The sequence below is a fragment of the Excalfactoria chinensis genome, chromosome 9, assembly GCF_039878825.1.
Source record: "Excalfactoria chinensis isolate bCotChi1 chromosome 9, bCotChi1.hap2, whole genome shotgun sequence".
In the NCBI taxonomy this organism is placed as follows: domain Eukaryota; kingdom Metazoa; phylum Chordata; class Aves; order Galliformes; family Phasianidae; genus Excalfactoria; species Excalfactoria chinensis.
Window position 1 is genome coordinate 9,137,104 of NC_092833.1, and position 134,201 is coordinate 9,271,304.

Here is a 134,201-nt window from a genome sequence, read left to right on the forward strand (position 1 = left end):
GGGCGCGGAGAGGGGAGGCCCCGCGCACCGAGGGCGGAGCGCCCGCTGCCCGCGGCCCGCGGAGCTGCCGCCGCGCTGCACGCCGCCCGCCCGCTGCCGCCGCTCTGCGCCTCCCGCCGCGGAGCCCCGGGCCCGGCCCCGCCGAGAGGCGGGCACAGGGCGGCGTCGGCCCCGCCCGGAGCCGGGGCGGGAGCCGGGGGGAGCGGAGCCGTTCCGCCGCGTCCCGCCCTGCCGCCCGTCCACGCGTGAGCGTGCGCTGCCTGCCCCGCTCTTGCGACACCGCGTTCCCTCCGGTTCGGTGAGTCCGGCTGCGGTGCCTGCAGCGAAACCCGGCTGTTACAGATGAGTAATGCTGCGCGCTGTTGGTGTGCAGCGGCTGAACACAAGCAGCTCCCTGGCAGCTTCTGGCTGAGGTGATGTGAACACGCTCACGTACCTTACGAGGGCTGTGAGAAGCTGCTCTGGGTCGTGGTGGAGCTCCTCGGGCCGTGTACTGCATCCTCTGTCAGAAAAGGCACATATTCTGGAGCCACAGAGATTGGTCCTTCATCAGGACTTGAATGAATGCTCTACAGAATGGGAGCACTGCTTCTTAGTGCAGTAAGAGGCAGAGAAGTACACTTACTTGTTTCCCACATAATTTCTAGAGTCCAGATCAATTGCAATAGTGATATTATTTATTATCATGTCATTATGCCATCTAGCAGGTTCCTCAGGAACTGCATGTCTCTGCAGCACCCGGTGCCACATTAGCCACAGAACTGCTGTTTGCTTCCATCCCAGATGCAGCCCTGCACCAGGAGCAGCTCTGTGAGCACGGTGCCAGAGCACTGTATGGGGACACCCTGTGTCCTGTGTCTTTGCTTCCAGAGGCACTGCTGGATGTGTGCCTGCGGTGCAGGGCATTTCTTGCCCTAGCCAAGCCTGGTGTAGTACCTTGCAGCGTTAGAAAATCCAGGTCTGGCTGTGGGCAGTGCATGGGACAACCACAGTCTCGGCTGCAAGCAGCTGGGTGCTGCCACACATATGAGTACAGCAGGAGTCCTCCTGAAAACGGCACATCTGAGGGCACGGGGTGACACGTGGCATTCCGTGCTTGGCACCTCCATTCTGCACTGCCTGCTTGGGCTGGGGTTTGGTTACAGCCAGTGCTGGGCAGAGAGCAGCCCAGGCACAGCTGCAGGTCGATGTCTTGTGGTTAAGGGCCATCAGGGGATGGAAAGTATCTCCGCTCAATTTCTTGCTAGACTTCCTCTTCACTTGCTGTGCCACACCACTGCAGTCACCCTTGCTCCGTTAATGCTCCCAATGGTGGTCTCTCTGCTTCATTTCCCAGCCTGGAGCTGATGCTGTGAGGACATCAGCACAGCGCTCTGCAGGGCATGCACAGCCCTGTCACCTGTGGGGAGGAGAACAGCCTGCTTCCTACTTGTGTCACACACCAGCAGCAAGTGAGCATCACCTGCCTCTGTGCACCCGCCCAGAGAGCTTTTCAGTGGCGTGGGAAAGTCTGTGAGATACAATCTCTCCTGAGCGACCCGGCCTTCCCTGCACACAGTGCTGTGCATGGCTCTGGGCAACACTCCCCCTTCCTGCCCTGCTCCGCCACCTCCTCCTCACTGCTGCCGGACCACGTTCCTGACATCGGTGCCCCACAGATGGAGCTGGGGTGAGGGTTTGCACGGCTTTGGGGAGAGCAGTGGAAATGTGACGCTTCTGCCAAGGCAGTGCACCTGTGGAAAAAGTGGATGCAATGAGGCCACATGCATGAGGATATATTGATCGTGTCAGTGTGTGAGCTATATGCACAGCCTGGGTAACAGTGGATCTCATCTTGCCGCAGCAGCAGACGGACAGTATGAAGCATTTCAAATGGGCATTTCGGTATTTTTCCAAAACAAAGGGGTTTAGTTGATCTGTAATTGTGATAAACTGAAGTTTCAGCCCTTTGTTCCAAAGCAGGACAAAGGGAGTGTCAGGATTTCCCATTAAATGGAAAGCCCGAGTGGGTCCCAGGCCCAGGGGCAGGTACTACATCCCCTGTGCTTGCACTGCTCCTCTGGCCTTGTCTATCTGCTGGGTGTTCAGGCAGCCCGAGGTGTGCCAGCCAAGCAGGGGACAAACAGCATGAGGCATGCTCTGCTTTCAAGGAAAAGGTCATTAATGCCTTTAACTGATACCTCTAGCCAACATGCACGGGTGCCAAAGGGCAGCATCACCCATCTGATGGACTGACTATGGAATGAGCGATGCCAGGACGGAGTGAGGACCATGCAGTGCCAGCCCTGTGTCAGCCCATACTGAGGGCTGCTGCTGGGGCACACCTCTTGCTGCAGTTGTTTATCAGCCACCCAGGGCAGGCACACCCTGCTTCCTGCACCGGCGGCCCCGGCACTTCCTGCTGCTATAATTAGAAGGGCAGTGGGGAACGGGGTGCAAACCCTCCCTAGGCTTTGGGGATGATGGTAGGGCTGTACCAGGCACTGCCCTGCAGTGGCTGAGGAGCAGAGCGGCACTGGGGCAGCAGTGGGGAGCTGCAGCCACCCCGCCAGCTTCCTGCCCGCACCAACACAAAGTCTTGTGGTTGACCTCCCCTCACTGCACCAGGCAGGAGGGTGATTGTATCTGTGACTGTGGAATAAGTGCAGTCTAAACAACTCACCCGGGGCCCAGCCTGCAGCACACAGCTCCCTGCCGTGCTGCTGCTCCAGAGAGGAGCGAGCCCATTCCCAAAGGCTGTGACCGCAGGCGTTGGGCACACGGACATCGCGTGGCTCTCCTGCCAACACCGGGGCTCTCTGTCCCAGCTGTGCTGTGGACCCGCAGGGTCAGGCCACCACCCCGCTGTGCTGCCCGGGTTGGGATGCAGCTGAGGACAAGGGGGGCCGTGCAGATGCAGCCCCACACAGAGAATTGTCTTTGTGTCACCGTGGGGTCACATAATATCTGCTGGTGGGGCTGGTGACGCCGCTGAAAGGAGCGTTGTGAAACCGCATGAATAATGAACGGCCGTCACATGAATGTTTCACAGTCCCGAGCTCTCCCAGCGCTGCCTGCGAGCAAAATGGAGGAGAAGCTGTCCAGAAAGAACAATGTTCCCTTCAGGCAAAATGCGCCGCTGACCGGCTGGAGGCTGAGCGCCGCGCACACGGCCGGGCTCGGAGCCTCCGCGCCCCCCGGCGGCGGTGAGGGGACGTCCGGAACCTCAGCGTCCGGAACGCGGCTCCGGGGAGGCGGGGAGCGGCGGAGCGCTGTGGGCGGGGCGCAGGAAGAGGGGCGGCCGCACTTCCTGTTCTACCGGGCCGCATGGGGAGGAAGCGGAGCGCGGGGTTGGGCCGCTCTCTGCAGCGGCAGCGCGGCTCGGAGCGGCGCGGAGCTGCGTCATGGGTAGGGACCGGGCTGCGGAGCTGGGGGGGGGAGCCGGGATTCACGGAGTAACGGCGGTGTCTGTCACGGCAGCTGCACGTCAGCGAGGTGGGCGACGAGAGGGGCCCGGAGCGGCGCTCGGCGGTGGAGCAGAGTCCGCTGGAGGAGTTCCTGGCCACCGCGGAGCTCGCCGGGACTCGCTTCGTGGCCGGTGAGTGGCCGGGGAGGGGAGCGGGGCTGGGCGCGGGCTGTGGGGGTCGGAGCCTTAGCAGGGCCGGCAGTGGTGGCGGGGCTGGTGGCTGCGGGTCACCTCGGGGTGACGCTGCCATATGGTCTCTCCCTGCCGCTCCGCAGAGCGCCTGAACATCCAGTTTGTGTCTGCCCAGAGCCGCACCGGCCTGCTCACTGCACAGGAGGCCCAGCGCGTCCGGCGGCTTCACGAGGAGAACCGGCAGTTCCTGCGCATCCCTCGGAGGTGAGTCCTGCGGGGTTGGGCCGAGGCTGCGCTGTGCTGTAGGCTGAGCTGCAGGCCTGGGGACGGCGTGTTGTTTCACCTGTACTCTGAAACGATTGCCTGACCTACACGAGCCTGCTGTAAGTGGCACTGCAGCTGCCTGCAGGTGCTGCCAGCCCCAGCGTGTCTGCCCTGATTGGATGCGTTTACAGCTCAAAGCCTGGCACTGCTGGAGCTCCAGGTTGTTTCCACCTAGCAAACCTTTCAGGAGCTCTTGCAGCCCAGAATGCCCGCTGTGTCCTAATAATGCATCAAAATAAGTGTGGCCAGCAGGTCAGTGGAGGTTCTGCCCCTCTGTTCTGTGCTGGTGAGACCTCACCTGGAGTATTGTGTCCAGATGTGGAGTCTTCGGTATAGGAGATAACATGGACCTGTTAGAGTGCATCCAGAAGAGGACCACAAAAGTGATCCAAGGGGTGAAACACTTCTCTGCAAGGACAGGCTGAGAGAACTGGGGCTGTGCAGCCAAGAGAAGAGAAGAGAAGAGAAGGCTCGGGGAGACCTGAGAGTGGCCTTTCAGTGTCTGCAGGGGGGCTGTAAGAAGGAAGGGGACAGACTCTTCAGCAGGGTCTGTTGTGACAGGACAAGTGGTTGTAGTTGCAAAATAGGAGGGGAGAGATTTATGTTGGGTGTAAGAAAAAGTTTTTTTATGTTAAGGTTAGTGAAGTATTGGCATGGGTTGCTTGGAGAGGTGGTGGTGCCCCATCCTTGGAGACACTCGAGGTCAGGCTGGACGGGGCTCTTAGCACCTGATGGAGGTGTAGGTATCCCTGTTCATTGCAGGGATTGGACCAGATGACCTTTAAAGGTCACCTCCAACTCAGATGATTCTGTGTGGTGGACCCTAATTAAACATGCTGCAAATGTTAGCGCAGTAACCAGTTTTGTGAGATCTGTTGTGTGTGGGACAGCAGCCTGTTGTGTTTAGCTGGTGGGATTTAGAGAGAACACGGAAATGGAGGGGTACTTAAAACTGCAGAAAAGAGATGTGTATGTGTGTGAACTGCAGCCATGTCAACATAGCTGAGTGTGTGGCGCCTGTGTTCTTCATGAATGAGTATTGCAGCAATGTCTGTAGTATAATTGCTGAAACTGACCGTTCACTCCAAAACGTGCTTGTTGCAGGCCATATTGGGATAGGACAACCAGTTCTGAAGACTTGAAGCAAGCTGAGCAAGAGAGCTTTCTTGAGTGGAGGAGACAGCTTGCCCAGTGAGTATGCTGCTTGTGCCTGTAGCAAAAGAGCTGACTGGAATCTGAGATACAGGCAGAGGTGAATTGTGTTTATCCTTGCTAGACTTCTAAAAACAACTTATTTTCAGAGGCGTTCTGCACTTATTCTTGAAGTCTGGACATCCCAACCACAGTTCAGGCACATCTTTGTCACGATCTTCATGTAGTTCTCTTCTGCATACATGTTCTTGTGCTGCGTGTAGCCAAGATTCTTGCAGTGTCTATCCATAGTTGCTGCTTCCCATTTTCCAGATTCTATTATCCGGTTTGTTAAAAACTTTTCATTAAGTTTTGTCCCTTTGATTCCCTGGTGTTCACAATGGAGCATTACGTTCTGTTCTTGCCTGTGAAGGGAGGAATGTGTTGTCTAAGAGCAGCACTGCTGCCCTGAATTTCTATAGCATGGTGCTGCCAGCCCTGTCTAGAGCAGATTGTGCTGCTCACATGCTGCCTTGGCTGGCTTGGCAGGTTAGGTTGTATTATTGCATGTGCACAGCGAACCCACTTTACCCTGAGCAAAGTCACTCATGCTCTAGTAACAGTGAGTTAAAGATTGCGTGAACCAGTTTCAAGTACTGCCCCAAAATACATTATTTTCTCAAAGGTGAAACTTGGTGGCTCTGAAATTTCACAAGCATTCTCTGTGTTTTCCATAATTTACTGCTTCTCCCTTGTTACAGTCCAGAGCTGTTGTGTCCCTGTTGAATCAATGTTCTGCTAGCAGAAATTGTGCCCACTGCTCGAGTGATTATTATAGCTCTCTCTGCAGCTAAAGCCTTTTGGGTCTAAGGAGGTATTGCTGTTGTGCACATTGCCTGACATAAGCCAAATATGTCTTTTCTCTGTTTTGCCGTAGCCTTGAGGAAGAAAAGAAGTTAATTCTAACCCCATTTGAAAGAAACTTGGAATTTTGGCGTCAGCTTTGGAGAGTCATTGAAAGAAGGTAAAAAGAAAACTGTTTGCTTCTTCAAATTATTGTGTATTGTTCTTGTTTTGTTTTTTCACCTGAGTTGAAGCCTTTTAAGTCAAGTATCAAGTGTCTGAGCACAGGAAAAGCAATTACAGTAAGGAATATTTCATTATCAGCTCTGAAGTGATTTTGCTTTGAAGTGATCAGAAGTTGATGGCAGGAGGAGCAGCTGATTGCAGTGCATGTTGGGTCTCAGCATGGCAACTCTGCGGCCTGTTTCTTGTGAGTCTCAGGGTTATTCAGATGTTGCTGCCCTTGGTCTCTCCCGGTCACCACTTGGGAGGTATCTTTTGAGGATGTTTCTTTGAGGTCTTTTGCCAAGATTAACCCTTGCCCCTCTCCCTCAACCGCACAGCTATATCCTGACTTTCAGGGGTGAGAGACAAGGAAGAAACAACTAAGTAGCTTTTGGAAAGAAAGAGCCTTTTGGTCTTTGGCTTCTTATCATACAAAGAAGTTGCAGCAGTGCACAAAAGAGAACAGCCTGTTATCACAGAAATAGCTTTGTTTGCTCTGCAGAGCTGGAATACAGTGGGAGTGCTGTCTCCTAAGTTAATCTGATGGAGGCATTTAATTTCACTAGCAATTAAGTTCGAGAGCATCTCTTCTGATTTTCTTAAGATTGAAAAATACTTCAGCAGTGAGGTCATGGTGAGCTGATCCTTTCACAGAAGTGGCTTTGTACTGGGTTCCACTGGGGCTCTGAGTGTGTGAGAGCTGGGCTGAGAGCATCCACTGCAATGTATCACTGTGTGCACTGTGAATGTGTATTTTGAGGTGGATGCAGTGTGTTGTTAATGCCTTTCTGCTCATATTGTGACTTCCTATTTCAGGTAGGGTGGGTACGTATGCCATCTTAGAACTCTGTGGGAAAGTCTTCCAGTCCCTTATGTTGCTGTCTAAATTTGATTCCTTGTCAGCCTTTTCTTGTTGCCCAGCTATGTGATTGAATAGTTTTCTGTATCCTATCAGAGTACATAGTGTCAGCTTCTTTTAGTCTTTGTTCAGTACATCTTTGTACCCATGTAACCTGTTCAATGGTTCCTTTGGGGTTGGAGGGGATTATTTTGTTTTTCTATCCAGCTGCGTAGTGATTAATGACTTAATTCCTCCATTCAACCTGCTGTGTTCTGAAGCTACCCTGAGCTGACAAAAATGAGCAAGTAGAGTCACCAGGCAAACAGAATCTGCATACATACTTTCCCTTTGCTTACTATATAGGAGAACTAGCTGAGTGAGATGAGTGTGGTATAGCAGTATTGGCTAGTGGCATAGACATGGATGGCTCTTTTGGGGCATGTGGGATGCTGAGATACTTTGTTAATTCAGTAAAGGTACTTAATAGATTAATGCAGTTCAAATAAGTGAAATTCATAACAAAGCTTGAAAGTGAGTAAAGATTCTTTCTTTGTGGCACTATGAGGAGGAGTATTTCACAGTGTTCTTTTATTTATTTTAGTGATATCGTAGTCCAGATTGTGGATGCTAGAAACCCTCTTCTTTTTAGATGCCAAGATCTGGTAAGTAAACCATCTTCCTGGTGGGTTTCATTTTTATTTCTGAAAGCTTATGCATGTGATTTATGTTTTTTATACATTAAGCCATGTAACACCTTGAAGCTATTCTATTCCTGTGCTTAACTGAACACCTTAGGCAAGTATTCTGGCACCAAATTATTTTTAAGTTCTTTTTCGTGTTTCACATGAAGTATAGTCAGTTTAAGGGCAGTTCTGCAGGCATGACATTGCAGATTGCATATTGCTTCTCCTTACCCTCTAGTGCCCATGCTTAATCACCTCTCTTTTAATTCCGTTGTGCTGCAGGTGATGGAATGAGCAGTGTGATGGAATAATAATGGTGGTCATCACTGTAATGAAAAACAAGATTAAAAATTATTGAAGGAACCACTTTGTAATGAAAGTCTGTAAAATACTGCATCACTGTAATACAAAATTGCTCAAACAGCTGCTCTTAGGAGTCACAGCTGCTCTTAGGAGTCACTGCTGTGATGTGTCTTGCCATCAGTCTAAGCAGACAAGATGTTGGCGTTTGTGGCCAGGAACAGCATGTACTGCGGTAGTTGAGTGCTTCAATTTAGTGCTTGTAGCTGTCTGCACAACACCAGATCTATCTAACCCAAGAGACAGTAAACCTGGTTACACTTGCATGGAGCTGGATGGTGCAACTTGTCCTGCTGTTGTTCTGTTATCTTGGGGGGAGGAGTCAAAAACTTGGTAAGAGCTTATTCTTTCCTTGTTTTCATCAGGAAAGTTATGTTAAGGAAGTCAGCAATGACAAGGAGAACATGATCCTGATAAACAAAGCAGATTTGCTGAGTGAAGAGCAGCGGGCTGCCTGGGCACAGTTCTTTGAGAAGGAGGGTGTTAAAGTGGTGTTCTGGTCGGCGTTAGCAGAGTGCAGACGGCTATCTGGAGAAGTAAAGGTGGGTGACCAGTTCAAACTGGGTGCGTGCTGGCTGCCTCCAGTAACTTGTTTTGCAGTTACATCTCTGGTTTATCTAAGCTCCTTTCTAGGAAAGGCACAGTCTCGGGGTAGGATTTCTCTCAGGACCTGTGTGGCTGTAAAACAGTATTTTAGTAATTGGTCTGGGGGCAAAAGTGGGGAGGGTAAAATGGAGAATGAACTGCTGCATCTTTTAGCCATCATAACCATCATGTGTTGGGTTGGAAGAGACTGTGAAAATCACCTAGTTACACCTCCTGCCGTGGGCTGGCTGCCCCAAACCAGCTCAGGCTGCTCAGAGCCCCATTTAATCTGGTCTTGGATGCCTCCTTGGAATATATTTTTTCAGTCTCCTAAAATGGACTGGTTGTTTGTATGTCCTACTTCAGTCCACTAAATCAACTAATTAATGCAACATTAGGAGTTAATTGCCAGCCCTTGGGATTTGAATGTCAAAAAGATGATTGACTTGCACTACAGCAAGTGGAGTAAACAGCTGAACTGTGTGCTGTCTTTAGCTTTTACCCATGAAATACTGTTTACACAGGAACTGGATGCTGACAGTGCAGCAGATGACGTGAGTGATTCTGAAGAGGAAAGTTCCAGTCAAGAAGATGTCACTGTGGAAGACAGTGCAGAAAGCACATCCACAGGCAGTGCTTTGCAAACTGAACACCAGTGTTTGCTTAGTGACGATGACAGCAGTGATGAATATGAAGACTGTGAAGATGATGAAGAGGATGACTGGCAAACCTGTTCTGAGGATGAAGGTGGGGACAAAGTAAATGCTGTTGCCCCAAAGAGTATGGAAAGCACAACTGATATTGTTACAGTGCAGCATGTAGTGCAAGACCAGAACAGGAACATCAAGAACTTTAGCCATCTGGTACAGAGAAATGAGCTACTGGAGATATTCAAAACACTGCACAATGGACCAAGGGTGAAGGATGGGGAAGTAAATGTCGGACTGGTGAGTTGGACCTCATGCTTAAAATGGGACTGGCTAAATCTAAGTTTTAAATCCCTAAAACTTTGCAAGGGAAGCAGTCATGCTGTAGCCTGGCTCCCCGTAAGGGTGAAACACTAGCAAGTGAACATCACTAAGGGTTTTGTGGAAAGATTAACTCTGAAGTTGCTGGAATGCAATATTCCACACTACTTGTTTCAGTACTTATTAACATGCATGATCCTGCCTAGTAATCACTGTTACCCTTCCACTTGTCATCTAGGTGGGTTACCCTAACGTTGGCAAAAGTTCAACAATCAACACAATTCTTGGAGATAAGAAGGTGTCGGTGTCTGCAACACCAGGCCGCACAAAGCACTTCCAGGTATTGCTGACAAAGAGCTTTGCTGTATTTGTTTATGGTAGAAGAGAACTTCATAATGAAATATAAATTACCACTTGAACCTACTGAGAACTGTTCTGCCAGTCTGATCTCTGTCCAGCAGAGTTTAGGTTAGAGAGGTTGGTCTCAGTTTATATCATTTTGCAACTTCAGGCCTTGTTTCTAAACTCTTGCTATGCTTTGCGAGTGTCTCAAGAGAGCTGCTGTGCCATGGAGATATTTTCCATGTCCTGATCTTATTTAGGTAGTTCGACTTCCTAAAACTAAATGTGCCTGCAAATAGCTGAGCATCAAGCTTCAAATCATCCTTTCTTGTCCTTACTGCTGTAAGCACGCTGAGTTATGCTGCCTTCTTCATGTTAAGCAAGCACATAATTTTGAATTGGCATCTCCAGTGATATAATAGACACTGTGACATTTGTACTTCTGCCACTGACATCAAAATGTCCAACACAGTTAAAGATTTCTGGATTGCTTTCTCCTCTGACAGTGGCCCATCAGACTGGAGAGCTGGAGATCTGCCTACCCAGATTTGGGCACCTTGTTTAGGAGCCTTGGAAGTGCTGCTGTGTTCTGCATAGGATTTTCTTAATGGTTGGGGCCAGCAGGGCAGACATCTATGTTAGTAAAGTTTCTTCTTATTCTCACCTGCATCTCTATTTCATGAATGCATTTGATCTCTTGTTCCTTTTTCCTCCATGGTCGCTGTCTCACCTTGGTGAACTCATGGTTTATTTGTTGTGCAGACTCTGTATGTGGAGCCTGGCCTGTGCCTCTGTGATTGCCCTGGTCTGGTGATGCCATCTTTTGTCTCCACCAAAGCAGAGATGATTTGTTCTGGAATTCTGCCCATAGACCAGATGAGGGACCATGTTCCACCCATTTCTTTAATATCCTTTGCATGAGGTTTGTGTGAGTGGCTGCAGGAGGATCTGAAATACGGGATGTAGCATGTTACAGCCCTTCTACGTGTGCTGATGCACTGAGAGCAGTGGGGATGCACGTTGTTTAAAACAGCCCTGCTGTGTTTGTCTTTTGTTGTCTTATTTTAAGTTTATCCTTTTATCAGACCTGCATTGCTTTTCTGGTTTGCAGCAAGATCCCAGACAATTTTTAACCCATGCTCTTAGAGTGATGTGGGCAGAGATTACTTTTGTAGCTGAAGATCACAAAGTGGTTTCCTTCACTAGTTTATGTCTGCCAGCATATCCCACGAAACATTTTGGAAGCGACCTATGGAATAAATATCATAAGGCCAAGGGAAGATGAGGATCCAAATCGAAAGCCAACAGCTGAAGAGCTGCTAACGGCATATGGATGTGAGTGATGATCCCTTTAAAAGCTGTATTCTATACTATGTGCATTGTCCTGAAAAACTGCCTTAGAAGGTTTTAATGTCAGGTTATGTGCTGAGCTTCCCATTCGGATGTATCCTCTTCTCACGTAGGGACTCTGCTAACAGCTAGTCACATGTGTTACAATGGTGCTTTGCCAATTTCATCCAACAGCTGCAGTGGATGTGTTGTGTTGGTTCATGAAACGTCCTGCCAGTCTGCAGTACGATGCTGTATCCTTCAAGTTGTTCTGTGGCACTCTCATTGTTTTAGATACTTCACATTGACTGCATCTTGAATTAGATTGAAAAATGCAGTAAAGGCTTATCTCCCTTGTCTGATTCTTTGATGCAGTTAATCTTCTCGGACCTTAAAACAAAAATGATAATACAGCAGGTTCTCTGTAGCAGGGAGATGTCGGCTTCTTTCAGGTTAGGATGCATCTGCATTTCCTCTATAGGCATCGATGTTCTGTTTTCCTCCATGCTTTCCCCAACAGAAGCCTTTTTCAGAGGGAGGGTTTGTTTGAGGAAGGATACGATGTGCAGTTTGGCAGCTGAGAGGAATGTGTTAATTCTCTACTGACATCTTTTCACTTTTTCTGTCTTGCAGATATGAGAGGCTTTATGACAGCCCACGGACAGCCAGACCAGCCGAGATCGGCTCGATATGTGCTAAAGGATTATGTCAGTGTAAGTTCTTCCTACATTTGGGTTTTCTTTCCTGCTGGGAGGTGAACTGAAGCTTTTACTGAAGTGTGAAGGGTCACAATGAAGTGAATTATGTTCCTTCGGATAAAACTGGTGTACATCAAAATATGCTTTAAATCAGGTTATTTTTGTGTTTTAAATAAATGGAATCATCATCTTTTTAAAGCAGACAGTGTCTCTTCTGGAAGCAAAACCATTTTATTTAGTTGAACCAGTATTTATTTATTATAGGACTGCAGTTTTGAGTATTGTGGTACAGCATGCTTGTATAGCACCTGGCAGCAACTTAGTGTTGAGTATTAATAGGATCCTCCAGTACTCCTCAAAGAGACTTGTACTGCGTTATCTGAAGCTGGATGTTGCAGTTGAAACAGCTGAAGGGTGGTGCTTTGGATTAGAGTGATGCTTTAAAACTTGAGCCAGTAGATGCCTGAAAAAGACTAGATGTGCTGACAGTCTACCAACATGAGACCTCTTAAGATCCAAGGTCCTTCTTAGCCGTGGAATTGTTCTCTTTCTTCTGTAGGTCTCTCTGATTTTTTTTTTTAGCTGACTTTGTACCATTATTTCCACAGGGGAAGCTGTTATACTGCCATCCACCTCCTGGCATTGACCCAGGTGGTTTTCAGCACCAGCATGAAAGGTATCCAGAGAGCACAACTGTCCAAACCAGTGGACCAGAGAAGCCTAAAAAGAATACCAAAGCAAAACAAATAGAAAATGTGGTGGACAAATCATTTTTCCACCAGGTAAATTTGGGGGGGGGAGAGATGATTTTTCAGGAGTTATTACAGCAGCATTGATGTGTCACAGGTACTGGGAAAAATGGCTTTGGTGAAGGTGTACTGAGTTACGTTGATTGCTGTTTCGTACTGTGAGCTCTGCACGTAACTTCTACCCAAGATGTCTTTGTGTTGGTTTTTTTTATTGTCTTGTAAATCACTAGGAATGTCACAGCTAACTGGAAGATAGCTAATGAGCTACACAAAAGTTCATTTTAAAAGGGCAGCAGGGTTGCCCTTGTCATTATGGGCCTAACCATAAGCCTTGAGCAAACAAGAGAAGGACGAAGAAAGGACACAGTAACAAAGAATGTGGTTTCGGACTATATGTTCCCCAAGACAAACTTTTCTTTCTTGAGATCACTTATTTAGGGGACATAATAAGCTTCTTTAAGGCAAATTGATTTAGTACCTTGTGGCCGTTTTGATTCAGAACCCAAGATCAGATGAAAATAATGGACAATGGAATCCGAGTTAAAATGTAGATAAGAAATCTGAAAGTGAGGTATGAGATGGCAGTTTCTCTGGTGTGCTTCTTGTTAAATCCCACGGGGATCCGCTTTGCCCCTGCACTACTGAAAAGAATTATTAATGACTTGGAATGAAATGTCAGATCCATAACTGATGAAGTCTGCATACCTGACACAGATCAGAGTGGAGTGTTTAGCAGTGAGGAGGATGCGTCAGACAGTGTGATCCGTTCTGCTTGATTAGCTGGTATGAGCGGTGTTTGTTACAGCACAGCTAATGATAGTCATACATTTTGAAACCAAGAACTTAGGCTCTTTTCAAAAACAGCTTTTTGGAAAGCTGTGACCTGAAAAGAATTTTTGGGATTACCAGACTTTTCCTCTGTCTGGCCAAAGTGCTGGCACATCTGGCTGTGAGCCCCAGCAGCGCTACCCACACTACAGACTTGAGCAAGTTATTTTAGTCTCCGGCTTTCACAGACGCCAGATTTGTTTGCAAAGACAATGTGTTGTGTGCAAAGCAGAGACTGTGAGAATCGATCTTAGCGCTGTGGCTCATGTCTGTCGGAGCTCTGTGTCTGGTAAACATTCCGCCTCTGCTTGCAGTGCTGAGCACTGAGGACCTGGCTCAGTGAGGCATGGCTGCAGGCAGAACTGGAAAGCACTGGCAGACTTTGCTCAGCTGTGTTTTTTAACCTTTCCTGCAGCTCTGGAGATGGGGACTGAGCAAGTCTTATAGGGTTTGAGCTCGCTTGTGTCTGGTTTTATCAGTGTATCACAGATCCTTGTGATTACGCATCTTCTCATCAGTCACTGGTCACTGTGTCTCCCCTTCCAGGAGAACGTTCGTGCTCTGATGAAAGGCGTCCGGGCTACGATGGGATACCGGCCTGGCAGTGGCCTTGTCTCTGTGCCTGCACCCAATGCTGGGAACGTGGTAGGAAAGCCCTGGAAAAAACACGGCAACAGGAACAAGAAGGAAAAAATTCGCAGGATCACTAAACATCTGGAGAATTAGCCATGGCCCTGATACCCAGCATTCCCAGGGCAGGCACTGCACTGTCCTGCAGGCAGAAATTGTAAGTGGGCATCACTAGCTCACCTTGGGAGCTCTGCGCTGTGGGTTGGCCTGGGCGGAGGATAAGAATGGGCTCTGATACTTTGGAGCTCATCTTTTCTGAGAGAAAAAAATGGACCTGGCCATTTGTGTTACCTGGAAGCTCGCCCAGGCATTTGGGCACCGCTGAGATGTCCTTTCAATGGAAGCAGATGGAGCTGTGCAGGAATGTTTTTTCCTCAAGCAAGCCCTGTAAAACTGACTAAAATCTTCATAAACAGTTGAATCGTAATGAGTGATGTTTGTTACCCTGTGAGATGCTATTGCTCACCTCCTGGTTTGTGTGCTTTTTTTAAAGCTTGTTTGTTGATCTGACAGGACACTTGAGTGGGTTGAAAAAATTACTTCCAAGATTTTTATTGCCTTCTTCCTTTTCCACTCAGCCCTATTTTATGAAATCCTGCTCTGAAAGCATCCCCTGTTTCCCAGTCTAAGGCAGAGCATGGGATGCCATGTAAGGGACGCACTGCCTTTTTGTCCTTCACACTGAGCTGGTATCAGTTGTTTATGTGATTTCCTGTTGGTATTTTATAACACTGTTTTCCACGTGGCTGGCAAAAAAATCTGCTGGTGCTCATTTGTCCTAAAACAGGGTGAGGATTTTACTTTGTGTATTGTTGTGTATATCGTCTTGCTGCCTGTTGTTACACACTACCTGATCTCAGAAGATTTGTTAGCAGCAGATTTCAGTACGTACGTTAGTATTTGATGCTAAAAAGATTCTGCTTACTTGGGGTTGGACTTAAGCAGGACATACTCCTTGTTTTCCCTGCCCAGAAAATATTTGTGTACATGGTCAGTGTTTTTCATTCCTCCTGCAGCATGGAGTAATAATAGGATTGGAAAGGCTCAGAAAGTAAGTTTGGGCTTTGCTTTTAGGTGGTGGAGCACAGTAACAGATACGGATGCTGGTCTCTGATACTAAAAAAGGGAATGCTGCCTCGTAACTTTTTTCCTTTGCCTTAAGCCTGGATGGAGATACCAAAGCAGCTGCTGAGTGGAGCCATAACAGATGTAAGTCGTGCAAGCAGACTGCTTTTGGCTTTGCGACCCTTTGTGCGCTGGTCGCCTATACCAGATTTCACTGCACTCTGTATACAAAGGGTCCCCTGACAGCAGAGCTCTCACCTTGGCTCCTGCTTTCCCTCGAGTCTCTGCATTCAAGTTCTTGATTACATAACTGGAAGGGAAGATATTTCCCTGCCAGCTGTAATTACACTGAACGAATATGGCTGATGGTATTTTAAGTCAATGTCCCATAAAGGACATTGGGTTCTCAGAAGATACTGAGTCTGGGTCTGACTGTTCTGGAGAGTATTTTTGCCTTTCATTCCTGAAAAGAAAGTGCCTTAGCTACATTGGTCTCCTGTCAGACTTTCCCACCCTTGTAGGAGTGGGTTGTGCTTTTGTGCCCAGTGCTGTTCCCAGGACCTAATTGCCCAGAAATAACCCTTTCTTTTTGCCTTATCTTAAGCTGATACTTGTCATATCATCATTCTAACATTGGAGCACCCTTCATATTTTTTTCTGTACCACTTTTCTCTTGTCAAGTCATTTTGAAATCTTAGCTCACGTTGCGTATACTTGGGGTTCCTATTGCATTGTCAGCCGGGCACAGTTAGCTCTCTGTGAGCTTCCTTGCTGGATTTGAGCTCCCAAATCTTGTTGAATGGCTGATATCCAAAGCAGCTGGCCCTGCTTTGCTCACAGAAACCTTTTGCTGCAGAAGCTGCTGAACCACTTGTGTTTGCATGAGTGAATGGAGGATAGCAAGTATCTGAGCCAGTAGTGTTTGCTGCAGTGTGTTACATGCAGACGGCTGCTTGCTGTGCTGAAAGGCTCTTGCTTCAAATAGAGGTAGGACCATAAACAAGAGTTCTGGACCCAAAAACTTGTTAATGTTTTATGCTGCTATTGAGCAATGGGGAAACAAAGTAATAGGCAAGGACTAAAGCACTGTTAGTGCTTTAATGCTTTCCTGTGGTGGTTTGGTCTGTTGCTCAGCCACATCTGTCCCACGCTACTCTTGCTAGGGAATGCTGGGCCGGCAGTGCTGACAGCTCAGCTTAGCATCCCCGAGCAGCTGCCAAGCATGAGGAGATGGAGAATTCGCTGCTGCCATGAGCCTGCACAAAGCAGGCATTGTGCCTTGCTGCAGCCACCTGCTGGGTGAGCGTCTTTCTGCCTCTCTCTGTGCTTTCTGTAGGCATCAAGTTTCCATTTCTGAGTGCCACTTGCTCACGTGGAGGGAGCATGCGGGCTGTGACCAGCTACAGCTTGTTCTGTGAGTCTGCAGTATAACAGCACACAGAGTTCTCCCTCCCTCCCTCATGGGGGAGGGAGAGCTTTGCTGTACAAGCAGCTTATTTTGCTGGCTAATACTACCCGTTGTGCTGCTGTTGTTGTTTGGGGTGTGGTGGGGAGCTCAGGGTAGAGAGAGAGAGCACAGGAGGTGTACCAGCACTGCAGTGCCTGTTTGCTCCTGGATGAGAGGACCAGAACAGGATTTGGGACCCTGAGATGCGGTGCTGAGTGCTGTGCCCCCACGTGCTGTACAGTCATAGCACCGCCCGTTAATGCCAAGTATTTCCCGGAGGAGGCTGAAATCCCCTTTGTTGCCAATAGGGGGCGACCTCACCCAGCCAGAGACGGGAATGCTCGAGGTGTTGAGCTCATCCTGGGACACGACTGGAGGTCAGCGTGAGGGTGAGGAGAAGAGCTGCTCCTGAGTCAGAATAATGTGTGTCCCAGTGATTCTTCGTGGCTGTGCAAAAGGGCCTGTCCCTGGGATGGTGTTGGTGTGGAAGGCCTGTGCTTGCTGTGTGGAACAAACCCGGCTTTGGGCTGCTGCACTGGAGCTGGCCAGGTCCCCCTGCACTTCTGTCACTTTGGTGTCATAACAGTTGCAACAAAGAAACAGAAACATTGTTGCTACAAACCAGCCAAGCTTCTGTTGCTGCAAGAAGAGAGTAACTAGAATAGCCAGCTCCCTCCCTTACCAGTTGGGACTTGAAAAGGGGACTGCGCCTGGGCTCCTTCCTCTCTGGGATGATTTGGTGGTGCCTCAAAAGATGTGTGATGTGGACCAGAAGAAGCCGTAGGACTGTGGGTGCAATCACGGGGAGGGAGCAGCCAGGCTGTGTTACAGCACTGGGCATGTGCAAGTACCATGGGCCACCTGCATGCTACTGAGGCTGCAGCTGCAGTGTGTGGCATCTCAGGGACCCCACAGCCCACGCTAATGTATTTGTGACACACAAAGTACTGCTTTGTCCGAAGCTTTCAAAGCCACGGGTTGTGCCCTGCTGCCCTAGCCCTGCAGCTGGGTGGGAGGTGATGGTTGCTTGGCCTGAGCTGTGTCAGAGCTGCAGAGGAGATAGCTCTGTGCTGCTTTGCACTGCACAAGTGAGGGGCAGAGCTGGCACCTCCCTCAGGCAGTGGGAAATGTGCCGTGGAGTGAGGATGGGGCACTGGGAGATCAGATCCTGCCACGGCAGAAGGAGACTTTGCAGAGCTCAGGCTGATAAGAACTCTGCAACCAGTTTTCCAAGGGCCAGTGTGAATTGCTGAATGGTGGGGCTCAGAACTCGAGACGCCAGACAATGGAAAGGCTGGAAAGATAAAGGAGAGGAAATTCTTCTGCTGTATTGCCTTTCCTATGGCGATAAGATAACACAAAGTGAAACAAGTGGTGGGCACCCCAGCTGCTCCCTGGAACAGCAGGAAGATGTCTGCTGGGGCTCCTGCAGTGCCTGGCGGGTGGTCCTGGGGCAACGTGAGTGGGGTCTGCTCAGAAAACTGGGTGAGTTTTGATAAGAGGATGTGATGGGTTTGGTGCTGTTGGAGCAGCATTACTGTGCCTCAGAGCACAGAGACGGGCAGGTCTGACATGGGTCTGGCTGGAGGCACACTCGGAGGTGGCCCAGATTAGCTGCGGAAATCATTGTGGGATATTTTGGGCGGCAGAGCTCAGATGAATGATTTGGAGACTGAAAGAAACTGGGGCTGCCACTTCTGGCTTGGGAAGTCCCAGGGCTGTGCTGCAGGGAGCAGAAGGGTGGGTGAAAAGAGGTCACTGTGCTGCCATCTCTGCTGTATCCACACAGCTCCTGCTCTGGCTGTGGCCTGGCCCAGGTTTGCCAGGATGAGGTGGACTCTCATCTGCTTCAATGTCTGCTTTTGTGTCCCACTGTTATAAATCAACCTTTGGATAGTGGCTGTGCTTGGTGGGGCAGGGCCAGGTCCCCTCTTGTGGTGCTCTTTTCCAGCCTTAATGATTCTGTGCTCTATGCATAGCTCTCACATCCTCACTTAAGTGGGGGGCTGTGCAGGAACATCCCCAAGCAGTGGAGCAGCTTGCAGTGGAGGTAGGAGCAGCATGGTGAGCACCATAGCTGGTGTGGTGGTGGGTGGTGAGTGCAACACGGCAGGAGTATGGCCATTGCCATAATGAAGAAGAGCCAGAAAGAGGAATTGATTCCAAGACCAATGGGGGCAGCCCCAAGGCTGGGAATGGCACGCATCTTCTCCCAGTGGGTGCTTCATGCCTGGCTACAGGTCCATGCAGGGGCCCCAGTCCCCTGTGCTGAAGTCATGCCTTTGATGTGCTGTGAGGCTGCCCCGTGCCGCTCTGCAGCATTGTTGGGCAGGATCTGAGCAGCCATTGTGTGAGGCAAAACAAACCCTTCCTATCGTGTCAAAGGCTCATGGGGTGGCCCTGCTTCCAGCTGCCGGCTGAAGCACCAGCGCAGCCCTGCCAAAGCCCGCTGATAACAATCTCCTCTTGCAAAAGGGTTCAAGTCCCCACTCTGGTGGGTGATGTCACCTTATCAGCGCTCAGGGCTGATGATAAAGGGATCAATCCAAGCACAGTCGCCTCCCCACCGCAGCGCCGGCTGCAAACACAATGCACGGGGCCCTGCGTGCTCCTTCCCAGCAGGAGGGTCGTGCAACCTGGGCCCCGCACAGCACCGGGATGGGAACAATAGTGGCAGTGAGTGCTGGCGGGTAGGCGACTCCTGAGAATCATGTGTGTACCCTAGCTGCAGCAGAGGCAATTTGTCAAAGTCCTATTTTCCTCTCGCTGATAAGATAGGGCTCATGGAGTACAATAATGTCTTCCTGAGATACAATTGTGGCTCTTCTACTCAGCACACACAGAGGGAAGGCTAATTTTGGTCTCACTAGGCTGGGGGGTGGGAGGGGGAGAGAGGCCAAGCGGCTCTCCATGGAGACCAGGACAGGGCCATGGTGCTAGCTATGCCCCTGCAAGTGATGAGCATAGGCCTTAGGCAAGTTCTGCCCCAGCAACTTGGGGAACGCTTTGCCCCTGCCTCGCTCTGTTGCCCCATCTGCCAAGGCACAGTCGTCTTGTCCCTGCCAAGCCCAGCACTGGACTGTGCCTGTTGGGAGACACCAATATCCCCAGCCTTCCTGCTGGTGCTCCAGCATTGCAGCTGCACGAGGAGCTGGTTCAGGTAGTTTTGTGATCATGCAGAAGGTGTGGTGCTGCTTGGGGATGCAGTACTGTGCAGCACCTGCAGCTGTGCCATCAACTCAGTGCCATCACAGCTGCAGGCAATGTGGAGGAAAAAGCAGTAAAAGGCACAGCTGGCCAAATCTGACCCCATTCTCCCTGGGATCTGGGCCTTTAAATAAGAATGGAGAGAGTGCTGTGAGGAATTGGAATGGGGTATTTGGTAGGGGTTGGATTCTGCTTCCCTCAAAGGACAGCGTGTAGCCCTGCCTCCCAGCAGCACAGCCCTCTGGCAGAGCTGACGTTTCCATTTTGGCAAACTGCTTGGGATGCACTTTCTCTGCAGCTTGAAATCTGAGCATAATGCTATCTCCACAAACCATATTCACCAGCCTGATAATGTGACACAACAGAAGGTCAGTGGAAAAGTTAATATAACTTATTGGCTGATTAAAAAAAATCTAATCATCTGTTTTTCCTTTTTCCTGACCCCCCCCCCCCCCCTGCCACCCGCACCCAGCGCCCTGCTGACATTTTCCAGCTATTCCCAAAACAATGGTGAGGGTGGGAATGCTGTGAGCAGGCAGAGCTGTGAAGAGTTTTCCTGTGAGGCTGCCGCTGCATCTTGCTGCTCTGGGATGGTGCAGGCTGTGCTTGAGCCAAGGACACTGGCATGGCCAAGGACGAAGGTGGCACCAGGTTGCAAGGACAGATTCTCTGGAAACAAGGCCCTTTGGGTGAGCTCTCCATCAGCACATGCCACGCTGACTCTCGGCAGGAAGGAAACCTGGAGCAGTGTGTAGGTGGGTGCACACCTTTGCACATGTATGCGTGTGGTGGGAAGCATTGTCACGCAAGCTCTGCTCGTGCACGTTCCTCCCTAGCCACTGTGAGCATGCTTGCACTTGCTTGCCCAAATGCATGGGGTTGAAAGCCACAGGGAGCAGCTGCTTCACCCCACTGCTGTTCTCCAGCCACTTGCCTCCTCCTGCCCTGAGGCCTGTGCTGTCTGCACAGCCCTTGCTATGTCTGGAGCAATAGAGCAGCCAGATGGTTGTCAGGGCATGACCTATCCTGAGGACTCAGGTGAGCCTGCCTCATCAGGGTGGGGCTGCAAAGAGTCATTTCTTAAACTAATACTTTACAGATGCAAGAGAAAGGACTTCAGGGGGCAAAGGAGGACAGAAGGGATCTGGGGGCTACTTATTCAGCAAGAACTGTTGCTTGGAAGTGGAGGCTTTGGGGTTGCTGCTGAGACCTGGGAGGAAGAGCACCAGGAAGGCTGCCTTCTGGCTTAGGCTAAAGAGAGTTCAGGGGCTTTCTGTTGGGCTGCAGTGAATCCCTCTCACTTGAGTGCTTGGGAAGGAAAAGGGCTGCCTCCCAGCTTGACTGGGAAGTGCTTCTCCATCTCATAGATAGGCAAAGCTGAGGCATGGGAACTAGAGGCAGAAGGTGGGCTTGTGCTCCCAGCTAACAGCTTGCCCTGGTGTTTTCTGAGCTTCTCTCTTTCTGCTCTGACAGGGCTTCACTTAAGGTTGGATGGAGAACTTAGTCTGGGTAAAGCCACAACAAATCTTAGCTGGTGAGATGAGCTTGTGTGCTTTTGTAGTTACAGCTTAATTACTGCCAATGCAAGAACACTGCCTTCTTGCCAGAGGCTTGCTTTCATCCCTGCTCAGACATCACACATTTACTGTTGGCAGAAGTGTGGAAACGCCATGAGTATCCCACAGGCAAGAATTCCTCATCCTGCAGCTGAAAGGCTGTGGCGTGGTGCCTTAAATCTTCCTTCTGTCTTCAGAAGCATGTCAGAAACTTTTGGGTATTGTGGGGACAAAGTCAAGCTGGTGTGACTCGAGAGAGTTGTTTGTGCTGGAGATGGGGCTTCGGCCTGCACTTTAGAGCACTGTCACTGTGGCTGTGCCTCCTCCCTATGCGAAGTCCACATGTGTTATGCAGTGCCTGGTGCTGGCTGTGTCACAGCCCTGCCCAGCGCAACCATTTTCCCTGATACTGCAGCTGGCCTTTGGAGCTGGGTGGGCTTTGCAGCAAGGGTGTGTGCAAAGAAGGGTTGTGGGGCTGTCAGGTCCCACCCAGAAGAGGCCTCAGGCGGGAGTAGTAGGAGATGATGAAAATATGCTGTAGGAAAGCTGTCATAAAAACAGTGGGTTGTGTGGACAGTCAGGGTGCTGTTTCAGATCACAGTTATATGGCGTTAAGGCCAGGCTGAGTGAGCCCTGGGCAGCCTGAACTGGTGGGGGACAGCCAGCCCATGGCAGCTGTAAGGACTGGATGAGCTTGAAGGTCCTTCCAACCAAAGCCATGCTATGATTCTGTGCACTTGTCCGAGTCTTGTGGTCCCCTCTAGGCCAGCTCCTATCAGAAGCAGGCATAGGTGCGTGTAGGCCCACGGCTGGATGTGGGGCAGCTGCAGTAGCTTCTCCATAACCAGTGTAGAAGGACAGAACGTGAGTGCAAGTGTCACACGTGCTGTCTGGTCTTTCCTTAAAAAAAAGCCATCAAAGCCAGGGTGGTGTTTTTATTTTTCAGTTCAATAGTGGAATTTTGCTATGATAAATATGTCTTGGAAACCGGGAATGCAAACTACACTAGTTCAAAGACTTTTTTCCAGTGCTGCATATCTAAAGCTGCTCATCAGAGAAGAGCCTTTGCTGGACTGAGTGTAACAAGGACTGCATTCTTGTTCCATGCTGAGGATATGAAAGCAAGACACTGATCTTTGCAGATCTTGAAGAATGTGCCAGTGGTATTTCAGTAATCTAATGCTCTGCAGCCTGTGAAGGCTGCACAGTAACTGAGAGGAAATATCTTTGTTTTTATTCACTTGGCTTTATTCCTAATTCATTCTTTGATGCCATCAGCTTGGGATAATACATTTTCAGAGATATGCTTGAAATTAAGGAAATGAGTCTGATTATCAAAGTCCTCTAAGCATTTTCAGGGAGAAATGTACAACAATAGAGGTATTAAAGGCCCCATTTTCAAGCAATTCTAATATAAAATAAAAACATTGTGCTGCTAGATGGTGAGGTCCATTAGCAGTGTGTGCATCCACCGACTTGAAAGGATATCTGCTTTTCCAGTTGGGAAAACTGCTTGGTAGTTTGAATCCTTCCTGTGTGCTGGCTGGGCAGAGGCAGACTCATTTAACTGTCTCTTCACTTGCAGCCAAATAATAAATGTAAGGAAACTTACCTCTTTAGGCAAAAGTGATGGCTTCTCAACTCTTGTGTTTGAGATTTGCCTGCATTTTATTTATTTATTTGTTACGGTATATCTGTGTTGGCTTGGGTTTTACTGGAATACTTAGTGAAGTCAGTAGCTGTACCGGTTCCTACCTGAGCAATAAGCTGGAAGCAGGCACAGTCTCCTTGCTGCTTTGCATGGCAGTCATGGGGCTAGCAACAGGAATGGGAAAGCATGATATTTATTCTATCTACTGTAAATGTGAGTATTTAAGATCTTGCTCCGATAAATGGAGCAATGAATTCCCCTTTCAGTGCAACTGCTGGTAAAGACATGTCTTACTAGATATGCTGCTGTTGTAATGAAAATATCTAGCAAAATGGTTTATAAACAAGAAGTGAATGTCTGGAAGAAGGAGAAAAAAGGGATAGGGTGACAAGAGAAAAGAAAGGCTTCAGCTGTGACAATCTTGGGCACTGCATACAATCTGCTCTTTAAGTTGTTTCACAAGCTCCTCTGGCAGAGAAGTGATAATAAATTGTTTAACGACTTGGACTTGCCAATGTAGTTTAAGAAGCTTTAAAAGGAGACATTTAAAGGCTTGTTGCTGTGTATGACTCATCTCGAACAGTAAAACTGCAATTGCAGATTGCTCACCACCATTTCACAGGGCACTCTGTACAGCTGGCTGTGCCCTCAGGAGCTCAGGCACTTGGCACAGGAGCCCCTGTTCCATCCAGGTGCCAGTAATGTGTGGGAGCACCCAGTGCGTGGCCCCAATGCCAGTGCTCTTGCCAGAGCTGCTGGCAGTGAGCCCCAGCCTGCAAGCAGCTGAGGTCAGGAAAAGCAAAGGTACGAAAGGTAGGAAGAGAATCTCCTTGCTGGGAAAGTCAAACAAGTGGTGCTGGATGCATCCCACAGGAGTCCCTGTGGTCAGCCCTGGGGGAGGACTGGGTGGCACAGTGATAGCAGAGGTGTGTTTGTAGCTTTGAGGGCCAGATGTGGCCATCTGTGTGCCTGTGCACTACAGAGGTGGGCCTCTGAACCTACTCTGAGATAAGGCTCATATTTATACAGCCCTACCAGAAAAAGCAGGGTGGAACACGCTAATATATACACATTAAGGAGACCGAATAAATAAACAGTAGGTTTTGATTTATTTTCTCTGCTACTTGGACATCTTAGTTTTGGCACAAGATGGATTTTGTACACAAATGTGATCTCCAGTTAGGCTTTTGTGTTTGCTGATTTAGAAATCGTGTACAAAGGAGAAAAGCCTTGCAAATGTTCTTAAAGCAAAAAGATCTTTGTGCTATGTACTACAGAAGCACGTCCAGTCCTTGGTCCTGGCAGCTAGGAACTATGCAGCAGGTAACACGGACGTTCTCTGCCCTCAAGAATCTACAGCTGAAGATGAGAGATAACAGTGGAAAAACACACAAAACACAGTTAGGCAGTTTGAGAAAGGGCACTTGCTAAATGCCGCCTACCTGATTGGCATCATTCAGCACATCTGTGCCTCCAAGGGGAAAGTGCAGGGTCACAAAGGAGTGCAAACCTGCTGTACTAGGAAAAGGCTGTGGAAGGGAGCACTGAGTGTCACACACAAAAACTGTTCTACTCAAGAGAAGTCATAAAGGAGTCGGTGACACCCAACTTTATTGGGACCTGTACTCAGTTAAGATCCACCGGAGAGTACATTCAGGTGGAATATATATGGCTTTGAAATAAAAATATTCCTGGGAAGCCTGTTGTTAAGAAATGCTGCCTCAATTTGAGCAGGCAGTTGGAGCTACTTCTGTCCTCCAGCCCCAAGCTGCTGGTGTGTTCCCACATTTTTTAATTACACTGGCTGTAAACGGCTGTAACGTTTCCAAAAGCAGCGACAGAACTGGAATGTGTGCCCTGGCTCAGTTCCTTGTTAACAAATCTCACAAAGGAGAATTGAACAGAGGAAAAAAAAATGTGCTATTTATTTATTTATTATTTCCACCAGGTTGAAGATCTGATGCTTTAAAAGAACTGAACTGAGGGATTTCTTGGTAAGACAATAATTCATTACATCTTGTGACCTGTCCCTTTCCTAGAACAGGCATAGCTAGCAACGCTGTGGGAGTGCCAGGACTGCCAGTCATCTCCTGTGCTACAAACCAGAGCTGTGCCAAGAGAGCTGGAAAGCAGCTGAAACAGCTTCAGGAGATGGGCGGAGGGAACATGCCAACCACAAAATTAATTTCTGAATTAATAAAAGCTTGCGTGGTTTGAGGTTTGTGAAGCAATAAACATGTTCACATTTGCTGGGGACTGACAAAGAAGAGCAATTAGGTGCAAGGGAAACCTTCAAGGGTAGATAAGGATAATATGCTGGAATATGCAGTGGGCTGAAAAATATTATGAGAAGTTGATCTTTAATTGAAAATGACTAAAATAATTTTGGTGAATGTATATAAGCATGTATCAAAGCAAACCTTGTTGCTCTTATTTAATAGGGAATGATAGAATAAGAGCTTCTGGTTAACAGCAGTAATAACTTCATAATGTTTTTCCTTTGAAACACATGATAAACTCTTTCACCAGCCAGAACTTAGTCCAAAAGATATCTTTGACTTTTCCTCATCACAGTTGTGTGTGGGTACATATGGATATCTGTTGCTCCCATTTATATGTGTTGCCTCTGCTTTTCTTTCAGCAGCCAGGCAGAGCAGCACCTGTTTCAGCCTTCCTGCTTTCATGTGCCTGTTCTGGGCACTGCCACACTGCTGCCTCTTTCCCTGTGCTCTCCACTCCATCTTCCATGTAATGCTGTTGCTTCTTGCACAGTCTGTGAAGGAAGTGGCAGTTTTTAGCCTGTTTTGCCAAGCCAACTCAGGAAGTGGTCTGAGTGTGCTGAGATGCAACGGCAGCTGTGCAATAGTTTTAAGGTAAGTTATAAAGGCAATGCAACCAACTGTACAAATAGGCTGACAAGAAGCTTAGGGCAGCGCTGCGCTGCTTGTCACTCTCTGGAAGTTACCACCGCCTCATGCAGTGCAATGCACGGAGTGATGAGTTCCACCAGGCAACATGTGTTGGAGCATTTAGTGCTATAAAAGTTCCAAACTGCTAACAATTATGAGTAAGAAGGACTGAGGAAATGCTCCAGTGCAATCCAAGTGGAAACTGGCAGAGTGCTTCACAAACGTGTTATTTTGTGACACAGTTTCAGTGTCACGAAAGGAGGTTTTTCTGGTGTTAAAACGTGCTGCTCAGAAGGGGTGGCATAGGCAGCAATGAAGAACTGCATATAGATGAGAATTCGGAAAGCTGACAGCGATGGGTAAATCATCAGAATGGGAAAAAAGGGGAATTAATTAGGGAAACGTCATGAAAATATACATAACCGATATGATAAATCTCCACCCAGCCGTGTTTCCACAAGGCAGAAAGAAAAACACAGTAGTGATGTAGCTGTCAGACACAGACAGCAACACTCCAGTGGGAAAAAAAAAAAAAAAAAAAGCAACCAAAATTATTCAGTGATTTTTTTCTGCATTTAATGGATTTATTTATTTATTTATTTTTTTCTCTTCCCCATGTAACCAGGATGAATGAAAAACACTGGTTAATAACCATCTTTCAGACTAGAGCTGGAAAGCTTGCACACAGAACTAGGAGAATAACTGTTGATTCCTTATCCCGGAACAGTAACTGCTACATCCCAGGTAAGCAGTTACCAGATCGTGGCTAATCTGATCCCAACCTTTGGCAAAAGCAGTAAGGAAGGTGATGAAGCACATAATTAAACTGTGACATGAATAGAGTTAACACATGAACAGAAAACGGCGTTATAAAGTTTTTTGGTAAGAACACATACTGTGTTGAGGAAGGGGACCATTCTGATTTAAGTAAGCTCAGTATTATGTTTAATCTGTGTGTGGCTGCCAGAAGGGGCAGATTTGTTTCTCCTTTTTCTTTTTCTCTTGTTCCCTGATTATAGGAGTCGTGAGCCTGTAAGGTGAATCACCTCAACTCATTGGGCCAAGAGAAAGCTATTCCTTTTCTACATTATATTGGCACAGCTTCCTGTTGGCTCACCTTGCTGGCTGACTCACCCTGGGGATGTGTAATTACTGGAGCTGATGCCTGGGAAGAACTGTGAGCATGCAGCTGGGGCAATGGCCGTTGTGCACTCAGACTGTTCCTCTTCCTGTACCCGCTGCAGTTCCTTGTGGTAGGACTTAACCCTGACCAATTCCCTTAATCTGGGAGGGAACTATTAGAAAGAAAACAGTATTATTTGATAATAAATACAATTCTGTTATGGCTTACAGATCCCTGAATGGCTTACGGTGCTCTTCAGAATCTTTAAGTGATGCATCCCAACAGAGACGACTGTGTCTCAGGAAGTCTTTAGAGGCCTGCACAATGAAAATGTGGCAACTTGTGCCAGATTAATATTGCTTCATTTGCCTTACAGTACTTCTGCTTGAAGTTCTTCATCTGCAGGGCAGGCACAGCAGGAGCATGAATTGCCTGTGCTATGGTCTCTGTCTTATCCTCATTCCCTGGGAGGAAAGGTGTCACGTTTAGGGTGAGAAGTAATGGCCTCAAGTTGTACCAGGGAAGCTTCAGACCAGGTATTAGGAAACATTTCTTCTCCATAAGAGTGGTGGTGCACTGGCACCAGGAGGCTGTGGAGTCACTGTCCCTGGAGGTGTTCAAGGACCATGGAGATGTGATACAGAAGAATGTGGATGGTGGGTGTGGTGGGGATGGGTTGATGGCTGGACTTTAAGAGATCTTTTCCAATCTTAATGACTCTCTGATCTGGAAAATGAAGCTGTGGGCCACTTGAAGGTATGTTTAGTGGAGCCACATGATTTTTTTTTATACTACCTGCACAATTTTTAAGTAATTTCTAGGAAAGCGCTTGGAATGTGGGATAGAAAGCACGTGAGTTCTGGTCCAGCCCAGCATGGCATAGAGCGCTGTCCCAGAAAAGGACTGCCTGTGAGGAAAGCAGCTTGCAGCAGAGGGCTGGGCATGCTCGTCAGACGCCGTTCTGCTTCTGGGTAAGTGTGTCATGAGCTGACTGCAAGGCTGCTGACAGAAGCAGAGCAGAGATGTGCTATTCAGGGCAGGCATGTGCCTGGCAGCGGGTGGAAGTACGCTGTGCTCAGCCCTCTGCCCTCCTGCTGGGCTGCAGCCAGCGATCCCTGGGCAACCTCTGGCCGTTTGTATCTGTGCTTGAGTCAGCGCAGCCTTCTGCAGGTGCTGCTTCTGCTGCAGCTTCCCAACGCTCTCTGAAGGGACAACTGCCTTTTACAAGGAGATTTCCATGAGCTGTTTCCCCACCTATCTATCTCACTATGTAACATTGTAGATCCCACCCTGTTCCCCCAGCATGTCCCCTAGCAGCTGGTATCCCAAAGAAGATTCCATTGAGGCGCAGGCCGCGCTGTCTCTGGTGATGCCTGTGCTGCCCATAGGTTCCAGCAGTCCCTACGGAGCCAGCCCCCCTAAAAGGCCGCAGTCCCGGAGGAGCGCACGGCCACACGACCGACCACGTGCTCCCCAACCCCAACCCCACCGACCTCGGCCTCCCCCCACTCAAGCCCCGCCCACTCCCCCCGATGCCCCGCCCACCCCGTCCCCCCTCTTCCGGCGGCGACGACGTCACTTCCGTGCCCCTCCCTGCCCCCGCCCAGCGCGGCCGGCGCGTGGAGCCGGTTGGCGGCGGATCCGGTCGCGCCTCGCGAGGCAGCCGCGCGCACGCCGCCGGGCGAGCGGGCGGGGGTGGGGGTGGGGCGGGGGAGAGCCGGTCCCGAGCCGGTCCCGCGCCCGCCCGCCGGCATGGGGCTCAGCTGAGGCGCCGCCGGTGAGTGGGGCTGCGCAGGTTGCGGCGGGCGCGGCCCGGCAGGTGCGGAGGGACCTCACCGCCGGCAGGTGCGGCCCCGCGGGACGGGCGCTGAGGTCGCGGCGGAGCCCGGCGGGCACCGACGGCGATAACGGGCCCGCGTTGCGCTTCCTGCGGCGGGAGGGGCCGCGGCACGTGCGGGGCCTTCCGGCGGCGGCCGCCCCGGGGGGTCCGTTCGTTCGGCTCCGGATCCCGCCCGGCCCCGTACGGTGCTTCGCGTCCCGCCGCGCGGCTGCGGTTCGCCCGTCGGTGCTGATTTCCCTTTCGGAGGGAAAGTTCCCGGCCGAAAGCGCGGGGGAGGGACCGGCCAAGTGTGAGCGGGCGAGGCGCCGCCGGGCTGCTGTCAGCGGAACCGTTCCGGGCCCGGGCTGCGGCCCCTGACGGCCACCGCCGCGTCCTTGAGCCTCTGCCGCTGCGAAACTGCCGCCTGCGTTGAGTGCGGGAGCTGGAAGCGCTGACGGGCCGTTCCTTAAAGCGGTGGCATCGATCGGGCGGCGTTGCCGGGTTCCAGAAAATACCAGGGGCTTCCTTTGCAGTAATAAAGCACATATCGGCTTTGCGTGCTGCCTGCTGAAATTCGTGGTTTACTGGCCCGTCGTACTGTTTATTTTCCATAATCAGTGATAGCGCTTCCAGCTTCAGGTACCTCTGCAGTTGGCAGCTGAAATGAGGATCGCTTTGCTTTGGAACTTAGAGCGGTTCCAACGTGATGCTAACCGTGTAAAGCACAGCTCCTTTCTTTACAACGGTGGGATTTTGAAATGCTGCAGGCAAAGAGGCAGAACTTTAATAGCTGCTGTTCTGGCTCTGTTAGACTGCGGGGCATCCCTGTGCTGGCAGAGCGAGCCCCACTTACCTGCGGGGTTGTAGTTGGCCACATACTTCCACTCCTGGAGCAGCTCAAGAGGCTGTTGTTCCCCTCAGCTGAGATAGCAAATCCTCCAGCAATGGGGGCTGCTTGACAACCAAACTGCTTATTGTAGTCACTGCTGCTGGCTGTACCCACTGCCTGCTTTCCCTTCATGTGCGGTGACTGAGAATTTCATTCTGGGTTTAGAATTCTTGGGAATGTTCTCTTTGCTTCATGCACTCACTAGAACCATATAGTATTTTCTTTGTTAGTGCAATTATGATCAAATTTAATGCATCCTGTTCATTTCACTGACTGCTTCTTTTTCTTGATTGTTTATTTTTCTATTTGCAGGTGACTCAGCCATTGTATGAGGTTTGTCCACACACTGGCTCTTCAGACAGGTTAGCTATATTTTTCTGCCATCGGTTTTCACCGTATTTGAAGGAGCTGCTACTTTTCATTACCATAAATCTGACTGTTGTAAGGTACTACATTTCTGCTGCTGACCACCGAACTTCTTGAACTTGTGGTTAAAGAGCCTTTTTGGTGTTATTTTAATACAGTGCATGTTACCAGTCATGCTCTGTTGAACCACATGTATTGCTGTCATAGGTGACTGTAATAGACCTTTGACTGCATGTGCAACGAGGAAACTTTTGCCTCGGTGTGTGGTGTGGCAGGAAAGGCTCTCCTGCTTTTTCTGTAAACTGCTTTTTCTTTTAGTTAACTGCAAATATGACTTTGTAGCGTTTGATGAACGTGTACTGTGTGCATTTTGTGAGATTGGTTTGAAGATTTATTGCTATTGGTGTAGCTCTCCTGACTTCTGAGAAACATACTGATAAGACGGCTTGGTGGAACAGCACTGTTGAAGAAGAACTTTGAGGAACAACTTTGATTTCTGACAGCGTGGGGCGTCCCAGAATGAGAGCCTCAATCAGCTACAGAAATCTGATGTTGCTGAAAGAACTCAGCTTTTGAAGCCTTTCAGTAAACATTTCAGTTGTGATGGAATAAGTGAGTCAGAAGGCCCATGTCTGAGGTGATACAACTGAGGGCAGACTGAAGGCCTTTTCCCAGGTTCAGGCTGGTACTGCTGCTGGAAGTGAACTCTTGCTCTGGCAGCTTTTCTGCCTTTGTGCTCTGCCAGCTTAAGTGTTCTGTGGCCTGGGGCAGCGTGCAGCCCAGACACGAAGTTGGAACACTTGTGTCTTCAGGTAAATTGCAGATGAAGTAGTGTCATCAAAACCACCTTCCTATTTAGTGTGTAATTTGCTGCTACTTACTTCTCTTTTTCAGCATGTCTCCCTTTCCAGGTTAGATTAGCATCTGTTGACTTAAAAAGCAGTTTGTAGGCTAAACTGTTAAACAGCATGTTTTTATTGCACTCTGTGCGTTGCTATTACTAGTTACTCCTTTTGATTTGATGTTGCTTGGATCCCTACCGTGCTACTATTACCATGGTAACTGAGTGTCTCAGTCTTTTAGAGCAACTCTGTCCAACTTCATGTTCACGTAGGCTATCGCATTTGATTTTAGTATGGTGAGCTGTGCGCGTCTCTTTCTAGATCTTTATTTGCTCCTCTTTCATCTCCTTCAGAATCCCTTGCTGAAGTTCTGGCTGTCCATGTTTATTCACCTTTCTGTTTATCCCTTTTCCATCCAAGATCCCACAAAGCTCTGAGATCCTGTTGGCTTTAATTTTGGTTAAGGCTGACTGTACCATGAGAAAGAAGCTTAGTGAAAGGATTGCAAGCAACTAAGCAGACTCAGGATCCAGTGGAGCTGCTGGACAGCAGCTGTCACTTCCTGAGTACCTTTTAGAAGTAGTGGTACTGTTCTAGGTTCTTTGCTTGGTTTCTTGCAGTAGCATTCTACAAACTTCTTGAGCTCATGCTCTCTTTGTTAGCTGTCTTCCAGAGTACATGTTTGTTTCTGTGGTTTATTTTTTGTTTGATCTTTTCCCCTCAGGAGGGTTTGATGGCTGGGGCAGGCAGTAATTCGTCTCTAGCTGAAGAGAGAGAAGTGAAGAGCACGAGCTGTGCTGGGTCAGCTGGAGTGCAATGCCTACTGTTGGAGGAAGGGCATGTAGCACAGGGGGAAGTTACATCATAGTAGCTGAGTGAGATTGAGAAACGGTGATTCAGTCTTCTTCTGCTAGCACGCCATGTGGCAGGCATTGTGCATCAGGCAAACTCTTCTATGAATCCCTATGAATATAAGGAAACCTTAAGAAACATTAAACAAACAAACAAAAAAAGCCCTATTGACGTGGGCCCCTAAGATTAATTTCTATCATTTGCCTTAAGGTGGTAACATCTTGTGTGTGGAGTACGGGGCAGCCAACACGGCCCATATTTTTAGTGGCAAGGAGCCAAATTCCAGTTATTGCAGGGGCATTCTATGGAAATGAGTTTTTATTGTCAAAGCCATGTTGCAGCGGGTTGCCCGTGTCAGAGAGGAAATTTGTATGAGAACTGGGAATTGGCATGGAAAGGCCAGATGTTCATCATGCACAGTAACTATTGACTTCTGCCTTCTTCCTTATTCAGATACTGTTAAGTGTATTTCTGGAGAATCCCAGCAGTGGATTATTTTGATTTGTCTAGGATCTCTTGTAGGATCTTCTTCATCATTGATTTGGGTGGACTCATCCTTTGGATTGCTTAAAGGTTTGCATAGGAGAATTGAGTAGGTACTTCTGTGTGCTTTTGTTTGAGCATGGAGTATAATAGGCACAGCGTTGTTTAGTATGTTTGGTGTTTTTCAGTGCGGAAGCAAAACCCCGTGGTTTGATTAGTGCTTCAGTGTGGTTATGTTTCACATGGTAGAGGAGTCTGTACAGCACAAATCCTAGTTCAAGGATTCTAATTTCCTAATTAGATGCTTTAGAGAACATTTGAAGTTATGGTAATACTGAAGTGTTTCCCTTTCACTGTTATACAATGAACTAAAAATAGTTTTTCATTCATTAAAAAAAGCTATTTCCTTTGTTAAGTAATCTGTTTAGCAAAGAACAAAAGCTCAGTTTGTAGTAAACTGTAGCTGTATTACGGCCTCAAGTCTGACACCCTTATTCCTCAGTGAAACAGCACAGCAAACTTCACTGCTTGGGAGCTGAAAGGCAGCCTTAAATAACAAAGGATAGGTGGTTAGTAGTTATTGCTGGGGATTTATGAATGTTGTCCACATAAAAATTTGAAGCACTCTCTCTCTTTTGTGATTTAAGCAAGGAAGTTCAGCACTGTCTGCATGGAGCCCTGTGTGTGAGATTGGCAGGGCATCCACGGTCGCAATGCAAATGACGTAGCAACTAACAAGGGGCACAGAAGTGACAAGGTTCCTGTGAAAGTCCACTAGTAGGAGAAGGAAGATTGAAAAATGCATTCTTGATTCAGTGGAGAAAGTATGTATCCACAGAAGATGCAGACCATTAAAAATGTTTGTTACCTAATTTGCTTGTCCTCTCTAATGTAGTTCTGTGCAGATTAATCTTATTAATGCTTGTGTGAATACTTGTGATTTTGCACTGGATTGTAATGACATTAAATGGTTCTTCATCAGCTGGCCCTGGTGAGCTTCAATGTAAAAATCTCAAAGTGGCTTTAAAAAGCTCAAAAAATGCTGAAAGGTTACTAGAAGTACACCTAACTACTAGGAAACTGATAAAGGACAGCTCTTAAGAGAGTTGTGATTGAAGTGAGTTGAAGAGAACTTGATGTCTGACAGTTCGCAATGCCAGCGGATGGAAAAAGCTGAGATAAACAGGCAAACATTCTATTTTCAAGTGCTTTGGAAGATAAGTAGCAGCAGAACAGCAGCATGAACTGTTGTGTGTGGGAACTAATTGCATCAGAAGTCTGATATTGTTTTATTTCACAGTAGTAGACTTTATGGATATGGTGGAGGCAGTCTTGGTGTTGTCTCTTTTTTTTTAAACTGAGATTTTTCACGTTTTAATGGACTCATAAGTATAGGGAGACAAGGATGGGAGGAAAGTGGCTTTGAGAAATGTAAAACTGGGTAGGTGATCCTGGTCGGAGAACAGTAATTAATGATTCAGCGTTGAAATGAGGTTATATTGACCGTTTCTGTCCTGGATATGCTAACCTTTCGTGAAAGCACTGGTCAAATGGCTGATTAAATGTGCTTGTTAAAGGCAGTGTTGGAAGGCACACTGAGAGTTTAAAATGACCTGAAAAATACGATGAAATCCTGGAGGCAGATGCAGAGTAGTGCACCAGGCAGGAATTAGTAGCTGTGCAAATGTGGAGTGAGGGATAACTGATTATGTGCTGGAAAAAGGACCAGGGGGTGTACTGGATCACAAGTTGAACATGAGTCACTGTCATGCTGTTTTCAGAAAAGGCAAATATCTTGCTGGGTTGTTTAAACAGGAGCAGCATTTGTGACATGTAAAGTTTACGTCTTTTGGCTTTGTTTACCGTTGATATAGTTTCAATGAGCAGACAGTATCTGAGTGCCAAAATTGACGAGGAATTTGGGCCACTAGAAAAGAGTTCAGAGAAGAGAAATGCAGATGATTGGAGTTAGAGGAAACAACTACATAAAGCTGGAAGAAAATCCAAGTCATTTTAGCAAGAGATGAGGTTAAGGGGAATGTAACGGGTTTAAAGTATTTAAGATGTGTAAGAAGGAAATACTCTTTTCCATTACCATTATGGGCAGATTGACATGGGATTAGATTTCCTTAAGGAAAGCACTGGTTATGCTTTCAACTTTCTTACAGTGAAAATAGTATTGAAGATGTCATTTTTATTCGTGGCCATTAAGAAGAAGTTAGTATGTTGAGAAAGGCAAGTACAGTTGCTTTAGTTTGGGGAAAAAGACTAAGCTCTGTTTGGCTGTGCCTTTTTTCCCAAGTTGGTGGATACTAGTTTTAGTTTGTGTTGGAACATGGAGGGGAAAGTGCACAATATTCTTTTTTTTTTCCATCATCTGGACATACCAAGTGAGTTTAGACCTTGCAGAACCTCAGTTGGCTGGACTGTGCTTCTTGTATTAGTCTGGAAATACTGTGTTCTTGGTGTTGCTATTTGCAAATAGGGCAAGTTGCCTTGTGCTGTCAGGAGAATCTGAGCTGTGGAAGTGCTACAGGATAGGAGTGTGTCAGTAACTTCAGGGCAGCAGAGCATTGAGAAATTTTCAGTTATTCTAGAAGTTTCAATAGTTTCTGGTAATTGCTTTATACTCAAATGTTAGTGCTACTGCTTCTAATCATGCTTACAGGGGTCCAGTGTTGGCTTTGAAGATCACTGAAGGGCGTGTTCTTCTTTACCTACACCCGTACAGGCAGCCTGAATGAGCTTTCAAAGTGGAAAGTCCAAATTGACAGTGTAGCCAATCTATTTTATGTATCATTATTTTCATGCACTCTTACAGTTGCTTTCAATTGCCTACAGTAGATTGTCTGTCAAAACAAAGGATCTGAGTATTCCTGCTCTGTCAGTGATTGATTTTCATGGCAGTTGGGATGTGTGGAAAAAATTAATTTGATTCTATGCGTTTTGGTGTTATCCTGTACTTCCAAATCAGTGAAGTACGGTGACTGTTGGAACTCTGTCCTTTAGATCTGCCACAGCGATTAGAATCAACAATAGCAGGAGCTTATCTTTGGGAGGATATGTTTAGTGCAGTGGTAGATAGCAGGAGCTGAAAGTTCAGTGATGTAGATAAGGGTTGGCTTCCAATAAGAGAGGTTGTACAGTACCTTGCAGCTATATTGCATCACCTATGTGACTTTTCCTTCACTCCATAACAGTATTTATTGAGCTGTACATCTTTTAGGCACAGGTGAATTTCCTTAAGTCCTATTTTGAATTGCTTATTATTTTCTTTGAGCAGAAGGATGGTTTTTCTGATCTCTGCTTCTCAGATAGGAGAACTATTTGTATAAGAAGCAGAGGAATCTTACAACTTTGTGGCAGTGGCAAATAACGTTAAAGGCTTGATCAAAAGCCCAGTAAATTCAAAAGGTTTGTTCCCTTGCATTGAGCAGTCTGGCTGCTGTCTAAAACTGGTACTTCTGTCACTATAGCAGTCATCCAGGTCCGTCAAGCCAGCAGAAAGTTCTTTTAAGGCCAGCTGGTAATTCAAACAAGTACATAAAAGGGCTGTCAAATGTGCAGTCTTGCAGAGTGCATTCCTTGGATTAATGCTATCTTCAGTTGGTCCACTTGGCAAGGGCTACAAAAAAGTTGGGTAGTCTTTCAAGAGAGGGTTTTGACAATACTTTCCTGCATCGTAGGCACGTTTCATTGCCAGAAGCAAACTATTGAGCCTCAGTACTGGCAATATTGAAGGTCTGTGATGTGAAAAGGCAGTAATGGTTTTGACTCCAGTTTGGCTTTTAAAGCCTGGGTGTCCAGCAGTGAATGTGTGAAGCATGGCTTCTGTCTGTTGGTTGTCCCGTATGATTGTACTGCAGTGAGAGCTAACTAGTGCTTGGGCAAGGTCAGTCTGGACTGAGGACTCCAGTCTGGTGGAGGGACAGGTGGAGTGTCTCTGACTGAACAGAAGCACTTGGAAAACCACTGTTGTGCAGTCTCCTTTGTCTGAAGCCATACTTCGGCTCCCTCATTGGTAAGTTTTGTTACTTCATCTGCAAATTTTGTTTTTCATTTGCAGTATAAATTGCTTATGGCCATGTCTTTTCCAGTAGAAATGACTTAGCTATGGTAATGTTTCACCACAAATTTGTGTGCTCTTTGTGGGAGAGTCTGGTGAAGAATAACTTACGTCACACTCATTCTTCTATCCAGCTAACTGCTTCCCCTGAGAGAGAGCTGTTGTCAGCAATGGGATTGTTGGCGTAATTGCATTCTGTGTATGCATTATGAAGAATTTTGGTGCCCCAAGGCATTTCTATGCTATGCTAGTAGCATTTTTGATACCAGTTTTTAGCATGTACTTCCTTCAGTAGTGATTATCTGATGCATTGAGTGGCTGCTGCTTCTGCTGGAAATTGTTCGTTTATGTAACTCCATTGGCAGAGTGGGATCACAGTATTATTTTTTCTCATTTTTCAGTGTTAAGTAACTTTGTTTTGCTGTGTCTGCATCAACAGACAAATATAGAATGCCTCCGTTTCTTTCTCTTCCTGTTACTGTACAGCACAGAACTGTGGGAGGCAGTGGCGTATTAAGTGCTGTGGTCCACTGTCCAGCTGAAGTCAAGTAACACTTGGCTGTAACATAGATACGGTGGGAGGACTTAGGTTAGTTGGCCAGTGATTGTGCTGGTTTGCCAGCAGCTGTCAAGAGGAACTGCTTGTATCAGGCTAGGGATGTGTTGGTGTATAGGCTGTAAAAGTGCTGTTTGCTGGCCTGTTGCTGAACGGTTGCCACCTCTTTTAAAAGCTCGTTTTTCCTGGAGATGCTTCAGTATTGCAGACGGCAAGCCACACCTTGGCAGCTGGTTGTTAAATTCATGTGATGGTGTTTTTAAGGTGTATCAACTTAGTGTTTCACTATATCCTCACCTCTTACCTATTCTAGATTCCTGAAGTGTGGGTTTTTTATCTGTGCTGTAGTCCATCCGTGAATATGTCCTGATGCCTTTAATGCTATTTTTTAAACCTAAATTTGTATTTCTTAATTTGAAAGCCTTATCATGTGTTGATTAAATACAGCATGTAGACTGAAAGCTGATTATGCATTTATAGTTTGCAGAGGATGGTGGCAGTCATTACCGTGCTTTAGAAAGCTGACTTCTGTTTTGACATAACATTTCTGGAAAACAAAAGCTGGTGAGGAAGATCTGAGTAAAGCATCTGGACCAGAGTTAATCTGCCAGGACTGTTTCTGAGTATTTGGCTAGGCAGCGGTGATACTCCAGTTAGAAAGGTCAGTGCTTAAAGGAGTGCTCAGTGATACATTTAATGTACTTAAAACCAAGACTGAAATGTTGTAATTAAGAAAATAAACTATCCTCCTTACAACACAGAAGACTGACTCTATTGTATCTCCTAGTAACTTTTAAAATATGTTTATAGATTGGGAAGGAAAATAAATCTGAGAAAGGTTGCTCAAATGCTGACATCAATGTTGCGATACATTTAAGGAGAATTTCTACTTTGGGGTAATTATGCAGCTTAAGGGGTTGTGGCCAGAAGTCATTGCTTAATGGAAGAAGACCTTCACTGACTGTCAGAATCAGTGCTGAGACTGCAGCAGTTGAAGGGAGATGGAGTGTCAGATGTTTGCAGTCTGTTTCTGTTCTATAGGAGATGTATCCCACTGCTGATACTGTAGAAATTCTTCCTAAGAGGTACACAAGTATCCTTTAGATTGTGCTGTTTAAGGACAGCTACAGAATGTCTTGTAGTAGGTTGTTTGTGAATTCAGTTAATTTCACTGATTATAGCAGTTCTTTGACGGGATGACTGTTCACTAAATAGCTAAAGCTCTTCTAGGTCTTAAGGACTCTTCTGAATGCCTGGGACATCATACTAGCTAGATAAATGTTGGCCAGTGATTCAAGTTGTAAGTTACAGTCCTGAACTCCTGTTCTCTTCTTGCTTTTGTCAAACTTAAGCTCACGGACAGAGAGTAGAAGTTCCCCCTCTGTTTTCTCATCTTACCTCATGTGGTAGTTTTGAGAGTAGACTGATCATTTTCAGGAGCTAAACTGTCAGGCTATATAAACTGCTAAGCATGAGAAAATACTGATCCACAGCAGCTGAGCCTCCAAATGAAACTTGTTTGCAGATTTTTATTTATTATTTTAGTTATTAGAATTCACAGAAGACATCAAGTTTTCTGCTTTATGTCTTGAATCATGTTTTGTTGCACCTTTTAACTTTAATCTGCAGCACTGTTATATGATATTTACAGTTTCATCAATGTTATGAATGTATTTCTATTGCATACGAGAAGAGTTCTTTCCACTGAAGCATTTCTGCTGAAGTGAGTGGTGCGAGCTTCATGCTTTGTATCCGTTTATGACTTTTCTTAGAAGAACTGTAATTTCAGTAAACGTCAGAAAATAAGGGTTTAAGTGCTGAAATTTAGCAGACTTGTATGGATGTATTTTTACATAAAAGTAACTTTAAGAGTAAGTATAATTTATTGTTGTTTGTTTTTTTATTATTATTATTAATTTGGAAGACTGCATTTAGCAGTTGTGTAGCTGTCCTTCAGAAGTATTAACTTTTATATCATGGCTTTAGAAGAGTAGAAAGAACAACGGCTCTGCCTCATTCAGAATGATCAGCAGAGAACAGAAAGTGCTACTGGGCTATGTTATGACGAGGGAGAAAATAAAGGCACCAAAGCACTTTGCTTGATAGTAATGAATGTGGCTGGTTTTCTAAGTATGCCATTGTCATGACTGTGCCAACTAGATGCACCTTTAAAGAAACAAAGGTTAGATGTCTGAACTTCTAGCGGCAAGTTCGACCCTTGTAATAAATCTGGATTTACTTGGTGATCTCCTTGTAATTTTATTCAAATGTTCTGATGTTAACCTCAAAAATATTTTCCAAGAATTCAGAGGAAGCGGAAAAAAAGTCATTGCCTCCTTTTACTGAGCATCCATACTGCAAAAGCAAATATATCCCAGGAAGCAGATACTCCATGCGGCACAATAAGGCGGCAGCCACACAGGAAAGGCTGGGCTCTTGGCACAGCCCCTGAGGGGAAATGCTTCCTTGAAACGACCCATTGTTGCTGGACTGGGGTCTTTGGGCTTCTGGTTCTCCTCTGGAGCTTGAGGTTCCCTTGGTGCTCAGATAGGGCATCGTTGCCATCTCTATTACCTAGCCATGGTAGTCTTGTTCAACCGAATAGAAGGACCGACAAGTTCATGCCTGTTGAAAGTGGAGTGTCTTTTTGGAAGCAGCTTCAGTGCCCAGCTATTGAAGGTTAACACTGTATGTAATGGCACCATGCCTTACTCAAGGTATTTGAAATGGTTTTAGCTTTCTTTTCCAAGAATAAATAAAACGTGTTTGGTCCCTGTTGTCAAAAACTCTGAATTATGTTGGCATCTAGTGTACTCTTCCAAAACAGGAAAGTAACGTAAGTGTTTAAAATAATTGTATGTTGTGTTGGATTCCTGAACTGTGGAACAGACCCTTTTTCCCATATGGCAGCCAGGTAAGGGATCCTGAAATTTAAAAAGGAAACAAGAAAAAATGATATTTCAGTGTGTCTGTGAGTTGGAGCAAGCTCTGGAGTGTTTGCTTTTGGTGCTTGATTTATCAGATGAACATTTTCATTAATGGGAGTAGCTGCTGCTTGAAGTAAGAGAAGTGAAATTCCACAAAGACAAAATGGTGAAGTGCTGTCCTGTATGTGACCAACTGGTTTCGTAATTCCTCACATAACTTTTCAATTTGTGCATGTGCTGCAGTGGTAGCAAATTTTTGTGTGATCTGAAAGTATCTGAAGGATCTGAAGACCAGTTTGAAAGTCAGTTTTCAGTATGCTATTGGCTGTGGCACTTTGTTATTATGATGTGTTATTATACTGAGATTATTGTTACTTGTCGAATTATCTCTCCTTAATGTAGCATGTATTTTACTATAAACATTGCAATTGCTATTACAGCCTGCAGAAAGTATACTTTACAAAGAATACACTCTACAAATGTAAATACAATTTTGGTTTGGAGATTGTTGGATACAATGGTCTTCCTTAAGCCTAAACACAGAAACAAAAGCTTGTATTATAACAGAAAACCCAAGATGGGAAGTGATAAAATAGGTATTGAGTGGAGGGCTTTGTTAAAAATTAGCTCGTGTACTTGTAAAATTTCCATGTATTCATGAAACTATTATGTCATTCTTATTGTTAGAGCTGGGTTAGTTGACTAAAGTGTTAAGCTTTGTTTGTGGTACAAATTATAGCCTTAGCTCACTTTAAAATATAGCTGGAGAATTTCTGGTATTCCATAGTTCTTTGAGCTAATGTTTTACCCAACTGTTTATTATACATGATGTGGTTAATTCCATATTTACAGTTGCAACTACAAGCTATGAGAGATCTGTAAATGGCAGGAGCTTCCCTTCATATGAGGTGCATTCCTCAGGTACTTTTCAGAAGAGCATCTTTTGCTTCTGTTATTCAGGGTCCAGATTTACAATAAAAGTTAAATTTATTTGTAAAGCTTTTGGTATTACTTTAATTTAAAGACATAATAGTGTATGTTGAAGAATGTTGTGATCTTTGTTTTTTGTGGTCGTAAAAATGCGATATCCCAAGGATTTGAGGAAGTTGTATAACAGGTATAAAGTATGTGATCTGTTTCAGTTTTGAGATGGTACTGAGTGACATGGCTTTATGTTCCAGGGGCAGGCAAAGACAGGATTTTGTGCGTGCTGTTGTTCTTGTCAGCTGGTGTGAGAAGCCTTTAGCCTCAGATGTGGATTTCTCTGGGAGCAATGTGTAGTGTAATCTTGTCTGCAAAAAAGCATAGCACTGGTCATAGAAACCAAGTGGAAGTTGTCACTGTTGGTAGGACAGTCACAGTGTGCATCAGAGATGCAAGAATGCCTAGTGTGGGTACATCTGTGTTCAGAAATTCCGCAGAGTCTGAGAAGCTGTAAAAAGGAGCTCTGGAAGCTTTCCTTGGAGGAGATGCCTTGAGTGAGGGATGGATGCGTCCTGGGGACAAACTGTTTAGAGGCAAGGAGGTATAAAGTGGGTTTTAGCTGGGCAATTCTATTGCCTTTAGAAATAACTCTGAGCATTTTAATTCCAGGTGTGCCTTTAAAAGAACTGTCCTTCATTCATTTTCAGGGCTTGTGTCAGTCTTTTCAAAAACAGCTGGTGGAGAAATTTTAGGAAATAGTATATTATTTTTGTACACATTAAAATAGCACCTCTTACTTAAAGGGGAGGGACTGGACTGTAAGTATGGGACTGTTTTCCAAGACACTGAACTAAAGCCTTGACTTTAGCTCTTAAAAGCTTGAGCTGTTCCCTTTAAACTCTCTTTATTCAGTTATTTTAGTGTGCAGTACACCACGTGTTGCAGTTTGGGAAGTGTGCTCCTTAATCATTTGACTTTCTTTTCTTACCTCTTAACCTGCTGTACTTGTCCATTTATTTATTCGTGCAGCACATTTTGAATGAACTCAGTGTTTCAGACTCAGCTTTTTGGATATTGTTTGAGGAACTCGCTGGCAATTGGCATAGGCAGGAGCTGCAGGCTCCCACAGTCATAGCTGATAAGACTTTTCCTTCTATTTTTGTGGACCCATTTATAAGCGTGCTTTTTTCTTGAGCATGGCCTTTTAAATTATACCTAGAACTTCTTTCCTCTACTTCTAGCAATTCTGACATCAGGTTAAGTAGTATGCACACATTGGAAACAACTTGCTGAATGCAACGTTGTGCGGGGAGTGCTGCCAAGTGGTGTGTAGACCTGGCAGTCTCTGGAGCAGGATGGCAAAGGAGACCTTGGGATGAGAACCAGCTTTTTTCTCCAGTGAAGAAATATTTCTGTGGACCGTTGTGAAGGTTCATAATCTTCCTGAAATAATTTTGAAGAATCATTTTTATTGTCTTTACTGCTAGTAGCTGAATAAGAGATGTATGTGTGAGCATACAATAAGATTCTAATTCTGAAATCGCTGACTTCAGTGGAAGGCCAAAAGGGTGCACTTCTGGTTTGGAAACCTTGCTGCCATTCTGCTGCTAATGATCAGCCACGGCCCAGATTTTTTCATCTTTCTGAAGAACTTGGATGTATTTGGAATTTAATGTGTTCTCAGAGAATTGCCTCTTCTGGCCTGTTGTCACGGTTCTAGTTTGAGGAGCTCTTTGGTTTTGAATTTCATAGCTGCCAGTGTGGCAGAGATGGAGCATCAGCTGGTGCCTTGGGTATGTAAGGCAGTCACTACCACTGGTAGGTCCATCAAATGGAATGCTGGAAGCCTTTGACATAATGCATACAGAACTGTTTTGGTAACTACTATGAATGTGTGCAAATGGCATGCTGCTGAAACAAGAATAGTGCCTGGTAATGGACATGGCCTTTGTAAGGTCTGTCACCTTGGTGTGGTGATTCCTTCTCTTGGTAAAGGATTTGGAGGAATGTCTGTAAAGTGCAGAAACTCTTAATTTCCAAGCATTTGGCTTCCTATTTTGAGAACAAAACAGGGTTTTTCTGTGCTTTGACAGCTAGTCAGGGTACAGCTGAATGTCTGCTCTGTAACAGGTACTGCCTACATTTAGGACTGTTCAAGAAACCTTTAAAAGTTAGAGATCTAAAAGAGCCATACTGAAATAAAGCTATTTAGAAACTTACTTCACAGCTATGGACTTGAAAATGATGTTTTAATGGAGAATCTATTTGTTGTTACTGTTGTTACTAAGTTCTGGAAAGGAATGTTTAGTCTTTCAGTGGTCCCTAACAATACCATACTGGAGCCTTTTGGCTTCAGGAAAACTGGATGGGTTGCTTATTAAGACGCTAGGTTAAGTTTCACATAAAGGATTCATGCTAGAACATTATCATCGTGTTTTTCTAGATGGGTCAGTTGTTCAGGTGATTTTTTCGGACTTATTTCTCATCCAGTAGAAATGTGGGTGCGAGGCTTATTTAGTGACAGGTTATGCAGGCAGCTGAGGAAGATAGCGTGCACTCACCTCTGCATGTGCATTTCTGAAATTTGGCCTTTTTCGTGCGTGCATCTGTAGCTTTTCCTGCCTGTTCTGCTTGATGGCTGGGTTTGTCCTTTGGCATCTTCCCAAGGTAATGCTACTTGATGGTTTTACAGCACCACTGCTGATTTCTGCAGTGTTCAGGTGGTGACCAGGTTACCTGCTTCAGCTTTCTAGAGCTTGATTCCTAAAGCTCTTCTAGCTTGTTATGTGCGATCACTTTGTTAAGCACTATGATAAACTGCAGAATGTTTCAAGTGAGAAACGTGGGTGTATTTTTAACTGCTTTCTTCATCACTGTTTTTCAGCTTAAAATGAATTTTGTTGTCTTTACTTGGGACAGCTGTAAATACAAGGAAGTGTTTGGTCAGAAGCACATATGCTTTCAGCTATGCAGATAGTATCAGGGCTCATGCACAGACCTGAAACTGTCTGTAGGATCCTTGTGAGGCAATTGTGGTTTGAATAGAATGAGCTGTACTGGCAGGCTGATGCCTGGAAGCACTGCCTCTCTATGAGCCCAATTACAGGATTGCAATTGTTCATGCACAGCAGAGGGGGAAAAAAAAGCACAATCCAAGCAGTGCCAAATTTTCTTTGATATGTTAATCTTTTGATAACAGTTTGAAAAGCCCTTGGAGACTTTTTTTAGATTTTAGACAAAATAGTTCATTTGTCAGGACTTCCCTTCTAGATAGGGTCGCAGTTATTAAGAACAGCCTCGCTACTCATGATGGCAAAAGCAAATGCAGGGGACGGCTGCAGGACTGCCTGGTGGTAAGGGAAACTTTACTTTGTCTTGGGGTTTTGTACGGGTCTCTGAGAACAGTACAATAGGGGATAGGTAAGAAATAAGTTTGTAAGTTCAGCTACTGGTGTATTTTAAATAGATGAATGATGATAGACTGTAAATGTGTGTGTAAAAACTTAAGTGTTTTAGTATGCATGTATGCATTGTACTTAAGTCTTGAGTTGTCAGTGAGCTTTATTCTTATCACCAAAACTTATTTTAAGTTATCCAGAAGCTGCAGGAGGGCTCTCACTTCTGCTTTTGTACCTGCAGTCTTTCCAGCCCTGGATGTTTTTCTTTTGCTATTGTGAAATTTGCAGTAGAAATGAAAAGAAAAACAAAACAACAAACTAGAAGAATGAACTGATAGCAATTACATATGCTAGAGCTGAGTTAGTTTTTTAAGGATTATGGGCTGGGACAAGTGCTGTGGAGAGCACAGGGAGGACCTCTCCTTCCCTTACAAAGCAAACTTGAAGGGTAATATTTGAATTGGTTGATTTCTTTTTGTAAACTTTATTTTTTAATTGTGCCACCTATTGGAAAGGTGACTTCAGATAAGCTTAAATAGAGGCCTTATACCTCCAGCTGTACCAATCGAAACTTGCTGTAGTTCTTTAGTATCATTTTTCTCAGTATGTGTGGCACAGATTCACCTTTTCCATCTTTACACTGTTGCTACAAATGTTTATTATTTATAAATATTTTGCTTGTTTGGTCAGCAAAGATCAACTTTGTTACCAGTGTAGTACCTCAGGAAATGATACAATGTTTTCTTCACTACTGAATGTAGTGTTAGAGATTTGTGCGCTCACCTAACCTAGGACAGCCTTCATTAATTGGTTTCCTTGAGCGTTTTTTTCCTTGATTAAAAGCTGCTTAGTGAATAAAAGTGTCGGTTTAAGACAAAGAAATGTGGTTTAGAACTTGCATGGCATACCTAACAGTTAAGGAAGTATCAGTTGTGCATATCTTATGGCTTTAATTCCAGATAAATCTGCAGTGAGAAAGGTGTAGTTCAGTGTTGGACAGTAATAGAAAATGTTCAGTTTAACAGTACAACAGTTGTGAGCTGGTGTTTGAATCAAGGGGGACTGCTGGTAACCAGTAAGCTTGCTGTGATACAGAACAAAAGAAAGCTTGATCAAGCTCTCAGTTCCTGAAGTGCTGCATTTCTCACCTGTGACAGAGCTGTATGTCATGCAGACCTTAGCGCTGAGTGTGCATTTCTTCCACTAGAACCTTTCTCAGAGGTAAGAATAAGTTTCTGAGGAGCCCTGGATTTGGTTGGCAAAAAAAAAGTGGCTGTTGGATTCCTGTGTCACCTGTTGGCTTAGCTAGAGAGATGGCAGTAGCTTGCAAAAGCTGTGCAAGGATACGATGATAAACTGGGGGAGTGGATTGGAAGGAGCTTTTGAAACTGGTGTTGGTGGATGTAACTGTCTCTGTCCAGGAGGTGGATTTGAGAGGAGCTGACTTGGAGTCTGGTGATGTGATTTGTGCAAGTGCTGAGGACTTAATGATAGCAAGGAACCTGGTAACAGCTGTGCTTCTGTCATAATGATACTTCATGTAAGTATTTGCAGTAGTTGCCTCCTAGTCTTCATTGGCAATCTGAGCTGAGATTAAGTGGATGGCTTTTACTGTGACTTTTTGGGTTTTTTTGGAACTACTTTTTGTATGAAAAGTGACAGTGTCCATAACTTTGATATTAGCTATGCTATGAAAGTGAATTCTCAGGACTATTTTTACACTATGGTAATAAGTCCTATCTTCAGAGAGGTGGATGTATGTGCAGTAATGAAAACAAGGTTAACGGCAATACAGTGAATGATATCTAATCCATGCTTTGGCAGGTAAGCAGTATGTGTTTGGTATTTTTAGGTGGTAGGTGGTCCTGTGAAAAAAAGATAGGGGCTCATGAGTTATGAATTATACATAGTTAATTTGTACGAGGGTACTACCATGAAAGTTAGATGCAGTTTTAATTTCCAAAGTTTAGCTTTTGGATTTGGCATTTCTTATTTTCTTTCTGATGCTGAAAGTTCTGGTGAGTCTCGTAGTAACTGGTGGCAACTTTATGTCTGTAGTTCTTCCCTATTGGAATGGGAATCTATTGAATTATGTTTGTCACATAGACATCTTGGCATACTCTTGCTTTTCCGTGCTCATGTAACTTACGTTTCTAATCTGTCCTCAGGGCACCCCTAAAGATTTGCATTTATAATGAATTTACTGTAAGAGGCAAAGCTGTTAATATAAGCTAGAGAATCATAGAATGGCTTGGGTTGGAAGGGGCCTTGAAGATGGCCAAACTCCAGTGCCCCTGCTGTGGGTAGGGACACCTCAACTAGGTAAGGCTGCACAAAGTAGCGGTAAGGGAATTGTGAAGACGACAAAAGCCTTACCTAACCAATAAGCAAGAGCTGATTTAGAAACATTAGACTGGGAATGTGAAGAGACTCATTTTTCTAATGTTATCCTTCTTTACTGTTTTTTTGTTTTTTTATTTACACATGAGTTTTTCTGCTTAGTTGAGAAATGCACATCCCAGGGCTACAATGCCTTTCCTTCAGGAGGATAGCCTGGCTTCTGAAAGCATCTGATAGAAGCCATGACAGTATATAATGATAACAGCATGTAATCTGTACTTACTTACAAGTTTTTGTTTGTTTGTTTGCAGCTTTAATTTATGTTTTCCTCATAAGGTTTGTAGAATGAACAAAAAGCTTGGTATGCTGCATGTAGAGTGCAACCGAGGTAGATCAACGTGGATTGCTACTGGAAACTACTGCGGTGCAAACTCAAGATCTGTGTTAATATTTTGTCACTGTGTGTGTGTGCACTTAAAGTTAAAAACAAGCCTCTTGACAACCTAATACTCACTATCAGTTATGTTGCTTCAAGTTTTGATTATTTTGTTTTAAAGGTCTTCCATATCTCACATTGAGAAGTTCCATATCATACTAAACATGGAGAAGGAAGAAAAGAAATTTGTCAATAAGGCAGAGGAGGACGAGATGGTAATTAGTTGTGTATTCTGTTCTTATACTGTGAATGAAATGTGCTCTTTTAATTTTTGTCTATATACGGGGAATATTCCATCAGGAAGTGTCCTGTCTCAATTTAAAACAAGATTTTTATAAAGTTGTACTTCATCATTCTTTCTGTAATTATGAAATCTAGTCTTGGAATAGGTAATGTTTTTTACTGAAAGCCTTTGCAGAGGTGCCGGGTTGAGGTCAGCAATACGACAGCCAATGCTGATATTTAACAATATTTTAAAGGAAAATGGAAGTGGAACAAAGTCGTTTTTTCTTTTCTCCAAACCCTGAAGCTTTTTGCTTGTTGTTTAACCAACAGTTTAATTACCCCAAATTTGGCTCTTCTTACTCTTGTGTATTCATGCTTGTGCAGTTAAGATTCCACTCCCGAAAAAAAAGGAGAGCATCTTTGTGGGTGTTTGGTAGCATTTCAGCTTTGTTTCTGACTAAAGCAAAGATATCTCTTACTGTTCATCCGGGAAGATTCAGCAGCTAGATTTGACAGAAATAACGTCAGCTGATCTTTACATTTCAGGTCCTCCTTAAGGACTGCTGAAAATACTTGGGCTAAATAGGGATTTTTCTTTAATGGTGAAGTCCTGCATGTTGAATTCCTTGTTCTTTACACTGCTAGGAAAAGCTGTTCTTCATTAGAGGTGGAACGGGGGCAAAATGCACCTTACAACAAAAAGTCAAACTGCACTGATATGGCCTGATCATTAAAATAAATGCTTTTTGAACGGTATTGCTTTTTTTTTTTTCCTTTTCTTTTTTTTTTTTTTTTAATTTTTTTTTTTGCTTCAAAAGAGGCAATAGTATTTCCTTCTATTCTTCACCTCTTTGTTTTTCATGATAAGGAGTGAATATTGGCTCCAGTGTTTTAGGGGTAATAGAACGGGTTTGATTTGTTTTTTGTGAGCAGAGAAGTCTACAAAAGAAACCTCTTGAAAAACCTTTTCTTAATAAAGGCAATGTTACTTAATGAAAATCTCCCAAACTGTGCAGAAAGTTGGTGTTAATGTGAGCAGTGCCGGTGGGACTCAATGGGAAACATCATTGCTGTTTTGCAGCAGGAAATATAATCTAATGATGTAATGCGAAACTCAGGAATGTAGCATTGCATCTGGTAAGCCACTGAATTCTGTTCTTCTCCCAGCTGTCATCAGGTTAAGTTGGTACATGCCTTTGACTTAGGCACATTTAATACTTCATGGGCTTTTTATTGAGATTTTTCTAGCTGCTGCAAGGTGCCTAATAATCTTAGAGAGTGATGCTTGTAGTCTCTAATGTTTCATGATAGAATTTCTTGTTAAGTAGCAGACAAATTAATCAGGTTCCTTTACTTAATAGTAGCATTTTACAAGTATTTTTATACAGATGTTTAGAAAGTAGAATGAAAATATGTTGGCACTGGTAATTTGAAGCTGTGTGTGTTAGCTAATCAAATGCTTGTCTTTCCCAAGCCAGAGGAATTAAAAGGGTCATTGCTTGTTTGTTTCTCTGTTTCCATGCAGGAGATCTATGGTTATGAATTATGTCGTTGGAAGCTGGTGCTAGTTACTGTAGGAGTGATCTGTTCTGGTGGCTTCCTACTCCTCCTCCTCTACTGGATGCCTCAGTGGCGTGTGAAAGCAACGTGCAAAAAGACTACGCTTAAAGACTGTGAAGTGGTTCTGCTGAGAACAACTGTAAGTCTATGCATACGGGGATGTGCTTATGCAAGTTAAGAGTTGTTTCTCATCCCTCTTGCTGCTTGCTGAATTATACAGATTCTTGTCTGTCAGGTAGAGACAGTTTTGTTTTGTGGCTCTGAGGAACTGTGCTCCTAGGTACTGTGTATAGCTTTGCAGCTCTTTGCAGAGGACATAGTGAAAACAAAGTCTTTCCTTTTGGATTTTAAGAATTAAATACATCAATTTTCATTGAAAGCTGCAGATCAGATACCTTGTTCTTATTACCTGATACACAGTTTTCAGTTTTTTGACTCTTCATCATCTGCTTTAAGTTTGCTGAATTAAGGTGAAAATGTAGATCCAAAGGTGGTATGATATCAAATTATATTTTTCCTCTACAGTTGCTGTGTGTGGCATCTGTTCATGATTTTGTGATACATCTTCAATTCTTCTGAGTGGCAGAGTGGGTGAAGCTGTGCACATAGAAATCTTACTGTTCTTCCTGCTACAGAGCAAATCTAGTGTTTCCTAAAGGGCTGAATGTGTCAAAATTCAAGTACCAGATTTCATTGCTCAAGAAAAAAGCCAACAACAAACCCTCTTAGTGTGGAAAACATTATTTCAGAATTGTGGAATTAAATGCATTCTTAAGGCATCTGACTTTAATTTGAAGTTATCTTCTATAATTATGTTTAGACTGTTATCTATTGACTCGTTGCTACAGCTACTGTAGTAAAATGCTGCTGGAATGTTGTAATAGCTTCCTTCTTTTCTTTTTCTTCCATAAGGATGAATTCAAGATATGGTTTTGTGCAAAGGTTCGCGTTATGCCTTCTTTGGGAGCCAGTCCTTTACAGAATCCTGACCCTATTGTACACAAGGTTTCAAATGGCCACACTGTTCATTTCTGTGAATCTGCTGCAGAAGAGAATAAAAATTATTTGAAAAAATATTTGCCTGTAAGTAGAGCTGCAGTGCTTCACTTGCTAACTTTCAAAGCATCTCCAAGTAGTGTCTGGTGTAAACACGGACAGTGCAGTAATGCATCAGTTATTTCATTTGTCTGAAAGCCTAACAGGCTCCTCGGGAAGAAAACATCTCTTCCACAGTAGCTCATTACTGGGCATTGTGGGATGTTTGAAATATTATTTTGAAAGAAAACCACTTGGTTTTCAGTAACTTTTTGAAGTTCATTTTCTATCAGTGTTCAAAACACAGTCAGTGGGGAGAGAGGTGCTGGTTTAATACCTGTTCTGTTGCCCTTGCAGATTCGTTATTTTACACATCACAGCGTGAAGTATTTCTGGAATGATTCAGCTCAAAGTTTTGATGTTGTACGGTAGGAATATTTCTTATTTTACTTAAAGCTGCCTTTTTTTCTAACTGTCGCATGCCTGAAAGCGTGGTGAAAAGTAATATCGTATTCTGACCAGCTGTTTTAGCTCAGTCAGCCTTTGAATGACTGTGAGAGCAGGGAGATTTTAACACAGTGTGACTTCTGGAAAGAGAGTTTTTGTTTAACCTACCTTTAATGAGCATGATTTATACAAAGCACGTTAGAGCCACTGCAGGCTTTTGCCTGTTCTAGGTGTGTTGTTTGAGAACATGAGTACAGCAGTTCTCCTTCGAACTTGTAAAATATTTTCCTCCTGTTGGAATAACTTAAGCTTTTTGTGTTGCTGCTGAGCTAGACCCAGAAAGAGTACCTAGGAAGAGGGCAATTCACTGACTGCTCGTGGCTCACCTTTATGTAGGTTTGTGCAGCTGTGTTTAGCCAAGCTGAACTGGAAGCAGTGGCTCTTAGTAACAACATCAGGTCTCTTGCAGTGATGGAAGACACCTTACAGTGTGCCATACAAGCTATGTGCTGAAGATGATGTGCTGTAATTTCTCTTACCCAGCGGCACAGTTGCATGGCATCAGGGTTGAAGATGGAAGCTTAGGGGTTTTTTTGACTGCTTTTTAAAACAGGAAGTCTGGATGAGAAATGTTCAGAGTTTCATTAAAAGTTACAAGGACTTCATATAGAAAAAAGTCATGACCAGTGGCTGAAGGAAAAATAACCAAAAATTTCTGTGAAACCTCTTCTGCAAACATATGGATAATATGGAAAATTATCAGCCGTGACAACAGCGATCATCATAGAGGCAGATAGGAAATTCAGTCATTTCATTAGGAAACTCCTCTGGGAAGGTGGAGATGTCTCATTTCATTTGCAAATAATTAAAAGCTTCATATACTTTGTTTTTAATGTTAAGTCTCTTGAGTTACAATGGTACAGATACAGGGAAAATTTTTACAACTTCACATAGAAATAAGTGTCATCCTTAGCATGAAAGCGGTGACTCGAAATTTGGTATTTGCTGGCTCTTCGACTGTGTCTTTTGATGTTCTTGTGATAACTCAGCCAAGTTATAAGCCCCTGAAAAATCTCAGATATGCCTGTGAAGTTGTGAGCATTTATTCAGTCACATTCTTGCTAATATGCCAAATTTTCACTGCTGTGATGTGTTAGGAATTGCTCAGCCTGACTGCCGAGCACTTGTTTAGTCAGGTACTGTAACTGAGCTAGAATCCACTGCTTAACAGCTGGGTGCTGAAGTGGGGAAAGAGCCTCATCTGAGGCACATCTGAGACTAGCAGAGTACTGAGTCACTTTTGGGCAAAGTCGAGTAAAAGTGAGATTATGGTGTATTTACTCTCTACATTGAATTAATTGTGATCATGTAGGGAAGTTCTCAATATCACCTGGGAATTAGTAATTGAACATAAGAATATAAGCATTCTGAAAAGAAGTCTTAAACATTCATACTGTCTGCCTTTACTGGAATGGATTTTTTAAGCTCTTGTTCAGTTTCTTCTTTAGTAATGTGGTAAAGAATCAGTTTGTAAAGAGGTGGGACTTTAGACTATGGGCTTTGTAGTAAGATCCTAAGGTAAGCAAAGCTGTAGTTCTGTTCTGTGTATAATATTGTATAATGAACGTAAGTCATTCTGCACAGTCAGTTATGCAAGTGTCCAGAAGACAGAACAGTTTGATTACATAAAGGCTAATCACAGTGCAGAAGGGAAGCAAATAAAGATTTCTTGGGCAACTAATTCAGTTGTGAGAGCTTGAGTTTCATTATCATTGTTCTTATAATAATGTAGCATCAAGATCCCTGGTTTAAACACAGGAAATGCAAGTGTGATTGTTCTTAAACTAAATCAGACCTGGCCATGTAGCCAAAGAGGATGCACCTTTGACCCTGTGTGTCTGTTTTGTTTTAGCTAGTGTCAAATGAATCTTTGAGTGAGTTGATGAGTACTTCATGTAATAAAGTATGTGCATACCGGGTTTTTCTTAATGTCTTGGGAATTCAGTACTGTAACACTTAAGTGGAGTGAGGCTAATTTCTCTCATTGTGGACTGAAAACTAAAAATAAGTTCCTTTTCTGAGCAAAACTGGGAGAGAAGTGCTGCTGAGGGGAAATTACAGGAGAAAATGGAGTAGAAGGCTGTTCTAGGCCTAAATCAAACAGTGAAAGGGAGAATGGAAGATTATGTGTATGCTGAGAACTACAGCTAAGGACTGGTGGCTGATGAAATGCAGGTAACATTCTGCTGAAAGCTTTATCTTAGCACGAGTATTGCACACTCGGGCATATTTGCATTTAAAGCACTTTGTTTTAGGGGCCCTTCTTAAACACAATGGTGTATTCCTTTTCTACTGGGGGAGTGAATAATTGAATTGCTTGGGACAGAATGGGGAGAAAGGCACAGCTACTAGAGGAGAATTATAGACTGATCTAAAAATCATACTTTAAAATCCTTGAACCTGACACAGTTTAGGGAAAACTTGTAAACCTGTGATTAAGTTTATTTATTAGCATTTTTATATTCTCATAATGATTTCACCAGAAGCTGATAGAAGTGTGGTCTCAGCCTTTGCAACAGTGAGGGTATTAAACTTCTTTCCCCGTGTTCTAGAGGATGGAAATAGTTATCACTATGTATGCATAGTAGAAGGGGTATTTCTTCTCTGGGGCACAACTCTGAATCTTTTTTGTAGACAACTTATGTTTTCCAATATAATAAAAGACTTGTGTTGGGAAATGCTCTTTTTTCATGTCACCTGTGAAAGCCTTTTAAAAGGTAATGGTGCTTTCCTATGCATCTGAATTATGTCCACTAGAAAAGCATGTGGACTTTGGGAGTGATACGTTCAGTTAAGTTTGTTTGTTAGTTGAAACAGTTCTGTAGCTATAAACAATGATATTTCACACATTCTTTCATATCTGAGGCTCATCTAATTTAAAGCATTTATTTTCACAGCATATAGGAGTTCTATGAAGATGAATCTTCCAGTGTTGAGGAAGCACTTGAAATGTAGACTGTATTTTACCTAGTCCTGGATAATATTTTGATAGCAAGATGCTCCGAGTTTGCTTCAGTATAGGGTTATCAGATAAAGTGACTGATAATAGTTTCTGAAATCCTTCCAGTGCTTGTTAGAGGCAAATGAAACAGGTAATTTGAAGGAATAGCAAACCTGTTTACTATATATAATGACTTAAAAAACTTATTCATGCTTCAGAGAATTTGAATATTAGTTATGCTAGTATTTTAGTTCACTTTTCAAATGTATTTGTACTGTGATTGAAATGAAGGTATGACTGTCCTCCAGAGTAAGACATGTCAATAAGGAGGCGGCTTTTTAACATGGTGTTTGTATCTACAGTTATGTGACACAGTAACTAGAAAAGCATTAATTAAGGGTTTAATTCTCTTGTGTTGCTGAATACTTGATTTTTAAGTATCAGGTTTCTGAAATAACTCACTGACTTTTTCCTCTACTTAGGGGATTAGATGACTCTACATTCTGTTCTTCAATTCATAATGAACACAGCAGAGGACTGACAAAGGAGATGCATGATTATAGGTAATGTTATAATATTTGAGGGAAGAACTGCTTTCATCCAATTGTCTCTCCTCAAGAAATTAACAAAATTTAGAAGACAACTGAGAGTGTTACGTAGCTAATAAGGAATATCAGATGCCAGTAAAATGTGGCATGGCCTAAACTGTGCCTAGTTTCTTAATTTAGAGAGATATGAGTGAAGCTTCCCAGATATCAAGATCTTGGCTTTTATTTTAAAAGCTTAATGAGTATTAGAGGTGTGTCCCACCTGCATGGATCTGATGGTTGGTTGGAGCTGCACACACCTCTATTTCTTAAAGTTCCAGTTAGCAAGAAGTAACTGGAAAAAGTGTTTACTCTCATGATTCGCTATTCTTCATGCTGAGCTTTAAACTAAGATACAGAGCCATGAAAACAGCATCTTAGTGCAAGGGTAAGAATCAGAGTTAGAGCTTAAGTTGGTGAGAACCACATACTGGGTTTCAGAATGATATGATTATTAAAATTGGACCTAAATACAGTTCTTAGAGAAATCTGTGAAAGAACCTAAAAATTAAAATACGGTTTAAATTGAAATACAAAGGAATTATCTTCACATTTGAAGTATGTAACATCTCATTGGACAGGCATAATGATCAATGCCTTTTGAAACAGTAAATGTGATAAAAGGGGCCATGGATTAAATGATATTTTTCTGGTTCTAATGGAATAAATTCAAAGTGAATAAGATCTCTAAGAATTTTAAGTATTTTTTTTTGGTTTTAATGCAGGAAAATGTTCTTTGGAATAAATGAAATTGCTGTGAAAGTGCCTTCCATTTTTAAGCTTCTGATTAAGGAGGTAAGACCTTTTTTTTTTTTTTTTTTAATGAACAAAAATGTGTATCACTAAAAGTTATTTTAAGTACAGTGATTCTTAGGCTAGTATTCAAATAATAATGTGAAATGAAAGCCTCACAGAGCCCAGCACTTATAAGGAAAAATGATGGGGAATTTTATTTTTAAGAGCTCCAAATCTACAAGGCTTTTGCTACAAACTCCTTGGAGTTCACAATGTGGTGCCCTAGTAAGGACATGGAAAAAACATGCCAGGAATTTTTGAGTGGCTATGCATCTTGTTTTTATGGTTTGTTTCAAACTTAATGGAGAACACAGTCGATGGTTTTATCATCCTGGGTATTATACATTACAACATACTCATAAAATCTAATGTGTTCTTGCATGTGCACTTGATATGGTTGTTCTCTTTCCCTTTTATAGCATGAATTTGAGTAGCTAATTTGTTATCCATGTCGGTGATGGAACATTTTGAACAATGGAGATCTCAGACCTGAGCTAATGGATGAGTGTTTCTTAATTAAGAGATGATAGCTTTGAAAATAAGAATTTATTATGCAACAGATATGCCTATCATCGTTGCTTTGAGGTGTAGGGGAACGTGTGTACCATCTTAATATATATGTATACGTGTATATATATATATATACTCATTGCTGTTGTAATGAGAGCTACTTTTGGAGGGTTGAAGAATTTGTGAAAAAGAGGGAGCAAATTGACAAAATAGACAAAAACCACATTATAAAACACTAACATTTGAAAGTTTTATCTCCTCTGTAGAGGAGAATTATTCTGACTTTTCTGAAGAAGAATGCATTTGACCACTTGGTTTAACTTTTATGTTCTTTCACTCTTTTAGGTTCTCAATCCTTTTTACATTTTTCAGTTGTTCAGTGTAATATTGTGGATCACTGATGAATATCACTACTATGCATTAGCAATTGTGATCATGTCTGTAATATCCATTGTTAGCTCACTCTACACTGTTAGAAAGGTAAGTTCAAATTAAACATGTTTTTTCAGCTTTTTGTTTATCAGATTATTTTTATGTGGGGATTCTACAAATCTTTAAGTTTTCAGAAGTGTACAGATAGAATTTTGTTGTGGATTTTCCTTCATTGCATTGGAAGAATTTGGATCTACAGTTCTTTTGGAGACAGTTTTCTGCTGACTTCCTGCGCTCTTGCATCAGATTGACCTGCCTCCTTCTCAGATAACAGAAATGCTACCTCACATGAAACTCAGATGCAACCACGTGTATTGGATTGTACTGAGCAATTTAATTCTTTCTTGTGTTGTTTCCTCCTCTTCAAAGAAGTTCAGTGTAACTGAGGACCTGCCAGACTTGTGGATTGTTAAACTGGTGATGCATTTTCTATGTAGACTTAGCTGTAGTGAGTGGAAAATCAAGTAGTAATTATCCTTAAATTGCAGTCTCTTAATCTTAATCGTAATAATTAGTCCAGAGGGAGGAAATTAAATAATAACAATAATAAAGTCTTCACTATTTATATGAACTTTGATACAGTTCTTCTGTATAGAATTGTAAAACCACCAAGGTTGGAAAAGACCTCCAAGGTCATCCAGTCCAACTGTCCACCTACCACCAATATTTACCCATTTAACTACGTCTCTTTTTGCACAACATCTAAATGTTTCTTGAACACCTCCAGGGATGGTGACTCAACCAGCTCCCTGAGCAGCCCATTCCAGTGCCTGACTGCTTTTGCTGAGAAGAAACTTTTCCTAATAACAAACCTGAACGTAGCACAGTTTGAGACCATTCACTCTAGTCCTATTGCTATGTATGTTACTGAGCAACTGTTTTATAATTTGCATGGCTGTGTGTGTTTTCTTCCAAGAATGCTATTAAAATTAGGAATCTGTACAGGCTGATTTACCTGAACTTTATTTGCCTATTAATTTCCTAAACTACTTTGATACAAATGCTTAAATTAGAAGCTGTGCTTTGCCATACTGAACTGTTTTCTCCTCTTTGCAGCAATATGTTATGTTACATGACATGGTAGCAGCTCACAGCATTGTAAGGGTTTCTGTCTGCAGAAGAAATCAAGGTAAATTTCATGATCAATTTGGACAGCTGAATTATATTAAAGTTTATTAAATATGAGCTTAAACTTGATGCATGTTTGTTCTTTCACCTACATTGTTTGCATTTCTTAGCAAAATTGCATGAGAAAAGGAGAAGTTGCAAAGTGGAACTGCGGAGTGGTGGTCATCTGCATAGGATAATTCTAGATGGTATTTTTAGCAAGTGTCAGATTTGTGTTTTATAGGGTAGTTTTCTTTGTCATACCACATCTACCATTCCAGGTCATATCTGCTGCCTTCTCAGGTATATAGTTATCATTATAATGTCTTTCTTGTTCTGAAGAGGTGTGTGCGTTGGATTTCCATTGCATGTTATTAACCAGTAGAGGCTGCAATTGGTTTCTGTACTTCTGCTCTTCTGGATACCACAATAGCTGAAGATTATTAATTTACAATGTGTGATATTGTTTTGTAAGACATGCCTTTCTGTTGTACTACTATCTTTTTAATGACCTTCATTTAATCTGTATGAGCTTGACTATTTTCATTTGTTAGATAAACTACACCCATATACTCCAGGACTTAATCTATAATGGCACTGGTTTTATCAGGTGTGTTTGGTTTTTTTTACCTCTTTTCAAATAGTTTTCAAAGTGCCACTAATAAAATTGATTACAGCATTAAATATCACCAACTGGATATGAGCTGTGTGGATCTGTGATGCCTGTTTTCAGGTAAACGTTTGTTCTTACACTTAGAAATTGAAGAAATCCTTTCTACCGATCTTGTGCCTGGAGATATCATGTTGATTCCATCTAATGGGACAATTATGCCCTGTGATGCAGTACTTCTCAGTGGTACTTGTATCGTGAATGAAAGCATGTTAACAGGTAAAGTAAGGTAGATTTGTTATGCTTGTATTGCTGAAGACATTTTTTTTTTGCCAGTGTGCATACTTATCTTACAGCTTGCTCTTACATAAGTGAGTGTATTTATTTTGCTTCAGATGTGTATGTTCCTGCTATTACTTGCACTCATAAGTACTTACATGCTTAATGCAACAGATACCTGGTATAACTTGGCAACTCCAAAAATGATCAATAGTTTCTTGTTGAAGAGTCGTCTTCTTAATAGTGAGTCCTCCTGCCTCTTGGTGTTCTTAGTGCAGATTGAATTCTACAGTATGTTTCTTCAAAAATAATTAAGCACAGACTTTATAACTGCTTCCAGGATGATGGTAGTGTGTAGACTGTTCTGCTTTGTTTCTTAAACAAATGATTACCTCAATAAGTTTGTGCCTGTATGTTCTGAAACCAGCAACCTGATGTCATGTCAGACAGCTTCAATGAAAAGAATGGTCTTCTTGTTGTTCCTAGGATAATATGGCCAAGCTGGCAGCATTTAGAAAATTGCAGTTCAGAGATTGTGCTAGCAACAGATAAAATTGCTTGCTACCCTAATCTAAATATACCAAAGGAGATCAGAATTCTTTCTTTCAGCTTTTAGTTTTTCTGAGTAAAGATGAGGTAATGCATTGCAGTAGGAGGAAGCTCATCCTGTTTTCTTTTTGAACTGTATTTTGCATTCCTCTGACTTCAAGTCAGAGGGACAGATTCTGTATTGGGAAATAGAGAATAGCATCAGGTAGAATTTTGATAAGGAACCTGGTGAGCTGAAGTTAATAGGTGAAAGACTGCCTGATACCTGTGTTGAAGTGAGATTGTACATTGCCACTTGAAATCATGAAGGGAAAATGTCTATTCATTTTTGTTTCTGTTTACGTACTGTTTATCCATATAAGGTGAAAGTGTTCCTGTCACGAAGATTAATCTACCAAATCCTTCGGAATATCCAAAAGCAACAGGAGATGAAATATACAGTCCGGAAGCTCATAAGAGACATACCTTGTTTTGTGGAACCAATGTGATCCAAACCCGTTTTTATACCGGAGAATTAGTCAAAGCTCTGGTAGTGAGAACAGGTATAGACTTTTAAGTTTATCACTTATTAATATAACACTAAGTTTTATAGGTGCACACCAAGTGATACTTCATTGCATTGCATTGCTAAAGCATGGATAAATGATTATAACCTAACCAATTTGGTAAATGCCTGTTACAATGCTAACAGAGCTAGATAATGAGATGGTAAGAATCCATTGGCAAACAAGAGAATGAATCACTCTTCATCAATAATTTAAAACCTAGTTGTATGCATTTTAAACCCTTTACCTATATTTTTACAATGTGTTGCAGTACATACGCCTCTTTTCAGAGATTTTAGGGTACTGTTGGATTGGGTCAATGGTGGGGAATCACTTATTTTAGTGGAGTTGCTGGCAACGCAGAATACTTTTCTTGCCCGTAGTTTGTCAATGCATATAACACCTGCCTAAGAAACTTGAGCATTTTATTTATTTATTTATTTATTACAGAAGTGATCATTTATACTGGTATTTTAAAGCTTTAGTTTTTGATAGGTAGCTTCTTCTATTCACAACAACTGCACCGACTGTAGTAGTTGGGCATTCTATTCTATGAAGGTGGTTTTGAATTACAAAGCATTTGTGATTAAATACCCTGTTACGTAATGGCATGCTGAAATCCATGATTTCTATCCTGCAGTAACAAATTCAAAGCCCAGAGGCTTCAAGTCTTGTTCATCTTGTAATAAACTCATCCTCTTCAGGTCTGTTGAAATAGCTCCATTGTTTTGGTAGAATTTTATATGCCAAATGTTGGCACGGAGTGCTTAGTGTTTCCTGTAATGCTCACAGACTTAAGGGAGGTTATCAGGGAGCCAGTAGACCCAACGACTGTATTGAGGTTGTTGTAGTAGACTTTGAAGTCTAAGCATGTGCAGAATGTTTCAGGCATACAAAACTTGGCACCAGTGTTGGCCTTCCCTTATTTTGAGGCAAAAGATCAAAGAAAATCTCCGGGTGTCTGGTCATCTGACTCTAAGCCACAAGTCTGCTCTCCTAACTTAAGCATCTAAATGTGATCAAGAGGTTGATTTCTCTGAAAGATAACTCAGTGCTCTGCAGTTTTCTTGTGAATCCTTTTTTTTTTCCTGACTGTTAAAGGAGCTGATGGAGACTTACCATTTAAGTACTTAAAGTTGGACTTTATGAATAACTTCATTTTCTTTTTATGATTGACACAGGTAGCTAATATATACACCCACTAGGTCTGCGCTGTGAGGGACTAAATACAGTACAACAAACTCCTTTGGGACAAACCATTTGAGTGTTTACTGCCCTTGTAGAAGAGGGATAAATTTAATTCAGCTCTGTGCTCTTGACATAGAAGAGAAGCACTTAGTATGAGCATTGTAATTAAAGTATTGCAAAACATCTGCTAATGTCTATTGAGAAACAGTCTTAATGAAATGAGTAGCTTAAGGGTTTCATTGAGGTTTTTAATATATTTGAAAAGCTTTGTTCTTGTGTATGCATCTAATGAGTCACTCCTTTTTGTTTCTAGGCTTTAATACTGCTAAAGGACAGCTTGTTCGTTCCATACTGTATCCAAAGCCAACTGATTTTAAGCTCTACAGAGATGCCTACTGGTTTCTCCTGTCTCTGGTGGTGGTGGCAGGCATTGGGTTTATTTACACAATTGTCAATAGCATCTTAAATGAGGTATGCTGTCATCTCACTGTATTTGTCTCTAGATCCACCTTAATTTAGAAAACCATTGATTATCATTTATGCTTTGGATGATGAAAAACAATTAGATTTTAAGTGAAAAAGTCCTTGCTTTATTTTCTATCAAAGGAACAAGAAAAACAGGCCTACTGAGAATAAGATTCAGTAAAAGAGCAGAATATGAGTATCTTTGGGATACTGGGTATCAGTGGGTTACTGAGCCAATCTTCTTTTACCTTTTGGACATAAGATTGCTATCTGTCTGATTCCCAGTTGGAAGAAATTTTATACAATAAATCTAAAATGTGCTTTGGGTGAAGAATCCCTATTAAGAAGTCACTAACTGGTAGCTCTGATTATATTCTCCCAAATTTCTGCATTATTCAGTCAGTGCTTTAAAGTTTTGCAGGGGAAAGCGAAAACTTGAGGTTATATTAGGACTGGATTATCATGGCTGTTTATGGTGGGTGAAGATTATGCTGAGTTTCTAGGCACTCTGAGTCCTGTTATCCTAGGGAAAGCACAGAATCACAGAATCACCCGGGTTGGAAGGGACCTCAAGGATCATGTAGTTCCAACCCCCCTGCCTAGCAGGGCCACCAAACATACGCCTTTACTAGATCAGGTTGCCCAGAGCCCCGTCCAACCTGGTCTTGAACACCTCCAAGGACAGGGCATCCACAACCTCCCTAGGCAGCCTGTTCCAGGACCTAACCACTCTCCTAGTAAAGAACTTCCCCCTAACATCCAACCTAAATCTTCCCTCTTTTAACTTAAAACCATTTCCCCTAGTCCTGCTATTATCAGCCCTTTCGAAGAGTTTGCTCCCCTCCTGGGAGTAAGTTCCCTTCAGGTATTGAAAGGCTGCAATGAGGTCACCCCGCAACCTTCTCTTCTCCAGGCTGAACACAGCACAGGTTTTACTTCTGCTGAGAGTGAGAGGACACTCCAGTGAGACAGTGACACTGAGTTCTTGTTCACTAACTTTGAGCTCTACTGCAGGTTCCAGCTCATACCATCATCATTGAATCTCTGGACATTATCACTATCACGGTGCCTCCAGCTCTCCCTGCTGCCATGACTGCTGGCATCGTTTATGCACAAAGACGGTTGAAAAAAATCGGCATCTTTTGCATCAGCCCTCAAAGGATAAATATTTGTGGCCAGCTGAATCTTGTGTGTTTTGATAAGGTAGGTTGAACTTTGAAACTTAGTGTTGCTGCCTGAGAAGGCAGTGTGTAATAAGAGGGAATTCGTATAGACTAGCGACTACTGAGAAATGCGTTACTTCCATATGAGTGTAGATCACCTGTTAACTGTCAGGTGTTCGATGTTTAGCATCAGTTACTTCACTCAATTTAAGATCTACTCTAGAAAGCTTATATAATACATACATTTTGTCTCATCTGAAGGTTTCCAAGTCCTGACTAACTACTGACACCCCAAAATTATGAGGATTTGGGATTATAAGAGTTCTGTTTTGCACAGAGGCTTCTGGAAATTGAACTGTGAAGTCAAGCCTGTTTTCTCATGTTGAGTTACTTAAATGAAAAGTCAAACGAATGTTTAATTTTTTTTAATAGAAGCACAGTTGAATGACAATAATACCTGTAGCCAGAATCCTCTGGTTTTCTTCTTACATTTTTATCTGAAATCTTAAGAATCCACACTAAACATACTATTTTCCTTGTAAATATATATATATATATATTGTAATATTTGTTGTAAATGTGTTTCAACTGCTGTTTTAATCACGTAGGAAAGTAGTGCTTAGGGTTCAGTATCTGTTTTCTGCTGCCTCTGCTCTCCAAATACAGAGAATTCTGAGCTATCATGTCAGGATTTTGGAGATCCATTACTTTGGTGCTCGAGTTGCTACCCGGTTGCTTTCAGTGTGTTTTAAGGTTTCATAACAAAACTGGAGTCTGGATACTAGCAAAAGGCTAATAGGTAGCTATTAGTACTTTCAGTTTTTAAGTGAAGATGAAATAATATCTGTTCTTCGGGTGTGATATAGCTCATTAACTCTGATTTTTTTCTGTACACGAGGGTAACTTCATTCTGAAATCTTTCTTTTTTCTTATACCTCCCATTGTTTTCTTTCACAGACTGGCACACTTACTGAGGATGGCTTGGATCTTTGGGGAATTCAGCGGGTGGAAAATGCTCGGTAAGGATAACAGTTGATAGCAGTTTTGATATTTAGTTGTTCTGTAACAGCTTCAGCAGAGGAAGATTTATTTTGTGCTCCTGTGTTTGCATTTCTGTGAGAAGCTGTAGGAATGCAACTGAAAACATGTTTTAGATGTACTGAAAGTTATAAATCCGAGAAGGATGAGGGAGATTTTATCAGTTAAAATCTGAGATCTCATTAGCTTCATACTGCAGAAACAATATGGTTTAAATCCAGCATGTTTCTTTAATCCTGCCCTCCTAGTGATGACTTTTTGGGCTGCTGAGATGAATTGGCATAGCTAATTGAATTACATTTAAAGTGACAAAGCCTCTGTAGAAGGGGAATCAAACTAGAGTATGAATTCATATTTTTGAATGAGCTGGCAGAAGTTTTGACTATTTCTAAAGGTTCCAGCCCAGAGTCTAGATTCATCTTCTGTGATGTGTGAAAATAGAAGTGAAGAAACTTGTGCAGTCAATTATCCTCTGTTAATCTAAACAAACCTTTTGAATTGGCTCATAGTAAATAATTACAGCGCTAAGTATGTTATAACTTCATTGTTTTAGTTTCCTTTTGCCGGAAGAGAGGGCTTGCAGTGAGAGCTTGCTGAAGTCTGAGTTTATTGCTTGTATGGCAACTTGTCATTCCCTTACGAAAATTGAAGGGGTACTTTCTGGGGATCCACTTGATCTGAAGATGTTTGAAGCAATAGGTTGGGTAAGTTTTTCTTTGATTCAGAATAAGTAACCATTTTATGTTCATTTTTAAGTGTCAAATACAAACTGTGGCATTGTGTGACATTGTAATGGAAAAGTAGGCTTTGGATAATGCTTATCTGCCAATGTGAAAAGGAGGTCTTAACTTGAAAGTGTTTTTTAAATGTACATTGTGCAACAATTCATAGAAATGAAAAAAAATATGAGCAGCTCATTTACTGCTTTCTGATGATGAAAGGATTACAGCAAAGTTTTACTGCATACAAGTAACTTGTAGAATAGCTAAATGAGCCTTAGGTTAACTGCTGAATTCGGACATTGAATGAACTTTCACAGCAAATCACTGCGCTTTGGGCTCATTTCAAGACCGTTATTTTCCTGAAAATTATGGAAAAATAGAAGTTAATGAATGCATTAAAAACAAGCAACTAATTCATACAGATTTTAGAAGAAGCAACGGAAGAGGAAACAGCACTTCATAATCGAATCATGCCAACGGTGGTGCGACCTTCAAAACAACTTTTTCCAGAATCCAAGCAAGCAACTAATCAAGAAATGGTAGGCAGATTCAAAGCGTTTTGTCAAGTGAGATTAATCCTCTAAGTTACACAAATATGTTTTAGTATTTGCTGACCTGGCTGATGTCATTCAGACATTATTGGAATTGTTTGGTGATTTTTCTTGATGGCAAAGATAGAGAAGATATGTTTTAACTTTGTTGCAAAAAGTGGCTCAGCATATGGTGCTATAGTAGATAATCAAACTGATTGGCAGTGTTGTTACCCCAATAGGCTGGCTATGGGGTGCCATAACGCTTTTTGAGTTTAGGCATTTGAATACTGGTATCAGTGCCAAATTCTTAGTGTGCTAATAAATTGCTTAGATGAGCTTACCTTGGTTCTTGTCAGCATTGTACCTTTAGAGATACATGCTTTAATGTCAGTGCTGAGTTAATAAAATGTACTTGGGATATTATTATACGCAGGGAATGCAAGCAAGACCTCTACCCAGAATATCACAGAGTAAGGGAGCAGGAGGATAGTCTGTTGGTTGCTCTGTGAGTCTTCTGCAGTGGCTGGAAGCTTTTTTGTTGTTCAGAACTCAGTGCACACACACAGCAGTTATTGGTGTGCAGTAGATGACTAAGAACATTCTTGGAATTTACTACATGACTTTTGTGTTACTCCATAATAATGACATCACTCTGAAATGCTTTGCAACTTTAATAATTGACGTGGTTTAAGTACACACAGGTTTGACTGAAAAGACTTGCAAATTTTAATCAAGATCTAATATATCTCAATTAAAATAAAAAGTACTGAACAAGTACAGTATATCCATATTCAGCGTTTGTGGAATCCATCACAAATGTAATGTGACTGAGAGGGCTGTATAAATTGGTTTACCCATTGATGTTACCAAAATTATGTTTAAATGCTTTGTATCTGGAAAAATACTTAAATATATTTTATTTTTTTTTTTAGGAATTATTTGAGCTTTCGGTAAGTGGTCTTTGTTTTCTCCTTCAATAAATCACTTCCCTTTTTTTGTGTGTTTCTCAGAATTTGTGGATGTAACCCTTTTCTTCTTCTATTCCACCTTACACAGACCACTTATGAAATTGGGATCGTGCGCCAGTTTCCATTTTCTTCAGTTTTGCAACGCATGTGTGTGATAGCGAGAATTCTTGGGGAGAAGAGAATGGATGCTTATATGAAAGGTGCTCCTGAAGTGATTGCAAGCTTGTGTAAGCAGGAAACAGGTAAGGGAACGGCCTGATTTTTTTTTTTCTTGTGCAGCTCAGCTGTGATATGACTAATTTTAATGACTCTTAACTTGACCATTTTATAGTTCCTGTTGACTTTGAGAGTGTCCTGGAAGAATACACCAAGCAGGGCTTCCGAGTTATTGCGCTTGCTCACAGAAAATTGGAGTCTAAACTTACATGGCACAAAGTTCAGACTATTAATAGGTAAGAGTGGCTTTGCTTTTTTTTGTTTTTTCTTTCTTTCAGCTAAATAACAGCAGGCTTTAAAAATTGCATGCTTTGGAGTAATGCCATTATGCTTAATTTGGTTTAAATCCAATTACTTGTCTTCTTTTGCTTGTTTTCGTCTTGCTATGCAGTTCCATCTGTTCATTAATTGAACTCTGAGCAATACATAGGAACTTAAAGAAGTCTTCCTCCAATAGTGTTACAAAAATTTACAGTGGCAGTAGCACACGCAAGATCTGTAAATGCATTGAGTTTCATGTGAAATGAAGTTAAGAAGTCACTTAATTAACTAACAGCTATTAATCTCCCTATCTTTGGCAATTTAGTGTGGTAGTTTGTATGCTCTGGTTCAGGTAATCGGGAAGAGAAATCAGAGATCCATTCTAAACAACATTTGTCTGTGAATGCTGTTCCAGAGCATTTTTTCCAAGAGTAACCTTTCTTTTTGGGAATGTGAGATCTTCTAGAAAGATTTCTGATTGAAAACCCATGCAGTTGTGCATGAGAAACAACACTTTCTTATGCTGCTTTTTGTTGTTATTTTAAGCGTAAACAAAGGGAATGAGAATAAATGAATGGAGATGATGGTATTCTCTTATATTGCTTTTATAAAGTGAATTCTTCACGCTTTGCACAGTAAAAATAAACATCTATTTAATTTGATGAGCATAAAATCAGGTTCTTTACGTCAAGTAATTGTAACTCTTCCGATGTTCTTTTCCTTGCCTCCTTTCATACAGAGATGCTATTGAAAGTAACATGGATTTTATGGGGTTAATTATAATGCAAAACAAGCTAAAGCAAGAAACCCCTGCTGTACTTGAAGATTTGCATAAAGCCAACATTCGCACTGTCATGGTTACAGGTTAGCATGTGAACATTCATATAACAAAGAAAAAGAAGTTGTTTTTGAACAGATTTATTTTGGATGTAGTGTATGGAATAAAAATTCTAGTGTTGATACACTGGGATTATGCTGCATATATGCAAGAATGAAGTTCAGAAGCTATTATGAAACTACATGTCATTTTGGTTGAGGGGTGCTTTGGTAAGTCAGAGGTCTGAAATCACTAAGGGGTTAATTCTACTTTGTGGAATTAACATATTAACATGTTGCTTCTTATTGAGTTGAAGGATGAAAAACCTTGAATGTCCTTGGACTAGGCAGAAGTTTAGGTCTAATCTCATGACTAGCTTTTGGCAGGAGTTCGTACTTCATGACCTCCTGAGGGTCCATCCCTGGCATTTCAATTTAATGTGTAACAATACATTATTTCTTTTTTTTCTTTTTTTGTAAGAATGGCTTCGTAACCTTCCTTGGGTTTGTCTGTGCTGTGTTTTCTGTGTAACGTGGGTCTTTTGTAAGTCACAAGTATTACAACTTGTAATATATGGGATAGACAAATACAGAATTGTAATTGGGTGGCAGCAGAACTCTGTGTTTGTCTTGTATGAATCATTTTTAACTGGGAGTGATGCTATTGAGTGGAGGAATGTAAGGGATATAATATGACATCTGCCTGTGGATTTGTTTGGCTCTAAGGATGTCACAGGTATATTAAACAGCTTTCCTCCTGCTTTAAACTGGCTTAGTTAGCTTTATCTTTTTGTTGAATATGGATGTATTGATCCTTTAGCTCAAGCCTTTCCAAACGCAATTCTTTCACAGGAGATAACATGTTAACTGCTATCTCTGTGGCCAGAGATTGTGGAATGATTCTACCTCAGGATAAGGTCATTATTGCTGAAGCACTACCTCCAAAGGATGGGCAGGCTGCCAGAATCAACTGGCATTATGCAGATACCCTCACAAGATGCACTAGTTCATCACCAGCCATAAACTCAGAGGTAATTTAATTGTTGTTGTGCCCTTGGCTTATAAACACTTCATTTTGCTGTTCGGATTCTTTGTCCCCCAGCTTTTTTATTATTCTGTTAAATAGTAAGTTTGCCTGCCGTTAAATGGCAACTCTAAACTGCTGTACTATTTAACTTTGCAAACCTTACAATACTGAAAAGTAGTAAAAGATCTTGGGGAGCTAGTTTTTAACTTGTGTTTAACTTCTCTGCAAGACTTGATGTTTTAGCTGTGCAGATGTGGGGTTTTTTTTCCCTAGTTTTCAAGTCTGCTTTAGCCACATGTTGTGGAAACATTAAACCATATGTTCTTGGTATTAAGTAAATGCTTTAATAGAATGAGATTTTTCTTTCAAGTGAAGCTCATAGACGCCTTGACTAGAGTGAACAGTCCTCAAGATTATTATTATTACACTTTGTTCAATGCGCTACAGCTAGAATATTAAACTGCTTTTGATAGGATATTCCAGTTAAATTGGTCCATGAAAGTCTTGAAGATCTTCAGATGACCAAATACCACTTTGCAATGAATGGAAAGTCATTTGCAGTGATTTTGGAGCATTTTCAGGACCTGGTACCCAAGGTGAGCATTTTACTTGAATTTGGGTGCTTTTAATGAAGAACGGGCTGAGTGTTTTGAATACTAAGTTGTTTCTCTCTTCCAGCTTGTATTACATGGCACTGTGTTTGCTCGCATGGCTCCTGATCAGAAAACTCAGTTGGTGGAAGCTTTACAAAATGTAGAGTAAGTATTTGTTTAAGTATAGAAAGGGGTGGCAGCTTGACAGGGTCTGTGTGATGGGAAAAAAACCTGATAGCTGTTATACCAAATGAAAAAGGTTGGGCTGAGATAATGTCTAGGGTTGGTGAATAAGCTGAGCTGGATGACGGTACCGCCATCTGCTGGCTAGTTATGAATATGTAAATTGTACAAGCTTTGTGTAATTGTAAGGGATGAGTAGCTGAATAGCATATCTATAAATCTGATTTCTTGGCTTGGTGAACAAATTTATTGAGTGACATCTGTGTATTGAAGAAGTACTGGTGTGATGCCTTGTGGTCACTTAACTGTCAGTGTGTTGTCAGTCAGTGTCGAGGCTCGAACTACTAACTTTGAGACTGATGCTCATGTGGCTGTTTCTTACCTTTGTGTTTTTTCAGAAGTTTGATGTTTGTTTGTTTTTTCATTGACACTTTTAGGGTTATCTTTATAAAAATGTTGTATCTATATAAAATAGTAGAGAAGTATTAACTTCTTAGGATAAAGATGCTTTAGACTTTCTTGGGATGATAGCTGATAACTATTATTGGTTTGACTGAACTGGCTGAGTTACATTACTTTTATCTGCTTCTTTATATGTATAATGTAAATAGTAAATGCTTTTAGCACCCAGGATTACTTAGGTTTGTACAAACCCTGAACATATAAAGTAACAAAAAGCATTTAATGAAATCAAGTAAATGAACAGTGATTGAGGAACAGTCCAGAACCCTAACATCTATTTGTTTTCTGTAGTTACTATGTGGGCATGTGTGGAGATGGTGCGAATGACTGTGGCGTAAGTACATTTTTATTTCGCATATGGAACTGCTCAGGTTTTATAGCTGAAAGCATGTTTTGAAACGTTTTGTATTTCAATATGAATTGGCAGGCACTAAAGAGGGCACATGGTGGTATATCTTTGTCTGAACTCGAGGCTTCTGTGGCATCACCATTCACTTCCAGGACACCTAGTATTTCCTGTGTGCCAAAGCTGATCAGGTAATGCCACCATGACCATAAATATATCCATGTAACTCATTCTGTATATTGTATGTTAATAACATGTTTGATGTTTATTGTAGGCCCAGCTGAATTAAAGGACAAGCCATACATTTTTAGTAGTTACTTCTTTACTGAAAGGTGGTTTGAATAAGGAATTGCAATAGCATGATTATTTTGTTTTAAATCCTGTTTATGTAAAGTTCATTTCAAGAGAGGGTTTTACAGTTCAGTACTTAATTCGATGTCTTAGTTACTACTGAAGTTTCCATGAAGTGTGTATATAATTGCAAATGGTAACATTCTTAAGATAGCCTTGCTTCTTAGCACCATACTAAGTAGAAAACAAGTTTCCTCTGTGGGGTTTCACCAATCTTCATTCTAGAGTTGGAATCAAGTTTTGGATATAGCTTAGCCAGAGATAAACCTATTTTAATCTGTATGGAACTGACGAAATCATGCATATGCAGAAGCATGTCTGAGGCTGGCAATTGTTGAATGTGTTTTCACTCAATCCATGTCGTAAACCTGTGTGATAAAGAAGCATTTCCCATCAGATTTCCATTTTAAAAACTTTGCTGGAAAACCACGTGCAGTCAAAGAACATTGTGGTGTGGTGGTGGCTCAGTTCAGAGGGCATACTCGCAGCTGTGCACCTGAAAGTGTGCCATTCTGACCCTCCTTTTCTCTCCATGTGCCTGAGCACTGTCTTCACCCTAGTGTCTCTTGAAAGGCTTGCTGATGTATTTAACTGCAGTTAATTAAAATGAAATTTCTGCTTGCTTGTAAAAAAGCTTTCTAGTCACGATTGCATTTATTTTGACAGGGAAGGCCGTGCTGCTTTAATAACTTCCTTCTGTGTATTTAAATTCATGGCATTATACAGCATTATCCAGTACATCAGCGTTACTCTGCTATATTCTGTAAGTATTTAGTTGTGATTAAGCAGTGTCAATGTAATTCAGATTTGAAAGATGATACTTCTGAACTGTTGCCAGTCTCTTTGAATACACAACAATCACATTCAAAAATCTGGAACTTTCATATATTCATACTTAGGGAATTGATCTGTGAATTGTACTCAAGTAAAGGAAGTCAGCTTGGAAAGAGATTGATTTGTAAGAGATTGATTTGTTATAGAGAAGGACTTACGGAAATAATGCAGTAAGAGTTTCACTGTAAGATGCTTGTTGCTGTGGAAGCAGTTACTGATGTTTCACTTGTGATTTCTCTCTAGATCCTGAGCAATTTAGGAGATCACCAGTTTCTCTTCATTGATTTGGCAATCATTTTGGTGGTTGTATTCACTAGTAAGTATTATGCTGAACTACTGCTGGTGGCTTCTGTGAAGCCGTTTTTGCATTGTCAGGTTTTCCTTATCCACTTACTGCTGGTTGGAGTAAGCACTGTGATGTGAAAAATTAAGATGTTACAACTATTGCAATATCTGTATTGGAAAATTAACAATAACCATTGTACTGAATAAGATTCACCTATAGTTTGTGATATGTCCTCATGCAAGAAGCACATCATGGGCATGAGCTTAGGCAGTTCTTCACAGTACAGGAAGTCAGAAATCTGGCCTGAGGAAGGTGTTGGAATCAAAACAGTCTTTGTTCCAGCATGATCTTTCTCAAATGTTTTGACTTCTTGCCTTACTAGTTGAACTTGAAAGTGTTGCGCTTGCAAACTATCATCTAGTGAAGTACTTAATTTGACCTATGACCCTAGCACTCAGTTTACTGGCTAACACTAGAACTCTACTTTTTAAACTCAATGGAGCTGATTCTTTGAAGTGATGGAGGACTACAACTGAGGAAACTAGTTACTAAGTGCTTGTGCCAGAGAACTGGGAAGTTTGCTGTAGAACCTCACAATTGCCCTATCCAGTATTTGTCTGGGCACTCTGACAGTTACTTGTCTCATGGTTTCTGTGTTGTCCCCAGCTGCCCTGCGCTGCAAGGGGTAACCAGCTTATAAACGGCACTGCTGCATTCATATAGGGTGGTACAACCTTTGTTGGGTGGTTTCACAGTAAGAGGTCACGAGCAAGCCATTTCAGTTCTGCAGAGTATAAACAGGATAACTCTTGAAAACCATAATGATGCAATAGATAGTGTGTATTTTTTTCCTTTTTGCAGTGAGCCTGAACCCTGCTTGGAAGGAGCTAGTTGCACGGAGGCCTCCATCGGGTCTTATCTCAGGTCCACTTCTGTGTTCCGTTTTGTCTCAGATCATCATCTGCCTTGTTTTCCAAACATTCGGGTTTCTTTGGGTCAAGCAGCAGCCCTGGTTTGAACGTTGGACACCAGAATCTGAGTAAGTGTTTCAGTGATATTTTAATGGACATGGTATCATCAGAAAGGGATCACCAGTAATGCTGTTGCATTTATCCACTATTTTGTAAGTGTAGTTTTTCTGTGGCTACTCATTAGTCTGCACCTAAAACTGTGTACCCAGTACATTGGTGCTGTCCAATGACTGAACTGCAGAATTGGGTCAGAGCCAGACTTCAGGGTCTGAAAATTCTTCAGGTCTGGGACATCTGAGATCAAAATTTGAAGTTCACGGTTCAAGCCTATTTTATCTTGTTTGTGTTTATAAATTTTTGTTTTCCTGTTAGAGTTCCAGTAAATTACATTTCAGAAAATGAAAGTATTTTCATATTTTATGACTTTGCAATATCTTCTTACCTGTCTTCCGAGTCTGTATAAAGCAACAGTCCCTAAACAGTTCCTGAAGGGATTTTACAAGCTGAAAGAACAAAAGAAATTGAAGCATAGAACTCAGAATTGCTACCTCTCTGCCTCAGGCTTGAGCTAATTCTTACTACCTGTAGTAGGTTTTCAGGATATGCTTTTTTAACCTACTGTAGTAATTTCTTTCGTTACTCTTGCTAATAAATAGGATTCAGCCTTGCTTGGTTTTTCATCTTAACTCAGTCTTAAATGTTTATGTTGCAGTGCATGTAATGTATTGGATGCCACAAACATCAGCTCTACGCATGATGGGAACGAGACTCTTGATGATGAGCATAACATTAGAAATTATGAAAACACAACTTTGTTTTTTATATCCAGCTTTCAGTACCTCATAGTTGCAATTGTCTTTTCAAAAGGAAAGCCCTTTAGACAACCGTGCTACAAAAATCGTAAGTCCTTTCTTACTATATACAGTTATATATTTGACTGATATGGCTGAACTCCTTCCTTTTTGCACTAACCTAATCTTAAATTTGTTGGCATGTTTGTTGGCTGTATTTGCCTGGTGCTGTTGAAGTGTTTTCAAAAATGTACCTGGTATATTGTAGTAGGTCATTACTTGACAAGTCTGCAGAAGTTGGAACTCATCACTGTTTTAAGCTCAGTAGGAAAAAACTGGGAAAAAATGCTCATTAGAAAGCTGGGTGCTTATTTGTGATGTAGAAACAGGAGCTTTTATTTGCCTGTGGCTCCGAGTTTATAAGTATAGACACATATAAGGCTCTGTATGTCTGTACGTCTATGTATATATATTCCAAAAATAAGGAGAAGTTAAAGTAATGTTGCTCAGCTGAAAGCTTGCTGTAAATTTTCTTCTAAATCATTCTGGCTTGGACTTAATGTTTCTATATAAAAGTAAATACTTCAGTCTTTTTTGCTCTGTCTCTTTACAACTCTGCAACTGCAAAAATATACCTAGGAGAAGATAATAGGTCAATAATATTCCCAGAGATTAATAAACCTCTGATATATGCAAGACCTCTCTAAAATCCCAATTGAGGGATTGTCTGAATAAAATACTTCAAAATACTTTTTCTTTTTTTCATTTGCAGTTCTGTTTGTTACTTCCGTGGTAGTTCTCTATGTCTTCTTATTTTTCATCATGTTGCATCCCTCTGAACTTATCGACATGTCTTTTGAGGTAAGATTGAGCAGATGTATCTGTACTTCTTGGGGCCGCTGGCTGCCTCTTGGGGAAACTTGAGCCCTGAGATTTTTAGCTTCTAATCTTGGGGAGGGGAGGTAATTTCTGCAAAACCCGTGTTCAGAGACAGGTGAAGTACCTAAATTAGTATCCCTCTTTCTTCTGAAAACTTCACGTTGAATTTTCCACTGGATGAGTGATGAAAGACCTTAAAATGTCCTCAGACAACAAGCACGAGAAGCGGGATTCTACAATAAGTATTAATATGCTTCATTACATCCAATTTTATGGGCATATGCACTTGTACACGTGAATTTATAACTCAGAGCCAGTTCTGAATGCACGTTTTGACCACTTCATTTATGTGGTGTTAACCTCTGGCAACTTCTTCTCACAGCTCGTATGTGTGCCATATGAGTGGCGCCTGAGAATTCTCATCATTGTTATTGTCAATGCAATTGTATCCGTGCTGATGGAGGTAAGAAACTCGAACTGAAAATACTTACTGTTCAGTGTTTCTCCTAGGCTGTAGGTTTGTCTTTGGTTTGCTTAGGAACTCAAAATAACATACCATTGCTGTATAAAATCCTTAGGGAAGCCCATCATACATGCACCATCCGTTGTTCATCTTACTGCTCAGAATAATGCAGGACTGTCCGCTTAACTGTATAATGTGATTAAGTGCAAAAGTAGAGATGTTTGTGCAGATCTGCTCTTTTCAGTCTGAGCCTGTTCAGCATCAGTAGTTTTGGTTGTTTTTACCTCCTCTGCTCTGATTCCATAGTTAATGTGCTCAGAAAATCGCCCTGCCTTTCATCCAGGTACCACTTCTGTAGTTTCTAAGAATCTGTGTTAACAGCGGCACATCTGCTATAGCTAGTCTGGATTCTCAGCCAGTCATTTACTCCTATGGTTAGTTCTTCCGGTTTAAATGACTCCTTATTTCCAACCTGAAAACATTTGGTTTTTGGTTGCAGACAGTAGTTATTATTTTTCTTTAAACTTTATCTTAGCTGCTACAATTATCCATTTTTACTGTATAACATTTTCTGCAGCTTCTAGTCAGTGTTTCCATTACTATGTGAGGGATTGCTATTAAGGTAACTAGAATAATGTTTGCTAGGATCAGACTGCTTTGGCCTTTGAAGATGACTATAGCATTAATATTCTTTCCAGTTGACTAAGTTTTCCCTTCTATTCACAACATTAGAAGTAACATCAACCAAAGTTCTTGGAATACTTTGTCAAGGCTTTGAGTTCAGAACATTGTTCCAAGTAAGAATTGCAAGGTATATTATTATATTCCCCCCTGTTGGAATATGGATTTCATTGTTTTTGCTAAGTGGCAATAACCCAGGCTTTGTGTTGATAGATAGATAGAAATAAGTTGTAGTTACAGTTTTCAGCCCAATGATAAACTTAATGAAAGACAATAAACTTACCTTACAGCTGAAAACTTCCAACTTCTATGCAGTCTATAGATATTTCACGAGAGCTCAGTTAGAAAGACTGATTTATCACAGTGTGTTCCTCCACATAGTATGTGTCTCTTGAGGAAAAATGTTCATAAGGTTCCTCTCCTGAGCCTTGTCAGTTGCTACATCAGTCTGTAAACCTCTGAGTTTCTAGTAAACACGACCTAAGCAATGTATTCCCTGTAAAGCATTTGCTTTCACCAAGTATTTCAAAGCCCAACTCCTCTTCTTCCTTTGCAAGTTTTAGTTGGTATCTTTTCTAGTTACTACCATTAGCAAAACTTTTTCTTAAGATGATGCATCTCAGTTCCTTTAAAATGGATTTTTCTGTTTTTCTTGTTGCACATGTAGCAGTAGTGGGATAGAATCATGGAATTTAGTTTTCTTGACATTATTTGGATGTGTTGTATCTAACTTCTAAGCCTATTTATTCCACTTTCACTGCTAGCTGAATAGTTCCTGTAGACACCTGTTCTTTGTTCTGCTGAGACTAATTCCTTGGTAACTGCCCCATAAATGCTTCATAGTGATGAGGTACAGGGAAAGACTGGATCTGTTTTGTCTAATCACGCTTCCTATTTGATGCTCTTCTCTCTGATCCTGTGTAATTTAATTGTTTCTAAATCAGGAATGATTTTGAAATGTACTTGTCTCACACCTGTTTTCTGAAATACTTTGTGAAACTTCTGCTCCTTCCATGTGGATACCAGACTGGATGTGCAAAGTGTTGCACATTCTTTGTACCAGGCATTAAAATCCATTATAAAAGTCCAATTAGTCAGCTCCTTTTTTTTCAATGGCAGATCTTAGGCAACTGTTAAACACAGATTCTGTCTAGAAACCGGAGAGTCATAGGCTTAAGGCTTTGAATGCCAAGGGTTCACACCTTCATAGCTAAGCCTGGTTATATAGGAATAATTATATACACAACATGGAGTGCTCACCTTCTGCCCTCTGTTCCAAAATCCGAAACAGCTCCCACTGGGGGCTCAGATTTGGCACCCTCTGGAAGCTTTTCTGTGCAAGCCACTGGTGTTTAAAATAGACAAAGCACAGCTACAGCGTGAAGTATGCTATAATGTTTACAGCATCACAGAACTGTAGGGGTTGTAAGAGACCTCTAGAGATTTAGTCTAGTCCCCCCAGCAAAGCAGGCCCCCTACAGCAGGCTGCGCAGGTAGGCACCGTGTGGGTCTTGAATATTTGCAGAGGAGAATCAGCAGCCTCCCTGGGCAGCCTGGGCAGCAGTGCTAAGATGTTCCAGTGTTTAGGATGGTTTGAAGCAAAATGGCTTCAAGCAGTAAAGTCTGTGGTGCTTCACAGGTTTTTTGTTATTTTTTTTTTAGTGTTGAAACACATAAAGGATGTGTATTTTTGTTTGTATCAGTGCATGCAGTTTTGGTCGTTACTACTTACTGATGATTAAAAATATGTGTTCATATTCTTAAGTTTCCTCTGAGCACTTCGAAAATGAAAATGTTTATCACTTAAGTACTGACAGATAACATAAGCTCTCCGTTTTGCCTGGCACTGAATTATGTCTAACAGAGTATTTCAGGTTTTATTTGAAATGTGCACACTAATAACCAGTGATCATTAGTTTCTTAACTCTTCCTACTCACTGCAATGTCTCACAGAATGTCCTCCTTGATATGATCCTTTGGAAGGTTGTGTTCAGTCGAGACAAACAAGGAGAATATCGCCTCACCATACCCCAGCCGCCTCAGGTTGGAGACCAGTATTTTGCTGTCTTCATTTGAGTGCATGCAGATTAACTCAGTTTTGTCTTTTTTATGGTCTATAAGTGTCTGTTGCCTTATCTTAAGCTTAAGACTGTTTAGATTTCTCTAACTCAAATCTGAGAAGGAAAGGCTTCTGGTTTTGCGTTTCTCTCCTTGTTGACACAGAACTTAGCTCTTTGTGCAAGAACTGAGAAGCAAACCCAGAGAATTGCTTTTTAAGACTGTTCCCACTTTGCCCTCAGTTTGCTTATGAGCACATTTCATTGGCATTGTCGTAGATTAGCATGATAGGTCTGGGAGCGTCTTGATTTGCTTGGAAGCGTTGCTGCTGACTCTGGGCACAATCCAGTTCTTTATTAGTTTGTTTTAGGGTTTTAGAAGAGCAATTTATAGCATGTAAAAATGGAAGAAAAAACAGTAGGTGGAAGTCCATTATTACTACTGGTTTGGTAGGCTTGAGGGGGGAGAAAAAGCTTCTGCTTTTCAGGTGGCTGCAAGTTTTAGTCCGGTCTGCCCCTTTGCTATTAATACACAAAAGAAATGTGTGTGAATCCTGCAGAAACTAGCTTTTCCTGTTTTAAGCCTCTGACTTACTGCTTTTAGCTGGCTGTACTTGCTAAGAATTAGTGGTTTATTTTCAGCATTAAGTTTTACTTAAGGAATTCACTTCAGGAGTACATTTGTCCTTCTGGGGCAAACTTGTGTTCTTCGAGAACAAATTGCTGCGTGCTCACTAAGGAATGGAGGTTGTGCCATATGACTCAGATTCAGTTCACCGATTTATATTCATTGAAAGCCTGAAGAAAACCATGTAGAATATATCTCCATAGAAAAGTCATCTACACGGACTCTAGATGCTGAGAAGTGAGACGAATTGAGCCTTGAGAATGTAGAGCAGTGTTCCTTTTCTCCAGCTACTTAAGTTATGTATGTCAAGGACTGGGAGGTGAAGGACAGAAAACTCAAGCTCAGTAATTAGTGTCTGTTTCTGCAGCTATTTTACCTGTCTGTAGGACTTTTTTCCCCGTTGAATGCACTGTTAGGTCTCAATATCAGCAAATTAAACTCTGCCTCTTGTGGCTGGCTGGATGCCTTCAGTTAAACAAGTAATTGTCAAAAAGTGTTTGGAGAACCTTTGGTAATTTTACTAAGTTTTATAGGAGGTGCTCTTATTAAATAGTGGTGGTGACATCATTAAATAGTTACATTAAATATAACACTGTTATACCCGTGTTTATTGAAACTTATAAAATATGCATGAAAGTCGCTGTGGACTATAAATGTTACTATAATGTAGAACAATTGTTTTTTCTTAATGTGCTCAACATGTCATCACTACTGTAGTGTAGAGGAGATGACTTGGCAGAAGAGCTTCAGTCCTATACCTTCTCGGTGTAGCGATGGCACATTAAACTTGCGGCTTTTTGTTTAGTGATGTACTGTATTGTTGCATTCATTTTGTTGTATGGTAATTCTGATTTTAAAATCTGGTCACTTCTGCAGGAGGCTGTGGATCGTCTTGGAGTCTGTTTCCTTTCTTCCCTGTTTGGTTATAGAGAGAAGACGCCAAAAGCCAAGTATATGCATCTAGCTCAGGAACTGCTGGTTGATCCAGAATGGCCACCAAAACCCAGAACAACAACAGAAGCTAAAGTACCATCCCAAGAAAATGGCTCATATCAAATCATCACTTTAACGTAACAGTGGATCTTAGTGGCATGTGTCTTTAGTAGAATTGAGAAGAATGTAACTTTTAGGCTTCATTTGAAATTGCGGTATCCTAAACGTTAAGTTCTAATGCCAAGTTTTCCAGCTGTTTCATCTCTCTGAAGCCAGACATTTTATGGCTGTACATTTTAAAAATGTAGGCTACCTTAGGCAGAACAAAAATGATTGTTTCCTTCCACCTTCTTTCAAATTTCATTATTCCTTAATGAGATGTATTTGAAGATTTAAACTGCAGGGCAGTTGAAGAGGTTCATTTTATTTGCCTGAAGTATCTAAATCATTGTTCTGACTTCCTTCAGGGACACGTGTTAATTGTAAGGTCTATAATGTAATGGTTTCATGATAGTACTAGAGGCATGTAATAACTTTGTCATACCCTTCTTTGTTTTCAAACATTCACTGCTGAAAAGCTTTGTGCCCGGAAGGGTACTAAGGTTTTGATGTGTGTACCCTTTAAGTTTGTCCCTGCTCCTTAGGAGTGTTTCCAGCTGTAAGTGTTTGGATTTGAAGTTTGGTTCTTTAGTCTACCACAGCAGGAACTGGGGATGCTGCAGAAGCAATATGCTCTGTCCTCAAGAAGAAAGTATGTTGCTTTTGAGTGGGTTCTTAGCTGCTTTCCTCGCTAACCCTTGAGAAGGACTTCAGAGGAGGAGGCATTAGGCTATACTCTCAAAGTTGTTGGGGAATCTAATACTGCTGTCTCATATTTTAGTGTCTTTAGCTATGCATTTCTCCACAGACCTTGCTTTTTCCAGCAGACGGGCTGAATTATCACTTTGTGGACCATGTTTTATTTGTAAATCTTAAAGTAGTTTTCTTACGTATCTTGAAGTAGTAAAGCCAGAGCTGTCGCTGCAAGTGGGATGGAGTGGGAGGGAGGAATATTTTCACATGTCCATGCTTGGATTTGTGCATGTTCAGAACATATGCATTTCAAAGAAGCTGCTAGTGACTTAAAGTAACTTAAGCACTATATGTAGCTGTATGAAACAAAATTAAGAGAAAACAGATGAGCTAAAATCTGTCTTGCTGTAAAACTATGAAGGTTATAATGGATATTTCAAAAAACAAACAAACAAACAAAAAAACAGCTAAAAAAGCCTAAACCTTGTGTCACTAATAATGCTGCTTAAGCACTTGGTATAGCAATGCATCGTTTTGCCATTAGGTGGTGTTAACACACAAGACCACAAGAAAAATAGATCTGCAAGAACGTAGGAGTAGGCGTGGGGGTTTTTTTGTTGGTGGTGTTTTCTTTAATGATGGACAGAGTGGTTATTTCCAAACCATCTTCAGCTTGCTGAACTTCCAGAAAAATCTCTGTGGTGTCTTTGAGGAGATGATAGAAACACTGACTTTGATCTGTCTGTCCTGGCCAGATGAAACTGATCGATTCATACTCCTTCCTTTGGGAAGGGACCTCAGATCCAGAGAAGTCATGATGCTTTAAGAGAAGGAACTCGTGCCCTTTGGAGAACGTCTGCGAAGAATGGAAGGAGGGCCCTGAATATCCCTGAAAGGCCGGCATTAGTTTGAATTGTGTGCATTCTGATTTGATTTTTAAGAATTCCTGCTGAGATGATTCCAGAATCATTCTAATAAATAGATTTTTTTTTTTAATTCAGGTTGTGCCTGATTTCCCCATGTTGTGCTGTAGGGCAGTATAGGCAGCATACACCCCCACTGCTCACGTTATGGTTTCTGCAGTGTTGAATATACTGTGCCAGTGGGGAATTTAAAGTAGTGCTAAATGGTTTGGAAGAGTTTTGCTGGAACGTGGAGGGGTTTAAGCTATTAGCACTTACTGCTCATAAATAGTACGCTTGTGTGCTATCCTCCGGTCCAGCTGTCAACTCTTTTCCTGGTATTTTTGTTTGTTTTTGGGGGTGGAGTAAGAATAAGGGGGAAGTGGTTTTCTTAGCATTCATTCAACAGAGAGATGTAAAAGTCTTATTTTCCTGGCTTCTCAGTGTCATAAATATCAGACAACACTGGTAGCTTTAAGGGGTCTGAGATCATGGATGTGGATAAACTTCTTAATCATGAACTTGAGTCAGTTGGCCAATTTTTGTCAGTGCTGATTTTATGAAATCTCTGTAGCATGGAATAATCGATGAAGAATAATTCTAAGCTGCGTAAGTAGTACTCAAATTTAAAAGAACTCCATTTTAGCTTACAGCTGTTGCGAAGCTTTGCGTCTTGGATCTGGGAGCCCTTAACCGCGTAAGCTTCTGTGCTCCATTTCCTTGGTCATTTTAGATCAGTTGTTCCATCAGAAGTGAAAGAATAGCATAGTCTTTCCCTTTGATATGTTCTTGCTTAATGCTTTCTCTGATCTGCTGATTTCTCTCAGCTTATTTGGTTTATGAAGCTAATATTGCAATCATTCTAATTTATTAGATGTACGTAGGGAATGAGGAGGGAATGACTTATTCTTGTTTCCAGAGAACATGCTAGGGAGCTCTTACTAATAAAACCAAAATTGCCACGCGTTCTCTACTTAGTTGAGTGGCTAATGGGGCACGAGCCTATTACACTTGAACATTTTGCAAATGGAAGCTTGTTTTGTCAAAGTATGCATTCAGAATCAGTAAATGTTCTTGAGGTTGCATGCTTGAGCTCTGACTTATTTGCTTCTGCCATCTAGTCAAGGGTAATAAATCAGCTTTTCCTCGAACTTCTCTTGTTGTTACGTCAGCCACAAAATAAGCATTTGCATCCTCTGTAATTACTGGCATCGATGCCTTTCTGCCCAAGAGCTGAATTTGGCTACCCATAATTTTTCTCATTGTGGGCAGTTTAGTTTCTCTGGTTTTCAGAAACACAAGCGGCTGCTCTGAAGTAAGATGGAATTCATGTTGTAGTGAAAAATCTCTCCTAGTGTTCATCTTGGAAGTCTAAATTTGGGCGAACTGACCAATTTAGTGAGCTCCGGTAGATATTTAGTAGAGATTTTCTTCCTGCTGTATATTTGGGCCTTATGTTGAGGAGTTTGATTTATTATTAAATTATTTGTGTACGCAGACTTTAATCTGTACGTATTTTACTTTGATGTATTAGGATTTGTAAATAAACTGATTTTTAAATATTATTTATATGCATACTTAAAGGACTGGTCTACCCAGACAAGCAATTGCTAAGTAATAAATGTTATCTTTTAGAAATAAATCGCAAGATCATTAAATCGTATATCCCTCAGGGTTATTTGTAAAGGTTTCTTTTCTTCCCTTTGGACTTAATTAGCAGTAACTCGTTTCACATAATCTAGAGCTAAATCTACTGTAGCAAGAAAATGCTGCGAACAGAGCTTGAGTAGAAGCAGCTCAAACACCCACAGAACTGACTGTCCACATTCATCGTAACTTTAAATTGGGAACTTTTCCTGTTGCACTTTTAAGAAGTTGTTGAATTTTTAGTTCTATTTATTATTATTTTTTTTTCCTTTGTGAAGGTCATGCTGAGCAGTCATCCCAAACAGGGTAAATACTCCTGTACTGCATACGTGTGTATACAGTATAATACTCAGCAGATACGGAGCCCTTTCTTTTTTATGCTGCAAGTGTTTACTGCTTATGTTGGTCATCATCGCTAGAGCTGAAGTTGTGTAGGATTTCTCCCATGACATTCTGAATTGTAAACTTAAGTTTTTGTATGTCTGAGGGAAAGCTGTGGGGTTTTGACAGTTTTTAAGTCTTGGATATGTTGATTTTCTACAGTAAAGCTTCAGGTTTTTAGATCTATTTTCAACAAACTGTATCTTCTTTGATAATTAACGTGAGCCGGAAATTACTCAGTCCATCATGAATTGCTCAGTCCTAATACAGGTTAAACGAATCATCGCAGCTCTCTCGAGAAGCTCAGCTTCCTCTTTATTTTTAAATCTGAAACGATTCTGCATCTTTGTATTTAAAATATGTATTGCTGCTCTAGAATGGTACCCTGTCAAGAGGCATACATAAATAACTGTATAATAGAACTGTACATAGTCTTGTAAATCATTTTTGTGACTGAAACTCTTTGAAAATAAAATTAAAACAAACAGATATTTTAACTCTTTTCATTAGTTTCTTGAAATTATTTTTAATGACTCATTATACAGTTAGATCTAATGCAGGGGTGTGAATGTAGGCTTAACTCCTGCTGATGTCATGAATTATTCTATTCAGTGCCTTTGTGTTCTTGAAGCAGGGATTTAGTGAAGTAAGTGTGCCATGTGCTGGCGGTGCGTGTGATAGTGCTGCTGCGTGTGATGGGGTAACGGTGATCTCAATTTCAGTTGGTGGCTTATGAAAGCCATTTAAAAGCCAGACCTAGAGGTGAGAGATTCGTTCCCACCCTCTCTATCCAAACAGCCTTTGAAGTGTGAGAAGAATTATCTTAAAAAGACTCTTGCATGGACGTTCTTATTGTGAGCTCTTGTTGTTCTAACAGTCGTCTTCAGAAAAACCATGCATCTTGCAGCTCACCCTCTGTCTAAACATTTATTGACTGTACATGTTATTTCCAGTTTGAAGACCAGGTGTTTCAAATGCCTGGTTATCAGAGGACAAAAACGTTCAATTTCAAACAAAGATTTTAGTAACTTACAGCTTTTCTCTCTTCAGAATCTTTCAGGCTTTAGGTTTTGTTGGTCTATGACTGTAGAAGACCCGAAGGAAGAACGGAAGCCAAATGGGACAGCTCTGGTTTGCTTAGCCAAAGCATTCCTCACATTGCTTTGACTCCAATCCTGCGTGAAGGTAAAAGAGCAGCATTGTGAAGGTACATATCAATTGCACTTGATTGTTTGAAACAGCTGCATTTATTCCTACAGCATCTAATGGATCTGTTTCATAGACTGTTGTGAAGTGCCTAACCAGTTTGAAATCTCTTTCAAATTGTAATTCATATTGAAATTCATATTTCTGACTAACTAAATCTGTACTGTGTTTAGGTACACACATTCTGCTGTCACATGTACCTTGTGTTGTTGCATTTGTTAAGTCTTCACATTTTCTCCTGTTTCCTGAATGGTCTCAACTTCTCCATTAGGAGTTGTATACAAGCTGTGGAAACTAGTTGCTTCCACAGCAAAATCTGCTCTGAAGCTTGAAATGTTCGTTTGCTGTTCACAGCAGTTAGCAGATGTGAGTGAAGTTCTGTTATCTAGAGGATGCATTTTGCCGTTTTAGTTTCCATTTCAAGAGCAGAGTCATGGTGAAGCCTGATTGCCTGCTGTGCTCCTAAGAAGTTCCTCAAAAAAGCAAAGAAGTTTCTAAGGCCCTGTTCAGAACTGCTTTCTTGCAAGTTTACAAAGCAATTTGAAGATGAGCAAGAAAGTTAACAACCATGGTAAACAGTTATGAATGATGGCAGTTCCTAGGTGAGGTACGATTCCCAGATTGTATGGAAGCTTCTTGTTTGACTTAAAAACAACTTTGGAAGTTTGGTATCTTGAGGCTTTTTTTTCCTGACTTACTGTGTCATTCAAAGAGTTCTGGAAAGCCCAATGAGAGCGAGCTTTGCAGCACCACATTGCCGGTTGATAACACTGTGTGCCATTTGCTTTCCTTCTCTAGGAAGAGATGCTAATTTTACCAGTCTTCAGTTCCCCGAACTAAACCAAGAATTATTATTTTTTTGAATTCTCCCTTTACTTTTCCTTTGACGCAGCAGCTGGTTTTGATTGATAGTTTTATGCTCTTGTCAGCAGTTCAGGCACAAGAGAAACACATGAGAATTTGAGAACACTATCCTCCCTCAGCCCTACTTACTCCCTTTTAAGTGATCAGGCTTGTACCCATGTCTGGCTGTCTGGTTGGTTTGAGTGAGCTTCATCCACATCCATTAAACACAAAAATAAGATGTGGGTGTGCTGGGATGTTGTTCTCCCATCATAATCTTCCTAGTGGTGAAGGCTTCCATAGTTAAGAACAATTCCAGTTATGTCTATGGCAACCTCAGCAGCTCCTGTGCTTGCTCCTTGATGTTCAGGTTTCTGAGGCACTTGGACTTGTTGATTTCACTAAGGAAGTAGATGTAAACTGTGAAGGATTTCTGTTTGGCTCGATCTTTCAAATATTATCGTTACAGCTGCAGTGGTTTAATGATTGCTTTCCTGTTCCTTTTTTTGTTTGGGAATTGATGCAACTTTCTGAATTTTTGGGAACGTTTCATGCAGATCTACCTTTATTGGTACAGCTTTCTAGCTGAGGTCGTAACACTTCGTTCCTTTCCTTTCATTATTTATAATGCTTCTGGTAATGTAGAATAGTGTGAAGTTGTTGAAGTGAGACTTGCTGGTTATCAGAGGCTTATTGCCGTCCTTTGTTAGATAAGCTCTTGCGTGTTGTTTTCAAAAATAGCCTGTTGCTTCTTGTGTGTTCTTGAGCTTTTCCAAGAAGCAATCGCTTCCAAGTGCTGAGAAAGAGTTTTGCAGAGCTGTGTGGTGTGTTGAGTTTGGCCATAGAATATTGCAGGAGTTGTAGGATGCCCTTTTTACCTCCGTTATCTCTTTTTGCATGCTAAAACTATAATTGTAGATAACCTACAATAAAAATGTTATTGGTACAGGGCTGTCTGATCTCTTAAGGCTTTCTCAGTATCACTTAGCATGATGCTTTTCACTTCAAATAAATACGTCTTTTGACTATTTAAGCAGTTTCGTTGTGATTGTCGTATGCTTTAGTCATTCTTGGCTAGTACAAAGGTTAATAAGGAGTACTTGATTTACAGAAGAGCTTTATCTGTACTTCTCAGTGTAAGCCGAACTCCCTCGAAATATTTGCAGTCAGCAGAGTTAGATTTTGAAGTTGGTTTTCAAGCCAAGAGAAATTTCAGATGTTCTGTTATATTCATACAGCTTTGTCTGCTGTGTTACTGGCTGCCTGTGATCAAATCCTGACACTCTCTCATCTCTTGTAACAGCTCATGTTTCTGGTGCTTCAGCAAGAATGTTGGTGATTCGTTTGTCAGTGGTGATCAAGCTTTTCTTCCAGCTGGATGCATCTGTTTGTCCTGAGAAATGCGACTGCTCACTCAAAAACACGATTCATTGCTCTGGTCCTCACATAAAAGACCTGGAATCGTTAAATCTTCCTTGCAATATGACCAAAATTCACATAACGAACACTAATGTAACATACGTGCAGGATGTTTTCTCTGGGATGGAAGAACTGCAGCATCTCATCTTGTCTTCAAACAATATCGATCTGATTTCACCGGTGGCATTTAAAGGCTTGAGCAGCCTGAAAGTCCTCAAACTGCTGGATAACAAACTGGTTGAACTTCCTCCAGAAGTGTTCAGTGACACGGTACATCTTCAGCAGCTGATCATTGAAAATAACAGGCTGAAATCCATCCAAGAGAATCTGTTTGACAGACTAAGCAGTTTGGAGGAGCTTTTCTTGAACAAAAACCAACTAAGAGCACTTCCCAGTGGTGTGCTGAAGAAACTTGCCAAACTCAAAGTACTGAATTTGTCAAGAAATGCTTTGGCAGCGCTGCCTAGAAATATATTTAGTGCATTAACTAAGCTCGAGAAGCTGATGTTGTACTTTAACAGGCTCTCTTCAATAGAGTCTGGTATATTTGATAGCCTGAGGGAGCTGCTGGAACTCTTCCTGCATTCCAATGGCATTCAGTCTATTGCCCCTGATGTATTTCATCACCTTCATAAACTTAGAAGCCTAACGCTCTCCAGAAACAAGCTTGAGATTTTGCCCCCTGGGCTCTTTCTGCACTTGCATGATCTGTCTAAACTGACCTTATATGGGAACCCACTGAAGTCTCTTCCAGAGGTGTTGTTTGGAGAGATGAGGAATCTTGGTAGCCTGTGGCTGTATCACACAAAGCTCTCAACGATACCGGATTTTGTGTTCAGTAACTTGACCAGTTTGGAGCTGCTTGTGCTGAGTTTTAATCCGGAGCTTAGTGCTCTTCCTGAGAACGTGTTCAGTGGTCTGAAAGAACTGCGGGGCCTTTCTCTGCATACAAACAACATCTCCAGTCTGCCAGAGGGCATCTTCCAGAGCCTTCAGAAACTGCAGAACGTTTCCCTTTTCAATTCCAGGCTTCAGGTTCTTCCCAGAAGCCTCTTCTATAATCTCAAGCACCTCCAGAAGGTTTACCTCAATAGTACTCAGCTGCAGTCTCTTCCTGAAGATCTATTTGCCACTTTACCTGAGCTGCAAGAAGTCTTCCTTGGTGACAACCCTTGGAAGTGCGATTGCCAAATTCTTGGCTTCCGAGAGTGGCTCCGGAAGAGCACAGAGGTAGTGAAAGAAGCACAATCTCTAATGTGTGACAGCCCACCCTCCTTAAGGAATGTTTCTCTTCTGGCTCTAACAGATCACCACCTGCAGTGCCTGCCAACCACAGCCATTACATACCAGCTGTTCAAGTCGACTTGTTCCCAGACTTCATCTTCTCTTACAATGGAGCACTTGAAATCATCCTGGGAGACGACTGTAACAGCAGTGTCTGACATAGATACCAGCACACCTACAGCAGTTCCAGTTGCACGAACAACTCCGGGTTTTACCTATTCACACATTCAAGATGTTGAAGGCTCTGGCTCTCATTTCTTAGATGTTCCAACCCAAACTTCTCCCAGCATCGTAGAAACCAACAGCATCAGAGGAACAGTTCTGACTACTCTTGCCCAGTGGGATGAATTACCTGCTTACAGGAGTACCGAGCCCTATTTTAATACCAAAGTTGTTTGTTGTCAGCTATTCTTGTGCCTTCACAGTTTGGTTTTAGCACTCCAGACTGTCACCATTGTGCTCAGTCTGTATGTGGTGGTTAAAACCAGGCAACTCTTGCACTCCAGAAACGTTCCTGCTCAGCCTGTAGTTCTCATAAAATATATAAAACAATAGAGATCACCAGTTGAAGAAAGGATTAGAAATGTTGCTCTGAAAGCATTTTGAGCCTTTGGACTGTTTGTTTGGTTCGGATATGGCTTACAAATCTCCACAGCAAGGACCACGGGCGCCTTGTCTCTACAGAATAAGGAAAACGTGCTTTTATATACCTTAGTGTTGTCCAGAAGTGAGTGTAGTCACTGCACACAGCGATGGAACTTGGTGTACAAAACACAGATGGAAAGCTGAAGGAAAATCCATGTCCACCTCCGCACGCAGCCCTGCCCTTCAGTCAACACGCAGCCGCCTTCCTGCATTGGGCTGCAGCCCTGTCCTGGGCAGGGCACTGCTGGCTGCTGTGCTCACCCCGCTGCCGTGGTTGTGACCCCTCCATGTGACTGGCCTGTGGGAGAGCTCTCCGTGGGCAAGGAAAAAATGTGAACAACATAGGGAGGTTTACATGGGAGCACAACTTTAACTGTTGTTTAAAGGTTGCCTGGAGTACTCCAAATATTATTATGCCTTATACTGCCCGCAGTGTTTTGTGTCCTTATTGAGAAAACAAATGGTATTTTTGGGGAAGATATGCTGGAAAATTGCTCTTAAAAAGGGCAGAAGGGAGAGGGGGGAGTGGAAGTGACGGGAGGGAATGGTATGATGCGAGTGTCTTTGTTTTTGGTTTCTATTCTCAGCCACACTGCAGGATGTGTGAGGAAGAAGGTGATGTCCATTACCATATGAAGCTTAATGAGTCTTTGTCTTAGAGGAAGGTAAGATAGATGCTGGTCTAGATGTGCACTGAAATGTAGATACATGTCGATGTATTCTGTTGTTTGTTTTTAAAACTAAGTCACATTCCTAAAGATTCAGCTTTATAGTTGATGCTTTCACCCCTAAATTTGGACAGTGGTGTGAAAAACACGGGACAACTTGCTGTGTGTTGCAGCGTGGATTGAAACTGGTGTGCCATGCAGATGCCCAGTGCTCTGCAGCGTGGTGGCTGAGTGTCAGCAGGTGCCACCACCTCTTTGGAAACTGGCCGGGCAGCTGCTGGGCTTGTCCCCAGTTTCAGCATGGAACTGAGCTGTACTTCATTTGGAGTCACCAGTGTGCAGGTGTGAGAAAGGCACGTTCCGTGTCAATACGTCATTCTCATTACCTAGGCTTGCTCCCAGATTCCCAGCCCTTTCGAGCCTTTGATATGTAAAGGCAACTACTAGGTAATAGCGTGGCTTTTGATCTTCATACTGAAATACTTACAAGTATTTTGAATGAGATGAATATTCTAGTTTGCAAGTAGGCTGGTAGCTGTCAGACGTGGGTACTCATTTGGTAGCTGTGTGACTTGAAAGCTCTTCCCTTTTCTCAGAAGCTGGGACTAGATTAATGAGCCCCTGCATGTGGCTCCCTGCGTGTGAGACCCAGGGCTCTGGGAATCCTTTTGGAGCCTGGCTTTTTGAAGCAGGGATATTCCTGGGCAGCCTGAAGATGGTGTTAGACAGGCCCGAGGTTAACAGCATTGGTACCTGCAGCAAGTCTGTAGCTTGTCCTGTGCTGTGATGTATACTGCTCTAGGCAATGAGAATAAACTGCTGCTGGTGTGGAATTCCTCTTGTAGGCTGTGAAAGAAGGCAGTGTGCCTCAGGAGAGTTAAATAACCACCATCTTGCTTGTGAGATCTAAACTTCAGTGAGCCAGGCAGTAGCTAAAGCCATCTCTAAAGGAGAAGCAATGTGTGAAGCAGGCTGGATGGAATTCATGAACAGTTGGCTGGGAGTGTGGATCTGCCTGGGGGTAGCGAGGCCCTACAGAGGGATCTGGACAGGCTGGAGAGCTGGGCTGAAGCCAATGGAATGAGGTTTAACAAGGCCAAATGCCGAGTCCTGCACTTCGGCCACAACAAGCCCAGGCAGCGCTATAGGCTTGGGGCGGAGTGGCTGGAGGACTGTGTGGAGGAAATGGACCTGGGGGTACTGATTGATGCACGGCTGAACATGAGCCGACAGTGTGCCCGGGTGGCCAAGAAGGCCAACGGCATCCTGGCTTGTATCAAGAATGGTGTGGTGAGCAGGACTAAGGAAGTCATCCTGCCCCTGTACTTGGCATTGGTGAGGCCTCACCTTGAGTACTGTGTCCAGTTTTGGGCACCTCAGCACAAGAAAGATATGGAGGTACTGGAGCAGGTCCAGAGAAGGGCAACGAGGTTCGTGAAGGGCTTAGAGAATCAGCCCTATGAGGAGAGGCTAAGGAAGCTGGGGCTGTTTAGCCTGAGGAAGAGGAGGCTGAGGGGAGACCTTATTGCCGTCTTCCAGTACCTGAAAGGTTCTTACAGTGAGAGTGGGGCAGGTCTCTTCTCACTAGTGACAAGTGACAGGACGAGGGGAAATGGCCTCAAGTTGCGGCAGGGCAAGTTTAGGTTGGATATTAGGAAGAACTTCTTTACAGAAAGGGTGGTTAGGGACTGGAATAAGCTCCCCAGGGAGGTGGTTGAATCGCCATCCCTGGATGTGTTTAAGAGCCGTTTGGATGTGGTACTCAGGGATATGATTTAGCAGAGGTTGGTTTTTTGTTTTTTTTTTGTTTTTTTTTTTTTTTGGAGATGGGGTACTGGTTAGGCTGCGGTTGGACTTGATGATCTTCAAGGTCTTTTCCAACCTGGATAATTCTATGAACAGTAGCACCAGTTTACGGCAATGTAGTTAAATGAGAAGCACAGAAACATGAATGCTTTATGAGTGGTGGTTCTGGGTTGTTGCTAGCACTTGTAAAGAGGCACTTAGTCCCAGTTTAGTTCTTGTTGGACAGTTGTGCTGACCACTCTGTCTGCCAGCTGCAGGGCTGTCATGTAAGTACCACGCACACATCTGTGTACAGCAGGCAGGGGATGAGTAAGCAGTGGGTGAGCAAGGACACTGTATGGCTGCGCTGGTCATTGACTCCCTTGGTGTGGCACAGAGGAAATGGACTCATACTTGAATGCACACTGATTTCTAAGAAAAAGCAACAGTTGAATTGGCGTAAAGCAGAGGTATTGACTTAGAGCTGGCTCTCTGCGTGTCCGGTCTGCTGTGTGGGCAGGGTGCAGAGCAGCAGCTGCTATCTATTGATCCTTCCATTGGCCACCCCAGCCCAAAACCAGGCCAGCTCTGCCTTGGCATGTCTCCCATGGCTCACTAGCTGCAATTGCTGCACTCTGGCACGTGGGGGCTTTGGCACGTTGCTGTGTACGGTGAGGCACAAGGAGGACGATGATCTGTCTTTGCATGCTGTCATCGGGCTTTCCCCACTCCTGAGCCAGACAGGGAAGTGAAGTCAGCAGACAACAAAAGGCTGGAGCAATGCAGGCGTGGGGTGTTTCATTGGGTTTTCCTTTCTTCCCTCTGATGGAGATATCATGTTTTGTTCTGCCTCTGATTCATTGCTTGTTGCCCAGTATAGCTCAGCCCTTCCTGGAAATCTCTGGCCTTGAAGAACAGAGGAAATCCTTATTTAGATCCCACCTCTATTTGCCCCGGCGAAAGGGAGCTCCAGGTCATTGTCAGACAAATGCGGCAAGTGCCAGATAGCAGCGAGGACTACTTGGGAAAAGCACATGACGAGCACTTCCCAGCAGCAAGGGCTCCTCAGGAAAAGCACATGGGAAGGTTTCCCCAGCCCTGCTGCTTCTTCCTTACATCCCATCTAAACCGGTGGGGTGGCTGATCATGTCCTGGGCTGGGGTTGGGTGCACGCAGCGTCTGCCTGTGTCCTGCTTTTCCTCCTGCTGGGCTCACTGCCTGCACCTTGCAGGCCACCCATCCTGTGTGCTGCACCTGTGACCCTCTGTGTCCTCTGCCCTTCCCACCTCACCTCTGCCACATGACATAGTGGCTGTTTGAAGACTGTTGTTACCACTTGCAGTGGTGATTGAATGACTGAGTCTCACTGAATGCAGCTTGTTTGGAAACTTGATGCATTACCATCATCACCGCTAACTCAGAGCATGGCTGTACCTCTCCCATCCCAGCCCTCTGGCACCCTCAGGAGCTGCATCTCGCATCCTGCTCCTCCCTGTCCCCAGGCCAAGGAGCAGCTGGGTGGTGGCAAACATGGTGTGAGGCTTTGGCCACAGGACCTCCAGTGGAGTGCTCTGGTGTGGGAGCACGTGTGGGAACTGGCTGAGAGGCAGCAGCATGGGATCCTCTGGATGACGTGTTGGGGAGTTGGCCGTGTGTCTCCCCCGGCCCATGGACAGCACATCTCACCCGGCTGATTCAGCAGCTGTGATATCAGCATGCAGCATTTCCTAGGGATTACAGAATAGGAGGGGAGATGGAGCTAAACCCACGCGCACATGGGATGAGTGCTGGGGCTGCAAATATCTATCTACAAACTCAAAGAGAGGAAGGGGCCTGAAGCTTCATCCAAGAGATGGGCAAATGGTCTCAATTTTCTCAACCAAAACCTGAATTTGCATCCCCTGGCTGGGTGTTTCTGAGCAGATGAGCCTTCACACACCACCCTCATGTGACACAGCCTCATGTGTGGGATGCACTGTCACAGCCCTGCTTTGCTGCAGGGAAGGATGATCCCAGCTGCAGCTGGGGATGCTGCCACCAGGTTGGGCCCCCCTAAACAGTTGCTGCTGCAGGATCCAGGAAGTTTTGTACCTTCTTTGTTTCTCTCATAAGATAAAGGCCTGGAGCAGGGAGCAGCTCCACAGCCTTCTTCCCAGGCTGGGGATGGGGCTGATACAGACCGAGCACCCTCTCAGCCCTGCTCCAGCCTGTTCTGCCCCAGCTCACAGCACCCACACCCCACTTGGACGAGTTCTTTCCGCTTCAGTTGTTGCTGCTCACAGTGGATTTGGCTGCAGTCCATGTATTCCTTCCAGGCTAACACTGCCCTGGGCCTGGGCCAAGCCTTGCTGCTATCGCTTGGAGCAGCCTGGAGCAGTGCTGTACAGCTCTGCCAGCCCCACTGGAGCTTGTATGCAGAAATGTTGGCTTTGAGGGGCTTTGAGTCCTGCTCTGGGGGCAGCTCTTCTGTGTGCTGTCCTGGAGGGATCTGTTTCCTGGCTATACCCCTCATTGCAGTGCCCATGAGTTCTCAGAAGGCAGGACCTCTGCCCAGCACCCCGGGCAGATGCAGGTGGGCTGTCAGAACCTGTGAGCAGCCCTGACCCTCCATGCTTGAGCTGAACTGGTTGCAAGGCCTGAGTCCTGGCTAGGATCTCTCACAAAGGGCAGGTGGGGGTTAGCGAGAGGGCTGTGGGTGCCTCCCTGTTAGGAGTGGGGGAAATTCAGTATTCAGCCCCAAGGGCCGAATGCACTTTCCTCCACTCCTTGGCACACACTCCAGCTGACATGTCCTGCTGCTAGCCCAGCTGTGTAACTCCAGGCTGGAGCACAGCAACTAGGCATCCTTCTGAGAGCCCAGTTCTCAGCCCTCAATGTCAGAATGACTTGGGTTGGAAGGGACCACACCCCCTTTTGAGTAAAGAATTTCTTCCTAATATTTAACCTACATTTCCCCTCTTTAATTAAAAAAAACAAAACAAAAACAACAACAACAAAAAAAAAACATTCACTTTCAAAAGTGTAATAAGTTTATTCCCCTCCTCCTTATAAGCTCCTTTCAGGTATTAGAGGGCTGTAATAAGATCTGCCAGTAGCTTTCTCTTCTCCAGGCTGAAACCCCCCAACTCCATCTTTCTCTCTGCATAGGGGAAGGTGCTCCAGCCCTACAGTCATCTTCGTGGCCCTCCTCTGGATGTCAGTTCTTCCTTCAAGCTGAGGCACTTTGCTTGGTGCTATCAGCCAAGTGGCTGAGGGCACACTCAATCCCACAGTCCATGTCTTTGAAGAACACCAGACCCAGGACAGGATATTTTCTTTCAATATTAGAAAACCAATTATTTTAGACACCAGGTATTTTTCAGCAATACTGTGCGAAAGACACAGAGGCAGGAGAGATGTGACTATTGCAACATATGTTCTTTCTCCAGTATCATCTGCAAGACATCATCTACCTGATTCAACTTGAAGTAGATCTGCTGGAGTTCCAAGCTGGGGATGATGAGTGAGAGAAGCTGGCTCACATTCATGCATAGGTTGTTAAATTTCTCTGTAATGCCGTTGGTGACTCCTTTCGGGCCCCTGACAGAAACCCTTGCCTCCTGGAATATCTCTGAGCCTCTGGGTCCTGGAGTCCATCTGTAGTGCTATAATAGGATGCAAAGCACTGCAATAATAGCAGAGTAGCAAAGCCTTTGACTACAGCAAATGAGAACAGGCCCAAATACAGCAGACGCAGAACTGAAGGAAAAGAGCTGCTTACCTTTGGAAGGCATCAGATAAGCAGGGATCTCAATAAGAGATGCTCTCACCTCCACTGCCAACCTTCAAATGAGGTCTGGGAAGGGGTGCATCCTGCCTTCTGGTCACATAGGTACACTGCATGCACCTGAGCTCCCTGGGTTAACCCTGCCTTCCCACCAGGTGCTCAACCACCACTATCAGTCCATGACTTACATTCTTGCTACACTCCACCCCTTCATGGCATGAACCAAGCAGGTTGAAGGTAAGCCCTTTCCATTACAGTGATCCAGTACACTGTCACACTGTGTACAATTGGCCTATTGCAGCAAACTGACAAAATATAAGAGGATGAACGATTAGTTCTTGGTTGAGGTTCATGTTCCTTTGTGGGCAGTTTGCAGCTCAGGGGTTTGGCAGATGGCTTCTTTCCTGGCGGTCCTTAAGGTTCAAAGTCCAGCTGTAATCCCATATCCCAAATATGTCACTTGCTGCTGAGTTATTTGTGCTTTCTGTAAAACAAGACACTCAGCAAACTCTCAGTCCATTGCACACGGTTCTCTTTTGTTGCTATGGCATCCACATGCTGCAGTTAAGTTCCACCCTGGGATGGAGGATCCCAGGTCTCAGGCTCACAAGTTGGCCAGTTCTCAAAAATCATTAAGCTGTCCTCACAACCCTGGGTAACGCTGTCCAGGTTAACTGAGTCTCTTCTCTATTAGGGCTTTCCTATTCAAAGTCAAATAACCTTAGGCTTCCTTTGGCCAAGCCAGGCAGAAGAGACATCCTTCAAATCCAGAAGGTAAACTCCACATATTCATTCCTTAACTTGGTTAATAAAGTGCATGGATTTGCCACCACTGAGTGTATGCATTCAACAATTCTATTACTTGCCTTCAGGTCTTGTACTAAACTATAGCACTTGCTATCAAAAATAATTTTGCAAAATTGGAATCCAAACTCCAAAAAGCTATCTATTATTTCTTTTATCCTTCTATAGTTACACACCCTTAAAGGGCACCGCTTTACCCTGACTGGGCAAGCTCTTGCTTTTACTTTCTATTCAGGGTTTAATTTTGGGCCCTGATGCCCACACCCCTAAGTATATCTTATTTGAGATTACTGTAAAATAGCTGGGAGCTGCTCCTTGCTAGGCGTTGTCCTCCCCACATGGCTCTTGCTAGGTCTACCAGTGTTGTCCAGGTACGGGGCCATGCTTGGCACAGCTTCTCCCAGTGTTCCTAGTTATGAAATCAGAATCGGTCACAGCCTCACACAACACGTGTGCTAAGTAGGCCCTTTCAAGGATGATGAAGATGAAGATCTTGACAAATTATCTTTCCCACACTTCTAGAAAAATTAAGCCGAACTGCTATTATATTTTGCATGCTTTGCAATGCTGGCTGCCTGGGGCAAATTTCCTGTCGTGACATGCCAGAGAAATTGATGTCTTTATCAGGTGCTGTTTCCCATTAAAAACCCTTTAAAAGCTAGCAGTGCTGCAAGCACCAATTCCTGACTTGCTGTGCTCATGTGGGCCCTGTGCTGCACAAATGCTGTGTTCACAGTGACCATGCTCAGCATCCTCCTCCTGGCACGGGCACCCTGTAGGCTTTGCACGGCTGCCCTGAGCAAGCTCCTGCTCTGGGCCTTGCTCGTGGCACTCCCTGCTCTGCCTTGTCCTTGCACCTGATGCTCTGTCCACAGTCCCTGCAGCTGGGACAGGCTGTTTCCCACCCTCCTTCTGCCCTATCAGCCCTCTGCCCTGCTCAGGGCCAGCTGGCTGCCAGGTCCTTGGCAGGACAACCAGTGCATTTCTAAGCACTGTGTCCCCTTTGTGTCATGTTCTGGCCCTGTGATTAAAACATGGCCTGTGGTATGTAGGTATTAAATACAAAAAGTGACAAAATCCTTTTTTTTTTTTTTTTTTTTTTTTTTTTCCCTTCAGCTTGAATGGCATGATAATAAATCCGCTCATTCATGGCACTCATAATTCAGCCTTGTTTTCCCTCTGCCTCCTGTTTTGCTATCAGTGTGGGGCCTGCTTTCCTGCGGAAGGTGCCATTTGATGGAAGGGATGTGCTGATCAGAGAGAATGGCACCAACCTCCTGCACTCAGACTCTTAAGTTTTATGGCTTTCCTAGTGCCATAAAACCAATGTGTCCTGCTTTTATTTTCATTTGGACATAATTCTGTTTATTTTTCTTGCAGGGTTTTATACCAAGATAAGCATTCTTAGAGCATTTCGTTTACTGTGGGGAAAATGTCTTGGCAGAAGGAAGTATTTCTGTGCGAGGTCTGTACTGCAGCGTAAGTTTATGGCTGTAATTTTTACGTGAGAGATGCCAGGCTACTAACAATGGAGGATTAAGCTCACTTAATATATGAAAAATGAATGTTAAGTTTAAATAATAAAGCAATAGAGAAATATTAAAGATTGAATCTAAAGTTAGCCATTGCTATATAGATCCCTGTTTTTTTGTATCACAGCATTTGGTCATTAATTCTGCACCCTACTTTAAATATTTCTACAGGTTCCTGAAGGTGGCTTGAAGAACCGCTTATCCCAAATATCTCAACTTAGACGCCAGTCTCTCTTGATAGTTTTAGACTTCAGGTTATAAAGTGCAAAAGGGAATGAGAAACGGGATCTGGCAGGTGACTACGCCTAAGTCGGGTAACAGACTAACACCAGGAAATGAAGCGCTGGAAATCACTGCCGATGGTGACTGGAGTTTCTCACTGTGTCACTGAACGTGTGAGAAATAGCACAGGTTGGCAAAGCAACAAGGGGCTATCGCATCCGGGCTGGACGTCCACGGTCTGCTCACTGCTGTCCAGCGCTGTGCTGCGCAGCGCTCATACGCCACTCCAGTGACTTTCCAGAGATGAGCAAACTATATATTTCATGTGTTCATTATGTTGCCTATGGAAATTACAAGTATTTATATCATGAAATAATATGGTGTGTGTATATATATATATGTATAAAGACTGGTTTTTATTCTAACTTAATGTATTTTGTTTTTGTATTGTACCGACAACTTCAACTACTGAGGTGTAACCTGTTTTGTCGGTTTGTGATTCTGTTCTTTTTTTTAATGTACTTTTGTGTGTGTGTGTAAATTTTATATTTACTGAAGTAAAGGTTGTTTTTGTGTAAGCGTTTTAAGTTTAAAAAAGAAAAAAAATAAAAGCTAATTTTGTTTCTCAAGTTCTCTCTGCCAAAACATGCAGTAGAAAGAAATTTGTATTGTTAAATGATCCAATTAGTTGTTAAATGTCAACGCGTGTCTGTTTTCACGGGGAGGGGAGAAAACCCTGCTGAAAACGTATCTGAAATCCCAGTTGCAGAGAGCTTCTGGCGTTTGCAAACCGTTTCCCGGCTGTGTCAGGATGCAGTTTGGGTACTACCGAATCAGCACTAGTCCTGTTTTACAGTTTTATTTCTCAGTTCCATCTTTTCATCACCTGTCACGTACCTTATGAGGCTGCGTGTTTGGGACAAGGTGAATTTAGATGACATTGTGAAAACGGGGCCAAACTCATCGTTACGGCTGACGCGGGCCGAGCGCGGCCAGGAAAGCCCGCAGCAGCCGGGGGGAGGGCGAGTCGGGGGGGCTGGCGAGCCGGGCTGGGCCGGAGGGAGAGCGTCGGGCGGCGGCGCTGAGCCGCGGGGGGCCGGGAGCCCCGCAAGGAGCCAGCGCAGCCCCGGCTAGGGCGGAGGGAGCGGCCGCACCGCCGGGCCGCGCTCGGCCGGCCGTGCCCTACCCCACGAGCGGGGCCCGTGCGCTCGGCAGTTCCTTTTGCACCCCGCTGCTAGAAGTGAGAAACAGCGACAGCTCGTCGGAAGCAGCTTGCGGCAGGTTATCGGAACCGGCCCCGCGCTGTTCCGTCTCACCCGAGTTCACGAAACCCGGATCGCTCAAGCCGGCCTCGGCGCGGAACCCTTACGCCAGCGCCCGCTTCGTCCACCTCCGCCGAGCAACCCCGTTCGCTCAGGCCGTTCGTTTAGAGCTGTGACGGAGCTCTGACGGCACTGCTTCGTAAAAAGAGGCAGTTAAAAGAAATGAAGCGAGAGACCTTCAGCTCGCTTTCGAAGTGACGACTGTGCAGATGGATGGATTTCGTCCAGATGGAGTGAAATATCATGTTTAGTTTCTGTTTTCTTCACTGGAATAAATATTAGGGTCCTGGCATTAGAAAGCTCTTCGTCTTGTTCTTATAAAATCTATTAACTCACAAGTCCCACTCTTAACGTAGCCGAGCAGACGGCCGCTTTGATCTAAGCGACAGGTAGTTCGGCAGCAGCTTCGTGTCCCGTTCCGCCCTAAGCCCTGGGCGTTTCGCGTGTCCTCCGCGGGATCTCCCACCTCACTCTGCACGTTCAGAACTCCCCGCTTTTCCCGTCTGATGCTGCCGATGGCTGTGTAAAATATACGTGTAACAGCGTGCAATAAAAACATTCACACTTCTACCATCGTAAGACATGAATATGAGCGGAGTCCAACTTTCGGGAGTTTCAATTAAGAACAAAACTGCCATTGAAAGTGCCTTTGATTACAGCAGTCTTTACAGAGTACCCGTGTCCTTTACTGGAGATAACTGCAACCTCACTGACAGCATTCCAGCTGATGTTTGCGGCACACGAGCGCAATCCCAAGCGACACCGTACGGAACCGCTCGCAAAGCTACGCTTCACATTTTACCGGTCAGCAATTTTCTGTAGCTCTGCCTTCAATCACGTTTTCTGGGTCAGGTCCAAAGTACTCACAGGTTCAGCACGAAGCAGAGGCCGCTGGAGCGCATTAAGGCCGGGGCCATTCTTTGGAAGGGCGTGGTGAGACGCCAAGAGATCCGTTTGAATGAGGCACAATGATTTCACTTATTAATGAGTCTCACAATGAGGTGTGGAGAAGTGGACAACAAACTTGACAATGCAGTTCAGATCATTAGTTCAGATCGGAAGTCCGCGTGTCGAGCTGTCAAAGCTCCCGGCCGGCGCTAACGAGGTAACGACTCCCAGGTGCCGCGGAGGCGCAGCCGCCCGGGCACAGCCGCGACTGGTTCGCAGCCGGGGGCGGGTCCTCCCCCTACGCCTCTTAAGCTCCTCCGGAGGCCGTAGGGAGCTATCAGAGGGATCCGGGATTCCATAGAAGATGGTAGTCGACGTGGGCTCCGCTTCTTCGTCAGGTTTCGGTGCTGCTGGGGCTGCTTTTGTTACGGGACTCTGAGCTTGGGGTTTTTTTTGTAACGTTCTCTTTGTGTTCTGTTTCAGGTTGCGGTGGGACGTCTCCCGGTGAAGATCAGCACGAAACGGTGAGTCGTACAGGTACGAACGAGAGCGAGGAGGCGGCGAGCTCCGGGGAGCCGTTTGGGGCTGTCCGCCCGCAGCGGGCGGCAGCCGGGCCGCCGGCGCGGAGCTCCCCCGGCATCTCGGAGCCGGGTTAACGCCGTCGCCCGGCCGCTGTCGCGTTTTCGGAGGGAACCACCGCTCCTTTCTCCGTGTCGAGGCGCCGTCAGCCCCCTCGAGGCTTTTCAGTGGGGGCTTCTCGGTGTCCTCGGTAAGAGAGAGCGGGATGGGGCCGTATTCTGGGAACGCAAGGGTGCAGCCAGTTAAGGGCTGCTGAAACAAGTTTTTTCCTATTGCAGGCCGAGCGAAGGCTGCAGCGGAGCATCTCGTCAGCCCGAGGCGGCGAAAGCGGCGAGCGTTCGGGAGCCGCTAGGTAAACTCTCTGTTCTCTAGTCCCGCTTAAGGCGGCCCCTTCCTCTTCCACCGACAGGAGCGAGGTGGCTATTTCACCCCCTACCCTTTATTTATAATTTCAGGAGCGCGATTTTGTCCTTCTGTCAGCAGGGAGAAGAGAGTATTGCAGTCGTCAGGATAAGCACCTTGGAGATAAGGTAAGAGAGCCCTAAGGTATCCCCTGAGCGCTCTTTGCCTGGAGCTTACCGGGCTATGCCTACGTCCGCTTTGGAAGCAGGCAGAAGCGAGCCCTCAAGAGGTTTGTATGGTGTTTTTTGTGCTGTTTGTTACAGGCAAGGCGGACGAGGAAGGACGGACAGCCCAAAGGAGCGCAGCCTTCAGCGAGGGAGCGAAGAACAGCCCGTGTAAGTGTCATCTCCCCAGGTGGCACGGTGTGGGGCCAGTAGGCTGCGGATGTGAGTGAGAAGCAGAGCAGGTGAAGTTGGGTGTGAAGTGGTGGAGGTTGTCATGTGTAAATAAATGTGTGAGTGTATATAATAATTATAATATATACAATTATATTATTTGCCTTAAATAATATGATTGTATATAATGTAATGATGTAATTCCTTACACATGTATTATTATATCTGATGGGCTGTTTGGAGAGTTTGGTGAGTCTTTTCTGGGGTTGTTTAAGGATTGTCTTTATGTTTTTTTTCACAGGGTGAGCAGTGCAGCGGAGCATTGGTGAGCCTTGGGACCTGGCTGTTTCTCAGAAGTGGTTTGAAGAGCAGAGTTGGCCTTGCATGGGTGCACTTGGAGTGAGGTGAGTGTCCTTTATTTGTTTAGTGTGTGGTGCCTTTTGGTGTTGGGGACTTTTTTTTGGTGCTGGTGTGTTTAGAGCACTGTGTGTGGTGGGTCTTGTGGTTACTTAGATTCACTTAGGGGGTGATAGGTTTTTTTTGTGGTGGTGTTAGTTAGATTCACTTAGGGTGATAAGTTTTTTTTGGTGGTGGTGTTAGGTTCACTTAGTGGGTGGTAGGTCTTGTTTTTGTTTTTTTTGGTGGTGGTTTTAGTTGGGTTCACTTAGAGGGTGGTAGGAGGTGTTTGTGTGTTTTTTTTGTGTTTGTCTTTGTTGTGACTTTGTCCAGGGGGGAGAACACAGCTCACACTGGGTGACTGCTCTGGTCACTTAGTGTGGGCTGTGTTCTCCCCCCTTCTAATAATGCTAGAGACCCGGTTTTGCACTATCTTTAAAAAGATATATTTTTTTTTTGGGCGGGATGGTGGGTGCAACACAGTGGCAGTTTTTTTTTTTTGGCCCCTCCCCTGCCCCTTGGGGGCCGCCCCCTTGGGGCCCCTCCCCTTCCCTGCCCCCTTGGGGGCTGCCCCCCGTGCCCCCTTGGGGCTCCACCCCTGCCCCCTTGGCCCCTCCTCTGCCCCTTTGGGGGCAACCTTTGCCCCCTCGGGGCCCCTCCCCTGCCCCCTTGGCAACCCCTGAGTGGGGTTGTTGGGCCCTGCCCCCTTGGGGGCCACCCCTGCCCCTTGGGTCCCCCCCATGTCCCCGTGGGTGTCACCCCTGAGTGGGTGTCTGAGGGCAGCCCCTCTTTCCCCTTGGGGGCTGCTCCCTGAGTGGGGTGTGGGGGTGCCTCTCTTCCTTGAGGCCCAGGGTGGCTCCTTTGTGGTGGTGGTGCTCTTAGTCTTGAGGGAAGGAGCTTGAGTGAGGAGGAGCTGTGTTCTGCATCCTGCTGAAGAAAAAGACTTGGTTTAATTCAAGCCTCAGGTAAGATCTTTTTGAAACAACTTTAGCTCTGTGCCTAAGGGGTTCTATGGGGGTTTACAGTTTACAAGATTTTGGGTAAGTGGCTGAAAGTGAAATACACTGATATGCAATGCCACAGGCATAAGTCCTGACTGTGCTATGGATGCTTTACAGTATTAACAGTGTATGTAGGCTGAGTGGTTACTGAGGAGGGAAGCTGCTACATGTTCTCTGTAACATTATTGACATTTCCTCTTAGTGAGAAAAATAGAACCTAACAGGGAAATAAATGAAAATGCTTGTGAAAGCTGTTGAGAGAGCTCTCTGAGACTGACTCTAATATTAATATATTAAAAAAATGTAGAAAACTATCTCTTTGTGGGCAGAGTTTTACTCTGTAAGAATATTAGTAATTGCCCGATGGGGGACTTAAAAATACCTGAATTGGTGAAAAGCTAGCTCTCCCTTATAATAGTGTGTCTTTTTCTTCATCTTCTTACTTTAGCCAAACTGGGAAGAAGAACTTCAGGATAGAACTCTGTTCTTCTTGTTTCAGTGCGTACCTCTGAAATAGCAATAACTAAGCTTACTTCTGTGGCTCGGGAAGAGGGCGATAATTCCTTTCTGCAGAATTATTGGCTCGTGGAGGCTTTTTGACAAGATTGTTTCTCCTGAGAGCGCTGCTGTTCTGCATTGCGTGTGGGATCTGGGACGCCTAAGAATATCTCCCCCCGAGTGGAAAGACTAGGCTGAGCAACTCGAGGTTTAGTGGTGAAGCAGATACCTGTCTGTGTGTGACTTAACAACAGAAAATCAGTGCTTACCTCAATAAAAAATGGATGCGTGGTCTATTTCTGTGCTTTGGTCTGGCTTCTTTGCTGCTGAAGGTTTTTATCTTGTGGAATGTGAAGAGGAAGAACAATGGTCCCTTAAGCAATTGGCATTTGGCATTGTGTGTTCTGTAAAAGAAAAAGTGAGACTTAAATCAGTAACAAATAATAAATCAGTAACAAATAAAACAAATATCTATATATATATAAATATATATAAAAATATCTATGGCAGAGGGACTGAGCATCAGACTTGGTTTGCTCAGTGAGTGTTTGTATTGTTGCAGCTCTGTTTCTGGAGCAAAGTGCTTCATGAACTTGGTATGGCTTTCTGAGCTGATGGGTGGGTGTGCTGTCCCAGCAATAGAGTGGTGGTGATTGCCTTGTTTTAAAATAAACAAAGAAAAAAAAAACCTTTTGCTTTCCATTTTTAAGATGAGCTCACTGTGAGCAAACTCTGGTTTCTCACTAGGTAAACTGAGCTAGTGCTTTGCTGTGTGACCCTCTGAATCTAACATGTAATCTAAGTTAGTTCTTGTGAGCCTTTGTCCAAAGTGAGGCTCAGCTTTAATGCTAACTATACAAATACATTATGCTCTGCATTTTGTATTTTAACAGAAGTAATGAAACTGCACTGGGGTTCTGCCATACATGATTATATTACACACAAGCATTTACATCTTTATGTGAGAGTCTGCAATTATTAATAGGATTCATTTACAATCAGTTAATGACCTATTTATGCTGCCACCAAAGTGAAACATGCTGGTAATTTGGGAGAGAAAATAGACTCTTAGTTAACTATGATGCTGCTTCCCTAGTGACTTGACTGCAACAGAGTTTCAATGAGTTAACAGGTAATCTTACTGGTATGTGATGATGTTAGTGGGCAATTGAGGCGTTGCTTTCTGTGAAAAACAGAATGGGGGGCTTATTTTACATAGGGATATCTTAAATGAATATTACCGAGATAAATGTTATGGATAAACATATCCACTAATTCAATGAAATTTCTTTTTGATTACAGAATCACAAAGCCAACCCAGTCAGAAGGGACACCTGGCTCCTAGCTCTGCATGAGATGGCCCTGACTTCAACTGTTCTGGCTGAGAGCGGCATCCGCCTGCTCTGTGAACCGTGTCAGTCCTGGGCTGTGATTGATGCCTTTGGGAAGCCTGTTCTGATACCTCAACCCTCTTTAGAGCACAGTTTTTCTTCATCTCCAAGCTGTACTGTCTACTGTCCGGATCCCTCTACAGAGCCTTTCTACCCCTGAGGAATCTGTGGCTCCTCCTAATTCAGCGTAATTTGCAAATGTACTGAATATGTTTCCCTTTGACTCCTGTATCCTGATTAATTACAGGAATGCCTAAGGGAACTACTCCTGCAAAGAAGACCCTGGAGTCTGACTGGTGCCTGTCCCCCAGCCTCTTGCATTCTGATTTCATTCTAGCAAATGCTTGAAGCCTCTTTTGTATGGCTCTAAATCATTGCTTAGCCATTTGTTTGTCTGTTCCTACACATTAGTTTGACTCAGTGTATTAGATAGTTGAAATTAATGGATGTATATATTATATAATGGATGTATTGTGGAATGGAATAAAATTTGATTAATTATCCTGAATTTGTATATTTTCCTATCTTTCTGTCATTTCACAGATCACATTTTCTACATACTCACATTATTAGTGTAGCCTGCCATTCATATCAAGAATGGCTGAGCAAAAAGGATGGATTTAAGCTATAAAGCTTAAAACTGCCAAAAACAAACAAAAAAAAAAAACAACAAACACCACCCACCACCTTCCACACCATGGAAGTCCATGGGGTCATCATGCATCCATAAGAGAGATCTCAGAATTCATGCAGACAGAATGCACTGTCTTTCATTACAAATGTGGGTACAAACTCTCCCTCACCTCACTTTAACCTAAGGGCCAGACTCTGTGATTGTATCCCTCTGTCAGCAAAGACAAAAAAGGACTTACATTCTTTTTTTTTTCTTTTATGATAAGTCAGAAAGGAAAGCCCTAATCCTTAGATCGTGTGAGCTTGGCAAGAACAAATGGCATTAGACTGCGAGCACCTTTAGAAATCAAACCTTTGTCCTATAATAGTATACAGTGAATACCACTCTTTCAACAGGCAGCAAGTGTGGAAAATTAATCTTTTCCTTTTCCACTTTCTATGCTCAACTGTGGTAATTACATCCACAGTATTCTCCCTTCCACGTCAAACTTGGGTTATGGAGCTGAGAAGTCTTTCCACCCATACCCACACAATTAATGTCAAACTAATTTAAAGCTTTTTGTTTTTTTTTTTTTTCTTAATTGGAAAAAAAACCAAAACATTACAAGGACAATAGGAGGTCTTAAACTTCTTTACCTGATTTAGGCTTTCTCAGCAGTTTGTAGGTTCTTAAGGACTCAACACGCACAAAAAACAGCAGCAGAAGGAGATAAAGCAAGGCAAGGGCAACCTTTGAGAAATTCTCTTTGTAACTGGTCTGCTGCAGAAAAGATGTCCTGAGAAGAAGAATGCTCATCTGTCTCCAAAGATGTTATAAAGCCACAAAAGAACTCTGCAAAGTAGGGATCTCCTGAAAGAGATCCTCCCTCACTGGCAGCCTTAAAATGAGGTTTAAGAGACGTGGAGCCTCCCTGCAGTTGAATCCTCTTCACCTGTGCTCCCAAGCCTGACCTGGTCTCTTCCTTCAGGTGCTTGCTATGTGGTTTGGGCCCTGACTCTGCAGTTCCCTTACAGTCATGCAAATCTTACTGGTTATGGCATAAGCTATTTAGACTGAGACACCCTGTCCTTGAGACGTCGGACAGAACTGCTTCCCAAAGGGAAGCTGAATCGCTTATCCTTCTTGTACGGTGTAATAATACAAGAATAGTAATGTATAGCTCAAAATAAATAGTACAAGACTGGTGGTAAAAAGATAGCCAGACATTATCTATAGGAAAAAACTCACCAATTCTGAGGCCTTCAGTCTAGATGGAAAATGATGAAGCTTGTCACACAAACACCACAAAGGAACAATCTCCAAAAGAGATGCTGCCTCAGTGCTGGTCAGCCCTCAAATGAAATCTAGGAGAGCCGGAGAGGTGGAGTTGAGCTGAATTACCTCCACCTGTGTTCCCACAACTGACCCGACACTTGCCTCAGGTGGTTAATCAGAGGTTCAGGCCATGATTAACAGTTTCCTATACTCTTCTCAATAAGTTTCCCCAGAGATGAGATCCTACAAACTTCTCTAGCATAGCAAAAACACACAGAAATGGGTCAAATTCTTATGAAGAAAACCTATTTCATCAGTTGGTACCTCTGGGGAAGAAAGCCATAGAGACTGTTGTGCTGTCATGCTATTTTCCTAGCTCTGTTCTTAACAGAAGACTGATAAAGTAAGATTGTCAAACTTAAGAGCACACGCCTGCAGTTGTGGTCTGGCTCAATAAACCCTCTTCTCAATGACTTACAGTAAGAAAGATAAGAGACCACCTCTGAGGTTTTGCTGAGAAAAGCCATGGGAAGAATTTACTCTGTTCTCAGTCAAGACAAACATCTACCTCTTAAAAGAAAACTAATTCCTGTAGCCTCACGAACTAACTGGTCTCCAACCCATCTGATTTTCAGTTGTAAATTTGCAATGGCAGTAATAAAACTCAGAGCACTTTACTAAATCTTTTAAAAAGTACAAATAAAATCCAGGAAAATACCCATTCATGCAGCCAAAACCATTAATGCTACAACACATTCTGGGCTAGGAGGAGCCTTATCTTAATTAATCCTACACAAGATTGACACTGTTAATGACACCCACCTGCAGAAACAGACAAGAAGATCACAGGAAAAAAAAAATATATATACCTATTCTCAAATGCTGAGTTAGAAAAGAACATAAAAAGAACTCCTTAAGGATGCCTTTCTAAGAGCATAAGAGTTCTCCTGGCCCCAGCAGGATCCCCCCAGAAACCAAGCTCTGAAAGTGGGTTTTGAAGGGGGAACTACTCAGCAGACACTGTATTCAGCTGTATGTCCAGGTGGGAGGGGGGGAGAGGTGGGGGGGGAAAGAGTGATGAACAGTTTTCCCCAGTGGCCTGTCTTGGAATCTTCAATGCCATATCGAATGATATGAATAGCAGGACTGAATGCACCCTCTACATGTTTCCTGATGACACCGAGCAGAGCGCTGCGGTTCATACAATAGAAGGGAGGGATACCCTCCAAAGGGTTTTAGTCACACCTCAAAAGTGAGCCCATGTGAACCTAGTGAGGTTCAACACAGCCAACCATCACTCTTGCTCAGGGCCCTTCCTAGGTACAACCACAGACCAGGAAACAAAACAAAACAAAACAAAACACACCCTTATATCAGCCCTGTGGGGAAGCATTCAAGGGTTCTGGAGGAACACAAGTTCCATGTGAGCCAGCAGTGTGTGCTTACTTAGAACCCAGAAGGCCTATGGTAATCTGGGCTGTGTCAAAAGAGAGGCAGCCACCAAGAAAAACATCATCCCCCTCTGCTCTGCCCTCATGGAGCTGGAGCTGCAGTTATAGGACTGGGCCCCTGGGTGTGAGAAATAATGTGGAACTCCCAGAGTAGGTCCAGAGAAAGGCCATGAAAAAGAGCAAAGGGCTGCAGCACCTCTTGTATCAAGAAAAGCTGAGAGAAATGGGTTTCTTTATTTCAGAGGGGAAAAGGCCTTATTGCAGACTTCTAGCACTTGCAGGGAGATTATAAACAGGAGAGGGACTAGCCTTTTTTGTGGTCTGTGTGTGTAATGCTACAACATGATACAAAGCACAGCAATAAGAGCAGCACAGCAAAGTCCTGGGCTGCAGCAAACCAGAGCGAGCCCAAATGAAGGAGCAGCCACAGATGCAGAAATGAAGAAAAAAAGCTGCTTACCTTCAAAAAAAAACATCTACTGGGCCACGATCTACAGTAAGGTGCTCTCTCCTCCGCTGCCAACCCTTAAATGAGATCTGGGAGGAGGGGGATCCTGTCTCCACCCCTTTCAGTCACTCATCTGTATTGCGTGCACCTGAGCTCCCCTGGGTTAGCCTTGCCTTCCCACCAGGTGTTCAATCACAGCTTCCAGCTGTAATTTGACAGTTCCTCTACAGCCTGATAGTGACAATATGAAGTGGAATAGCTTTAAACAAGAAAAGAGATTTAGGTTAGATAACAGGAGACACAAATATTTCAGTCAGGCGATGAGGAACCGGCACGGGATGCCCAGAGAAGTCCTGATGACCCCATCTCTGGAGGCATTTGAGGCTGGGTTGGGTGGCAGCCTGATTGAATGCGTGCCAGCCCTACCTGCGGCAGAGGTGTTTGAACTAAATGATCCTTAAGGTCCTTTGCCACCCAAGCCACTTTAGGATAGAAATGGATCAACCGAGGCTGAGCCAATTTTCCTTTTTTTTAAAGAAACTCCCAATGTCCGATTGCATACACACTGTAAGCCGTTCCTAACTTAAGAGCAGAGCACTGATGTGGTTTTTGACCTGGGCTGCTTTTTAAAAAACTTTTCTTTCAGCTGTAGAGAAGTATCCATCGTACAAGTGATGCGTCGGTACCTCTGATGATCACGTCACTGAATTCATGTACAGCTTAATACTCTTCTTCTAACTAATGCTCTAACAAACAAGTACTAAAATACAGACCACTTACTTGCCTTGAAGTACAACACCGCAATTGGTAGCACTGTGCAAGTACACAAACAAAAGAAAGCAGAAAAACCAAACTTAAACCTTCTCTATTGTGAAGTTTAGCCTACATGAGGTATTTAATATCACATAGGTGACATTACCAATGAGCAGCACAAAACAATCAGTTATTGTGGAAGTCATATTCTCTGGCTTCATTGTGAAACAGGTTCCAGGTTAATTGGAAGTGTATAAGTGTACACAGCTGCTGAACACTCACCGTCTTCTTGATGTATTCTCTTATAAAAATTGATTCTATCAGCAATGGGAAATAATTCTTATTTCTAGGCTCTCATTTTTGTACAACTTCAGTCAAACTCAAAATATTATTCTAAATGAAGTTAGAAGAATTAGAGACTATCTCTTTAACTGCTACCTATTACTTACTGTAGCAGAGACAGATGACAAGAAGCACGAATCTGTTATATCTGGCAGTACCTAACAGTGAACTGGCTTTAATCATGACTAGAGCAAATCTCAAACTTACATTTGATTGCTCTGTTGTGCTCAAATCCTTCTGTGACAGAGCAGACAGTGAAGGATTATGTTGTGTTTTCTCTCCACTGTTCCTTCCCTCTCCCTCCTTTTTCCTGCTCCAGTGAGTGTCCCCTGTACGCTGCTGTCCCTTTGGAGTGTACCTGATTCAGCGGGCACTCCTCCGTGAGTGGAGGTCCCTTTGGTGAAGTAACTCTGCTTGGGTGAATTAACCATGTGTGGGTCACCTGCTCCGCAGTGGCACGTCTCTGTCTCCAACCTTCATGTTCCCCCTGCTCCTTTTCACTCAAGTCGTATCCCTGCCCAGTTCTACGGGAGGAGAAACGCCACCAAACTAAGCACAGGAAAGCAGGTAGCAGATTCAGTATGAGTGATAAACAAGTTCCCACTATATTGCCTGAAAAACCATACTTTTATAGCAGACAGACGAAGGTGTTTGAAAATCACACACACTAATTGGAGGAAAGCTACTGCAATAACAACCCTAAAACCCCCCTTCAAATCTGCGAGCCATTCATTCTTTTCCTAGAGGTGTCCTTGACTCTCATGCTGTTTATCCTGCTCCGCAGCTGCTGCTCTGTGAAGTCCTAATCTCGATCCATAGCTGCTGCTCTGTAAAATCCTGCTTGTACTGCAACACAATTTTTTCTGTCCTTTCCTTTTCACCAGCAGCTCTGCTAACAAAATACTGTAGGTCCTGGGATAGGTGTGCTGCAGAGCGGCCGAAAAACAACTGTAATCATTGTAGCCATTCCCTAATATTTCACAGAGATCTCTCCTGCTGCTCCCCTTCCTCCCAAAATCTTGCTGTGGAAACCCAATACAGATACCAATATCTAGTATTAGGAGGGGTGAAAAAAAATATTAGCAGGATTTCCTTCAAAACATAACAAAACAGTGCAACTTTGATGCGATACTAGAAAGACTGAAGTAAGTTTAGTGTGAGTTGAGAACAGGAATAACAAGGCACATCATAAGTTTAGAGCTCAAAAGCCTTGATTGCTAGCCGTGAGAATACTTTCCCTGGGTCACAGACTGTTAAGCAGTGCTATTGCTAATTCATGAATGATAACATGGTTTGATTTCTTTCCACGGAGAATGTTTGACTAAATCTGTCAACAAACCCAGCTCTGTAATAACATGTAACTCTGGAAATGTTAAAATAACAGCCCTCAGGCCTTCATAGGAAAATCATTGGGCTGCCTGATGAAAAGTCAAACGCTTGTGGTGAAGGAAACCAAAATTCTGACTGTAAATGAGAACAAACCAGGTTTTCTCATTGCCATAATTGTCATCTGAAATTCCTTCTGTCAACTTTGTTCATGCTAACTGGGAGGCAAATTTGGGTGAGACAACATATTGCTCTCAGCTTTACTGCAAGAAAAATATACATGTTTTCTAACTGATGGGTAATATGAAGTTCAGCTCTGTTCCAATATATTCATATGTGACAAAGCAAGTGAAATCACTGCCTATTAGAAAGTGAGCCAAGTGCTGAGCTTCTCTCTGTAGATTTCAAAACCAATAGGCTTTACAAAAATAACTCAGGGATTTCTCCTCTGCTGGCTGTTACTGAGTGTGGAGCCCTCTGTCCCTCTGAGCTTCATCAGCTTTGTCAGCTCTGTGTAAATATTATTTAATGGCAACCTCTGTTATCTTAATGCTGATTGGGGTACAAATGGGGTAACTGAGTGATACAGGGTAGTCTTTGTTTTGTCGGTTCGTCCTGCTATACTTTTATTATGCATCGTGATTTAAATACAGCGTGGACAAAAGTGAATCAAAGTGCCTTAAAAGCACAAATATTTTAAAACAGAAAAACTTTTATGTCACATACGAACATCTGAGAAAATATTTCAACATTGATTAAAAAAACAACCCACTTATACAGTAACCTTGTAGCGAAAGTAAAAATCAGTTCCTTTTTATTTTAAGTGATGCTAAAGGCAAGTTTCCTACGCTCTCACCCAGAGCAGAATGCATTTGAATCAATGTAAAACATGTTTACATTTAATGACATAATTCCTTATCTCCTCAAGATTCTCTGCTAGGATCGAGAATCTAAATGAAGCTTTGGGTCCCTCACATTGCCCTGGCGTGGGCCATAATGTCAGCTTTTACCATCACAATTTTCTATTCCATTGACACTTCTAATACGGTGAGTTGGAGGGCTGGTTATCTGGTACACTGTTCAAATTGAGAGACCCGTTTCTTTGTTGGAAATACCTCAGAAAAGGCTGGCAATACATGAAGGTACTATCCCTAAGGAAATGACAAGGAATAAGGTACCTTTAGTTCAAACAAATGAAAATTAAGTGAAGAATCAGAACTCCAATTTTAAAATCTCCTTACAATGCAACTTATAGTCACTTTGTAATACATATAGACAGGAAGAAACAAGAAAACAGACTTGCTATATATTAATATATTATTAATTATATTAATATATTATTAATATATTACTATTAATGTTAATATTAATATGTTATTAAAATATTATCTGGTATGCTAGGGAAGGCCAGCAACACATCTTACAATTTTGCTCAAAGCCACATAAAAGGGACCGCTGAGAAGCACCATCAAGATCCCATTTTTGGCTGATATCACGGGCACAAAATTAGTTCACACACTACATACGAAACATCTGACTTCCAGTTACTAAAGCCCTCCTGTTGTGTTGTGAGGATACTTAGCTTATTACCTGCACATGAGAACACCAGGACAGTTTAGCCTTTATTATTACTTTTATTAATAGTACTTTGATTCCATACATAGCAAAAGATACCAGGCATCATTTGCAACCATCCGACAGAGAAAATTAACTTTGTAATACATTGAAAACAATATATGTGATATATAATAAAAACACTTTCAGTGTAAAAATAATATGTTTTCAAGCTGTGCCTCGTGAAACTGTTATGAGAAATGAGCGTGCCTCACGTCTCTCTCCATAATATTAATTTTCACAGTACAATGCAAACAGAAATCCTCACTGTGGAACACCCATCGTAACATTTTGAAAGGGCTTCGATGCCTTTTTAGGCCACGGCTTTTGCCAACTGCATGAATTCAAAGCCCTTTTTTCAGTTATAGAAGGTGCTTGCGGCACCTCTTGTAACTCTTTGTACAAATTAAGTTGTTTATCTATAAACTTAACCTTCAAAATAACCAAAGCCCAACCAGAATGCGTGACACTAGGAAATTACATCATTACTAATTTATAGTGTATTGTAGTCTGTTGGACATTTCGTTTGGCAATTCTTTTCTGTCTTGGGCCTCATCTTTTCCTTTTCCACCCTTTATAACATTTCATATCTGTTTACTCAGTTCACCTCTCTGTGTCCCACCCTCATTTTCTTCTGTTCGATAATTTAATTCCCACCCTCGTGAGTGAAGCACCGTTATGCTTCTCACTAGGAGGAGTCTGTATTAACTTCACACTCGGTTACAGAGTCATTGAAAACCTTCTGAAATTCTTAAAGAAAAAAATCCACTCCAACAGATTAAAATCAGAGGGATACGAGCTCATTTTCAAAGAAAGGAAGGCATCAGCACTCAGTCTTTCTCGTTTACATCCATAAACTTCAAAAGGCAGTTTTTGCAGTTTCTTCAGAGTACTCTATGTTCTCTACATGTGATTTCAAGGAAGAAAGTTTATTTTCAAGCATATGAGCAACACAATTTTTATTTCCTCTGAGCTGTGGCTCGACAACCTCTATAAGATCACTCAGATGATTGTGAAATTTGTGCATCCCTTCTGAAACAGCTTCTTAAAATTGCTGAACAATCAAAACCCAGCAGCAATAATGCTGACAAACGCACACCTTCGTCTCAACCACCTGGCACCTAAAACACACACCTATTATCATTCATACTGTCTATTCTCTTCTGCATCTTAAAACATCATTCTTCTCTCTATCTTTTTTCCTCTTTTTAGCAAAGTTCAGTGTTCATAGAGGCACTGTGAAGGTCAGTTGCTTTGGTTTTAGGTTTTTTTTTAATGCTTTTTTCCCCCCCGCTATTTGGTTTGGTGGCAGTCCTCTATTTTACTGCTTACTTAGTTCTGCACAATTTAAAAGAACTGTTGAACAAATGCTCTTTTGGTGCAGGAGAAATTTTGCCATTTTTAACTCTTCTGAACACACAGCTTGTGGATGTTTCTGAAGAACAGCTTAGTCAGTCCCTAAACAAATATCGCATTTTACAAAATCCAGCCCTTTGTGAACTCTGTTACCAGCATTTAACCACATGAGAAAAATGTGTATATATATATATATATATATATATAACAATGCATAAAATAGGACATGAATCAAAACACTCCTAAGCTATCAGAAGAAAGAGTGACCTATGATGCTGGAAATCACTGGGATTTCCCCAGTTCTACATAGTTATGTTACAAAGTGCTTCACTGGAGACATTTTAATTCTGTCATCTTTATTTATTTATTCTTAAAGGGAAATTTAGTTGTAGTGTATACATACATATAACAATAAGGCCAAGTAGTAAACAGGTGAACCGGGCTACATATCATTTTTCAAAATGAAGGTTAATCACTGACACCAAGTTTGCTACTTTATGAAATAGGCTGAATCATGTTCTACCATTTTGCCAGCCTCCAGCAGAGTTACTTCTCCAGTGAAAATACGACTTTCAGGGTTTTACTCTAACAAAAACAGCATCAAAAAAATGAAGGAATACAATTTTATTGTGGATCAACAAATATATGGTCTTTACTTGCTAAATATTTCCTTTGATTTTCCTCATTCTTATGACTTGTGGAATCAAACTCCATAGCCTGTTAGGATATAAAGAAGGTATGTTTAATAAAGAGAATAACACTTAAATTGTAGCTCCCCTTTGCCTTAGTTTCTGTGAGGCCCCCTTTCCCTTGTTGTAGCAAAGTGTTCCCTTTTCATCTATTACGGGATCCTTTTACACTCTTCAGTTCCCCCCTTTTCTTTAATCTTGTGGGCCTTCCACCTGCTAGATCATTTTATTCTTTCTTGACATGTCCTGAAATAAGCCCCGCTCCCTACCTTTTGTCTAAGCTCATGCCTCTCCCATACCTCGTATTCCCTTCTGGTATCCTGGCACAGACACAAAGAGCATCTTATTACAACACAAGTAAAACACAGCAAGAGTAGCAAGGTGATGCAGGCTAAGAAAAACTGTTTTAGTCATCAGCATTCTCAGTTTTTTCTAAGGTTACAGAAATTTTCATACAGCGATACCCCCCTTTTCTCAGGAGTTCTGTGGAATCAATTTGCCATCGTTGCCCTGCAAGGCCCTTTCTCATGAGGCCCACTTGTGCCCTGTTCCTGGTACTGGGAGCTTTGTAGTGTTGGTTTGCCCAATATATTCTCTTATCTTCCCTTATAACCAATTTCCATAAAATACTAAAGGGCATAACAATGTGTCCATCCCTCTGTCAGCTTGCTCTCTTCCCTTCTAAATCATTAATTGGACTCCTGCCCTCTTTAGAATATTTTAATGGTTTTTACTTGGGTCCAGAGATTTTAAGTTTACCATCTGGAATTGAAGCCGCCTTCAACTGCCTGTTCTGCCATCTGATCTATCATCTTATTTTCTGTTTCCTGTACATTTCTGATGTCCTTTACAGCATATAGTAGCCATTGGTAGATTTACATCACGCTGTTTTCCTTGTGTGTGAGCAATCCTTGCTCTTTCTAGATGGTACTATGAGCGTGTGGCACCCCAAACACGTATTTAGCATCTGTCCATATAATTAAGGCTCTCATCAAGGCAGTTACTTCAGCCTTTTGAGGGGAAGCGCCCACAGCTGATGGCTGTGCTCCGATTACCTGGTCAGTAGCAGTTACTGCATACCCTGCCTTACAGCCTCCTTGTCTCACAAAACTGCAGCTGTCGGTAAACTGGGCATCATCTGCATTTTCTAAGGGTTTTTCCTTCAGGTTCGGCTGACCGGCTGCAATGTGCAGCTTCAGTTGTTTCAAAGCAGTTGTGTAATACTGGTTAACCGGGAGTTCCGCTAAGGAAAGATACAGGGTAGACAGTATTAGTTACAATTATTTCTACATCACCCTGCTCTACCAGGACGGCCTGGTACTTTGGGGATCATTGGGGTGAGAGCCAATGTCCCCTTTTTGTCATCAATACATTAAACACTGTATGAGATATTAAAACTGGTAACCTTTGGCCCAGTGTAGATTTCTGGGCTTCTCAAATATTGAGCACCAGTGCAGCCATCGCCCTCAGGCACCCTGGCCATCTCTCACTCACTTCAAGCTATTCAAAGTTTACCATCAGTCCATAGCTGTGTATTCATGGTGAGCACCCTCCTGACATTCCTGGGAATGTATGGAGTTCCTTGGCAGCTCAGGGGTTTGGCAGATGGCTTCTTTCCTGGCGGTCCTTAAGGTTCAAAGTCCAGCTGTAATCCCATATCCCATATACGTCACTTGCTGCTGAGTTGTTGGTGCTTTCTGTAAAACAAGACACTCAGCAAACTCTCAGTCTGTTGTACACTGTCCTTTTGTTGCTGTGGCATCCACGTGCTGCAGTAAAGTTCCACCCTGGGATGGAGGAACTTGGGTCTCAGGCTCACAAACTGACCGCTTCTCAAAAACCATTAAGTTGTTCACACAGCCCTGGGTAATGCTGTCCAGGTTAACTGAGTCTCTTTTTCCCCATTTTCTTTTTCTTTCCTATTTAAAGGCAAGTAACCTCAGGCTTCTGTTGGCCAAACCAGGCAGATGAGACATCCTTCAAATCCAGAAGGTAAACTCCACCTATTCGTTCCTTAACTTAGTGAATAAAGTGCATGGATTTTCCAGCACTGAGTGTATCCCTTCAATGATTCTATTACTTGCCCTCAAGTCTTGTACCAAACTAAAGCACTTGCTATCCAAAAATTTGTCAGACTTGGCAAAATTGGACTTGTGTACTTGGATTCCCATTCAATTACTAATTTAAACTCCAAAAAAACAAAAAAAAAAACAAAAACAAAAAACAAAAAAAAACCCAAAACAAACAAACAAACAAAAAAACCCAAAAAAAAACAAAAAAAACCCCAAGCAAGCCACAATTATTTCTTTTATCCTTCTACAGACACACATCCTCAGAGGGCAATGCTTTCCCCTGACTGGGTGAGCTCTTGCTTTTATCTTCTATTTAGGGCTTCATTTTTGGCCCCAATGCTCACACCCCTAAGTGTGTCTTATTTGAGATTGATGTGACTCCTGGGGGTACAACATCGTTTTTACCAGTTTGTGTTAAAGCCAGACTTACAATTTTTAATCAATCAAGATTGTTTGACCCTTAGCTCCAGTTTTATTAAATTTCTTGACAGAGTAACCTGGCATGTACAAGAATCTCTATATTCATGACTTACGGGTTCCCCCTTCCCATACACATACCCGGTCCGCTGACAGATGGTTCTTCTCTGTTCCTGCAGCGATCAGGTGGGGAAAGGGAGTCCCTTCAAGAAATCTCAGGGTGTGCCAAAGGCGTCCCCTCTCTCAGCTGGTCCTGCAGCTGAAAAGAGGGAGTCCCATCTGGGGTGCCAAATTAACTTGCAGAACCGAAATCTATAGCCCGATAGAATATAAAGCAGGTATGTTTAATAAAGAGAAGCGTACATAGCCCTGGCGCAAGTGGTGTGCCACTTCTGCTGGCAGAGCATCAGTCAGTGGGAGCTGAGCAATTGCGTGGGTATCAGTTGCTATTCATAAACATACGAGTACACGTATCATAGCCATTATCCACTTCGCCCTTTCTCCTCTCTACGTTAGCAAATGCATATAAAACTCAATTCACTAGTTCTACTTGCTCTCCCTCTCATCTCAGTCTCCACTCCTACCCCGTGGGAAACAGGGGCATGAGACAAAATCTGCATAGGGCTAACCTACCTGCCAAATTAAACCACAACACTTCAGAGAAGAAATATCACCAGCCACATTGATTAGGGCCACATAGCTGCAAAATCTGCAATAACGTTCAAAGGAAAAGAAAGGATAAAGCACCAGCAGGGAGATCCACGTTAAGAACTGGTGGGGAATCAGGCACATAACCACCCCTGAGCACAACCCATTCATCCCTTAAACTCAAAAATAAAAGTCAAGCATTTGGCAGAACACTGAAAAAGTGCAATGAAAGAAGTCAGCAAAAGCGATCGAGAAAGTGAGGCAAATTAACTGGCAGAAAAACTAAACCACAGCCAGCTTGGCAAAGGATGTGAACAGCTTATGGGAAGAGTTGGGCAGTATCAGTAACCACTACACCCCAAATAAAGGCCAACCAAACCTGCAGCTGACAAAAAAGGATCTTCCCTATGCATGGAAGAAAGAAACAAATGGCGAGCTGACAATACAGCAACTAAGAACACTAAGAAGCAGATTCATGCAAACAGCTACGGAATGTAATAACAAAATTCAAAGAAGGCAAGAGACTAAAAGCAGATCTCATTATAAAAAGCAAGCAAACAAATTTTATTCTCAAAGGACCATAGCAACAAGAAGTAGCTAACAAGCAATACATACATGACAACTCAGGCTCCAAAAGAAAAATGTTTAATAAAACAAACTGACAGTTAACAGCAATATCTTCATGCTTGCTCTTGCCACCAAGGTCCCTCGTGCCGCCTCTTGTTTCTTCCGCAGCAGCTCCTGAAACAGAAGCAAGGAGAACATTGCACCAGCGGAGCAGCAAGCCCCCACAACTGAAGGAAAAGGGAAACTCCACCTCATAAAGGAACTTGACACCCGACCACATGCCCAAGAAAGGACTTGCACACCCTCCACCCCCCTCCCCCCCCAAATTCATGACGGCAAGAACAGCTTTGAGCAACTTTTCTCACCTCTCGGACTCACGGCGGACTTCCAGATGGTGCTGCAGGGGATCACAGAGGCGGGCAGACTGGGCAAATGAGGCTGGGCACACAAAAAGCAGTGGCCAAAGAGTCAGCTTCCCCGCTTACGGGGGACCCCCAGCCACCGCCTCCATCGCAAAGGGCCCGGGACTGCGGGGCACACTTGCTCCCTGAATTACAGGGCAGCCCCCATCCCAACGGCCGAGGGAGGCTCCTTTCTCCCAAGTCCGGGGCACCTCGACCCACACCCCGCTAACGGGGCGGTCACCCCACACAGCCTGCCAGCAGAGCACTAGCGCTCACACACCCAGAGCCTGATTACAGGCGGGTGGACGACACCCCTGGAGCCACAGAGCCCGGTTTCCCCCCCAGCGGCGGGAACAACTCTCGGAAGCCAGGCAGCGGGGCAAAACGGCCAAAGACCGCAGACGGGAACACAGACCCGATTCCATCTCACGGCCCCGCGCCTCTGAAAGGCCGGGGCCACCTTCCCGCCCGAGTACGGGGGGGGGGGGGTCTCTCAGAACACAGCTCACCAAGCACACACGGCGGGTACGCGCAGCCCTGCCTACAGGACGGTACCCCCACATCCCACCCTCCTCAAGAAGCCCCGGGGAGCGCGAGGCTCCCGCCAGCGCCTGAGCTACAGGCCGGCCCGCCCGGCAGCAGCACAACACCACCAACGTCTTGTTTTTGGGAACCCAGGGACCGACCTCGACCCACCGAGCGGGGAGGTCACCCCACACACAAACAGCACCTCAACCTGCACCCTCTGAAGGGACAGGGAGGGGTCATCCCCACCAACTGGATGGCTAAAGCAGCCGGCTGCAACGTGGCAGCCTCCCCACACCTGATTACAGGCGGGGCGGGCCGCTTAGGGGACAGGGGGCTTCGTGGCTTGGGACTCACACAAGGACAGGCCCGAGCCCTGGTTACAGGACGGCCTTGGCCACTGAACTACCAAGTGGCTCTGATCAGTACTAAGTAAAAGGGAGGCAGACAGGACACTCGCTGCGCTCGTGGGACTAAGAGGGAACACCCCTTTTGCGGCATGCACCAAAGTCCTCCGTTCCCCCCTAGGAAGTCAAAGCTAAGCTGCAGCCATCTTTGTGGAGGCCTAAAGGGAAAAGGTCAATCGCTCAGTCACTCCGCAAACACAATCAAGGAAAGGGAGGGGAACACACACACACAGATGCGACTTTCCAGAAGGGAAGGACAACACGGCACAGCCGATACCTGGGAATAAACCCGCAAACACGAGCAACGCACAAGAGCCTGTGACCTGTACCTAGGCTGCACGGAGGCCACAGACCTCAACGTGCCAAGGGGCTTCCCAGCTATAGCCAAGGGCCAAATGCCCTGACGCATACCCCGAGTACGGGGCCGTCACGTTAACGGGCCACCTCCAGGCAACGATGCCGAGGGGCCATGGGAGGAAGAGGGGCAGGGAAGCGGCACTACCCTGCTTACAGGGTGGCCGCGGGGTCCAGCGGGCTCCATTTCCCACTCAGGTGCGGAGAGGTGGCTTTCGCCCTCCGTTACAGGGGGCCACGCTCCCCAGGCAGACAAAGGAGCAGCAAGGCAAAAAGGCCAACTAAAAGCAAAAGACCCGAGCCCTGAATACAGGGGGGGGTCACCCAGCACAAAGCCGGCCTGGACACCTAGGGCGCCGGCAACGCTCAACTCAAATACGACTATGCCCCCGCTAATGGGACAGGTGCTTTGCCCAGAGAGCCTTTCTCCTTCCCCCCCGCGTCGGCACGCTTCGGCTTCCTCTTCTTGCTTGCTCCTGCCTCCCGGGTCCACACGCCGCACTTTCTTCCTTCCGCAGCAGTCTCTTCTAGTTTCTTCCGCAGCAGTCTCTTCTAGTTTCTTCCGCAGCAGTCTCTTCTAGTTTCTTCCGCAGCAGTCTCTTCTAGTTTCTTCCGCAGCAGTCTCTTCTAGTTTCTTCCGCAGCAGTCTCTTCTAGTTTCTTCCGCAGCAGTCTCTTCTAGTTTCTTCCGCAGCAGCTCCTGAAACAGAAGCAAGGAGAACATTGCACCAGCGGAGCAGCAAGCCCCCACAACTGAAGGAAAAGGGAAACTCCACCTCATAAAGGAACTTGACACCCGACCACATGCCCAAGAAAGGACTTGCACACCCTCCACCCCCCTCCCCCCCCAAATTCATGACGGCAAGAACAGCTTTGAGCAACTTTTCTCACCTCTCGGACTCACGGCGGACTTCCAGATGGTGCTGCAGGGGATCACAGAGGCGGGCAGACTGGGCAAATGAGGCTGGGCACACAAAAAGCAGTGGCCAAAGAGTCAGCTTCCCCGCTTACGGGGGACCCCCAGCCACCGCCTCCATCGCAAAGGGCCCGGGACTGCGGGGCACACTTGCTCCCTGAATTACAGGGCAGCCCCCATCCCAACGGCCGAGGGAGGCTCCTTTCTCCCAAGTCCGGGGCACCTCGACCCACACCCCGCTAACGGGGCGGTCACCCCACACAGCCTGCCAGCAGAGCACTAGCGCTCACACACCCAGAGCCTGATTACAGGCGGGTGGACGACACCCCTGGAGCCACAGAGCCCGGTTTCCCCCCCAGCGGCGGGAACAACTCTCGGAAGCCAGGCAGCGGGGCAAAACGGCCAAAGACCGCAGACGGGAACACAGACCCGATTCCATCTCACGGCCCCGCGCCTCTGAAAGGCCGGGGCCACCTTCCCGCCCGAGTACGGGGGGGGGGGGTCTCTCAGAACACAGCTCACCAAGCACACACGGCGGGTACGCGCAGCCCTGCCTACAGGACGGTACCCCCACATCCCACCCTCCTCAAGAAGCCCCGGGGAGCGCGAGGCTCCCGCCAGCGCCTGAGCTACAGGCCGGCCCGCCCGGCAGCAGCACAACACCACCAACGTCTTGTTTTTGGGAACCCAGGGACCGACCTCGACCCACCGAGCGGGGAGGTCACCCCACACACAAACAGCACCTCAACCTGCACCCTCTGAAGGGACAGGGAGGGGTCATCCCCACCAACTGGATGGCTAAAGCAGCCGGCTGCAACGTGGCAGCCTCCCCACACCTGATTACAGGCGGGGCGGGCCGCTTAGGGGACAGGGGGCTTCGTGGCTTGGGACTCACACAAGGACAGGCCCGAGCCCTGGTTACAGGACGGCCTTGGCCACTGAACTACCAAGTGGCTCTGATCAGTACTAAGTAAAAGGGAGGCAGACAGGACACTCGCTGCGCTCGTGGGACTAAGAGGGAACACCCCTTTTGCGGCATGCACCAAAGTCCTCCGTTCCCCCCTAGGAAGTCAAAGCTAAGCTGCAGCCATCTTTGTGGAGGCCTAAAGGGAAAAGGTCAATCGCTCAGTCACTCCGCAAACACAATCAAGGAAAGGGAGGGGAACACACACACACAGATGCGACTTTCCAGAAGGGAAGGACAACACGGCACAGCCGATACCTGGGAATAAACCCGCAAACACGAGCAACGCACAAGAGCCTGTGACCTGTACCTAGGCTGCACGGAGGCCACAGACCTCAACGTGCCAAGGGGCTTCCCAGCTATAGCCAAGGGCCAAATGCCCTGACGCATACCCCGAGTACGGGGCCGTCACGTTAACGGGCCACCTCCAGGCAACGATGCCGAGGGGCCATGGGAGGAAGAGGGGCAGGGAAGCGGCACTACCCTGCTTACAGGGTGGCCGCGGGGTCCAGCGGGCTCCATTTCCCACTCAGGTGCGGAGAGGTGGCTTTCGCCCTCCGTTACAGGGGGCCACGCTCCCCAGGCAGACAAAGGAGCAGCAAGGCAAAAAGGCCAACTAAAAGCAAAAGACCCGAGCCCTGAATACAGGGGGGGGTCACCCAGCACAAAGCCGGCCTGGACACCTAGGGCGCCGGCAACGCTCAACTCAAATACGACTATGCCCCCGCTAATGGGACAGGTGCTTTGCCCAGAGAGCCTTTCTCCTTCCCCCCCGCGTCGGCACGCTTCGGCTTCCTCTTCTTGCTTGCTCCTGCCTCCCGGGTCCACACGCCGCACTTTCTTCCTTCCGCAGCAGTCTCTTCTAGTTTCTTCCGCAGCAGTCTCTTCTAGTTTCTTCCGCAGCAGTCTCTTCTAGTTTCTTCCGCAGCAGCTCCTGAAACAGAAGCAAGGAGAACATTGCACCAGCGGAGCAGCAAGCCCCCACAACTGAAGGAAAAGGGAAACTCCACCTCATAAAGGAACTTGACACCCGACCACATGCCCAAGAAAGGACTTGCACACCCTCCACCCCCCTCCCCCCCCAAATTCATGACGGCAAGAACAGCTTTGAGCAACTTTTCTCACCTCTCGGACTCACGGCGGACTTCCAGATGGTGCTGCAGGGGATCACAGAGGCGGGCAGACTGGGCAAATGAGGCTGGGCACACAAAAAGCAGTGGCCAAAGAGTCAGCTTCCCCGCTTACGGGGGACCCCCAGCCACCGCCTCCATCGCAAAGGGCCCGTGACTGCGGGGCACACTTGCTCCCTGAATTACAGGGCAGCCCCCATCCCAACGGCCGAGGGAGGCTCCTTTCTCCCAAGTCCGGGGCACCTCGACCCACACCCTGCTAACGGGGCGGTCACCCCACACAGCCTGCCAGCAGAGCACTAGCGCTCACACACCCAGAGCCTGATTACAGGCGGGTGGACGACACCCCTGGAGCCACAGAGCCCGGTTTCCCCCCCAGCGGCGGGAACAACTCTCGGAAGCCAGGCAGCGGGGCAAAACGGCCAAAGACCGCAGACGGGAACACAGACCCGATTCCATCTCACGGCCCCGCGCCTCTGAAAGGCCGGGGCCACCTTCCCGCCCGAGTACGGGGGGGGGTCTCTCAGAACACAGCTCACCAAGCACACACGGCGGGTACGCGCAGCCCTGCCTACAGGACGGTACCCCCACATCCCACCCTCCTCAAGAAGCCCCGGGGAGCGCGAGGCTCCCGCCAGCGCCTGAGCTACAGGCCGGCCCGCCCGGCAGCAGCACAACACCACCAACGTCTTGTTTTTGGGAACCCAGGGACCGACCTCAACCCACCGAGCGGGGAGGTCACCCCACACACAAACAGCACCTCAACCTGCACCCTCTGAAGGGACAGGGAGGGGTCATCCCCACCAACTGGATGGCTAAAGCAGCCGGCTGCAACGTGGCAGCCTCCCCACACCTGATTACAGGCGGGGCGGGCCGCTTAGGGGACAGGGGGCTTCGTGGCTTGGGACTCACACAAGGACAGGCCCGAGCCCTGGTTACAGGACGGCCTTGGCCACTGAACTACCAAGTGGCTCTGATCAGTACTAAGTAAAAGGGAGGCAGACAGGACACTCGCTGCGCTCGTGGGACTAAGAGGGAACACCCCTTTTGCGGCATGCACCAAAGTCCTCCGTTCCCCCCTAGGAAGTCAAAGCTAAGCTGCAGCCATCTTTGTGGAGGCCTAAAGGGAAAAGGTCAATCGCTCAGTCACTCCGCAAACACAATCAAGGAAAGGGAGGGGAACACACACACACAGATGCGACTTTCCAGAAGGGAAGGACAACACGGCACAGCCGATACCTGGGAATAAACCCGCAAACACGAGCAACGCACAAGAGCCTGTGACCTGTACCTAGGCTGCACGGAGGCCACAGACCTCAACGTGCCAAGGGGCTTCCCAGCTATAGCCAAGGGCCAAATGCCCTGACGCATACCCCGAGTACGGGGCCGTCACGTTAACGGGCCACCTCCAGGCAACGATGCCGAGGGGCCATGGGAGGAAGAGGGGCAGGGAAGCGGCACTACCCTGCTTACAGGGTGGCCGCGGGGTCCAGCGGGCTCCATTTCCCACTCAGGTGCGGAGAGGTGGCTTTCGCCCTCCGTTACAGGGGGCCACGCTCCCCAGGCAGACAAAGGAGCAGCAAGGCAAAAAGGCCAACTAAAAGCAAAAGACCCGAGCCCTGAATACAGGGGGGGGTCACCCAGCACAAAGCCGGCCTGGACACCTAGGGCGCCGGCAACGCTCAACTCAAATACGACTATGCCCCCGCTAATGGGACAGGTGCTTTGCCCAGAGAGCCTTTCTCCTTCCCCCCCGCGTCGGCACGCTTCGGCTTCCTCTTCTTGCTTGCTCCTGCCTCCCGGGTCCACACGCCGCACTTTCTTCCTTCCGCAGCAGTCTCTTCTAGTTTCTTCCGCAGCAGTCTCTTCTAGTTTCTTCCGCAGCAGTCTCTTCTAGTTTCTTCCGCAGCAGCTCCTGAAACAGAAGCAAGGAGAACATTGCACCAGCGGAGCAGCAAGCCCCCACAACTGAAGGAAAAGGGAAACTCCACCTCATAAAGGAACTTGACACCCGACCACATGCCCAAGAAAGGACTTGCACACCCTCCACCCCCCTCCCCCCCCAAATTCATGACGGCAAGAACAGCTTTGAGCAACTTTTCTCACCTCTCGGACTCACGGCGGACTTCCAGATGGTGCTGCAGGGGATCACAGAGGCGGGCAGACTGGGCAAATGAGGCTGGGCACACAAAAAGCAGTGGCCAAAGAGTCAGCTTCCCCGCTTACGGGGGACCCCCAGCCACCGCCTCCATCGCAAAGGGCCCGGGACTGCGGGGCACACTTGCTCCCTGAATTACAGGGCAGCCCCCATCCCAACGGCCGAGGGAGGCTCCTTTCTCCCAAGTCCGGGGCACCTCGACCCACACCCCGCTAACGGGGCGGTCACCCCACACAGCCTGCCAGCAGAGCACTAGCGCTCACACACCCAGAGCCTGATTACAGGCGGGTGGACGACACCCCTGGAGCCACAGAGCCCGGTTTCCCCCCCAGCGGCGGGAACAACTCTCGGAAGCCAGGCAGCGGGGCAAAACGGCCAAAGACCGCAGACGGGAACACAGACCCGATTCCATCTCACGGCCCCGCGCCTCTGAAAGGCCGGGGCCACCTTCCCGCCCGAGTACGGGGGGGGGGGGTCTCTCAGAACACAGCTCACCAAGCACACACGGCGGGTACGCGCAGCCCTGCCTACAGGACGGTACCCCCACATCCCACCCTCCTCAAGAAGCCCCGGGGAGCGCGAGGCTCCCGCCAGCGCCTGAGCTACAGGCCGGCCCGCCCGGCAGCAGCACAACACCACCAACGTCTTGTTTTTGGGAACCCAGGGACCGACCTCGACCCACCGAGCGGGGAGGTCACCCCACACACAAACAGCACCTCAACCTGCACCCTCTGAAGGGACAGGGAGGGGTCATCCCCACCAACTGGATGGCTAAAGCAGCCGGCTGCAACGTGGCAGCCTCCCCACACCTGATTACAGGCGGGGCGGGCCGCTTAGGGGACAGGGGGCTTCGTGGCTTGGGACTCACACAAGGACAGGCCCGAGCCCTGGTTACAGGACGGCCTTGGCCACTGAACTACCAAGTGGCTCTGATCAGTACTAAGTAAAAGGGAGGCAGACAGGACACTCGCTGCGCTCGTGGGACTAAGAGGGAACACCCCTTTTGCGGCATGCACCAAAGTCCTCCGTTCCCCCCTAGGAAGTCAAAGCTAAGCTGCAGCCATCTTTGTGGAGGCCTAAAGGGAAAAGGTCAATCGCTCAGTCACTCCGCAAACACAATCAAGGAAAGGGAGGGGAACACACACACACAGATGCGACTTTCCAGAAGGGAAGGACAACACGGCACAGCCGATACCTGGGAATAAACCCGCAACCACGAGCAACGCACAAGAGCCTGTGACCTGTACCTAGGCTGCACGGAGGCCACAGACCTCAACGTGCCAAGGGGCTTCCCAGCTATAGCCAAGGGCCAAATGCCCTGACGCATACCCCGAGTACGGGGCCGTCACGTTAACGGGCCACCTCCAGGCAACGATGCCGAGGGGCCATGGGAGGAAGAGGGGCAGGGAAGCGGCACTACCCTGCTTACAGGGTGGCCGCGGGGTCCAGCGGGCTCCATTTCCCACTCAGGTGCGGAGAGGTGGCTTTCGCCCTCCGTTACAGGGGGCCACGCTCCCCAGGCAGACAAAGGAGCAGCAAGGCAAAAAGGCCAACTAAAAGCAAAAGACCCGAGCCCTGAATACAGGGGGGGGTCACCCAGCACAAAGCCGGCCTGGACACCTAGGGCGCCGGCAACGCTCAACTCAAATACGACTATGCCCCCGCTAATGGGACAGGTGCTTTGCCCAGAGAGCCTTTCTCCTTCCCCCCCGCGTCGGCACGCTTCGGCTTCCTCTTCTTGCTTGCTCCTGCCTCCCGGGTCCACACGCCGCACTTTCTTCCTTCCGCAGCAGTCTCTTCTAGTTTCTTCCGCAGCAGTCTCTTCTAGTTTCTTCCGCAGCAGTCTCTTCTAGTTTCTTCCGCAGCAGCTCCTGAAACAGAAGCAAGGAGAACATTGCACCAGCGGAGCAGCAAGCCCCCACAACTGAAGGAAAAGGGAAACTCCACCTCATAAAGGAACTTGACACCCGACCACATGCCCAAGAAAGGACTTGCACACCCTCCACCCCCCTCCCCCCCCAAATTCATGACGGCAAGAACAGCTTTGAGCAACTTTTCTCACCTCTCGGACTCACGGCGGACTTCCAGATGGTGCTGCAGGGGATCACAGAGGCGGGCAGACTGGGCAAATGAGGCTGGGCACACAAAAAGCAGTGGCCAAAGAGTCAGCTTCCCCGCTTACGGGGGACCCCCAGCCACCGCCTCCATCGCAAAGGGCCCGGGACTGCGGGGCACACTTGCTCCCTGAATTACAGGGCAGCCCCCATCCCAACGGCCGAGGGAGGCTCCTTTCTCCCAAGTCCGGGGCACCTCGACCCACACCCCGCTAACGGGGCGGTCACCCCACACAGCCTGCCAGCAGAGCACTAGCGCTCACACACCCAGAGCCTGATTACAGGCGGGTGGACGACACCCCTGGAGCCACAGAGCCCGGTTTCCCCCCCAGCGGCGGGAACAACTCTCGGAAGCCAGGCAGCGGGGCAAAACGGCCAAAGACCGCAGACGGGAACACAGACCCGATTCCATCTCACGGCCCCGCGCCTCTGAAAGGCCGGGGCCACCTTCCCGCCCGAGTACGGGGGGGGGTCTCTCAGAACACAGCTCACCAAGCACACACGGCGGGTACGCGCAGCCCTGCCTACAGGACGGTACCCCCACATCCCACCCTCCTCAAGAAGCCCCGGGGAGCGCGAGGCTCCCGCCAGCGCCTGAGCTACAGGCCGGCCCGCCCGGCAGCAGCACAACACCACCAACGTCTTGTTTTTGGGAACCCAGGGACCGACCTCGACCCACCGAGCGGGGAGGTCACCCCACACACAAACAGCACCTCAACCTGCACCCTCTGAAGGGACAGGGAGGGGTCATCCCCACCAACTGGATGGCTAAAGCAGCCGGCTGCAACGTGGCAGCCTCCCCACACCTGATTACAGGCGGGGCGGGCCGCTTAGGGGACAGGGGGCTTCGTGGCTTGGGACTCACACAAGGACAGGCCCGAGCCCTGGTTACAGGACGGCCTTGGCCACTGAACTACCAAGTGGCTCTGATCAGTACTAAGTAAAAGGGAGGCAGACAGGACACTCGCTGCGCTCGTGGGACTAAGAGGGAACACCCCTTTTGCGGCATGCACCAAAGTCCTCCGTTCCCCCCTAGGAAGTCAAAGCTAAGCTGCAGCCATCTTTGTGGAGGCCTAAAGGGAAAAGGTCAATCGCTCAGTCACTCCGCAAACACAATCAAGGAAAGGGAGGGGAACACACACACACAGATGCGACTTTCCAGAAGGGAAGGACAACACGGCACAGCCGATACCTGGGAATAAACCCGCAACCACGAGCAACGCACAAGAGCCTGTGACCTGTACACCTAGGCTGCACGGAGGCCACAGACCTCAACGTGCCAAGGGGCTTCCCAGCTATAGCCAAGGGCCAAATGCCCTGACGCATACCCCGAGTACGGGGCCGTCACGTTAACGGGCCACCTCCAGGCAACGATGCCGAGGGGCCATGGGAGGAAGAGGGGCAGGGAAGCGGCACTACCCTGCTTACAGGGTGGCCGCGGGGTCCAGCGGGCTCCATTTCCCACTCAGGTGCGGAGAGGTGGCTTTCGCCCTCCGTTACAGGGGGCCACGCTCCCCAGGCAGACAAAGGAGCAGCAAGGCAAAAAGGCCAACTAAAAGCAAAAGACCCGAGCCCTGAATACAGGGGGGGGTCACCCAGCACAAAGCCGGCCTGGACACCTAGGGCGCCGGCAACGCTCAACTCAAATACGACTATGCCCCCGCTAATGGGACAGGTGCTTTGCCCAGAGAGCCTTTCTCCTTCCCCCCCGCGTCGGCACGCTTCGGCTTCCTCTTCTTGCTTGCTCCTGCCTCCCGGGTCCACACGCCGCACTTTCTTCCTTCCGCAGCAGTCTCTTCTAGTTTCTTCCGCAGCAGTCTCTTCTAGTTTCTTCCGCAGCAGCTCCTGAAACAGAAGCAAGGAGAACATTGCACCAGCGGAGCAGCAAGCCCCCACAACTGAAGGAAAAGGGAAACTCCACCTCATAAAGGAACTTGACACCCGACCACATGCCCAAGAAAGGACTTGCACACCCTCCACCCCCCTCCCCCCCCAAATTCATGACGGCAAGAACAGCTTTGAGCAACTTTTCTCACCTCTCGGACTCACGGCGGACTTCCAGATGGTGCTGCAGGGGATCACAGAGGCGGGCAGACTGGGCAAATGAGGCTGGGCACACAAAAAGCAGTGGCCAAAGAGTCAGCTTCCCCGCTTACGGGGGACCCCCAGCCACCGCCTCCATCGCAAAGGGCCCGGGACTGCGGGGCACACTTGCTCCCTGAATTACAGGGCAGCCCCCATCCCAACGGCCGAGGGAGGCTCCTTTCTCCCAAGTCCGGGGCACCTCGACCCACACCCCGCTAACGGGGCGGTCACCCCACACAGCCTGCCAGCAGAGCACTAGCGCTCACACACCCAGAGCCTGATTACAGGCGGGTGGACGACACCCCTGGAGCCACAGAGCCCGGTTTCCCCCCCAGCGGCGGGAACAACTCTCGGAAGCCAGGCAGCGGGGCAAAACGGCCAAAGACCGCAGACGGGAACACAGACCCGATTCCATCTCACGGCCCCGCGCCTCTGAAAGGCCGGGGCCACCTTCCCGCCCGAGTACGGGGGGGGGTCTCTCAGAACACAGCTCACCAAGCACACACGGCGGGTACGCGCAGCCCTGCCTACAGGACGGTACCCCCACATCCCACCCTCCTCAAGAAGCCCCGGGGAGCGCGAGGCTCCCGCCAGCGCCTGAGCTACAGGCCGGCCCGCCCGGCAGCAGCACAACACCACCAACGTCTTGTTTTTGGGAACCCAGGGACCGACCTCAACCCACCGAGCGGGGAGGTCACCCCACACACAAACAGCACCTCAACCTGCACCCTCTGAAGGGACAGGGAGGGGTCATCCCCACCAACTGGATGGCTAAAGCAGCCGGCTGCAACGTGGCAGCCTCCCCACACCTGATTACAGGCGGGGCGGGCCGCTTAGGGGACAGGGGGCTTCGTGGCTTGGGACTCACACAAGGACAGGCCCGAGCCCTGGTTACAGGACGGCCTTGGCCACTGAACTACCAAGTGGCTCTGATCAGTACTAAGTAAAAGGGAGGCAGACAGGACACTCGCTGCGCTCGTGGGACTAAGAGGGAACACCCCTTTTGCGGCATGCACCAAAGTCCTCCGTTCCCCCCTAGGAAGTCAAAGCTAAGCTGCAGCCATCTTTGTGGAGGCCTAAAGGGAAAAGGTCAATCGCTCAGTCACTCCGCAAACACAATCAAGGAAAGGGAGGGGAACACACACACACAGATGCGACTTTCCAGAAGGGAAGGACAACACGGCACAGCCGATACCTGGGAATAAACCCGCAACCACGAGCAACGCACAAGAGCCTGTGACCTGTACCTAGGCTGCACGGAGGCCACAGACCTCAACGTGCCAAGGGGCTTCCCAGCTATAGCCAAGGGCCAAATGCCCTGACGCATACCCCGAGTACGGGGCCGTCACGTTAACGGGCCACCTCCAGGCAACGATGCCGAGGGGCCATGGGAGGAAGAGGGGCAGGGAAGCGGCACTACCCTGCTTACAGGGTGGCCGCGGGGTCCAGCGGGCTCCATTTCCCACTCAGGTGCGGAGAGGTGGCTTTCGCCCTCCGTTACAGGGGGCCACGCTCCCCAGGCAGACAAAGGAGCAGCAAGGCAAAAAGGCCAACTAAAAGCAAAAGACCCGAGCCCTGAATACAGGGGGGGGTCACCCAGCACAAAGCCGGCCTGGACACCTAGGGCGCCGGCAACGCTCAACTCAAATACGACTATGCCCCCGCTAATGGGACAGGTGCTTTGCCCAGAGAGCCTTTCTCCTTCCCCCCCGCGTCGGCACGCTTCGGCTTCCTCTTCTTGCTTGCTCCTGCCTCCCGGGTCCACACGCCGCACTTTCTTCCTTCCGCAGCAGTCTCTTCTTGTTTCTTCCGCAGCAGCTCCTGAAACAGAAGCAAGGAGAGCATTGCACCAGCGGAGCAGCAAGCCCCTCTTGCAGTGTTTTTATTGGAAGGACACCAAAGTAATTATTCTGTTCTATGTCAATCACTGTGCCATCTTGGGTCTTCTAAATTGTGATAGTGGCCCTTTTACAGGGAGAGGTCTCATATTCCTCGTCTGGTTGATTTGAGAGTCACGTTCACATAAATTCACCTTATTTCTTATTTAGCTGCTCATGACAACATACCAGCATGAAGTTACAAGTAAGATTTCCCACTTGTTACATCTATTACCATGGATCATCTTACATATTATTCAAAATTTTACATTCAAGCATCAAGTTTTCTCTGAATATCCACCCTTTCCCTACTATAGAGCTTTTTTACATATTTATCTTCTTATACCCAGGAGCACCACTTTAGTGCTTCTTTCTTTTTATCATCAGTATACATCTTGTGTATCCCCCCACCTGTTACTGAGAAACAAAATAATGAAAAAAAAAAAAAAGTTTATTTCAACACGACGATTGCAGTTTATATTGCTTTATTATAGCTGCTCGCTGTTGCTTCGAAGTATCTTCTTTCACATGACAACGCGTCACTCTTACCGTGCCTCCGAGCGCTTTCAGAGGTCTCTCCCCTCAGAGCCCGCCCAGACGCCCCGGTCCCGGCTCGGTTCGCCCGCCATCGGAGCCCGCGTGGCTGCCCTGGCTCCGGCTATCTTCCATTGGAGCCCACGCGGCAACGGCGGCGGTAGCGGCGGCCGCCGCAGTCCCGGCCCCGACCCACCTCGGCCCGGCGGCGGCCGCGGCGGTCCCGGCCCCGACCCACCTCGGCCCGGCGGCGGCCGCGGCGGTCCCGGCCCCGACCCACCTCGGCCCGGCGGCGGCCGCGGCGGTCCCGGCCCCGACCCACCTCGGCCCGGCGGCGGCCGCGGCGGTCCCGGCCCCGACCCACCTCGGCCCGGCGGCGGCCGCGGCGGTCCCGGCCCCGACCCACCTCGGCCCGGCGGCGGCCGCCGCGGTCCCGGCCCCGACCCACCTCGGCCCGGCGGCGGCCGCCGCGGTCCCGGCCCCGACCCACCTCGGCCCGGCGGCGGCCGCCGCGGTCCCGGCCCCGACCCACCTCGGCCCGGCGGCGGCCGCCGCGGTCCCGGCCCCGACCCACCTCGGCCCGGCGGCGGCCGCCGCGGTCCCGGCCCCCACCCACCTCGGCCCGGCGGCGGCCGCCGCGGTCCCGGCCCCGACTCACCGCGGTCCCGGCCCCGACTCGCCGCGGTCCCGGCCCCGACTCGCCGCGGTCCCGGCCCCGACTCGCCGCGGTCCCGGCCCCGACCCGAATCCGCTGCCCCCAGCCCCGCCGCACCTCGGTTCTGAAGAGCGCTTGCCGCCCGTGCCGCCTTTGCCGCCTTTCCCTCACAGCACCCTGTTCCTCTTCACGCGCTGAGGTAAACGCCTCACACACCTGCCCGCGAGCGCACCTTTTATAGCTGTCCCGCCAACCAATCAGAATCCAGAATGCCGCTGTCGCTTCCCGCCTTTTTCTCTCAGTCTTCAAGGATCAAATCTCCTCAGTGCCTGGGCCTGCTTATCATCTAGCTTTGCTTGCTGGAATGCCACTTGTTCTGTTCTCCCTGAGTCCCATTTTTGCTCTTTCTTTGTGAGTTGATTCAAAGGCCTCAGCAGCTGCATAAGGTGGGGTATTAAGGAACACCAGTATCGCAGCATACCCCTAAACTCTTGCAGCTGCCCCAGCACGGCAGGGACTGGGAAGGCCTGAACCTTCTCTGTTATTGCACTGGGTACAATTCCATACTTTTTTGACCAAACTACACCCAGGAATTTCACCACAGACCTGGTCCTTGCACTTTGTGCATTTATAGCCCACCCTTTCTCTTGTAAATGAGTAGTTAATGAGTCTACTGCCTTTTCTAATGCCTCCATTGAGTCAGACATCAACACAAGATCATCAATATAGTGGTGCAGTGTGATGTTATTAGAATTATGCCACTCTGCTAAGTCACGCACCACTAAATTAGACAACAGGTTGGTGAATGCATGTACCTTTGCAGCAGGACCTGACAGGTTCACTGCCTGCCTCCCCACATAAATGCAAACTGGTCTTGTGATTCTTCATGAACAGGAATAGCAATGAATGCATTTGCCAAGTCTGGGACACAATGGGCACAATAGGAGGTTTCTACCTCCCTATTCAGTGTGTCCATCAGTGAGGCAACATTGGGTACAGCTGCACAAATGGGCAGCATGACCTAATCCAGTTTTTCAATCCACTGCCATTCTCCACGTGCCATCTGAGGGAGCTATATGGGTTATGTGCAGGTCTTACATCCCTCCTTATTGTAGCTCCTGAACCATTCTACAGATCTCCTCCCGCTGCTGCTTCTCTACTTTCCTCAGTTGTTAATAAGTTTTGTCCTAACTAACTCAACAAGTCAACAGTATTGAAGGGGATATTGTAAGGGGACCATTGTCCCTTATGGTCCTCATTCTTCAATAATCTGAGGAGTGCTTCGCCACAGGGAACCCAGGGCTTCCCCAGGAGTTCCTCTTTTGGGGTATTCAGGGTCCCAGTGACCATCCAACATGTAACCTTTCTAAGGTAACCCATCATAAATAAGCATCAGGCTGGCTCACCATATGCAATGCTATAATGGGGTGGAAAGTACTGCAATAATAGTTGGGTGGAAAGATGTGTGGCTACAGCAAGTGAAGACAAGCCTGAATGCAGCAGGTACAGAACTGAAAAAGAGATACTTACCTTTGGAAGCCTCAAGTAGGCAGAAACCACCAGTAAGTTGCCCTCACCTTCCCCCTGCCAGCCCTTAAATGAGGTCTGGGAAGGGATGGACACTGGCTCCACCTCTTCCAGTCACTCAGGTACATTGCGTGCACCTGAGCTCCCTGGTTTGGCCCTGCCTTCCCACCAGGTGCTCCATCATTGCTTCAGGCCGTGACTCAGCATTTCCACTACACCATCAGTTTAGCTTTCTCCTCTGTGGACTTGTCCAGCTTTACTTTCAGCTCGTGCAGCTTAGTTTGGTGGTAACCTGTGTGGTTTTTGTTCCAGCACCTCCTGTTCCTGCTGGCTTTTCAAGTACTCTGTTTTAAGGCACCCAAGCAAATCCCACTCTGCAGAAATATTCTTCATCCCCACTGCTCTTCTCCTGCTCCTTTATATCATCCTGCTCCTGTGTGTTGAGGACCTTCAGTTCTCTGCCCCAAGAGAGCATCCCTCCTGGCATGATGCACTGATTGCAGGGTTGCTGTCTGGATAGGACAAGAGTAAATGGTTTCAAACTAAGAGAGTGGAGGTTTAGACTAGATGTAAGGAAGAAGCTGTTTGCACGAAGGGTGGTGAGGCACTGGTACGGGCTGCCCAGAGAGGCAGCGGATGCCCAAAACATGAAGGCACCCAAGGTCAGGCTGGATGGGGCTCTGAGCATCTGATGGAGCTGAAGGTGTCCCTGTTCAGTGCAGGGGGTTGGACCGGATGGCACCTAAGAGTACTTTCCAATTCAAACTGTCTTATGATTCTGCAATCTCTGCTTCTCTCCACCCTGCTCCCCCTTCCTTCACACAGCTGGGTTTGGCCCCACACTCAGAGTCCCTGGGGGTAGATGGGTGCTTCCCAGAGCAGGGAGGGCGGTTTGCAGGAGTTAAAAATACCTGGGGCTGTCCCAGAGCTGCACTGGAGAGAGTGGGGAGCGTGGAGGTGTCCACTCCCTCCACCAAATGCACCTCAAAGCAGGAGGTTCCTGTGGGTTCTGCTTGTCAGGAGCACATCTCTGCAAACTCCTGCAGTCCAGGGGGACCCCATGGCTGGGGGGTGCACTGTGGTGGGGCTGTCAGGCTGTGTGGTGGTGCTGTGCGGGTGAGTGTGGTTCATTCAGCTGGTAGGCAGATGAGTAATGCTCTCTTCCGGCCAAGCCCAAAGCTGCTAAGTTTAGCGATGATTTGTATTTTTCCAAGCTGTCTCGAGTCCCTCGGTGATTCAGAGCTTCCCAGCTTTGCTGCACCAGCAGCCCCGGCTGTGTGGATGTGTTGGGATGGGGCCAGCACGGATGCAGCCGGGACTGTCCCAGTTCTGGGCCGTGAGACAAAGCATGGTGACATCACATTATTGGGACTTGGAGGTACCAGGGGTCGAGCACCCCTTCCCTGCCTGCCTCTGCTCCTCTCCCTTGCCTGTAGCCAGTGGGTGCACAGCCATGCCAGCCTCTGCCCATGCTTTCCCTGCAGAAGTGCCCTCGGGCTGGTCCCTGTGCACCATGCCCTGCATGCACCCTTTCTGCCAGAAGGGTTTGTGGGGTGCGGTCACATTCTGCCCCAGCCCCATGTGCTGCATCTGCCCCTGCTGGGGCCACACTGCTTGGAAGGTGCTGAGTGTGACACTCCTCTGTCAGCCCGGGTCCGGGGTGGTGCTTTTCCAGCTGCACTGGGTTTTGATTTCTATGTGCCTCGCTGAAAGCTGTGTGCCTGCACGGTGACTCAGAGCGGGCAGCAGCCCAGCAGTTCTAGCAGTGGGCAGCCAGAGCTGGCAGAAAAGGGGCGATAAGGCTGGGCCAGCCCCACTCTGTACCAGGGTGCAGGACAGCTCCCAGCCACTGCCTGACCTCCCAATGCATCACTCATGGAAGCAGGGAGTCTATTTTGGGAATGGCATCTCTGGGAAAATTTGCTGCATCAAAGGCATGTGAAGTAAAGCAGCTGAGGACAGTGTTTTCAAAATGCCTATTTTCCATCCCAGCTTTTCTCCTGGGTGCAGGCAGCCGAGCAGCAGAGGATGCTGTGCGGGCAGAGCCAGCCTGGGTGCTCCCCCGGCACAGAGGGGACCCTCACCCCCCGCATGTCCCACAGCAGCCGGGCCCCATGCTCATCCCCCTGGGCACATCCACTAGATGTGATGTGGCAGTAGCTGCAGGAAAGGTCTCTCTCCCACACTCTTCTCACGGTCCAAGTCTGGCTGCAAACTGCTCTCTTCAGCTCTGCAGCCTGCAGGGTCTCCTTGCCCTGCGTGCCACCAGCCCTGCTGGCATGGCACACTGCACAGTGTGGCAGAGAACAAGTGACTGCACCCAGCATCTGTGCTGCACTGAGGAGTGTGTTCAGAAGCAACGCTGTACTGTTCCCATCTCAGGCAGCTCATTAGGGTGTCTGGGACCTGAGCTGCTGCGGAAACGTGGGTGGGCTGAGATGAGATTAGAGGCAGCCGGGAAGTCCTACTGCCCCGTGGTTAGCACAGGGCTGCTGCTGGCTCAGAACAAGGCACCACATGTGTTGGTTTCCCATGCTGATATCTCTCAAACTTTTGCTCGTGGCTGCTGCTGGGAGAGGCAGACACAGGGCAGCCAGGGCTGGGTGTAGGGTTTTGTGCCCCGCTCCCCACTCTCTGTGGTGCTGGGCTCTATCACCATGTGCCATGGCTCAGAGGGGCTGTGCTTGTGGGGACCAATCCTCTCTGTTTAAGACCTCATGGGTGAGCGATGCCGGGGGCACTTTAGAGTTGTGCAGAGCCCAGAAGC

The 134,201-nt window shown here is 45.4% G+C and overlaps 4 protein-coding genes across 9 annotated transcripts in view; 3 read left to right on the forward strand and 1 right to left on the reverse strand.

Moving 5' to 3' along the window:
* Positions 1 to 86, reverse strand: part of FAM43A (family with sequence similarity 43 member A) — a 2,104-nt gene extending 2,018 nt beyond the window's left edge. Inside the window, exon 1 of the mRNA XM_072344386.1 lies at positions 1 to 86. This exon is cut by the window's left edge and continues 2,018 nt beyond it. The gene's annotated coding sequence lies outside the window, so the exon portion shown is untranslated.
* A 2,497-nt stretch (positions 87 to 2,583) lies between these two features.
* LSG1 (large 60S subunit nuclear export GTPase 1) lies at positions 2,584 to 25,033 on the forward strand. Of its 2 annotated transcripts, XR_011904710.1 has the most exons (15): positions 2,584 to 3,387; positions 3,460 to 3,577; positions 3,721 to 3,841; positions 5,006 to 5,092; positions 5,970 to 6,056; positions 7,543 to 7,603; positions 8,350 to 8,526; positions 9,094 to 9,516; positions 9,776 to 9,877; positions 10,642 to 10,785; positions 11,091 to 11,214; positions 11,842 to 11,921; positions 12,515 to 12,688; positions 14,030 to 14,270; positions 24,988 to 25,033. XR_011904710.1 is itself a non-coding variant. In XM_072344968.1 (14 exons), the coding sequence occupies exons 1-14, from the start codon at positions 3,307 to 3,309 to the stop codon at positions 14,207 to 14,209; spliced, it is 1,959 nt and encodes a 652-aa protein (XP_072201069.1). In that variant the 5' UTR covers positions 2,586 to 3,306; the 3' UTR covers positions 14,210 to 16,201. The 2 variants fall into 2 exon arrangements, 1 of the variants encoding a protein (XP_072201069.1); XM_072344968.1 differs by lacking the exon at positions 24,988 to 25,033 and having other exon boundaries at positions 2,586 to 3,387; positions 14,030 to 16,201.
* A 3,641-nt stretch (positions 25,034 to 28,674) lies between these two features.
* ATP13A3 (ATPase 13A3) lies at positions 28,675 to 81,727 on the forward strand. 5 transcript variants are annotated; one of them, XM_072344198.1, is made up of 34 exons: positions 28,675 to 28,848; positions 30,092 to 30,225; positions 47,091 to 47,184; positions 48,720 to 48,893; positions 49,667 to 49,837; positions 50,147 to 50,217; positions 53,720 to 53,800; positions 54,550 to 54,619; positions 55,475 to 55,609; positions 56,618 to 56,690; positions 57,426 to 57,557; positions 58,469 to 58,648; positions 60,153 to 60,310; positions 61,319 to 61,507; positions 62,425 to 62,486; positions 63,059 to 63,209; positions 63,650 to 63,766; positions 64,693 to 64,710; positions 64,817 to 64,970; positions 65,060 to 65,180; positions 65,945 to 66,069; positions 66,874 to 67,052; positions 67,522 to 67,644; positions 67,727 to 67,806; positions 68,578 to 68,620; positions 68,714 to 68,823; positions 69,650 to 69,746; positions 70,061 to 70,133; positions 70,965 to 71,142; positions 71,787 to 71,974; positions 72,638 to 72,726; positions 73,127 to 73,207; positions 75,842 to 75,931; positions 77,450 to 81,727. In XM_072344198.1, exons 3-34 carry the CDS (start codon positions 47,134 to 47,136, stop codon positions 77,645 to 77,647), a joined length of 3,762 nt encoding a protein of 1,253 aa, XP_072200299.1. In that variant the 5' UTR covers positions 28,675 to 28,848; positions 30,092 to 30,225; positions 47,091 to 47,133; the 3' UTR covers positions 77,648 to 81,727. The 5 variants fall into 5 exon arrangements, with proteins under 5 accessions (XP_072200299.1, XP_072200296.1, XP_072200298.1 ...); XM_072344195.1 differs by having other exon boundaries at positions 28,768 to 28,848; positions 30,092 to 30,141; XM_072344197.1 differs by having other exon boundaries at positions 28,794 to 28,916.
* Positions 81,728 to 82,354: 627 nt separating this feature from the next.
* On the forward strand, positions 82,355 to 87,100 carry GP5 (glycoprotein V platelet). The gene is made up of 2 exons (XM_072344201.1): positions 82,355 to 82,435; positions 84,581 to 87,100. The coding sequence occupies exon 2, from the start codon at positions 84,607 to 84,609 to the stop codon at positions 86,533 to 86,535; it is 1,929 nt and encodes a 642-aa protein (XP_072200302.1). The 5' UTR covers positions 82,355 to 82,435; positions 84,581 to 84,606; the 3' UTR covers positions 86,536 to 87,100.
* Positions 87,101 to 134,201: the final 47,101 nt, after the last annotated feature.

Coding starts and splice junctions, on each gene's coding strand:
- LSG1 (XM_072344968.1), top strand. CDS start 3,307: ATGGGGAGGAAGCGGAGCGCGGGGTTGGGCCGCTCTCTGCAGCGGCAG. Junction 7,604..8,349: donor TTTTTAGATGCCAAGATCTG/GTAAGTAAACCA, acceptor TGTTTTCATCAG/GAAAGTTATGTTAAGGAAGT. Junction 10,786..11,090: donor ATGTTCCACCCATTTCTTTA/ATATCCTTTGCA, acceptor TCACTAGTTTAT/GTCTGCCAGCATATCCCACG.
- ATP13A3 (XM_072344198.1), top strand. CDS start 47,134: ATGGAGAAGGAAGAAAAGAAATTTGTCAATAAGGCAGAGGAGGACGAG. Junction 50,218..53,719: donor CAAAGTTTTGATGTTGTACG/GTAGGAATATTT, acceptor TCCTCTACTTAG/GGGATTAGATGACTCTACAT. Junction 66,070..66,873: donor TCGCACTGTCATGGTTACAG/GTTAGCATGTGA, acceptor ATTCTTTCACAG/GAGATAACATGTTAACTGCT.
- GP5 (XM_072344201.1), top strand. CDS start 84,607: ATGTTGGTGATTCGTTTGTCAGTGGTGATCAAGCTTTTCTTCCAGCTG.